General features: G+C 48.6%; 1 protein-coding gene across 4 annotated transcripts; it reads left to right on the forward strand.

The window, feature by feature from the left end:
• Positions 1 to 19,011: 19,011 nt before the first annotated feature.
• TUBGCP3 (tubulin gamma complex component 3) lies at positions 19,012 to 79,866 on the forward strand. 4 transcript variants are annotated; one of them, XM_027115805.1, is made up of 22 exons: positions 19,012 to 19,308; positions 26,515 to 26,622; positions 29,720 to 29,787; positions 32,884 to 32,961; positions 34,201 to 34,418; positions 36,182 to 36,354; positions 37,130 to 37,248; positions 37,881 to 38,006; positions 39,752 to 39,820; positions 40,186 to 40,318; positions 42,274 to 42,440; positions 51,732 to 51,842; positions 52,178 to 52,286; positions 55,096 to 55,285; positions 57,248 to 57,383; positions 58,452 to 58,520; positions 61,040 to 61,175; positions 68,858 to 68,946; positions 69,072 to 69,203; positions 72,352 to 72,492; positions 76,512 to 76,628; positions 78,771 to 79,866. In XM_027115805.1, the coding sequence occupies exons 1-22, from the start codon at positions 19,233 to 19,235 to the stop codon at positions 78,927 to 78,929; spliced, it is 2,724 nt and encodes a 907-aa protein (XP_026971606.1). In that variant the 5' UTR covers positions 19,012 to 19,232; the 3' UTR covers positions 78,930 to 79,866. The 4 variants fall into 4 exon arrangements, with proteins under 4 accessions (XP_026971606.1, XP_026971607.1, XP_026971608.1 ...); XM_027115806.1 differs by having other exon boundaries at positions 19,051 to 19,308; positions 55,114 to 55,285; XM_027115807.1 differs by lacking the exon at positions 32,884 to 32,961 and having other exon boundaries at positions 19,051 to 19,308.
• The last annotated feature ends 63,221 nt before the right edge of the window (positions 79,867 to 143,087 follow it).

The following is a 143,087-nucleotide window of genomic DNA, read 5'->3' on the forward strand; positions in this document are numbered from 1 at the left end:
AAGGGAGGATTCGTTTCCCCCGTCTGGGGCAGGTAAAATCGGTCCTTCCGAGAGACAGGAAATGGATCAGAGTGATGGTCAAGGTCCTTCCTAGCTCCGTGTTCCGCAGTCTCGCTGCCGCTTGAGGTAAGGAAGGTACAACTCCGAATGCATTTGGAAAACTGAAAAGTCTGGGCGGGCTTTGCCAGAGCTCGTATGTGATCTGTTTGCACGTGCAGAGGTGATGCAGATGAAGGAAAATGCTCTGTCTGGTCTCTTCTAGACACCGGTTTATGAGAACAGCCAAACTCTGTAGGTCATCCACACAGGTACTGGAGGTAGATGTACAACTCCAGCATCCTCTAGGACAAAGCGCGTTAACTCCACTCTAGAAATGCCGGGAAAAGCTCAGACACTACAGCCCGAGGCACAGAGGAAGCATGAGAAATACTGAGAGAAGACCAATATCAGTAGTCACCTCTTGGGGAAAAGTAAGCTGGAAGGACAGAAATAGGAGGCCTTCAAGGGCAAGGCTGAATTCTGTAAAACTGTGAGGGCCAGAGGCAGAGGGAAAAGACTGACTGCTAAACCCAGAGCCCAGAACATGGATGGGGGAAGCCTCCTTTAACTTGGAAGAGACAAATTTACTACTTTTCAAAGAAGGCATTAATTTTTCACAATAAGTAAATTCTTGGAACTCCCGACCCTATAGTTAACACTAGGAAGCCTTAGAAGGCTCAAAGAGATGAATTGGCGATCGAGACACACAGTTCCACGGAGGAAAGCGGGGTTTCCGCCATCTGCTGGCAGCTGTGAGAACGCTGGCGTGGCCCACGACGTAGCCCTTGTGCCATGACTGCGAGGGCACGGTGCCCTGGGCAGGTGGACCCTGGGGTGCTGTGACGACGACTTTTAAGGGACCTCGTGGGGAGAGGCTGCCTGCTTCTCCAAGGAAACTGCATGCATTTGAGGCAGATTGAAGGCCTTGTTGATTTGAAGAAATACAATTTTCAAGTTATTGGTTATTTGCCAAAGTAATGAATATCAGACATCACTTCTGTCATCTCACGAGGACAAAATGAGGGGAAAAGCTGCCTTTTCTCAGGCTCCTGAAGCGCTTACATATGCTTCCTACTTGGCCCTCCCTCTAAATATTTATGATTCACGAACGGTCTTTCCCCTAAGTGCCTTTTGAATCAGCGTTCATTTATTTATTCATAGCAAATACTTATTGAAAGGCAATACGTCGGTATTGGGACACAGGTATTAATAAAGCGTGGCCTCTGCCCTCCAGGAGCTCCCGGTCCGATGGATGAGCCACACGTTGGGAGGTGAGGGTGCTGTGCAGAGGGCGGACTCAGCTCCCGCTCCCTCAGCCCTGCGCAGACCATTCCCGGCACCGGAGACCCCTTCCCGAGGGCTCCTCTGACGCCCAGAAGCACAACTCCACCCCGGAGCTGGCGGATGGGGGAATGAACATACTCTGTATACATAGGTCGTAAAAGCTAAACAAGGACAGAGGGTGAAAACCTGGGCAATCTACTCCTTAAGGGGTGGTTGACGGGGCAGGAACCACTGCAGGAGGCGAGAGCAGGGAGGCGTGAGCTCCACAGACTGGGGTGGGAGGACAGTTGTCCTGACTCCAGGGAAAGGGACTAGTCCCACTGGGCGAGAACTGAACACGGCTGGTGACCTGGGCGACTAGGAGGTGATGCGGGACCCGGACCAGGGTGCCAGAGGACAGGAGGAGCTCTGGGGAAGCATCGCACGTGCGGACCCGCCCGTGACAAGCCGCCCTGAGGTCTGTCCGCGGGAGCGGTGGCTGCTACTCAGTGATTCAGCGTCTTAGCACCTGGAAAGCGTTTTGCGGCGATTGTACGGACTACTCCTCACAACCCCGTGAGGTAGGCCAGGCAGCTGTTCTTCTCCCCAGCTCCACAGAAGTGTCCACAGTGCAAAAGAGTGCTGAGTTTTAGAAAATTGCTATCATTTCAGTTGCATTTGGCATTTGTTTTCCTGGTGAAATATCAACCATGTGCCCAGACACGGCAGGGTGAGGTGAAGGTGGTGTGACGTTAGAGGCTGGCTTCAGCCATCCTGGGGAGCTGTGGGCCTCTGATAGCTGCGGTGTCAGGGCTAAGGACTCGGGGTCAGGGCTGGCATCTAGGGGGACCGCACAGCAGGTGCACAGACCAGAGGCAGGCAGGCTCTTCTTTAGTGAAACAGGAGTCAGAGATTAAAAAGAAGGATTGAGACCGGAGGCGGTTAAGAGCAAAGCCCTGTGAAGAAGGAGAAGCAGGTGGCGCTGGGCCTCCGTGGAGGATGGGGCTCATCTCTGTGCTGTCCCAGCGGGGAGGCCGTGGCTGCACACAGAACACCCATCCTGGGCCCAGGCCCCAGAGATCCTGACGGGGTTTCAGAGAATTCTTCACGCAATTGCGCAGCTGGGATTGGGAACCACGGACGGTGTTCGCTGGCGCGTTCGCGGGCATTTCTGGGAAGGTGATTTACATCTACGTAAAGCACCTGCACTTGGTAGGCACACGGTGAATTCCGGTTTCCTCTTGTCTCTTTCACCTCTTTCTACATCATTTAAAAATATGACAACGGCTTTTCTTTTCAACCATCTCCCACGTATTCTACAAGACTTGCAAGAAATGCGTCCTTGATTACAATGGTGTGACCTATGAGATCACTGCAGAAGAAAATCATTTTTTAACCATCATTTTATTTATTTTGCCAAAATTGCACTTTTGAGTCTGTTGTTGGCAGGGACCGCAGCACCATTTCTGAGAATTATCACACGGCCGACGCTGGCGAATGGAAACCTGATATAAAACACCCCTTCTATCCTGCTTTGATATTGATTTAATATCAGAGTACCATTTTCTCTTCATCTCTACCAGATGCTAAAAGGAACTTGAGGTGGATAGAAAGGACACTTCCTGAGTAAGGTAATGCTCATTAACTTAAAATAAAAGACATCTTTTTTCCTGCCTTTGAAATATCTTGTCGCATTTTTTTTATATATATATAGAAAGGAGTTTAGCTGTGTGTTGAGACAGCAGGATTCTAAATGATAAAAATAAATCAGAAGGACGTATTTTTGCCTCGTTTTGCGCATCCTTCATTTTTTCCACTTTCATTGAGCTATAATGATCAATAACACTGTGTAAGTTTAGGGTGTACAGCGTGATGAGATACATACATATATATATAAATGATTACCACATCAGGGTTAGTTAACACGTCCATCACGCCACACAGTTACCTTTTTTGTGTGTATGTGTGGCAAGAACAACGAAGATCTACTGTGTTAGCAAGTTCCAAATATCCGACACAGTATCGTTAACTTCAGTCCCCATGCCGTACATCAGATCCGCAGAACTTATTCCTCTTACAACCAAAAGCTTGTATCCTTTGAGCACCACCACCTCCCCACCCCGCTTCCCCTGTCCCCCTGTCCCGGGCAACTACCATTCTTCTCTCTGTTTCCGTGAGCTGCACTTTTTTAGGTTCCACAAATAAGTGAGATTACGCGATGTATGTCTTTCTCTGTCTGACTTATTTCACTTAGCACAATGCCCTCAAGCTCCATCTATGTTGTTGGAAATGGCAGGATTTCCTTCTTTCTCTTGGCCGAAAAGCATCGTTTGTCCACTCATTCGTTGATGCAGACTTAGTCGTTTCCATGTCTTGGTTATTGTGAATAAGGCTGCATTGAACACGGGGTGCAGTATCTCTTTGAGATCCTGATTTATATCCTTTAGATCCTTCGGATATATACCCAGAAGTGGGATCGCTGGATCACATGGTAGCTCTGTTTTTAATTGTTTAAGGAACCTCCATACTGTTTTCCATAGTGACTGTACCAATTTGCATTCCCACCGACAGTGCACAAGGGTTCCCTTTTCTTCTACATACCTGGCAACACTTGTTATTTCTTGTCTTTCTGAGGACGGCCATTCTGACAGGCATGAGGTGGTCTCTCATTGTGGTGTTGACTTGCATCTCCCTGATGACTAGTGAGCAACTTTTCTTGTATTTGTTGGCCATTTGCATGTCTTCTTTGGAAAAACATCTATTCAGGTCCTTTGCCCACGTTAAAATCAGTTTTGTGTGTTTTTGCTATTGAGTTGTAGGAGCTCCTTATATATTCTGGATGACATTTGGTTGTACTGGGTTCACAAAACATGCCCTTCTCTGCCGTTTGCTAGAGGCAGTTGTGTAGCCATTTTTTAAATGTTTGGTGAAATTTTCTAGTGAAACCATCTGGATCTGAATATTACTTTTTCAGAACTTTTAGTGCAAGGTCAATTTTTTCTTGTTTTTTTTTTTTATTTTGCGGTATGCGGGCCTCTCACTGTCGTGGCCTCTCCCGTTGCGGAGCACAGGCTCCGGACGCGCAGGCTCAGCGGCCACGGCTCACGGGCCCAGCCGCTCCGCGGCATGTGGGATCCTCCCGGACCGGGGCACGAACCCGCGCCCCCCGCATCGGCAGGCGGACTCCCAACCACTGCGCCACCAGGGAAGCCCTTTTTTCTTGTTTTTTTAAATTAAATTAAATTTCATTTTTTTTCAATTTTTAATAGAAGGTTATATACCTATTCACCTTATCTATTTCATCTTGGCTGAATTTTGGTAGTTTGTGGTTTTCGAGGAATTGGTCCGTCTCTTCTGAGTTGTCATATGTATGAGTGTATGTTGTTCATAGAATTCCCTTTTTATCCTTTAATAACCCCAGGATCTGTAGTTATATTTATCGTTTTATACCTGATATTGCTGATTTGTGTATTCTGTTTATCTTTCTCAGACTTTCTAGAGGTTCATCAATTTTGTTGATTTTTTTGGGGGAAAAACTGACTCTGTGTTTCATCGACTTTCTTGATGTTTTTATGTTCTTAATTGTATTGATTACTGCCTTTATCATTATTTTTCATTTTTCTTTCTTTGGATATATTTCGGCCTTCTTTTTCTAATTTCTTGAGTTGAGAACTTACGTTATTGATTTGAAACTTTTCTTCTTTTCTGATTAAGCGCTTAGATGTCAGCACTGCTTTCGCCGCATTCCACACATTTTGATATGCTGTAGGTTCATCTCCCTAGAGTTTACATATTTTCAACATTTCTTTTGAGACTTCCTTTTTGGTCCAAAGATTATGTATAAGTGTGTTGTTTAGCTTCCACATGTTGGAGATTTTCCTGTTGTCTTTCTGTTATTGATTTCTGGTTTGAATCCATTTGGTCAGAGAACACACTCTGTATGATTTCAATACTTTTAAATTTGTGACTTAGGTTAAGGTTATTGTTTATCTTGGTCCTTGAAAAACTGTGTATTCTGCTATTATTGGGTGCAGTGTTCTAAAAATGTTAGATTCTGTTGGTTGAATGTATTTAGTTTTTCTATATCCTCACTGATTTCCTGTCTAGAAATTCTATTTATATCACAGAATATGGTGTTGAATGAAGTCTCTAACTATAATTTTATTTTTTTTAATATTTCAGCTGACTTTTATTTTTATTTATTTATTTAAAATACATCTTTACTGGAGTATAATTGCTTCACAATGCTGTGCTAGTTTATATTGTACAACAAAGTGAATCAGCCATATGTATACTTATATCCCCATATCCCCTCCCTCTTGAGCCTCCCTCCCACCCTCCCTATCCCACCCCTAGAGGTCATTGCAAAGCACCGAGCTGATCTCCCTGTGCTATGCAGCTGCTTCCCGCTAGCTATCTATTTCACATGTGGTAGTGTATACATGTCCATGCCACTCTCTCACTTCGTCCTAGCTTACCCTTCCCCCTCCCTGTGTCCTCAAGTCCATTCTCTACGTCTGCATCTTTATTCCTGTCCTGCCCCTAGGTTCATCAGAGCCATTTTTTTTTTAGATTCCACATATATGTGTTAGCATGTGGTTTTTTTTTTTTCTCTTTCTGACTTACTTCACTCTGTATGACAGACTCTAGGTCCATCCACCTCACTACAAATATCTCAATTTCATTTCCCTTTATGGCTGAGTAGTATTCCATTGTATATATGTGCCACATCTTCTTAATCCATTCATCTGTTGTTGGACACTTAGGTTGCTTCCATGTCCTGGCTATTGTAAATAGAGCTGCAGTGAACATTTTGGTATACATGACTCTTTTTGAATTATGGTTTTCTCAGGGTATATGCCCAGTAGTGGGATTGATGGGTCATATGGTAGTTCTATTTTTAGTTTTTTAAGGAACTTCCATACTGTTCTCCATAGTGGCTGTATCATTTACATGCAGGATGGTTCCCTTTTCTCCACACCCTCTCCAGCATTTATTGTTTCTAGATTTTTTGATAATGGCCATTCTGACCAGTGTGAGGTGGTACCTCATTGTAGTTTTGATTTGCATTTCTCTAATAATTACTGATGTTGAGCATCTTTTCATGTGCCTCTTGGCCATCTGTATGTCCTCTTTGGTGAAATGTCTCTTTAGGTCTTCTGCCCATTTTTTAATTGGGTTGTTTGTGTTTTTGATATTGAGCCCAATGAGCTGTTTGTATATTTTGGAAATTAATCCTTTGTCTGTTGTTTCATTTGCAAATATTTTCGCCCATTCTGAGGGTTCTCTTTTCACCTTGTTTATGGTTTCCTTTGCTGTGCAAAAGCTTTTAAGTATCATTAGGTCCAATTTGTTTATTCTTGTTTTTATTTCCATTACTCTAGAAGGTGGATCAAAAAAGATCTTGCTGTGATTTATGTCAAAGAGTGTTTTTCCTATGTTTTCTTCTAAGAGTTTTATAGTGTCTGGTCTTACATTTAGGTCTTTAATCCATTTGGAGTTTATTTTGTGTTTGGTGTTAGGGAGTGTTCTAATTTCATTCTTTTACATGTAGCTGTCTAGTTTTCCCAGCACCACTTATTGAAGAGGCTGTCTGTTCTCCATTGTATGTTCTTGCCTCCTCTGTCATAAATTAGGTGACTATATGTGCATGGGTTTATCTCTGGGTTTTCTATCTTGTACCATTGATCTATATTTCTGTTTTTGTGCCAGTACCATATTGTCTTGATTACTGTAGCTTTGTAGTATAGTTTGAAGTCAGGGAGCCTGATTCCTCCAGCTCCGTTTTTCTTTCTCTAGATTGCTTTGGCTATTTGGGGTCTTTTGTGTTTCCATATGAATTGTAAAATTTTTTGTTCTAATTCTGTGAAGAATACTATTGGTAGTTTGATAGGGATTGCAGTGAATCTGTAGATTACTTTGGGTAGTATAGTCATTTTCACAATATTTGTTCTTCCAGTCCAAGAACATGGTATATCTCTCCATCGGTTTGTGTCATCTTTGATTTCTTTTTTTTAATACATTTTATCACCTAATATTCTTTTTTAAAAATTTTTAATTTTTAAATAAATTTTATTTATTTATTTTTGTCTGCATTGGTTCTTTGTTGATGTGCGAGGGTTTTTCATTGCGGTGGCTTCTCTTGTTGCGGAGCACGGGATCTAGGTGCATGGGTTTCAGTAGTTGTGGTGAGCAGGCCTCAGTAATTGTGGCACATGGGCTTCAGTAGTTGTGGCTCATGGGCTCTAGAGTGCAGGCTCAGTAGTTGTGATGCACATGGGCTTAGTTGCTCCACGGCATGTGGGATCCTCCTGACCAGGGCTCAAACCCATGTCCCCTGCACTGGCAGGTGGATTCTTAACCACTGTGTCACCAGGGAAGCCCCTTGTCTTTGATTTCTTTCATCAGTATCTTATCTTGATCCTATTCAAGTCTCCTATTTTATCAGGCAGTGCTTCTGGTTCTGTTTCATGTGTAAGGCCTAGCCTGCTTCTGAGACCTGTAATTCCAGTGACAATGTAGTTTTCAGGGCCCTTTCAATGCTATTCTGGTCTGCTTATATTTCATCAAAGTTCAAAATTTTACTAAGCATGTATTCACTTTGTAATTAGAAAAGTGAAAATTCAATGTGGACATGTATTTTCTACCCCATGTATTAGCACGGAAGACACCAAGTCCAAGTTAACAAAGAGTCAAAGGAAAGGCCAAGAGTCATGGCCAGGAAAAGAGGAAGCAGATGAGAAGTTCTGGGGTTGGAGGAGAGAGGCCAGTTTGACTGTATCCCAGGGAGCAATGGTTTGCTGGGGTGAGGTCTCTGTGGTCACTGGGTTAAGATGCGTCCATCTCAGAGTTGCTCTCCAGCATCTGGGAGGGGTTTGCCCAGTGGCCAGACTCAGATTCAAATTTAGGGCTTCAGACTCTGAGGCCAGAATGCTTCCTTTCAGCAAGTAAGACGAAAGACAACACAATCTTAAGTAACTGATGAATGAGTTAATTTTCCACATTGAAAACATGGTTATAGGGATTCCACCTTATGTATGTGATCTCATTTTTGTCTCACGTGATTCAAGTGGACAGCAGTGCTCTTGACAGTGACCGGTGTACCATGTAGATAAAGTCAATAATCTCTACAGACCAGACCTTTGCTCATTGGTTACGACTATTGAAATCATTTTATATATTTAGGCCTTTGGCTACTTTCAAATTATCTTTGATTAATTTTTAATACATATGTGTAATGCTGAATTAGTTTCATTTTTAAATAGATTCCATGTGATAAAAACGAAATCTCTTTGTTGGTCTTTTAATGTAATCTTGAAAAAATTCAAATACTGAAATCTACTAGTAGACATTCCATAACCTCCCTTACAAACTGTAATTTTCAAATGTTTACCAGGTTGGGGTTTTTTTTAACATGAACTTGTTGAATCCTCTCAAAGTCTGGCAAGGTGAATATGTTCATTCTGTTTTGAAAATTAGAAAATTGAAGCTGGAAGAAATAAGTTGCTCGGAGTCACACGCCTGGTGGTAGGGTTTGAGCCGCAGTCTTCCTGAAGGACTCTGCGGTACACTTCGATGTGTCCTACTTTCTCTTACTGATGGCAGATGGAACAGTCTCAAGCATTCTGAAAATGAGACAGACTCTTCCAACACCATTTTTGAAGATAGCATTTAATTCGTTTGATGCAGAAAAAACACACTCCAGATGCGCTTCTTGCAGTAAGGCAAAGACTGTGGACCAGGATAGAAAAGTTAAGGATACAATGCTTACTAGGTTTATTCTCTAAAACCAGTTGATGGGATTAAGCTGCAATTCCCGGGTCTCAGGAGAGCAATTCGGCCCATCCGGCCAGCAGAGGGCAGCACCAGGCCGGCACTCGGAGGACGGTCCAGCAGTGACCAGCGTCACCTGGCCTCGCTCTCCTGATTGATTACCTGGGTATAGCCCATCCCAGGCCCCTTGCGGGGCACTGGTGACCTGGCGCTATTAAGTCGTGAAGGGTCTAATGGCAGAAGAGGGGATTCCTCTTTGGTCCTCTGTGGGTTTACAGAATGGAGAGAAGAGCTGAGAAAGTTCTAAACCAAATGCACATTTTCCCCACCTAGTGATCCTGTCAGATTTCTGCATCAAATGTATTGAATGCTATCTTCCAAAATATTTCTGATTGTACTTCTTGCAGCAAGAATTCCAAATGATTTCCCAGGAGCTAGATAACAAGATACAGAGAAGCTTAAATTTCCATGTAACCCACCAGGGAATTTTGGGAAGGAAACAGTGTTCACTGGGGGAAAAAAAAAAACACGTTGCTTTTAAAAAGCGTACAGAGACAGCAGCTTTGACACGGTAGATGTCAACTGGCAAAGATTTTTTTTTTTGGCCACGCCACATAGCTTGTGGGATTTTAGTTCCCTGACCAGGGATTGAACCTGGGCCAGGGCAATGAAGGCATGGAGTCCTAACCACTGGACTGCCAGGGAATTCCTGCAAAGGTTTTTTTAACACACGATTTTGTACTGAGTTTTTATCTCCAAATTTTTTTAAAATAAATAAATATTTATTTATTTATTGTTGGCTGTGTTGGGTCTTTGTTGCTGTGTGTGGACTTCTCATTGCGGTCCCCCTAATTTTTAAATAGTGTTAAAATAAGAACTAATAATTCATTTTAGGGACTTCCCTGGTGGCCCAGTGGTTAAGACTCTGTGCTCTCAATGCAGGGGGCCCGGGTTCGATCCCTGGCCAGGGAACTAAATCCCACATGCATGCCTCAACTAAGAGCTCACATGCCACAACTAAGGAGCCTGCCTGCCGCAACTAAGACCTGGTGCAACCAAATAAATTTAAAAATTAAAAAAAAAGAAGTATTAATGCATTTTATAGACCATCAATAATCAAATAGAGATTTAAAAATCTCTATTTTTAAATAATCCAAATTCCTATTACAAAGTTACTATTAGGTAATGTGCTAATAGCAGAAGCAGCCTCAGCCTGGAAGAGACATGAATCCTAGTCCCTGCTTGGCCATTTACTGCTGTGTGAGCTTATGCAAAACACTCAACCTCTCTGAGCCTCAGCCTCCTTATTTCTAAAATAGGGATCATAACCTCCACTTCAGGGAGGCTTGGTGAGGCAAACTGTCTTATCTGTAGCTCCTGGTTGGGAGCATAGGTATAATGAGACATCGTTCCGTGTCACTAAGAGGTTCAGTTTGTGTAGCATTTCGCAGTATGTTTACCTTCGCAGTGTGCCTGCCTCCTCTGTACGGACCAGGAAGCCATGACTCGAGTGTGTCTGTGCCTTTGCGATGGCCACATGGACGGTCGACAGCAGAGCCAGGATGGGAAGCTCTCATCTGGCTCCAAATCCTGCTCCCTTTCTTCCTCGTGGCCTTGCCTGGTCAAATCTGTGAAGGGCCAAGCGGAGGTGGAAAGGCCGGAATCCTTCCCAGCTCGCTCTAACTTCTGATGAGATGGGCTAAGAGAACGTCACCCTCAAGGAAACAGCTCTGATGAAGACTTAGAGTGCTTGTCTGCTCCAAACGGAGGGCTTTACAAACGGACTTCAGCCACTGTTTGCGGTCCAAAGCTGTCTTTATTGGCTTTAATGTTCTTTGCATATAATAACAAAACATGTGCAAATAAACAGGACATCCAGGATCGTGAAGAGGGAGCTCAATCACATAAACTGTGACACATCCACGTGACGGGATATTATGTAGTCATTAATGGTCAGGCTTTAGCCTATTTGATGGTGCAGAAAAACACACGATGTGATATTGAGTGAAACTGGAGGTCACAAAATAGTACGTGTAGTACAATTGCATGTATATGGACGTGCACACACACAGAGGGAGACTGGGTGTATAGATGCTAAAACATTAATGGGGAAAAAAATTAATGGGGGCTGTCCCTATGGGTGCAATTCTGCCTGATTTTTATCCTTTAGGTATTTTTGTCGCGTCTCAATTTTTCCCATGTACATTTGTTATCTTGGGGGCAGAAAAAAGTTTATTTTTAAATAATTGTGTATATATAACACTGCCATTAAATAAAAACAATTTCGTAAGTTAATATATGAAGGCCATTTCCCCAACTAAAAGATGCCAAAAGAAAACCTTAGTGAGATAGAATGAGTGCATAAATTGAAAATAAGAGGCCATAATGCCAAGACACTAAGGAAAATGGGGTAAAACTTGATAAGACCTGGTGGAAATTAGAACAAAGCATTTGAAATTGATTGGATTGCTTTCTCACAGGACAGTAAGAGATCCTATCACTTTACCACCAAAATGCTTTTGGGAATTCTGGAAATAGGGCTTAAGCAGTGACATCTTTGCCCGGAAATCTGCTCTTAAGATCCCAGGGAGGAAACTGATCTGAATAGAGAAGGTGGATGGTTAAAGTTACAGTTACAGTTAAAACAAGAGAGTTGGAGTGTCGATTTGAAGCAGAGCCAGCATAACAAAATTCTGGATATAAAGTGAGCAAAGTCAATCTCTTGGGGCTTCTCTGGTGGCGCAGTGGTTAAGAGTCTGCCTGCCAACGCAGGGGACACGGGTTCGAGCCCTGGTCCAGGAAGATCCCACATGCGGCAGAGCAACTAAGCCCGTGCGCCACAACTACTGAGCCTGCGCTCTAGAGCCTGTGAGCCACAACTACCAAGCCCACGTGCCACAACTACTGAAACCCACGCACCTAGAGCCCGTGCTCCGCAACAAGAGAAGCCACCACCATGAGAAGCCTGCGCACCGCAACGAAGAGTAGCCCCCGCTCGCCGCAACTAGAGAAAGCCCACGTGCAGCAACGAAGACCCAACGCAGCCAAAAATAAATAAATAATTTTTTAAAATCTCTTTCCTTTCCTCCCTCCTTCGCTTTCCTTCATGTACATGTTACCTTTGACCCCATTTTATAAACCAAGGATAAAAAATTAAGCACGATATGTTTGTGGATGTTATTAACATTTACGATTGTTATACTGAATTCTCAACGGCTTCTGAGTTTAAGAACAAAGCAAAACAAAGCTACCAAACATAGAGAATTAGTAATTAAATAAAATCACCCCCAAAGAAGAAAGACCCGGTTTTAGGGGGAGAAAATTCTGAAACAACCCCCTTATAACACAAAGACAGCCTTGAAAGCTACAAAGATATTGCAGCCATTCTTGGGATGCAATTTCTGCGAAGGCTGATGGGGGACCCTGAGGTGTCACGGTCAGGCAAGGCCAGAGTGTACGGGGTGTGATCCACTCCGTTCTTTGAACAAGAATCTGAAATTAATAAAATGCTGCAGCTTTTATTTTTCAGATCAGAAAGCAGGCAAGAAGAAGTTAGACGATCCGCCCGCGTAAGGACCGGGGCCGTCAGGTCATCCACCTCTGGTTTTGGTGTTGTTCCTCTGCTTTAGTAAGGCTGCTGCATTTTTTAAAAAAATTAATCAATTTTTTTATTGAAGTATAGTTGATTTACAATTTGTGTTAAGTCTGTTGCTCCTAAACTGTAAATTGAGGTTGTGCACAGGGAGACTTTAGAATGCAGACCTTGCCTTGGGAATATCTACACAGTAATTTTATATTTACATTATACACTGAATGTGAATGGCAGCGAGGGATTGTGGGAGAGTGTAATTGGTGTAAATTGAAGAGTTAATGTGTTAGCACAGGGAGATCAGCTCGCTGCTTTGTGACCACCTAGAGGGGAGGGATAGGGAGGGTGGGAGGGAGACGCAAGAGGGAGGAGATATGGGGATATATGTGTACGTATAGCTGATTCACTTTGTTATACAGCAGAAACTAACATACCGTTGTAAAGCAATTATACTCCAATAAAGATGTTAAAACAAAGAGTTAATGTGTAAGACACAAGATGGGGGATTTTCTTGGCTTTGATTCTGTGCTTCATATTATACAGACTCGCCTCGTGTTGATATATTCCAGCTGTGTCTTTAAAAATATACTCAAGCAAATTTTATGTAAAACGAACAAACAGTGCTGGTTGTGCATGATGGGTCACGGGTCCATCCCATTGTCGTCTGAGGCACAGCAAATATAAAAACGTGACAAACAGCAAATGTCTTTTTCCACGATGCAGAGATGAGCTGAATTCTGTCGCTGCCAAGGTAACACAGAATAGATATTTATAGAAATAAGCGAGCGGTCCAGTCATTCACGTGCTTCAAATCAATCCCTGAGCACAAAGCCCCGAGCCCGGCAGAAAGTGTTAGACCTCAGCGGCCACGACGGCTCCTTGAAGAGTTTGTGGCTCAAAGAGGCTCCCTGTCTGCCCATTGTTAACTCGGAGAAGCATTTGTTCAAGCAAACGGGGACTAAGTGCTCTAATCATCTGGAAAACTAATTAATTTCTGTTTTCAAAGGTGTTATCAGATTTCTCCTTGCAGCGTTCCTCAAATTCCTTAGCACCGAAGGGCTGAAGACCCCGGAGAGCAGCTCAGCAGTGATCACGAGTGTCTGGAGGAGAGGCTGAAACGCACTGTCTCAGGGTCCTGTGACCCAGATTTGAATCATGGGTCTGACCCTGGCCGTGAACTTGGACAAGGGATTGATAACTTCAGGTTGCAACGGGGAGAACCGGACTGGGCTTGTGATGATTAGAGATGGGCTAGTCCACACTGCACACAAAGAGCAGATCGCGGCAGCTCTGTAACCTAGCAATGCTGGGCCAGGTGGCCGTGGTGGCCTGGTGGACATCGTGATCCCCGCAGCCCCTGCGGATGGGCCCTGAGGGCCTGGGAGTGATGAATGGACAAAGGCGGTCTGGGTCCCAGAAGCTTCACAGACTTTGGGGGCACAGGGTATATCCTGCCGTGGAATCGAACACTGTGCTAGGGCCAGCCTGGGCCGGCGAGGGCTTTAACCCAGGTTTCTCAGCCCCGGGAGGAGAGGAACCCTCAGCCCACCTCATGTGCCTGGGGTGGTGAGGGGCGGGCACAGGGCACGGAGGGACCCACGCAGGAAGCAGGCCAGCTGTCACCTTTTACCTGACTCGAAAAGGGCGTCCAGTCCCTAGTCCCGGAGGCAGGTTCTATCTTGCAAAGATCCGACGCCAGCACCACGTGCCAAGCACTGCAGCCGCGACCCACCAGCTACGCGGACAGCCTGCCCCACTGTGCACCTTCTCTTTCTTTCCTCCTCACAACGGCTCTGCTTAGGCTTGAAGAATCTCTAAAACTCTGTTCAGTCTTCTACCAAGAGAATCCACCTATTCCCAGCCACCCCCAGACAACAGCATAAGAACGTTCAACCAGATCATGAGTAAACTGGGAAGGTAAAGTTGGTAAATCCACGGTCAGAGGGGAGAGATGAGGGCAGGATGGAAATACTAGTCACAGAATTTTGTACCCAAACAAGGATATTTCATCCCCATTATGAAAAGTCATTTGTATTCTTTTAAAATAGTGTTTTTAAAATTAATTTAAAATACTTTTAAAATCAAAGAAGCAACGTGCCGGTTGAACACCATACTAAAAAACGTGATATACTTCAAAAACTGTAAATATAGACCTGAGAAATAAGATAAAAGAACTCTGAGAAAAACAATGCTAGAAAAGAGGGGCGTAGTGGCTCCTGCTTCCTAAGCCGGGGAGAAGGGCAAAGGTAATACTCAGTCCTGGTGGTATTTATAGTAAAGCTGCGTCAGATGTCAGCCTTTGAAAACTGATTACAATTTTTTAAAAGTATGAGAAGAAACACTACATACTCACAAAACAAGATAACAGAAAGGACAGTGGCTCAAAAGACTTCTTGACTTCTAAAGTAATTTATCCATCCACTTACTAGGGTTAAATGACATGTTCCTGAAATATATGAGTTTTCAAAGTCTAATTGGAGTTTCTTTCTGTGGATCTGATGTCAGAACAGTAAATTATTATGGTCTCAAAAAAGAAAAGTGAATATCAATTTAAAAATTCATTGTAATTTGAAAGACTGTTCACTAGTTTTAGTCAATCAATCATTACCGGTCTTTATAATCACTGAGTTGGGTACTGAAGGCCCTTAATCACAAAGCTTCCAATTGAGGCAACTTGAATGGGTTTTTTCCTACGATATCAAATGTGACATAAGAGATAGAATATGAAAGAATTTTAAATGTAGCCCATATCAAGGAGGAGTGAGACAGAGCAGCAGATCACACGGGGAAGGAGGGAATGCGAATACCCAGATGTGGAAACTCTCTGCCGTGGTATCCCACATGACTGCCTCACCGTTTTACAGAAAAGTTGAGACGGGGGCACCTGACCACAGAATTCACTGTCTTACCACAATAACCCACCGCCCAGAAGCACTGGACTAACATAAACTACGGACTTTAGTTAATAACATCATGTCCATACTGGTTCATTAATTGTAGCAGATATACCACACTCATGCAAAATGTTAATAATAGGGGAAGCTGTGCCTGGGGTGGATGGGTGTATGAGCCTTTCTGTACTATTTACTTAACTTTCTATAAGTTTAAAATGATACTGGGCTTCCCTGGTGGTGCAGTGGTTAAGAATCCGCCTGCCAGTGCAGGGGATACGGGTTCGAGCCCTGGTCCAGAAAGATCCCACCTACGGTGGAGCAGCTAAGCCCATGCACCACAACTACTGAGCCTGCACTCTAGAGCCCGTGTGCCTAGAGCCCATGCTCCGCAACAAGAGAAGCCACTGCAGTGAGAAGCCCACACACCGCAGCAAAGAGTAGTCCCCGCTCAGTGCAACTAGAGAAAGCCCACACGCAGCAACAAAGACCCAGTGCAGCCAAAAAAAAAAAAAAAAAGATACTAAAACCCATTAAGTCTATTCACTATTTTTAAAGAACTCATGGCCATGAGGGAGTGTCCAAGGAGCCAGCTGAAACAGCTCCCAAGAGCCAAGGCTGGAACAATTTGAGCAAGAAAATAAGTGATGCATTATTGGATTATGACCCAAAGTATAAAAATAAATACCCACAAATGCATACTGATATAAGTAAATTGTTGAAAAACAAGCAAATGGGGGAGAATAAACAAATCTCCATGCAGAAAAATTTCACATAAATCTGTGTAGGTACCCCACACTTAGGGAAGGGGACCATAACTACCCACTCCCTAGGTGTGGGCTGCACAGTGACGTTCTTCCAAAGAGCAAGAAAGGAAAGAGAAAAGGAGTAACTGTACGAACACCACTGGAGGGCAGCTGACCAAGGTCCACACCAGCAGTGAGACGTCCAGTCAATAGACTGCAGCCTCGATGGGATGTGATTAGAATTGTTCTTCACCTCTGTGGACTTAGTACGTTTATATTTAATGTAATTTGTGAGCTACTTTGGTTTCAACATACCATCTTAATAGGTTTTCTCTTGTCCCTCCTGTTCTATGTTCATTTTTATTTCTTTTTTTCTTTAAGTGGATGAAAATTTTTTATTGTTTTATATTCTACACTATCATCTATCTAGAGTGAGGGAAAGAGATTGAGTTCTTTTAAGGGATTGGCTCACATGAGTGTGGGAATGGCAATTCCACAATCTGCAGGGTGAGCTGTCAGCAGGAGACCCAGGGAATAGCTGATGCTGCAGCTCGAGTCTGAAGGCCGCCTGCTGGCAGAGCTCCCTCATCCTTGGGGAAGGTCAGTCTTTTGTTCTATTCAGGCCTTCAACTGATTGGGTGAGGCCCACCCACGCTACGGAGGGCAATCTGCTTTACTCAAGGCCTACTATTTACATGTTAATCTCATCCCAAAACACACTCGCAGAGACACCTAGAACAATGTTTGACCACACATCTGGGCACCATGGCTAGTCAAGGTGACAAAAGTCACACTCGGCATTAAAATCCTGGCGGGGCTGCCACTTGTACCAAGTAGGCCCCCAACCTTGGGCTACTGTAGCTGGAGTGTCACCCTGTTCGTTTCCTACCAAGCCCCCTTTAGCTGGTGAGCCATGGCTTTTCACCTCCTGCCCCAAATTGAGCCCACCCCTTCTGGAACCAAAGCTGATGGTTGGGCAGCCACCGTGCACTGGGAGTACCAGGGCTCTCCTGGGTCAAGCTGTGTGTTGGGGACTGGAGCAGTCCTGGCAAGAAGACCACAGATGCACATTTTTCTCCCTAGAAGCTCCATCATTTTTTCAAGACTGAATGCTTTCCAATTTGTGGTCTATCTTTGGTTGATTTCCAGTGCCCTGGCTTGTTCATCTTGGCAAATTGGTCCAGTTTTCTGCTTTTTTTTTTGGTGAAAAGGAGTTGCTTGCATCCTCACCCATCATCTCTGGAAGTCCCTCTGGCTTCATGTATTTTGAGTGTGTGTCATCAGGCACACGCGCATTTACAGTTGTGTCTTCCTAAGGAACTGACCCTTTTATCAGCACGAGAGGTCCTTCTCTGTCTCTGGACACTCCCCATCTCCGAGTCTATTTCACCTGATGTTAATGTGGCCACTCCAGCCTTGCTATCCTCACTGTTTTCTTGGTATATCTTTTCTCCACCCATTTACTGTCTACCAACTTTTTATATTAAAATATGTCTTAACCTGTAATTAGGTCCTGCTTTTTTCCTTCACTCATTCTGGCAATCTTGGCCTTTTAATGGAGCGTTTCATCCATTAACACTTGTTGCCGTCATTAGAGTGGTTGGATTTAGGTACACTGTTTTAAAAGTTTGTTTTCTGTTGTCCTCTTTGATTTTTTGTTTCTCTGTCCGCTCTTTCACTCCTTCTTTAGGATGACTTGAGTCCTTTGGAATTCTGCTTCACTTGCTGCTGAGAAGAGCCAACCTGATTCTTCAGAAAATGGAGGAAAGGCCAGACTCTGCACACACACACACACACACACACGAGGAGGGGTTTCCTGCTGTGTTTAAGAAGGTTCAGGTGACCTGGGTTTTCACGTTTTACCCAAACGTCTCCATCTCAAACCTCAGGGTCCACTTCTTCTCAATTAACCATCCACCCTTAACAGGAGAGACTTGGAAGGACTGTGTGTTGAACTTGCATCATAACTGGAGTCTGGTCCTCAGTTCTGATGACTTAGCAGGTACAAGAATAAGAGATTTCTTTTAGGGCTGTTATAGACGCCCTCTGGTTCTGCCTATGCCTGAACCTCTAGCTAGAAATGCAAGGACCCTAGGTTTCCGCATGTACCCCAGCACAGTCCACCCTGTGCTCTCTGTAGCCATCATTACCCCTAACCGCAGCAGCTGCTTAATTTCCCCAAGTCTTGCCATCAGCCAGCCCCTTTCCCCAGGTAGCCACACGTGACCATGTAACACATTTTGGTGGTCGAGCCTGCCCCCTTCTCTCGCTCTTGTCTGACTGACTAGTTACCTGGGGCTGGGGGTGGGGAGGTGCCAAACAGCACTCTTATGAAAAGCTGGACAATGTGGCCGGTGTCGATGGTCAGCCACGTGTCGAAAATCATAAAACCCTTGTACTTCCATAAACAGACTTCTCCACCCAAAGTGTAAGTAGAACCAATGATCCTTTAAAAAAAATTATGGACTGTGAAAGCGCTGCAGGGCACCCTCCACTCTTACAGCAGGTCAGGGGCCGTCCTGAACCTCTGCTGAGGACGTCTGGGGGTCGGTGCCGTCCTGACCCTCGAGGACACCTGGGGACGTTTGTGGGTCTGAGCACCCCGAGCACCAGCGGCTGGGGCGCCTGGTTCCGGAAGTTTCCTGGCTGGGCCGCAGTTGTCGGGAGGAACCCTTAGGCAGGCGCACCTGCGGCCCCGAGCGCCCGGAAGAAGCGGGGCATTGTGGGAGGGGCCCGCGTTTCGGCGGGTTCCGTCAAAATGGCGCCCTTCTTGCCGGCGCTGTCCGCGAGCCCTTAGCCTGTGGGGGACCCGGGAGCCCGCGTGACGCGGGGCGGACGCGGGCGGCCGGGCCTCCGGAGCACGCCAGGCTCGGGGCGGGGCGGGCGAGCGCCGGGGCTTCGCGGGGCCCCCGCGGGCAGCCCCGGGCTAGGATGGCGACCCCGGACCAGAAGTCGCCGAACGTCCTGCTGCAGAACCTGTGCTGCCGGATCCTGGGCAGGAGTGAAGGTAGCGGGGCTGGCCGGGCGGCTGGGAGGCGTCCCCGGGGCTGGCGGGGTCGGGGCTGGCGGGCCTGCGGGCGCTGCAGCCCCCTGGGCGGGGGAAGGAGGCCGGTCCCGGGGCGGCTGAGTCACCGCTGCCCGGCGCGGTGCCGGGGTGCAGCCCGGAGGACGGTCAGCCGCCGCGCGTCCGCCTCCTCCGGCCGCAAGGCCCGGCGGGCGCTCCCGTGCTTATCCGGATGGAGAGTGCGGCGGGCTGGCCCGGGTCACACGCCCGTGACTGCGCGGGGGCGACGCCGCGGAGGGGGTCCGGGTGGTGGAGCCACACAGTTTCCCCTTAACGTTAGCAAAGGAGCGGATTTGAGGATCATGCAAAGGTGCCTATGACGGTTACCTGCCACGTTTTCCTTCGACGAAGGGCTGAGGGTTGGTTGCTTTTGATGTAAAACCATTTCTGCAGGGTTCACATGGCGAGTCCTGCTACCAGACCAGTCCCGTGCAGTAGGTCAAGCCATTGTGTAGTTCTGGAACCGTAGAACACGGCACAGTTTGTCGTCTCTCGATGTTTGTTTTGGCGGGAGGGAGGGGGGAAGAGGGGATGCACTACGAAGGGATCTTTTGGGTAATTGAAGCAACTGGGTTACTTACTCCTTGAGCACCATAATGTGGGAAAGAAAGTGTGCAGTTTTTGCAGGGAGACTTAAAACAAAATTAAAGAATTGAGACTGCATTTTGACCTTTCATGATTAGCGTACATAATTTATTTGATGGTCTTAGGAGCAAAAAGATGAATTTTATTTGGTCAATCTGCTAAATGACACTGACTTTACACGGTTCTTGCTCCAGTTTTTGAAGTTTCACTCTTTCTCTTTGTTCATCTAAGAAATCTTTGGGCTCCCCCCACCTCCAGGCACTGTGCTAGGCGCTGGTGATGCAGAGGTAGAGAGACAGGTAATTCCTCTCATAGATCCTACATTCTAGTGGAGGATATGTGATAAAATCAGTAAACTTAGGGGCTTCCCTGGCGGTGCAGTGGTTAAGACTCATGCTTCCAATGCAGGGGCGCAGGTTTGATCCCTGGTCGGGGAAACTAAGATCCCACATACCATGTGGCGCAGCCAAAAAGTTAAATAAATAAAAATTAAAAACAAGAAGGTTTTCTCTCATCGTTAGAGTGGAAGAAACGTTCCTTATTAAAAAAAAATCAGTAAACTTATAATGTTGTTTAGTGGTGCTGTGATGAAAAATAAAGTAGGGTAAAGGGATTTTTTTTAAATTTACAAGTTATTAGACTAGATTTAATCTTTTTTTAAAAATTAATTTATTTTTGGCTGCGTTGGGTCTTCATTCCTGCAAGCGGGGCTACTCTTTGTTACGGTGCACGTGCTTCTCGTTGCAGTGGCTTCTCTTGTTGCCGAGCACGGGCTTCAGTAGTTGTGGCACATGGGCTTCAGTAGTTGCAGCACGCAGGCTCAGTAGTTGTGGCTCACGGGCTCTAGAGTGCAAGCTCAGTAGTTGTGGCTCACGGGCTTCAGTGGGCTCAGTAGTTGTGGCTCATGGGCTCTAGAACACAGGCTTAGTAGTTGTGGCGCATGGGCTTAGTTGATCCATGGCATGTGGGATCTTCCTGGACCAGGGATCAAACCCGTGTCCCCTGCATTGGCAGGCGGATTCTTAACCACTGTGCCACCAGGGAAGCCCAGGGTAAAGGTATATTGAGGGAAAGCTGAGGATACCTAAACAGAGACCTGGGTGGAGAGAGGGAGGGGCCCTGGAACACCTGTGCCAAGGTCTTGAGGAGGGCGGGGCCTGGCTGTTTTCTGGTTTTATCTCCAGCTCTTCTGTGTGTGTCTGAGTTGCCTTTCTGATTAGATGTTCCTGATCATAGGAGACACCAGGGAACTGATGTTGGTCATGATTCACTCATGTTAAAGTCAGGGTTTGCGTTACACCTGTGGGCCCTCAGTTTTCCTCTGGGGATAAACCACACATTCATCCGTTTCCATTGTCACAACTAGACTTTGAAGACCATTCATTCGTTGCTAGGTGTCATCATGTTTCTCAAATTTTTTTTTTTAACATTTGAGGCTCCTTTTGATTGACTTAGTTTCACCCATTCCAGGAGGTTGAAAAACTTTTCAGAAAGTTCTGCACCGTGTAGAATTGTGTCTAAATTAAGAGTAAATTGGCTCCCGTACACCTTAAACTTATACGGTGATGCATGTCAGTCATATCTCAATAAAACTGGAAGGAAAAAAAAAGTAAATAAGCTGTCTGTGAGATCCTGAGGGGTCCTCTCAGAGTAAAATATATCATAAAGTCCACTAAAACAATGCTCTCTTTATTCTGTTCTGGACAGCTAGGATTGCCAAACAGTTGTTTTCGTAATTCCAAATTATGCTACTACTTACTGAAGAATATATGTCTTTAATAGCTTGCCTTGGTCTGTTTTAATTTATTCTTCCTTAGTGAACAAAGGAGCAATGTTATTGCTGCCTTTACAGTGTTTGAGATTTAAAAAAATTTTTCTTTTCATTGGTGGGTATTTTATCTGTTAACTTAGTAGAACGTTTGATTAACTACATTTTCTAGTGAGCTTACAAACAATTGGCCTTATGCTTTTATAATATTGCTTTTTTAATACTGTGAAATTGAGGCATAATAGACACTTGTTACTTTTAATGTGAATTTCATATGAATCAGTTTTTCATAAAGTTTTTTTTTTAATTTGTAGTTAGCTTCAAGGGGCCTTCAGAAGCAAAGCACCTGGCTATAATGACGCTTGGCGCTTCTGTGGAGTTAGTATAACCATGGTTCCCCCCGTTTCCAGCCTATAACACTTGTGCGTTTGTTAGAAACACACAGTGCCAGCCCGTGAGAGGAGAATTCTCTCTCCGCATCCTTGAGCCTCTCCTGGAGAACATTTTACTCATTATTATATCTTTGGATAGTCATCATTTCTGTCTTTGGAAACAATGTACTTGATGTTATAGTGTTTCAGCTCTGCCAGAGGCCACATTCCTTTTCATACTTTGTAATCCTCTTTCTAACTAGAGATTAAGAAGAAATACAGGAGGTTTTGTTAGGTAAGTGTTTTAGCACCAACGCTTAGGTAGGACTACAGTAGCCCACATACTGAGGTCAGACGATGGCCCTGACTGGGAACGGCCACGTGAGGGCAGCGTGAGCCGTGGTGCAGGCGGGGAAGGGATGTCGTCTTGGCTTGTGGACCATAAGTGGTGTTGCTGTGGGGTTTATGATTTTTGAAAATTGTGAAGAGTTCTTGATGAAGTTCCAAACAAAGTGTAGTCTTTACCTTGGGAAAATCAATGTGTATTAAATATACATCAAAACATATTATGTGGGAAAAAAACCCTTATTGTGTGTATGTTAAAATGTACTCTAAATGTTTATTAATGTGTATATTGAAATTTTAAAGGTTTAGGCTTCATTTGAAAATTGTACTTAATGGGTTTATTATTGCTATTTTAAAATGAATTAGTATTTAAAAATGATCATGGTTTATGTTTCTAATACAGTAAGTATAGATTGATGTAACCCACATAAATAAAAGACTTTTAGGGGTCCTCAATCTTAAAAGTGTAAAGGGGCCTTGAGACCAAAAAGTTTGAGAACCACAAGCTAGAGCAATGGTTTTTATTTTGGTTTTGTTTAGAGCGTTGCTTTTCAACCAGCACTGTGATCAGAGTCATCTGTGATCTCACGAGAACCTGGTAACACTGGCTGCTTTCGGGAGAGGAGCTGGTGGCCAGACAGTAGTGGAGGGGGAAGACTTTACTGTATGCAGTGTTACGTCTTTTCACTTTGAATTCTCTAAATGTGGCACTTATTCACAACTAATATTGTGGGCCCCATCTCCAGAGATACTGGTCCTGGCGGTGTCTGTTGGAGCTTGGCGTCTGGAACACAGTCATTCCGACCTGTGTCTGGGGTGGGGATTGCTGGTTCAGGTTACTGACCTGTTGGCCTGTCCTTTACGAAAGCAATGTCACGTGCGCACAAGCCCACAGGTAGAAGAGGTGCAGGAAGGCAGGAACTTACGACTTGGACAGTTTGTCCTCCGTCACTTTCTGAATCTCTGGGAAGCACACGACTGTAGAGTTTTTGTAATTCCTGGGGACTCGCTTATTTTTGTGCACCTTGAAGTTCAGTGGTTGTCTTTTACCTGAACGTGTGGATAATAACCCTTTCAGGATGCAGAGGCAGCTGTCTTCCATCTGAAACCTCCTGGGCCCACACCTGCGTGCTCTCTGGGCCTTCGCGTGTCGGATTGAGATCCTGTGGTCCCACGGTGTCGCGGCCCTGGCTTTGCACCTCCTCCCAGTTTCTCTCCCACCCTGCAGCCAGAGGGTCATTTCTATTGAAGGCTGATTTTGTTGCCTGTCTGTAACCTACAGGATGAAGACCCCATTATCTTGCTTAAAGTTAAAAACTAAGGGTGCTGTGTTGAGTTGTAGTTTTGATGGCTGTGCTAGACAAAATGTACATTTAAATGACATTTTCAGGTTAATAATAAGAAAGGTAGCTAACGTTTGTTGAGTCCTTGCTGTGTGCCAGACGCTCTGTGCGCCCTCTGGGAGGTGGCAGTGGTTCCTAGTGGCCTCGTTTTAGAGCCGAGGTCCCTGAGACCTGGAGAGGTGAAGTACCGGCCCGCTGTCCTCCGGCTGCGGCGGGCAGGGCCACGCCGGGAGCCCAGGCCTCTGATCCTGGAGCGTCTTGTCTTGAACTCACTCATTCCTGCTCCTGCCGCTGAGTAGAGGCGGGAAAGCCGTGGCCCTGCCTGTGGGGTGGCCTCTCACCTGCTTGGCTGGAAGTGTGTGTGTCAGCAGCACTGCAGCGGCTCTCTGGCACTCGTCAGGCAGCATATAGTTGAATTCACTGGTGCCATTGCTTCTCACAGAAATGCCGTGGGAGGCTTGGCGGGGGGTGTACCTCCCCTTCCCCGCTCCTGAAAACCGCCCACCCCTGGCACATACCCAGAGCAGATTGGAGGCGAGAGTGCTCCGGTACTCTGTGGTCCAAAATTTGAATACTCCTATTTTTAGTCTTGGGTTAAGCCAGGTCATCACAGAGCTGCTGTGTGGGCCTCCTTGTCTGGGACTCTTGATGGAGTGCGTTTGGCTTTGATGATTTGGATTTTAGAATCCAGTCATTGGCCTCCTTGAGGAACAGTGTCCTGAGTAGCCCTGAATCCCACTACTGTGTCCTTTCCACCTGGGTCTCTGGCTTTTCACCTGGCAGGCTCCTGCCTGTCTTAAAGGTCGCTTCCTCGGAGGGGCCTTGCGTAGCCAGCCTGTGTCACGAAGTCTTCCCTGTTATTTGCCGTCGTAATGTCCTATTTCTTAGTAGCTCTTGTCACAGTCTGATTACCTTGTGTATTATTGGCCTCATTCTTTTGTATTCTCACAAAGGCTGCCTTGTTAGCCACTATTTCTTGTCTATTCTATTCTTAGGGCCTGTACTGTTTGGCACGTAGTAGGTGCTTTGCAATTATTCATTGAACTACTGATTGAGTTTACGTATACTTTAAAAATTGAATGCTGTTTTGGGGGTGTTAAAGGAGAAATTTGTGGTTGGCATCGTTTGACACTTTGCATTGTAATCTTTGATGATAGTCACTATTAAAGAGAGAATAACTGCCTCTGCTGACTTCCTTCACGGTCTGGGTTCTGTGCGTCCACCTTTGAAGCACAAGATAGGTGGATTCGGTTTAAGAAATAGCGGATGGGTTTTTCAAATACTCTATCATCAACAAGAAAGATAGACTGGAGACTTGGCTGGCAGGCAGATAGGGAAACTGCATTGTGGCTGCAGAGGCGGGAGGGATGTGGCAGACGTACAGAGGCGTGGAGAGGATGTGAAGACAGGGAAGAGGGTGTCTGGTACTGAGGAGGTTTGAATTTTGGGTGGGAGAAAATTCAAAAGTTTGTGAAACTTTCAGAGTGGGGATTTTTCTGTAATGTCCTCAAGTATGTTGTTAATGAACTGTTGTTTGTAGAACTCAGGATCATGGTAATCTAAAAATAATTTTTAACTAAAATAGTTATACAAACACTCCTTTTAAATAAGTGATGTTCAGTGACACTTAATATTTATAAAATTAATGTATACTTGGTGTAGAAAATTTTTAAAGTGGGAAAACGTGAGGAAGAAGGTCTCCCCTCTAATCCTGTGACTCCACAGAAACAGTGTGAGTTACTTCTGTTTGCTCCGTTCCCCCATGTATACACTCACCTTCTGTGTTGTGGTGCAGTGGTGTTTAAGGAAGACTCCGCACGTGCGTGTGTGTGTGTACACGTGTGCGTGTGTGCGTGTGTACGTGTGCTGGAGGTGGGAAGGTGGTCTGAGGAGCTAGGTGGGGGAGGGTGTGTCAGGGTTCTCAGCTGGACGTGAGTGAGGCATCCTCAAGGAAGGGCAGGACCGCAGAGCATGGCTGGTGTGTCGTGAGCTGGGCCAGGAGAGGTGGCAGGTGGCAAGGGGCCCAGTGTTGTAGCCTTCCTCGGGATCAGCCTGACTGCGTGTGGGTAATTCACTCCAGGGGCAAAAGGAGGAGTAGGTCACCAGCTACTCAGGAGACTTGTTGAGATGGGCTAGTGGCTATGGAGTGATCATAGTGGGATCCACTTTTAGAAGTCGAGTCAGCAGGGTTTACTGATCTGCCTTGTTTTCTTTGCTCTTGTAGGTTTATGCCTTAGAAAAAACAAGATCCCCCTTTCTCAGTTTCATGGGGTTTTTGAAGGGCGTGGAGGCACGTGTCTGTGTTTAAGCCACCCTCTTTACCTGGAAGTGCACACATGGTTCATACGTTATTGCCCGTTTTGGTTGCTCGCGGCCAGTCCTGGTGTGTGTGTGCACGTGAGCCCTGGCTCCTCGTAGGCTCTGCTGAGCAGGTGCCATGGTTTGGGCTGGCGCTTTTCCTGCTCCTTTTTTTATGTTTATCAGTCCAGTCTGTTTTCTGTCTCCTAGGAGTTGTCAGACTTTGTGTTGCTGTCTCCCTCACTTTGTCTGTAAAACTGTCATTCTGCTCATTTAGTCATTCATTCTGCCTCTCTGTGGCTCTTCCGTCCTCTCAGTTAAGCCCTGGGGAAGGTGGACGGTAGATACACATGCCCAGTGCGCTGCGTTGAACTGGAGCTTCAGGGGATCACAACGTAACGTGATGGTGGTAACTTGCATCCTTTTATTTGCCTTTCAGCCGACGTGGCCCAGCAGTTCCAGTATGCCGTGCGAGTTATTGGCAGCAACTTTGCCCCAACTGTTGAAAGAGATGAATTTCTAGTAGCTGAAAGAATCAAGAAAGAACGTACGTATTCTTCTTAAGTGTTATCATGTGTTGCATTCTTAAACTTGTCAAAGCTCAAGTTTATACACACACACTCACACACACGGAGATGTACCCTTGTGTATCTCTTTATCTATGTATGCATTTCTTTGTATGTATATATGTAGTTCCCAAGCACATTTTAATTATAGGTACTATTACAAATATATAAAAATATATATTAAAAATAAGGACAAGAACATAGTGGAAGGGGGTTGTTTTAAATACTATTATAACAACATAACCTGGGTTAAGAACGTGAGAAAGATAAAAGCACTTCATATAACTTGCTGCTTATCTTGTGATAAGATAAGTATTTAATCTTATGCACCCTTTGACCAGATAACAGAGGGTATTATCTTGGCAGTTAAAACAACTCAGTGAGTAACTCGCAGTACTTTAGAGCTTACTGTTGAATGTTTTAATTCTGAGATGGTCCTGAAAGCTTTCATACACAGTGTTTGTTACCTTAGAAAAGGAAGCTTTCCACGTATTAGCCCCTGACTGTGCGTCCCAGCAGTATCTGAGGGAGGGGCTCTGAGCACCAGGGCCCACCTGTGAGAGCCGCCCCTGTCCCGGTCGGAGGGTGGTTCTTCCCCAGGGGCTGGGTCCCCTTTCCTCACAGTTCTCCAGACTCAAGAGCCTGGCCCCAGGCACCTAAGCAGCAGCCTGGCACCTAAGAAAGCAGGTGCGTTCTCCCTGCAGGCCCGGCTTTCAAGCCGCCCAGGTGAAACAGGCTGTCGCAAGTGTTAATGCCACCTTCTCGGAGGTAGCTCCTCACGGCACCGTTTCCTGCCTCAGCTGTTGAATTATTAACTGTTTGGCCAGGGCTCTGGGTGGATGTCCTGTTGCAGAGCTGGGTGCCCGAGCTGGGTGGTGTGGCAGCTGGGGGTAGGGTTGAGGCCCTGGCGTGTGAGCGGCTTGGTCTGGGGGAGGCTCGGTGAGCAGTGCAGGGCTGGGATGATTCAGATCTTGGGGTGACCTGGCATGTAGGTACTGTGTAAGGTGGGGGGGACGGACTATTTAGCATACTGTAGAGACTATTTTCCTTTCTTGTCTGTAAAACTGAGCCTGAGAACATTGTACTCGCTTCTTGATCCCTGATGATTGCTAGGTTTTAGATTATTAGTGAGAACCCCAACTATTGGGTACTGCATTTAACAGACCATGCCCTTTATGGAGGTACAGATCCAGGCCCGCTGGTGAGAGCACTGCACATCCTTGGAGTAGCTGAAGATAGTTTGTCCTCAGTTACAGGACTGGCAGCCACGTTGTTGGGTGGGTCCTGAAGGGTCCTTTTTTAAGAAGAAAGCTGTAACCGTGTGCAGTTTGTTGTTCTGTGTAGTCTCTGTACCCTTGAAATGAGGCTGGCTGTGTAGACGCGGTGCGTCTCTTCTGCCCATTATCACCTGTTGTCCGCGGCTGCCCCTGGGCCTCCAGCCCGAGTCCCCATCCCTGACGTGGCCCAGCTGTGGTTGAGGTGTCAGTGGTGGTGCATGGAGTGGTCACCAGTGGTCTGTCATCTTTCATTCATTCTTAGACTTAGTTTTTACATTTTAATATTTTTGAAATTTGGTGATTGTTTTTGGTAAATTAGATTAGCTGAGTTATGGTAGTTCTGCCGTCTAGAATAGCACAAAAATGTTAACTTGCCATTTTATATAAAATGCTAGTATGTTTTATATTGGCACAAATCGCAAAACTCGTGTGTGACAAAATTTCACACCTATCGGTGTCTTCATTTCTCACGTTGGTAAGTGAGGCACATTGTAACTCCAGGCTTGTTTTGCTTTATTCAGCAGTCCATTAGATAAAACATCATTTTGGGGGTGAATATTCTGTGTTCATTTTTATTAATATCACTTACTATATTTTATTGTCCTGTGACTTTTATATCTGAGTTAGCATTAGTCCCATTCTGTAGAAATAACATGTAAAAGTAAATTATATTGAATTTTTAGCTGCATTCATTCTGTTGAATGCGTTTTGTAATAGTGCATTTTAAAGAGGGCGCTGCCGTTCTGCACAGGGAGACTTGGAGGTGCCGCTTGATCAGGGTGAAGCGACCTCTGGCATGTCCATGCGAGACATGCTGGGCCATACGGTCAGTACATGATGCGGGGACCCTTTCCTAGGTGATGAATGTGAAAAGGTACTGGCTGTCAAGTCGGTCATTGTCTTTCTAGAGGAGAATTCGAGCATTTAAACTAAGTGAGCTTGGCTGATGAGATTGTAAGAAAGCAGTCCTGCTACGCTGGGGTGAATAGACGTGGATTCCCGTGAGCCAGCTTCTGAGGGCGGTGCTTCTCTCTCGGCTGTAGCGGGATTCCTCGGAGAGGCATCTGTGCACAGGCGGTGCGTGCAGCGTGCTGGATGTGGGTGAGCGTCTCTTCCCAGGCCCACGTCCTCCTTCATGGAGCCGAGCGGCGAGTGAGCTTCTCGTTGGTTCCCTTGGCTTCTAGAGAATGTGCTGTGGCCGTGAGCCCTGGGGACACGCAGGCATGGAACGAATTCCTGGGTGAAGATTAGCCCCTTGGCTGTTTCAATTTCGATTTTGAAACAGTAACTGACTATTATATCTTACACCAAAGCAAGATGAAGCATTGCGTATATATTAACAAAAAAGCTTAGAAGGTGTGGTTTTAAGTCACACTGTCATGAATGGGGTACTTCTCTGTTATTGCCTTTTGCAGTTAGGATCCCAGAGATGTTTTCACTTCCCATCCCTCCCTCCAGGTGGCCTTTATTAACTAGCTGAACTCGTGGTACTTTGCCTCACTGGGCGGTTTGTTACTATTTATAGGTAGGATCTAAAAAAATCCCATCATTTCTGTTAGTTTAGCTAATTTTCACATAAACTCTTTGATTCCAGCCTAATTTTGTCCATATTTTACAAATCTCAGATCCAGTGACCTGACGAAATTTATGGAGTTGAAGTGACGTTGCCTGGTTATTTTGATTCTTAAGCTCAAGATTCGTTGCAGACGTCAGAGTTATCCATTACTGTGAATGGTGAAATAGTATCATAAGAGTAAACTTTGGTGTGTGTCATTAACATGCTCATTTTCTGACTTTCCAGTTACCCGACAGAGAAGAGAAGCAGATGCTGCATTATTTGCAGAACTCCACAGGAAACTTCACTCACAGGTATCACGCACGTGTCTGAAAGCTGCTCTGCCGTTGGCGAGGCAGTCAGTGTGGCTGGGAGCACGTGGTCACCTTCTCTGTGTTGGGTAGTGGCTTTCAACTCTAGATAGTGTTTGCTTTTCAAAGACGTTCGGTGTTAGAAGTAGCTTCTAGCTGGGTTGAATGTGAAATTGCTTATAAAGATGAATGAAGCTGCAGTGAGAAAGCGATCAGACTTCCTGGGCAGTGAGCATGTCACCGAAGCCTTAGTTACGTCCCTGGGAGGAAGCACGTCAGCAGAAGCTTTGACTTGTCTACACACGACAGCAGAGGCTTAGCTTGTTGGTGCATCTCACTGTTCATCAGGTGCAATTCCTGCTGTTACTGTGAATAAGTTACAGTAAATTACTGTCACAGTAAATAAATACAAAATTGATTTGAACATTTTGTGCTTGGATGTTGATACTTGCACGTGAGTGGTTTGTCTAACCTGTTATTTTTATAAAAGACTCTGCTGGCCTTTACTCCAGTAAACTAACTGAATCCTAGGGGGAGATTTTTGTGATTCAGACTATAAAGGAAGCTGGACAGCTAGGTAGCCGTCTCCCTTCTCTTATAGAGAAGAGAGTGAAATCCTGAGAAGTTTACTGCTTTGCTCAAAAATCCGGGGTTAGTCTCACGATGGTGACATCACGGAGCAGTGCCTGACGCTGCCAGTGGTAGCACTCGTGCTTCTTTCAAGTCTTCCTCTCTGTTCGTCTGTTGTGCCCCTAAAAAGAAGCCTAACCTTATGTGCTGACCATTTTGATTCCTTAATTCAATTGGATTTACTTGGATTCACTGCTTTAAGTATGTTTTTCCATCTTTGATATTTATGAAGTTAAGAAATGACCTTGCAAGAGATATGATTAAAAAAAAACCTTTCAATATGAACATAATCTAACATTAAATTATAAAATCCAAAGAAAAAGAGGAACCTTTTTTGTACAGTCGTTTCCAGGCAGGTAGTTTCAAACTGCTGTATTATTTGGTTTTCTTAATCTTTCTCTATTTTTAAAAACAATTTCACTTGTGCATTGAATATTACCAAGATCTGCTTATCAGATGTCACATTCCCGAAATGCTGATTAGCCTTCCTGAGATCCCCAAAGGGAGATTTCATCAGTAAGAGCTGTTATGTCTGTTAACACTGGCCATTAGGTGAAAACATATTTAAGACGTTTCTAATTTAAATGGCTGTTTCCCACAGTTCAGTTTGGAACACCAAATGCTTATTCCTAAAGCGGCGATGCTTTACATAGTAGCCGGCTTCCTAGGGCTGGAGGCTGAAGCGTGGTGGAAGACGTTAGCGAGCGGCGGGAGCCGTCCCTTCTTGTTGCTGAAACGTCCGCTTCTTTGGAACCACAGCCGTGGTCTGTGTTTGGTCCTCCCTCCCACCCGTCAGGGCCTTCCAGCAGTGTGCCCGTGGGCACCAGGGCAGGTCCGAGGGGCCCTTTACCGTTTGCCATTGTGTCCTTAGACCCCAGGCAGGAGTCAGGGAGCAGAGGTGTGGGCAGGGTGTCCTGGGCTAGAAGCTGGACCGTGGCGGGCGGGGCAGAGCTGAAGACGAGGAGGGGCGGCGGGGGGGGGGGGGGGGAAGCGGGGCTGGGCGGGGGGGGCCGGGGCCTCGGGAGGGGTGGGCCGGGGTGCGCGCCGCTCAAAGTAACTGCGCGCGCAACGCTTGTTCCCATGCTCCTCTAGGGCTTACGGGGCCCTGATACGCGCTTCCACATTTAGAATTCAGGGTGTGCGCAGCGTTTAACGTTTTATGTGTGAATTGAGGTCCTTTCAGTTTCAAAGTCTAAGACAGCAGGGTCTGAAGTGGTTTAGAATCATCTGAAACGTGTGTGCTGCTGGAGTTGTTGATTCTGGTGGTCCCACCAGCTCTGTTCTCTCCCCCTTTCTGCTGCTTCGGGCTCCGGGGTGCTGACGGGTGTGGATCGCAGCCCCTAGGCTCCCTTGCTTCTGGTTGGCTTCCTCTGGAACAGGCAGGGTAGGGAAGAGTGAGCCCCTCCTGCTGCGCTGCAGGGACACACGTCTCTGTTTCTGAGAGATGCATGTCTCCTCGGGGGGTCCTTTTGTGAGCCTGGACCACTGAGCGATCCTCCTGTGTCTGGAAGGGTAGTTCATGATACCGAAGTGTATGCCCGAACGTCTGCTTACCACTGGGCTGAGGCCTCGGTCAGGGCTGGCCTCTTTCTTCCTTGCTGTTGTCCCAGCTGGGGAGTTGGCTGTTTCTGAAAAATTCTGTGTGAATCAATTAAATACCTGGAATGAGCTTATTCTTTAAAGAAACTTTCTAGGAATATTTTATACATATAATGAAGAACTTGTGCAACGTGAGTAACAGTCCCATAATTTGTTTTGTAAATAAAGTATTTATAGTTTCTAGCCTATGCATAGGAAAGGTAGGAACACAGGAATAGAGTGGAATGCACTGTAAATTTGGGGTAAAACGTATCGAGGGCGGGCTGCTTGCTGTTAACGGTTGTGAATCGGGGGGAGTGATACATGTTTGGAAATTAATGAAGTCATTATGATTACCTTGCATAGAAACCTAGGGGTAGTTATCCTGACACCTAAGTGCTTCAGAACCTTGAATTTCCCAAGAGTGCATGATGCCGAGACCTACGTCTTATACTTCGGAATTATTTTCTTTTTTCCTAATACTCTTTTTTTATGGCTTAAATTGGACTTAAGGCGGGGAAAGCATTCACACATTTTGTGATGGTATTATAATCACTGTGTTTTGGAAGTTGGTTATTATAAGAATTATTTCAGGGAGGAAATACCGTTAGACAGGAATAGGGTAGTTGAAAAAATGTTCGCATTGGGACTTTGGAGTTAGATTTCAGGGGGTTAAATGTTCCAAGGGTCTTGACCTCTTGAGAACGTTCTCTTGCCTTCTCATGGATGGCACTGTGGTAGTGCCTGAAAAACCGACAAATTTAGGTTTGATGTTACCAGGTGAACTTTAAAATGCTTTTCTATTTTGGAAATAAGGGTAATTTAGGAGAGAGGAAGATAAAATTGGGAACTAGTACAAAGTTGTTCTTTTACTGTTTTCTTTCTAAACAGGGAGTTTTGAAAAATAAATGGTCAATTCTCTACCTCTTGCTAAGCCTTAGTGAAGATCCGCGCAAGCAGCCTAACAAGGTGAGAGGCTCTGTTTTCACAGCTCGACGCCTGTTTAAAGCACAGTGTCTTTTGCTGGGACAGTTACACCAAATTTTGATAGGAATTGGCTTCCATACTTAAGAAAATAGTAGGAGAAAAGCAAAAAAATTTTGTATAGTTTTCTGGGCAGTCACGAGGGTCAAGAGATTTCTTTTTCTTTCTTTCTGTTTTGTTTTTAAGGGCATTTTTAGTCAGTGTGCTGTGTTTCCTTAAGATGTTTCTTGAGAATCATGTTATTACTTCAAATATAACAATGTCTGGTTAAATAGAGTATAAACTATCAGTTTTCAGATTTTTATTCTGTGAAGTTATTAATATTAGCACAGCTTCATTACTCTTTGGGTTAGAAGACCTTTTAGCGTTTTCTTGGGCTTTCAGATATCATGATGAACATTAATTACTCTTATACCATGAAAAGTTTGTTGTCAGTGGGTTCAGTTTTTGACCCGTGTGGTGTTTGAAAGAGCTATTGGGCCGCCGCCCAGAGTCCCAGAGAGTCTGGTGTAATAAGATGCTCGACCACAGAAATTTGAGTGTTTAGAGAGTTGAAGAATGTGGGTGAAAGAGTCATATTGACCTTTAAAGCCTTAGTCTGAGTAATGAGCATTCTTTCATTGCATAATAATGCCAGACTTCTAAAAATATTTGAGTAATTATTTGAGTTTCAGTTTGCTTGGTTTCTGAGTAAAGTGTTTAGTTATCAGACCATGTGGGAGTTTTGAGATTCAGGAAACTTTCCAGAACTTTATCAGTTCAGGCATATTTCAAAACTGTAATAACTGATTTATCGTTTAATAAATACAGGCACATCTCGTTTTATTGTGCTTCTCAGATACTGCATTTTTTACAAGTTGAAGGTGTGTGGCAACTTTACATTGTCAGACGATGGTTAGCATTTTTAAGCAATAAGGTATTTTTCAATTAAGGTGTGTATATTGCTTTTTAGACCAAATGCTACTGCATACTCAATAGACTACAGTATAGTGTACACATAACTCTTATATGCACTGGGAAGCCAGAAAATTCGTGTGACTTGCTTTGTGTCACTACTCATTTTATTGCGGTGGTCTGGAACTGAACCCACAATGTCTCTGAGGTCTGCCTGCACAAAATCCAGTTACAAAAATAGAACCAAAGTCTGAATGTAAATTATCTTTGCGGGTGTGGGAAAGCGTTCTGTAATTTCGTACCCATATTCGTGCCGCCTTTTATTTTCAGGTTTCTAGCTATGCCACGTTGTTTGCTCAAGCGCTACCCCGAGACGCTCACTCCACGCCCTACTACTACGCCAGGCCTCAGACCCTGCCCCTGAACTACCAGGACCGCAGCGTCCCGCCGGCCCAGAGCTCTGGCAGCCTGGGCAGCAGCGGCGTCAGCAGCATCGGCGTGTGCGCCCTCAGCGGCCCGACCCCGACGCCTCAGCCTCTCCTCCCGGGGTAACCCAGCTCGCGCGCGGGAGTCCTCACACAGTAGGAGTGGGGCGTGCTCGGCCTTTAATCAGGCATTTCGTCTTCACCGAAACGACCTCCAGAGCCTCGTATGTGCCAGGGATGTTCTAGGCGCCGGGTCTGAGGTGCTTTATCTAGGATGTTCCCTTCCAAGCACTCCCTCCGTTTCAGACGGGAGCTCTTCCCGCGTTTAGTCCTAGCTGACTGTGAAGGGTTTGGGCCGACTCCCGCCTGTTAAGGCACAGGCCCGTTATAGCAGGGGGCCCGCTCACGCGACGGCGTGCAGAGCCTTCTCTGGCGTAACTGAGCGACAGGCTCTTGCTGGGCTCTCATACTTCTCTCAGTGCATGTTGTCGCCTTCATAGGTGTGCTGTTCTCTTCCTCAGTTATTTAAGATGTCAGGAACATAAGATAAAGCTGTCTCGTCCTCAAGCGCTGAGATCTTCAGACTGAGGAGTGTGGCACCTTACGGTGCTTTTATATCAACGTGCTGTCACGTCCGGTTACACGCAGAGCTCGTGGCTGAGAATAAGCGAGTGCCAGTGCCGGGATGGACTTGGAACGCTGCTCTCCTGCGTGTTTTTCCATACACATTCCTAGAAATCCCATTAATGCAGACTGTGCTCTGAAATGTCAGAAAGTGGGTATTTTTCCAGGAGAACAGTGACCAAGGATTTACCATCAAATGACGTTTTCCACATGAGCGCAATACAGTTATAAGTCACTGTGCGACTTAATCAGATCTTGTTAAAGTTATCAGAAGATAGAATGTGTGTACCACACGTGTGGAATAAATAGAGTCTAGTATTTTAGAAAGACAGCACAATACATCCCCAAATTTCATCTTAAACTCATATTTTGGCTAAAAGAATAAACAGATGTTCATATTTTCACCTTTAAAATAAGTATTTGAAATAATTAGTGTCATGATATCGAAAAAGCTGTATAGACAACTTTGAACTGAAGTGGTCTTTTAGAATTTTTTCTTAAATTTAGGACTATTCAAAAACATAGTTTTAATTTAGTGTTGTTGATGACTTTTCCCCCCCGTCAAAAATAGGGAAAAGTCAGGGCCATTTCAGGTTTTTCTTTCCTCTCTTACTCGACCAGTTAAAACCAGAGCTCACCACTTGGAAGCAGTAGTGCCACTGAGATCCTCGTTTCTGTATTTTGCGGTCCCAGGAAGCGCTATTTTTGTTGCGGTTGTCAAAACATGTCATTAGAAATCAGCTGTCAGCTTCCTGCATCTTCAGGGAGCAGCTTTGACACGTTCTCCAAATTATTAGAAGCTGTCTTGACCTTGGAGGTGCCTTTGCCTTGTATTTTATGTTTGTGCATTTTTAAAACTAATTGCGGATTACGACATTTCTTTTCGTATCAAGTGCTGTGAAGACTGAGGGACAGGGAGGACGGAAGGGGGGACAGTGTTTCAGATTTTTTTAACTCAACGAATGTTGACTGGATGAAAGATGTTAACTTTCAGGGTAAAACCAGTAGTGAATCTCAAAGTGGTTTTAGCTGGGTGGCGTGTGTTATGTATTTGTAAAGAAAAGTCCAGTAGGTTGTGACTTGTGTGTTGAGAAGTCTGTGGAGGTGGCAGGAAGAGCCCGAGAGCCACTGCGGGAGCCCAGGAGGCCTTGGGCGTCGTCGCTGGGACACGGGGGCGCGGTGGTGGTGTGTCTTCGGCTGTCTCAGTGTCCTCCATGAAGAGCCGGGCATTTGAAGACACAGACGGTCCCTTCCTCTTTCAGACAGTCTCACCCAGCTCCGGGCGTGGGAGATTGTCTTCGACAGCAGCTGAGCTCACGTCTTGCATGGACTTTAACTGCAAACCAGCCTTCTTTACAAACCACTACCTCGAAAGGTGTCCCCAGCGCTGTTTCTCGCAATGTGACGAGGCCACGGAGAGAAGGGGATGCAGGTGGTGAGTAGGGATGCACCCCTTGTTTTAAACGCTCACAGCCTTGGCCTGGTTTCTCGTTCTGGTGACCGGGTTCAGGAGCCTCAGTCCTCCAGGCTGGCTTTGTCACCCTGTCACCCTGACTGTGCCTCCCCAGAGCCGCCCACCCCTCAGGTCCTTGCTGAGTGCTTTCCTGGGTCTGCTCTCCCTTCCCCAGTGACGATAGGCCCGGTTTGCTGCAATCCGATATTTATAGACCATTATAGCCACAACTGACTGCAGCCTGGAGTGGGAGCCTGACCCCACTGGGCTCTCGCTGTGTCTCCTCCCACTGAGACCTTGGATCTGTGGGCTTTGCCTCTTGTCATGACATTGGGTAACACCTAAATTCTGAGTTAGCTTTTGTTCCAAGGTTTGTGGAAATCATAAATCCGTTTCTGCTGTGTTAACTGCTTTCGTCATGGTGATGGAGATGGAACCAGGTTTGCGTGCTTGCTGTGTAGCCAGTTTTCTAAACGTCGTGTGAAATAATTATCCATCCTTTTGTGATTGATTTGTGCTGCTCCTTGATCATATGTTAAACTCCCACATACTGCTTTGTCTTTTTAAAAGACTTTTGGAAGAGAAATTATATGATCTCCATATCATTTTCAGAAAATCCTTTTTTCTTATAACTTCATATTCTTTCTCATCTTAAACTCATTTATTTAGTTTTTAAATTTTGTTCTGGTTGCAAATATATTACCTGGAGCGAATTGTGTTGTGCGATTTATTTCACCTTGTAAAAACCGTGTTACAGGTGCTGTGGAAGTTGCCGAGGCAGCCCTAGTCAGAGATATTCTGTACGTCTTCCAGGGCATAGACGGCAGAAATGTCAAGATGAGCAACGCTGACAACTGTTACAAAGTGGAGGGAAAGGTACAGTCACTGAAACCCCGTCTGAAGTGTTCAGAAGTCTAGACAGATGGCATCAGGACCAGGCAGGCACGGTTGGTTTGTGAGGCAGTACTAGGGTCACGAGGGCTGGCGTGCAGATTCGGGAGTCCTGGTCAGCCTGCACCACGGAACCCTGGTTTGCGCCCTGGTTTGATCCTCAGCGCGTTGCCCCCTTTCCTCCTGTGGCGGTGGTGCCCGAGTTACCTGACGGCCAGGTATCCTGGCATCTTTGCTTCTGTCTTCCAGAACCTGCCTTTCCCACAGTCCTTCTTGTTGACCCTCTGTCCTTTTGCGACTCTTAGCCGAGTCATGAGGCCACTGATGTCACAGACTGTCCCTGCCACGCCGGCACCCCGGCCAGTCACTCCTGGGGCGGTGGGACCCAGGCCTAACACTTGCTCAGAGGTGTCTTACTTCTCTGCCTGCTCTGTGACGCTTCTTGTTCCCTAGAGTCTCACTGCTTTCACTTGAGTGATGGTGTATTAGTTATCTTTAAGTTTCTTATGTTGAAGCCTAAGAATTATAAAAGTACAAATGGTTAAAACAATAATAATGATTAAAATCCTAGTGTTAAAATTTTTTTATTTTAAACTCTGGATATATTTACTTTTTAGGCAAACCTAAATAAATCTTTGAGGGATACGACAGTCAGACTTGCTGAGTTGGGATGGTTACATAATAAAATCAGAAAATACACTGACCAGAGGAGCCTAGACCGTTCATTTGGACTTGTAGGCCAGGTATGTTCTTTGTTACGGAGACACGTGGGGTTTTGGGGTGACATTCACCTCGGGAAATGCTTAATCTCCTTAGAATCTTATAAGAAAGTCATTCTGAAGAGGGTTCTTTTTACATAAAGAAGGTTTGAAAATGGACTGTGTCAGTCATGGTCAACTCAAGAAAAGAGAAAACATAGTGGATAGTGACAAAGATAATCAAATATAGCGATTTTTAAAAATGTTTAATGAATACTTAGGAACACTGACCATGTATGAGTCACTTTACATATTTTAGTGTATTTTCCCTTTGACTTGATTCTCTCAATTAAAAAAACCTTTTTTTAATTGAAGGATAGTTGATTTACAGTGTTGTGTTTCAGGTGTATATCAGAGTGATTTGGTTATACGTATATATGTATGTATTTTTATTACCTTCCATTGTAGTTACAAATATTGAATATCGTTGCCTGTGCTATACAGTAAATTCCTGTTTATCTATTTCACTATAGTAGTGTGCATCTGTAATCCCATACTCCCAGTTTGTCCCTCCCTCCCTTCCCTCCCTTTCTCCTTTGGTAACCGTACGTTTGTTTTCTGTCTGTGAGTCTGTTTCTGTTTTGTAAATAGGTTCATTTGTATTATTTTTAGATTCCACATTGAAGTGGTATCATATGATATTTGTCTTTGGCTGACTTACTTCACTTTGTATGGTAATCTCTAGGTCCATCCATGCTTCTGCAAGTGGCATTATTTCATTCTTTTTTTATAGCTGAGTAATATTCCATCGCATATGTGTGTGTGTGTGTGTGTGTGTGTGTGTGTGTATGTACGCGCACACACACACCCACACCACATCTTCTTTATCCAGTCATCTGTTGATAGACACTTAATGTTTCTTTTATGTTCTCTAACGTGCTGCACTAGTGATATTTTTAAATTGGCAACTCCATGCCAGTTCCCCCCACTTTGGTGAGGAGAGTTGTACCATCCACATTATTAAAAACTGCCTTGTACCTTTTCAATCTTAAATTCTGAAAAGGTATCAGAAGGACCTTCACATACTCCTGTTCCTCTGGAATGAACTCTGGGCCTAAGCCTAGGGATATGCAGGAGGAGAGCCTGCGACAGAACCTGCGAAGGACAGACAGGTTTCTCAAGGACACAGAGGACATACTCGTGGTTACCAAAGGGAAGGTGGTGGGAGGGATAAGTTAGGAGTTTGGAATTAGCAGATACACGGTACTGTGTATATATAAAATAGGTAAACAACAAGGACCTGCTGTATAGCACCGGGAACTATATTCAGTATCCTGTAATAAGCTATAACAGAAAAGAGTACAAAAAAAAGAATATAGATGTATACATATATATGTATAACCGAATCACTTTGCTGTACACCTGAAACTAACAGAATATTGTAAATCAACTATACTTCAATGAAAAAAAATTAGAAGGGACGTAATCTGAAAATAAAGCGCCAGCGTCTAAAGTGAATGCCCTTTAGCTTATGAAAAATGCACTGTTTCTCCACTTCCCTCCTGCAAAGCTCACGCTGAGGGACAGCCCTTTCCGGGTGCTATTAGATGCGTATGTCGTGGTGGGTACACCTGCGTGGGGACTGTGGACAGAAGCAGACTTTCGTTTCGCGGACACCCGAACTTTGTCTCAAGGCGTCGTCCTGCGAGGTCCCCGTGTGTTGCGGTGTAGTGACCGTCGTGTGCAGTGACCGTGTCCTACTTTAATTGTGCTCCGTCCTTTCTCCACAGAGCTTTTGTGCTGCGTTGCACCAGGAGCTCAGAGAATACTACCGCTTACTGTCTGTTCTACATTCCCAGGTAAATACCTTATTTTTAATTTCTTCAGGATTTGAAGTGTTAGGAAATGCCACTGTACAGAATTTTTAAGTTTCTTCGTACATTACTTTTGAAAGATAAAAATCTGATAATCCTGTTGGGAAGGATTGGATATCTGTAAAGTTTCAGTGTGTCCTAGAGCCAGTTCATTGCTAATTTTCAGGGTCCTGTCTGCCATTGAAACAGACCTCCTTTGTAGCTTGAAGGAACTGTCACTGTCTCAGAGGGACCTTCTGTTTCATTTTTATGAGGATAATCCTTTCCCCGTGTCTACTTCACATGGATTAAGACATGCTTGGCCTGTTTGGTGACCTGTACTTACACATTCTGTCTTTCCTGTTTTTCAGCTACAGTTAGAAGATGATCAGGGTGTGAATTTGGGTCTTGAGAGTAGCTTAACGCTCCGGCGTCTCCTGGTTTGGACGTACGACCCCAAGATAAGACTGAAGACCCTGGCAGCGCTGGTGGACCACTGCCAAGGTCATTTTGCTTTATTTCAAAGCAGGTTTTAGGGAATGTCACCGAGGTTTGTTTTTGTGCCTGCCCCTTTTGTATGCTTAACAGCCAGAAGGATGCTGATTAAATACAAATTAATAGACATGAAATTATAGGGAGAATAACCAGCTGCCCTCACAGCCCAGTGTTTATGCTTTGGAGGCTCAGGACTTCCTTGAGGGGAAGGGGGCGGGGTCTAGTTTTCAGAGATTTCGCCTTTTTCTCTGGCCCACGTGTTCCAGCTGCTTATCTCTGTTCCTCTTTTATTCGTCTTTCAATTAGCAGCCTCTCCTAGCGCTTCACTCCCCCCCAGGTTCTGGCTCACGTCTGGGCTCAGCAGCTGCGTCACAAGTTCCCTTGTTTGCGCGTCTGGGTGGGGCCTCCCCTGGGCTCTCAGCCTGTGTTTCTAGTTGCTTCTCAGCATCTTTCTCACTGTGTGTGCTCCCTTGGCCAGGAAGCCCTTTGTCTCTCCTCATCTGTAACCGTGGGCACTGGGGATCCCTGCCCCCTCGGGGTGGGAGGGCCAGGTGAGATGTGGGGGCTGGTGACCACCCTGCCCTCCTGGCTGCGCGTGCGCTGCCCCCCTCCCGCGGGATGGTTCTCGGGGCCACTGACTCCAAGGGCACGGTGTGGGGGGCACCTTCCTCAAAAGAAGAAAGAAGTCGAATACAGTGAGTAAATGCCTCCTTTCTCTCCAGCTACCGGCAGCCCCCCAACTGTCTTCCTGCCGACCCCCATCCCTTTCTTGGTCCTGGCGCCTCCAGCTCCTCCCTAGGCCCCCAGGCTTTGCCCTCCCTGGGGCGCTGGGGTCCCCGCTCCGGGCCTTCTTCATGCCCTGTCCTCATAACCTGCCAACTGGCTCTGTCTCTGTGCACACATGCCAAGAGGGATCTCACTAAAGTCAGGGTACATCAGTCCTTCCCTTAAAATCTGTCTGCAATCCGAAGATGCAGACGTAGAGAGAATGGACTTGAGGACATGGGGAGTGGGAAGGGTAAGCTGGGACACAGTGAGGGAGTGGCATGGACACATATACACTCCCAAATGTAAAATAGATAGCTAGTGGGAAGCAACCGCATAGCACAGGGAGATCAGCTCGGTGCTTTGTGACCACCTAGAGGGGTGGGATAGGGAGGGTGGGAGGGAGGGAGATGCAAGAGGGGGGGGCTGTGGGGATATATGTATGTGTATAGCTGATTCACTTTGTTATACAGCAGTAACTAACACACCATTGTAAAGAAATTATAGTCCAATAAAGCTGTTAAAAAAAAAAAAAAAACTTTCTGCAATCTAACGAACTCCAGAATTATTCACATGGGAAACTCTTCGTGTGCTTATACTGTTGGATCTGGTTTTTGCCACTCCCAATATTTTATGCTGAGCTGTGCTCCTGGGACACCGGGCACTATTAACACAGGGCCATGTTTTCAAACTGTAGGGCCACCAGTTAGTTAATGGGTTATGACATCAGTTTAATGAGTTGAGACCAGTGTATTATTACCAAAAGAGAAAAAGGAAAAAATAAGAAAATCTTTTTCCTTAAAAAGGAAAAAACAGAAAATCTTAAAGTGTAAGTATTGTTTGTAAAACTCTTGTTTCCTATATATGCCTATTTGTGTACTGGATTGCGGTATGAAGTGTGAGTCTGGATGTGGGTCTCAGTCAGGAGAAGGTGAAGAATCGTGTTCTCGGTCGTATCTCGAGTCACGTTTTCCATAGAGGTCGTGGAGAGTCACGTGAAGCGCTCTGACTCACGTGAAGCCCAGGTAGAACCTAGGCCTCTGGGCTCCTGGTCCGTCACGTGCTGACCGCTGCTTCTGCATCCTAACGGTACTAAGAGAGCAGCCACACTTCATCTCCGCGACTTGGCCGTTTGCGGTAGTGTTCAGTTGTTGGTTTCTGCCGTGAGTGTCCACGTGGATGTTTTGCTGTGTCCCCAGGAAGGAAGGGAGGTGAGCTGGCTTCAGCCGTCCATGCCTATACCAAGACGGGGGACCCCTCCATGAGGTCCCTGGTGCAGCACATCCTCAGCCTGGTGTCGCACCCCGTCCTGAGCTTCCTTTACCGGTGGATCTACGACGGCGAGCTTGAGGACACGTACCACGAAGTAAGGGACGCGGCCCCTTCTCAGGCGCGGCTTTGAGGAGCGTGGGAGCAGTTACCCTTTCTTGATTTTTTCCAGAAACGATTTCCTCCTCACAGCGGCGCCACCGCACCTCATTGGCCTGCCTGGCCTGCTTTGCCTCAGTCAGAGCTGCACTTGGCCAGTGAGAAATCGTCCCCCCCTGAGCGGTGGGGACTCAGCAAGGGCAGATCGCTTGTCCCTGTTGAGCAGCAAGCTGGCGGCAAAGCTCGGACTAGGGGTCCCCAGTCTCAGTCTGGTTTTGCTGGCGGGGGGGTATTACGTGTTTTCGTGCTTTGCACCATTACTGTGTGAACTGAACTCATCTGGTTAACTGTGGTGCTGACAATTTTAATGAGACAAGTTATCTGTATATGTGTATATGTACCTATTGAAATACAGTTAGTTCCCCCAGAATGTAACATATTTGTCCCTAAAAATCACTGCTATGGAAAATCATACGGTAAAAACCAGACTTCTGACAAAAAGTAGAGTGAGGGGCACCACACTCAAAACCTTGTCATTATGTTACATTAAAAAAGGATAGGAATTAAGTGGAAGCTGTAGCACAGTTTCTAACACATATTAAATGGTTAAGGAATGGGCAAATTCTAGAGTAAATACGGCATTGACCTTGACAAAGCCCTGGTATTAGCTTGTGGGCCTGGGTGGAGGCAGGATGGACGGTCGTGGCTGCTGGAACGCGTGGGTGAAGGCGGCAGGGCAGTTTCAGGTGCGTCTGTGGGGATGTTCGTGTGGCCCACGTGGCTGGGCTCCTGTTTTCACCTAGTTTTTCGCAGGTGAAATTGCACGTAAGCAATCATGGAAGCAGATCTGACCGTAGGTGGTACTGTTTTGTGCTTTGGGGACACACACGGCATCCACATGTGCGTGTGTGCTGTGGAGGCCCCCAGGGTGCCCTGTAGGCCTCCTGTGCAGGGTTGGGCTTGTAACTGTTGCTGCCTGGACACGGCCCTTTTGCCTAACATGTTGCTCTCCTATCCGAGCAGATTATTTTCTTTTAGTTTTAAATCTTACCCACATTATTAAAGTGAACACCACTTCATGTGCCTCCCTGGGAGTGTTTATGAGCTTCTCTGAAGTCAGTCCTGGGAGATGGGCTGGCTCGGCTGTGGGGAGGGCACAGCTGTAGGTTTGACTCCGTCTTGAGCGCTGGGTGGCTTTCCCGGTCCCCACACTCCATGCGCCCTCGTCGGCTTATTCCTCCTTCCTGTGTGCACTTCATGTTACCCAACCTGAGTAAAAGTGTTTTTAATCTAATGTATGAGATGTGGCATCTCCTATGGTATTTATGTATTTGTGTTTCACTGGTTACTAGTGAGATTAACCAGCTTTTCATGTGTATCGGTTATTTTTATTTGTCCTACTAATTGCTGTTCGTATTGTTTCCCCTTTTGTCCTGTGGATTTGTCTGACTTTTTAAGAGTGGAATCATGGGATGGGTTTATACATTTGGATATCTTGTATCTGTAATTGCACTTTTTTCCTTTAATTATTTTTCTTCAACCGTTTGTTTTCACATTATTTCAGACTTAGAGGTGTAAGAATAGTACCGAGAATCATAGGCTTCACGGATGCTCTCCAGTTGTTGGTTTTGCCATGTTTTATCTTATACTGAATTCCCGTTTACACCCGAGTCTGTTTCTGGACTATTTTTTTCGGTTTGCTATTTCTTTGTCAGTAATACTTAAACGTAGCTTTAAAGTTTGATATCTCGTAGGAGCAGCTCTTTTCACAATCGTCCTTGTTGTTTCTGCACATTTCTACTTACATATAGATTTAGAATTAGCTTGTTCATTCTGCCAGATAAAACCTGAGAGAGTTCGTAGAAACACAAACTATCAAACTGACTCATGGGAAATAGAAAATCTAAATAGACCTATAACAAGTAAAGAGAATAAATCAGTGCTCTAAAAAGCTTTCCAGAAAAGAAGAGTCCAGGGCCAGATGGCTTCACTGGCGGATGTGACCAGAGTGGGGCCGGCGCCATGTCTGCCCCTGTCTGCCTGGCGGGGCTCCTGGACCTGCTTTCTCTGGCCCGCCGTCCACTCCTCCCCAGTAACTTCCCTGTGTGCAGCCCCTGTTGGTCTTTGTTGGCGGCTCTGCAGAGCTCACTTCCTGTGTAACGTGGCTTCATCCTGTGGTCCTTCCAGGAAGCTCTTTGAAACGCCCATGTTTACCTGGTTCCCCGGAGGCTTTTCTCTTCCCCTCCTGCTGCAGAGCGACTCTCAGTGTCCCACCGTGGCTGCCTCTGGGTTTGACTGACTTGCAGCCCAAGGATGAGTTTTCAGTCCTTTTATCTGAAAGAAAACTTCCAGGTGGCCTCTGAGCTTTGCTATTTCTGTGGCATCATTAAAACTGCCTCTGGGTCCACCAGTTGGGATTTTACTTTTATTTTATTTATTTATTTATTTATTTTAAATTACTTAATTAAGTTTTGGCTGCGTTGGGTCTTCGTTGCTGTGCGCGTACTTTCTCTAGTTGTGGTGAATGGGGGCTACTCTTCATTGCGGTGCGTGGGCTTCTCATCGTGGTGGCTTCTCTTGTTGCGGAGCACGAGCTCTAGGGTGCGCGGGCTTTGGTAGTTGTGTCACATGGGCTCAGTAGTTGTGGCTTGTGGGCTCTAGAGTGCAGGCTCAGTAGTTGTGGCTCACAGGCTTAGTTGCTCTGCGGCATGTGGGATCTTCCCGGACCAGGGCTTGCACCCGTGCATGTGGGATCTTCCTGGACCAGGGCTTGCACCTGTGTCCCCTGCATTGGCAGGTGGGTTCTTAACCACTGCGCCACCAGGGAAGACCATACTTTTCTTTTAATTGTTAAAAAGGTATGATCCTTTAGTCCAGTGGTGCAGGGATTAGTATCCAGCTTTTATTTTGTTTATCTTGTATTAGGATGAAGTGCAAAGGCAGGCAAGACTAGAGACCTGTAAGAATTTACAGATGTCCTCTGAATAGACATTTTTCCAAAGAAGACATACAGATGGCCAACAGACACATGGAAGGATGCTCAACATCACTAATTATTAGAGAAATGGAAATCAGAACCACAGTGAACTATCACCTCACACCTGTCAGAAATGGCCGTCACCAAAAAGACAAGAAATAACAACGTCGGCGAGGACGTGGAGGAAAGGGGGCCCCGGGCACTGTTGCTGGGGGTGTGAATTGCTGCAGCCACTGTGGAGGGCTCTCAAAATAATTAACAATAGAACTACCATAGGAGCCAGCAATTCCGCTCCTGGGTATATACCTGAAAAAACGTAAACACTGAATTGAAAAGATACATGCGCCCCGATGTTCATAGCAGCATTATTTCCAATTGCCAAGATATGGAAGCAACCTAAGTGTCCATCAACAGATGAATTAATAAAGAAGATGAGGTACATATACACACAATGGAACACGACTCCGCCATAAAAAGAATGGAATTTTGCCATTTGCAACAACGTGGATGGACTCGGAGGGCATTATGCCAAGTGAGATAAGTCAGAGGAAGACAAATAGTGTATGCTATCACTAATATGTGGAACTTAAAAAATACAACAAACTAGTGAATGTAACAAAAGAGAAGCAGACTCAGATGTAGAGAACAAACTAGTGGTTACAAGTGGGGAGAGGGAAGGGCGAGGGGCAAGATAGAAGTGGATGATTAAGGGGTACAAATGGTCATGTATAAAACAAGCTACAAGGATATACTGTATAGCACAGGGACTATAGCCAGTATTTTATAATAAGTGTAAATGGACTTTTAATCATTGTGAATCAATATGTTGTACACCTGAACTTATAATGTACATCAACTATACCTCAGTTAAAACAAAAGATTTTACAGATGCACTGAATGATTAGCGTAGAAAGTACTCTCAGTGTTGGGGAGAAGCTGCGAATTATTTTTGGTTTTACAGAGTAGTACTGTATAGAAGACCAGAGTCTTCCATTTTGCTACAGTGACTATCTAGGGAAGCTCTATCATGAGACACTTAGTGGCTCACGTGGGTTCTCCCCTGTAAACTGAGAGAGGTAAACCAATTACGCCAGTGTGTTCGAGGTAAGAACATGATAGCTCAGTGCTAATTTGTTTTATATTTTTGCCTTTTGGATAAACCTGTCAGAGCTATAAAGGATTGGGGCCTTCAGCTAGGAACAGGAAAATAAGGGAAAAGTTGAAAGTCAGCACTCTTGCTTTCAAAATTAGAAAAGTTTCAGACAGCAATCAAATGTTAGCTGAAACGCTCTGCTGAGGCTCCCAAACCTGCATCCTCGGATCGGAAGGTCGGTGCACTAACTAGAGAGAATGCAGGGGCTGCTTTTTGGACTATCTCTCTGGACGCCTTCAGCCCTCTCCTTACTTTGTTCCGCTTACACTTTTGCTGGATTTAAAGGTTGACCGTGTACCTGTCTTACGCTTCGGCACTTTGACGCCCGCCCCTGAAAGCTGTCGTCTGCCAGGCTGCCTGGTCGGCTCCAGGGCCTTCCCCTGGTCCAGAGCCTCCGGCTTCTCTCCGCGTGGCCAGAGCCGGGTCTCTTGGTGGCGGCCTGCCTGTTGACCCGTTGAAGTTGGGGTCCTTTGTGGTCTGAATGAATGGATCTGGTCTTAGAAGATAAGTCGCTTGCTGAGGAAATTACCCTCTTTATTTCTGTTCTTAGCAGGAAGACCTTGGTGTTCGTCCAGCACTTCATGAGAAATCATGGTTCAATTATGCTTTATTTTTCCCTCACTTCTTTCTGTGTTTGACATAGTGGTGAAAATTAAAGAACCTTAAGTGGAAAGTGCATCAGTAAAATAAAAGCATATTGCAATTATATTCTGACCTTGATTCTTTTCCTCTGTAGCTATATTTTTCGCAAGATTAATTATATCCTAAAGTGTGCCCAGGTCTCTCGGTGTTTGCTTCTAGATGTTTGCCAGTAGGGTGATTGAGTGCTGCTTTGCCCTCGGATGAAGTAATGCTTTCATAACTTCTAAAGGTGACTGAATGCCTGAGTTCTTTATCTTTTAAATTAAATTTTCTTATTGTTCATACTGATAAAAATCCAGCGGTACTCCAACTATCAGGATAAATTAGAGTGTTGTCTGTAGAAACTAGCTCTTCTGTTTAAGTGAATAACAGATAAATAACAATTTATATGCAGTTAATCTAATCTGTTGAATGGCAAGCCACAGAGCGGACACACCGTGGTGACTGGGTAACCTCTTAGATTGTTCATGGTGAGCTTGTGACACTTCAGTTTCTATCAGGGCTGATTTGAGTTTATGTTAAAGTGGTGATAGCCTCATTATAATAGTACTGAAAGCAGTCATTAGTTATGTGTTTAAAATTAGAAAGGGAATATAAATTTAAAAACTAAAGAAAGGAATATCAATAAATACTTTCATAATTTAAATTGATATCTAAAGATAAGGATATGAGTTGGAAATAAATGTAGCAGTCTCATCCTCATGATGATAAAAGTGTTGGCATTTGTTCAGATGCCTACTTAAAGGAAACTGGCTCCATACCATCTAGGATCAAATACAAGACCTTAACATCATTAGAAATTTTGTTTCCTTAAATAGTTACCCTTGGGAGTAGATTTCTGTGAACAGGAAAAAAAAAATCTTTTTTAGTTGATCGCCTTGGGAAAACAGTGTTTCTAAAAAAATTCTTACTTGTACCATATGTTCACTCATTGGCTTGAATTACTCAGTTCTTTTGAACAGTATTTTTTTCTGATTTAAAAATGTGCAATTAAAACGTTTCTGAGTATGTAAACACAGAGGGGAAAATTAAAATTTATTGAATCTCATCATGAACCTATAACCTCTGTTAATATTTTTGTATATCCCTTTTTTACAGTGTATTCTTATATATTTTTATGTGTGTGTATATCATACCACGCATAGTATTTTGTAAACTCTTTTTTTTTAAAATAAATTTATTTATTTTTGGCTGCGTTGGGTCTTCGTTGCTGCTCACGGGCTTTCTCTAGTTGCTGCGAGCGGGGGCTACTCTTCGTTGCAGTGCATGGGCTTCTCATTGCGGTGGCTTCTCTTGTTGCGGAGCACGGGCTCTAGGCACGTGGACTTCAGTAGGTTGCGGCACGTGGGCTCAGTAGTTGTGGCTTGGGGTCTCTAGAGCGCAGGCTTGGTGGTTGTGGCACATGGGCTTAGTTGCTCCACGGCATGTGGGATCTTCCGGACCAGGGCTCAAACCTGTGTCCCCTGCATCGGCAGGCGGATTCTTAACCACTGCACCACCAGGGAAGTCCTGTAGCCTCTATTTTTATTTGAAGTAAATAAAGAAAATAATTTCATGCCATTAAACATTATTCTTCTATACCAAGACTTCTTAAAATGTGATCTCTGAAACTCCTGAATAGCACAAAAAACTGTGTATTTTGTGGATATAAGCATTTTTTTCCTGGGAAGAAAATCTGTAGTTTTCATCAGATTCTCAGAATGGCTTCTGATAGTTAACAGACTTCATTTTAATTAATTAATTAATTATTTTCCAGCCATGACACGTGGCTTGCGGGACCTTAGTTCCCCGACTAGGGATTGAGCCCAGGCCACGCAGTGAAAGTGCTGAGTCCTAACCACTGGACTGCCAGGGGATTCCCATACTTCATTTATAATGACTACATGATAATATTCTGTAATTCATTTTTACACATTTAGTGTGTATTAGAAGTATGTTGTGCCCCAAAATACTTTATTCCAGTAACGCAAGGATAATGTTTCACTCAAAGTTTCTTCATCTGTATTCACAAATGAAGGTAGTCTGTAGTTTCCATTTGGGGCATTATTTTTATCAGGATTAGCTCGTGTTAAACGAGATTCATTAAATAAACAGGTACCGCACATTCTTCTGTGGTCTAGAATAATATAAGAAAGATACCTTTTTTTACAGTTTAGTAGGCCCCATGTCTTAGTGATAGCAGTTTACATTTCTGATTTCTTCTACAGATACTGCTCTTTTAGAGTCTTCTCTCTCCCTCCCTCCTCTGTTTCTCAAGCCCCTTCCTTAGGTTTATTTTGGTTATTTACTTTTTGCTAGGAAACTATTAATTTTGTATTGCTATATATTTGCTAAAAATATTTAAAAAATTCTTTAAATCCATTTTGTATCTGCAGACACACCTTTGTAGCCAGGGTTGTGTGTTATTCACCAGTTGGTGGTTTGCAATTTACGTAAAAATCAACAAAAAGGCATTTAGGTATGTTAGGACTTCAATGGATCTTACAGTCCAGTGGGAGGACCGAGCTGCCATGTGTAACGTGGCCATTGCTGCGTCTCAGACATCCAGCTGCTGACTTAAAGTACTGCCAAGTACTCAGACTGTGGTCCAAATGCCATTTCTCCCTAAAAGGGACTGGGGCTCCTTGGAGAAGCAGCTGATTCTAGGTCGGGGGAGAAATGAACGCTTAGGAACGTAGAGCCTGGATCAGGCCAGCAGCAGGGAAGGCACCTCGCGTGGAGTCTGAAGGATGCAGCGTCAGCTCAAGGCACTCTGCCCTCCCAGGATGGGCAACGGGACGCCGGGGGGGATAGTAACCGAGATGGATCTAAGCACCAGATGCGTTCCAGTCCATCTAACTAGTCGCCGTGGACGGGTGTAAACATACTATCAGACACTCCTCAGCGTCTCTTGGTGGAGTCAGTTTTTCCCCTTTTAATCTTTCGATGTAAGTGACTGTAATGATCGCTCCTGGTGAGGACGCTAGCTCAGAGGAAAGGGTGCTGGCCTGGCCAGTAAAGAGAAAATGCAGCCCAGAAGGAAACAGACCCCAGTGTGTACTGTGTGCAGGGATGGAAGATCTAAGGAACTAAAACAGTGCAGCGGGAATACAGCTGTCCCTCGGTATCCACGGGGCATTGTTTCCAGGACCCTCGCAGATAAACGTTTGCAGATGCTCAAGTCCCTTGTGTAAAATGGTGTGGTGCCCACCCTACCTGCATCCCTGGGCTCTGCATCCGTGGATGCCCCCAGCCATGGATACGGAGGGCCCAGTGTGCTTACATATAGTGGAGAATCTTTCCGTAATCTAGGATGGGAGCTCTTAGGAAGACAGGAGACCCAGAAGCCGTAAAGGAAGACGGTCACCAATATGACCCAGAAAGAAAAGACGAAACATGGAGCAGACCATACACAGTGGCAGATCATTAACTTGGAAACATTTGTAATTCCTAATGATTCACAAATGGTCACTCTCCCTATATAACAAAGAGCCTCTGTGTATTGGTAAGAAAAAGACAGTAGAAAGATGGGATGAAGATATAAAAAGACAATTCACAGGAGAAAATCATGTGGTAATCAGCATTATGAAAATGGGCCCAACTTCCTTTGTTGTCAGTGAAAGAACAGGACAAGCAACCGTGATTTTGCCTGATTGGCAAAATTCAAACCGAGCAAGGATGCAGAAATTTAGGGCTTCCTGTGGTGGGAGGGTCAGTTGACAGGGCCGCTTGGAAGGGAGATCTGGCATTGTTTATGAAAATTAGAAATTACTTTGACTCAGCAGTTCTGCTTTTAGAGATCGAGTTTATAGAAATAAAAGCGCAAGTCTGTTAGGACTATGACTGAAAAAGGAGAGTGGCCTCAGTGTAGTAGCAAACGAGCTAGAAACCATAGCAGCTTAGTTTTCTCCTTAACACCCGAGCCCTTTGGGATGTCAGGGAACAGGCGGCGGGGCGGGGTTAGGGACGGGGAGAAAGTGAACAGGGGAAGCTTCTGAGCGCAGTGGTTCTGGGGGAGGGCGCCACGCGAAGGTCGCTTCCTGCAGTGCTGCGGGTGGACCTGGGGCCTCTGCAGGCGGTGCACAGCGGCAGGAGGAGATGCTGCTGATTGGTGGAAGGAGGAGAGGAAGACTCTGAATTGGCTTGAATTGAATATTCAAACAGCCCCAGAGGCTTGTGTGCCTTTCCTAAGGTGGTGGGAAGAGTCCGTGTGGATTAGGCAGGCCTCACACTCAGATCCATGATGTACACAGCAGAGGCTGTGATTGATATTATATTTACAAGGGCGACCACACGTCTTTAAGAAAAAGCTTATCTTATTTTCACTATATTTTGGTTTTAAAAAGTGGGGAATAAGTGATTCCATTTAGAGAGATCTATCAAAATGCCTCTTAAAATAAGATTTATTGTATAAATGGTAAGCCTCCCAATATCTGGAGAATTTTGCTTCCTAGAATTCTTGTTTCTTGATGTTGCTGTTAGCTAATATTTCGCCATAAATATCACTTTTTAATGTTTCACTGCCTCTTTCCTTTCAGTTTTTCGTAGCATCAGATCCAACAGTGAAGACAGACCGGCTGTGGCACGACAAGTACACCCTGAGGAAATCAATGATCCCATCCTTCATGACGATGGACCAGTCCAGGAAGGTAGGGTGGGACTGCTGTGACTGTGATGTGCTAATGCTGTATTTACCTGCATCCGGTGACAAAACCAGTCTTCAGTTACCACAGTTTTGTGGCATGTTAGGATTTACATTCTTGAGGTGAAGTATATGTTAATTGACTGCCTCAACGCATTAGTATGTGTTTGTTAATAACAATTTTTTCAGTTACTGGAATTCACTTGATACTATCCCAGATGTTCTTATTATTTAGTTTTTAATCAATAGAATAATTTGTTGCTTATGAATATTTGTAGTGCTTGGATGTTTGATCGTTTTAATTTTGAATAAAGGTAACGAGAATATTTTCCCTTTTTTTAGGTCCTTTTGATAGGAAAATCGATAAATTTCCTGCACCAGGTTTGTCATGACCAGACGCCCACTACAAAGATGATAGCTGTGACCAAGTCTGCAGAATCACCCCAGGACGGTATGATGACGAGGATGGTGGTGATAGGGATGGTGGTGATAATGTGATGGCACGATGGTGGTGATGATGGTGGTGGTGGTGATAGTGGTGATGTCGGGGTGACGTTGGTGATGGTGCTGGTGACAGTGCTATATATTATTGCTGGAAGTATGTTTCGTTCAACAGGACTGACAGATTTTCTGAATTATTATCCAGGATACCTTAATACACAGTGTGATACATATAAAATATCTATTACTGTGTAAATTTTGAATTTCCTTTCTTATACAGTTAAACAATAACTAGGTGTAGCTATTTTACTCTCCTTGGTAACTTGTGTTACTTTTTTTATGATGCAGTGACAGTATGCCAAAGTAAGGAAATAAAGGAAACACTTGCTAATGAACTCAGAGACTTGTTCAGAAATCAGCATGGATTCCCAGCGTTTATGTATTCAGAATGCCGCACCGTGTTAACCGTTCTGTGGTTTTCCCTCATTTACTACTGTCCTCTCTGCCATTGCCCCCATTTGCTGCCTGCCCCATCCTCAGTAATTTCATGTATTCTCTGTGTGGCTGACTTACACGGACAGCTGTTGGGTCTTGGCTACATTTGTTACTTATGCTGTTGTCTTGACTCATTCAAGTTTATTTTGTGTGAGGCATTGTGGTAGCTATAGGGGAGATGGTATGAATTCACCATGATGATGCTTTTCATGAACTGTGATCTAGGAATGGAGATTAAACGTACAAAAAAGTGAAATAATCAATAAGTAGTAAATGATAGAAAGTGATATATGAAATGAGGTGTACAGATAACGTGCTTGAAGTACAGAGTGCAGTACTGCTAGCTGTAGGCACTGTGCCATTTGGTATATACAGGTCTCCAGAGCTTATGCATCTTGTATAATCAAAACTCGGTACCCTTGGACCTTCACCGTCCTGTTTCCCCCTCTCCACCGTCCCTGGCAGCCACCATTCTATGCTCTGATTCTATGAGTTTGACTATTTTAGATTCCGCATGTAAGTGAGATCATACAGTATTTCTTTTCTCTGTCTGGCTTACTTCACTCAGCATGATGTCATCCAGGTCCATCCACGTTGTCACCAATGGCTGAAGTACCTTCTTTTTTCAGGCTGAATTATGTTCCATTGGATACGTACACTGTATCTTCTTTATCCATTCACATGTCCGTGGACACTTTGGTTGTTGCCATGTCTTGGCTTTTGTCAGTAATGCTGCAGTGAACACGGAGTGCAGAGATTCCTTTGAGATCCTGACTTCATTTCCTTTTTGGATGTGAATTGCTGGGTCGTGTGATAGTTCTGTTCTTAATTTTTTTGGGAACCGCCATACTGTTCTCCACAGTGGCTGCACTGGGGCTCCCTTCTCTCCACGCCCCCATCAGCACTTGTGACTTCTTGACGTTTCGATGGTGGCCCTTCTGCGAGGCCTGAGGTGGCGTCTCATTGTGGTTTTGATTCGCATTTCCCTGATGATTAGTGATGCTGAGCACCTTCTTGTGTTCCTTTGGGCCCAGCTTGATTTTCAGCATCTGAGAGGACTCGCTAGGGGAGATTCCAGAATGTGCTGGAGTTGTACTGAAAATCCAGAGCAAGGTCAGGGCTGACAGGAGATGTGGTTGCAGCTGTGTCGCCATGCGGTTAGGGCCAGGGCCCCAGGGCTCCAGAGCGAGGCGGCGGCTGCAGCCGCGGGCCACACACGTCTCCCTCTCACCCCTCTGGCTCCCCGTCTCAGGTGTGTTTGACACGCACTATTCTGCGTAAACTTTTTAGGGATTCAGAGATGCCAGGTTAGTTCTTAGAATATGGAGGTCCCCGTACAGAATTTTTGGAAACACCTGTGCTGAAGAGGTAGCAGAAGGAGGAAGAGCCAGGTGAAGAGTTGTTTTGATGCCTTTCGACGCTTCCCTAGTGGCCGGAGAAGATAGCACTTAGGGAGGACGAGTGCCGTGCCCTGCCTGCTGTGGAGACCCGCGGGGGAGGCCAGCACCGCCGAGCGCCCAGCGCCCAGCACGTGGCGGGTGTGCAGGAGACCCCTGGGCCTCAGTCGGCCACTCCTGCCCCCTCCACTGCTACCCTCTGTGGAGGAAGGTTGTTTGGCTGTCAGTACCGCTGGGAGGATGGGAGATGCGGACTCGGGAGGGCTGCTGGTAATGATACAGAAAGCAGTGGGAAAAGTCACATTTGTATTTCTCATATGTGAAAAATTTTGGAAATTTAAAAGTGAGCCTAGAGAGTTAAGGGTAAATGTTTTCCTGTGGGAGCATATGGAACAGAGACTGGCCAGCAGGCTCTGGGTCGCGTGTCTTCTGACAGGCGCTTTGGCTGCCGTTGGTTGGCATCAGAACTTTTCTTTGACGTGAAAACCCTTCCTGACTCAAACACTGGTACAGTAAGAACACTTCCGGGGGGAGATATTGACATTTTTTAAATGACGTAGATCAAGAGAAATGTATGTTGCCCCTCCCCCTACCCCATCCCTGCAATATGACCGTGGTCAGCTCGGCGCCTGGCGTCCTCACATTACTGCACCGTCAGACCTCCGCTTCTACAGAAAACTACGTTTTCCTCACTGTGGACACCTTAGTTTCTCCGCAGTAATGTATAATTAGAATAGCAGCAGTACTAAAATAGGTTTTTCTTAATGGGCCCGTTATTCTGAAGAACAAACAAGCCCTCCTGACCACGCCCTCGGCTGTCAGCGAAGCTGTGAGCGGGTGTAGTGACTCTGTGTGTGTGAGTCTCATTCCTCCTCGTAAGATGCAGATTATGTACGTATGTGTACTTTTCCCTTTTGTTCTTTACAGCTGCAGATTTTTTCACAGATTTGGAAAATGCATTTCAGGGGAAAATTGACGCGGCTTATTTTGAGACCAGCAAGTACCTACTGGATGTTCTGAATAAGAAGTACAGCCTGCTGGACCACATGCAGGCCATGCGGCGGTACTTGCTGCTCGGTCAAGGAGACTTTATCAGGCACTTAATGGACTTGCTCAAGTAAGAGGGCTCTTGAGGGTTTTTTTGTAGACGTGCAGTAGATTTCAGCATGATAAAGAGCTTTACAGTTTCTCTTTAAAAGAATAAGCGACATTAGAGGACATGTGTTGAAGTCTCACAGAACGTTGGGAAGATGAAATCGAGGAGAGAACATTGTCGCGTCATCAAGCCGATGTCCCTTTAGCTCTGCTGGTCCTGCGCTCCGCCCGCGGGGCTCGTGCGCCTCTTGAGCACTGGCACCGACCAGCAGGGGTGTGAGGGGTGCGCGGTGTGGTCGGTTAGCTTAGCTTCAGTTTGAGAGTGGTCTGAGAAATAAAATGTATGTTTTAAGATGGAACTTTTTCTTCCATGTTTTTAGTTTACATTATTTCTTGCTAAAAAAAACAAAAAACAAAACAGCTTCATGGAGCAAATACAACTGCTCCTTCCATTTAGTTCCATGACGTTCCTCCTGGCACCGTCCCTTCTAGAAGGAAGTGTGTGTCCCTCCTTCCTGCCATAGAGACAGGAGGGCCAGCTCTGTAGCAGACAGCCGGGCCCTGGGCAGCCGAGGGTGGGCACAGCGTGGACTCGGGCGCCTAGGACTGGACATGTGGCTTCTTGGCGCTGCCTTTGGGACACTTCAGTCATGGCTGTGTGAGTCCAGCAGTGTCTCAGGCCTTTGGTCCCCAGACTCCATGTGTGTCGGAATCCCCTCCAGGGATTGTTGGACTGGATGGCCGGGCCTGCCCGCAGAGCCCGGCTCCGTGGCTCTGGGCTGGAGCCAGGACGGTGCATCCCTAAGAGGGTCCCGGCCGAGGGGAAGCTGCTGGCATGGGGACTGCACTTGAGAAGCCGCTTCAGCCACGGGAACTCCGTAGTTCCACCTCTAACCAGAAGGCCGTCTTCAGTACGAAAGATGATTGAGTTTTGGGGGCACACATAGCAAGCAGGCTCAGGGGTAACCTTGTTTGAGGTATTAGCTCATGAAAGAGTTGATGATGTGCTGAACATGAGTTTTTGGTGGTTATACTTCCTGAAGGAGCCTTTCTGCTCTCTGTAAGGAAGGGGGCCACTGGTGACTTAGGTACTGGTCCCAGGGCAGCACCTGTGGTGAGTGGGTGGAGATGAGTTTTTAGGGGGAGATGTTCTTTCAGTGGCCCAGGGGGTGGGGGCCAAGCGTGCAGGTTTGGGGTGGAGGAGAGCAGGTGTTTCATGAACGTTCAGAGGCCGTGGCCGTGTTGCAGATCACATCATTTAGCTGACTTACCCGTGTTTGCCTTATGCTGGTTTTAATAATTAGAGTGTCTCATCCTTGATAGTAAATGAAAAATTTATTTCTTCTCAAAGGCCTGTTTTAAGTTTCCGGTTTTAAAAGGGGAATGTCATCAGTCTCTAGCTTGCCTCAGATTTATTTGAGCGACACTGACGTTGTTGGTCCTTTTTCACCCTGTGCACACCTGGGGCGGATCTCGGAAATGTTAGCTTCATTTTTAGGAAGGCAGATGTCAGTTTCATATTTAGGAATGCAGATGTCAGTAACCCTTAAGTGTTTGCTGGTAGTACAGTAGTTTTTAGCCTTTAGAATCATGGTGTCCACACAGCCAATTGTTTTGATTTAATCTAGTCCTTTCTGCCCATTGGATCTGTACAGGAAGTTACAGTAGTTCATGCCACTGTAGGCCAGGCTTAAGTTTGAAAACTGTATTTTTTTAACATGCGTGGCTCACTTTAGGATTTTCAATTTTAAGCTGAATCAAAATTAATTTTAAAGAAGTGTTTTGCTCCCCCCAATACTTGATGAAATCTTATTTATAGTTAATTCTGTAGCATTCAGATTTTACAGTCATTTTGTTGCCGTGTTGTATCGGTTCCATTTGTCCTGTTAGGTTTTGTCACTTGAACTCTACAGTCTGAAGTTTTCAGGAAGCGCATTGAGAATCCAAGTAACATCCTCTTTTGCTTTTACCAAACTCTGTTAAGACCAGAGCTTGTCCGTCCGGCTACGACTTTGTACCAACACAACCTGACTGGAATTCTTGAAACAGCTGTCAGAGCCACCAACGCCCAGTTTGACAGCCCTGAGGCCCTCAGAAGACTGGATGTGAGGCTGCTGGAGGTACCGCAGCTCTGGTCCCACCCGGGGCTCCTCGCTGGCGCCCTCCATGTGGCCTGAGGCCCCGCTGCTCCGCTCCGCTCTGCTCTCTTCTCTTCGCTTCTCTTCTCTGCTCTGCTCTGCTCTGCTGTCTCTTCTCTGCTCTCCTCTCTTCTCTTCTCTTCTCTACTCTTCTCTCTGCTCTTCTCTGCTCTGCTGTCTCTTCTCTTCTCTTCTCTTCTCTTCTCTGCTCTCCTCTCTTCTCTTCTCTTCTCTGCTCTCCTCTCCTCTCTTCTCTTCTCTTCTCTTCTCTTCTCGTCTCGTCTCGTCTCGTCTCGTCTCGTCTCGTCTCGTCTCTTCTCTTCACTGCTCCACGCTGCTCTGCTCTGGTGGGGGGGAGCTGGCCACTGTGCTTTGGAATCCCTGTCCGGTGGCCTGGCATGGTGTGGCCTCAGACGGGTCCCTGCACCTCAGTGTGTCCTCCTGACAGAGGGCCGCCAGGGCTGCGGGCAGGGGACGTGCAGCTCCGTCCTGGGGCCTGGCCACGTGGGTGCTTAGTCACCACCGCTGTTGCTGCTGGTGACGACACTGGGCACAGAGGTGACAGATCGCAGTAGCGTTGATCACAAACAGAGGTGTTTAGTTTTAGTTGAGAGAAGATGGCTTTTTTTAGGGGAATGAGTATTTCATAAACGTAATACACTGTTTGCTTACTTATGATGAAGGACCATTAGCAGAACCTGTGGGTTTTTAAAAAATGTTTACTTTTATGGATTAGGAACACAAAAGGCAGTGGGTTTTTGTCATTTAAGAAAATGCTGATGAATGTTAAAACTGATTTTACAATATTCATTAAAAATACGCTCTTTATTCCAGAATATTTGCAGGGCACCTCGTATGTGCCTGTCTGTCTAGATGCTGAGGGTACAGGAGTGGAAAAAAGATGCCCTCCTCTGCTCTCAGGCAGCTCTCGCTCAGAACTGCTGAGTGGTTTTTAAAAACTGGGCTTTATTTTAATGCCTTTCCTTTGAGGACTCGACGGCTGCACAGTGGTGGGAAGCCCTGCAGTTGTGTGTTTGTTTTTGCTCTCAGGTCTCTCCAGGTGACACCGGCTGGGACGTCTTCAGCCTGGACTACCACGTCGATGGGCCCATTGCAACCGTAAGATCCCGCTGGGCGCCGTCGTAGCTGTTTGGGTGGCTGCACGTCCCTGTTGCTTCAGAGTCGGTTTCTCTCTAGAGCTCCGCGTGAAGTGCTTGCTCGCATCCCCGATGCGTCCATTGAATGAATGCTCGAGCCAGAGTCGTGTGTGTGTGCGTGTGCATGTGTGTGTGCACCAGTCACTAATGAGTGCTGAAGTGCTGGATTATTTTAAGAATTCTTAATATCATTTGTTCTTATCATAGGTTTCAGCAAGTACTTAACAAATGGGTTATTCATTTTGTTCCATTATTCTTAGACTGTAGTGACTAATTTAGGATAATTTGAAGGGAACTATAAAGTATTTTAGTGGCGTTGTATTTTTACTACTTGGATAAAATTTGATATTTAGTATCCATTTGAGCTGATGAGAAAATAGCTGCACAGTTGTTCACGGCGCTCTTCCACTGTGTTTAAAGAAAAGTTCTGTTTCCTTGAATGGTTCCCAGGTCATAAAGGATTGACCAGCACAGCTCTCTTGTGTGTCTGCAATTAAAATGCCCTCTTTGGTGCTCAGTTTTTCTTGAGTGAACTCTCCTTGACCAAGGTTTCTTGAGTGAACTCTCCTTGACCAAGGTATCTCTTTGAACTTATCTCAGTCATTTTCATATCTGAAATATTGAAGAAGGACATGCATTTCTTCTAATTCTTGGGAGAATATTCTGTTAAGAAGTAGTGTAGTTTGGCTCTACTGTGTCTCCCTAGCGGTCTCTGCAGAGTTGGCTGTCCATGGCTGTCCTTCCTCTCCAGGGGTGGTGTGCGCCCATCTCCTGCTGGAGAGCCTGCACCGAAGCCGGCTCTCGTGCATTCCCTCTGGGCTGACAGCTTTGCTCTGCAGGGGGCCCTGCCTGGCTCCTGTGAGGCGGTAGCTGCTGGGGCAGGCTTTTCACACGCAAACTCCCATTGTTTAAACTTTACCAGATCAAAGCTACTACATCTTCAATATACAGCTGTGCTCAGACTTAATTTTTGGTCATATTCAAATTAGTTTTTTCTCCTTAGATGTACGTCATAAATAGTTTTAAGTAATTATAATGTACAAAACAGGATATTTTAACAAATGATTTATGTTAGAAACTTTCATATTATCTACCTTGTTAATATTGCATATATTACATATTATTTTTTCGTAGAATAAATGATACCATAGTGAAGGCAGCTGCGTCGATTATTTCACAAAATGTAGGTGCCTGGAGTGATAGATACACTGAGCATGGTCTGTATACACGGTTACTTAATTATTGTATGATTTTGCACATCTTATGAGAGTATCGAAGTTATGCATTGCATACCTTGTGCATCAATAATTGATCACGCAATGTTATATTTTCAAGATTTTAGATTTTTAAAAGCTCTAGTAGAGTCAAGAAAATAAGTTTATATCATAGATGTATTTAAAAAGAAATTTAAGATAGATCCCTGCCTGTGGCTAATAGGTGTCAATTTCCTTGCTGACTCCAGTGGGTTGATGGTCCGATGGGAGAGGCTGGATTGGAAGGAGAAGAGGTCTTGTAATTGGTTGGTGGAGTCTGCCCAGGACTCACACAGGGAGTGGCCTCTTCCCTGTCCGGTCTTTGCCCTCCAGTCCCAGGGTCAGCATATGTCCTGGGTTGGCATGTTCTCAGTGGAGTGGCTGTACCTGTAACCATTTTATTATACAGCTGCAGATAATCAGACTAGCGTTAGAAATTGAAATAATTTTTAACTATCACATTAAATTCTGTGCAGTTGGATACAGAAGTTACTAGAAAGATAAAAAGGGCTGTTTTATTTAAAAATTTATGGTTTTAGAATCAGATTTTAGAAGCAAATGGATTTCCTGATTTTTCCCTGTTTAATTTACCATATTAATCTATTTCCTTTCTATTCTCATTGAGATTGTCATTTTTTGTATAGAATTTAATTAGAATGGGTACATATCTTAGTTACATAGTTACGTCTTCTATAACACAGCATTATTTTAGATTCTTACAAATTCTGTGAAGAAGGATTTGGAAGGACAGATGTCATTTTGACAGTGGGCAGGATAAGATCCATGTATTTCTACCCTTGGTCTCCAGGGTGTTACATGAGGTGTCAGGAGCTTATTTGTTGAATGTTCCTCCGAACTTTATTCTGTAGTAAGTGATGGACTGAGGGACCACGTCCTGTGGGTGCTGTTTCCCTGTGTGAATGCAGTGGGATGTGAATGTCCCCCCTCAAGGCAGGTCATAGTTGTAAGGAATTTCGGCCACACTGAACTTTTGTACATCAGGTCCGTTGAATGTGCTCTGACACATAAACGATCAGCGTGGTTGCTGTGTGATGACACTTTCCTAAAGTGTGCTGTGATGGTTGCTTACATACTACTTAGAATGTGTTAGAGTTGGTTGTATGTTGTCTGGCTTTTTGTTTAAGGAAAAAAAAAAAAAGACTGAGCCCTGCCCTGGGAGGACCCTCACCTCACAGGATCCTGTCAGCCTGTGTTCTGTTCTTTCCAGGTGTTCACTCGAGAGTGTATGAGCCACTACCTGAGAGTGTTTAACTTCCTTTGGAGGGCCAAGCGGATGGAGTACATCCTCACTGACATCCGGAAGGGGCACATGTGCAACGCCAAGCTCCTGAGAAATATGCCAGGTAAACCCCGGCAGAGGGCGTGTCCCCGCCTGGCCCCTGGTTTCTAGCAGCTTCGCAAAAACAAAAGTGTTCTTAACGTAATTGAAAAGTGGTTTCTTGTGCTTTTGGATTTGTCTTTTGTGAAGAGGCTCATTTGTAATATGCTTATCTTGACTTCAGTGCAAATCAGGAAAAGAAATTGAGTCAAGTTAGGCTTGTTTAGACATTGAAGTTTCTTTTAGAATCATGTAGTGTTCATCTATGTGCTTTAATTTTTTTTAAAAAAATAATCTTTAAGGAAAGAAAGCTGCTTAATAAATCACTGGCTCATTTAAAATTCACTAAGTGTTTTAATTAAAGTCTGTTTGGGAATTGCTTTAATATTGTTTTGGTTCATAAACCAGGACATGGGAAGATTTTACAATATTTTACAGTTAAAAGCTATAATAAAACTCTCATGTCATGTAGTCAAGTTCATTTTTTTGTTTGTTTTTTTTTGTTTTTGTTTATTTTGTGGTACGCGGGCCTCTCACTGTTGTGGCCTCTCCCGTTGAGGAGCACAGGCTCTGGACGCGCAGGCCCAGCGGCCATGGCTCACGGGCCCAGTCGCTCCGCGGCATGAGGGATCTTCCCAGACCGGGGCACGAACCCATGTCCCCTGTGTCGGCAGGCGGACTCTCAACCACTGCGCCACCAGGGAAGCCCCAAGTTCATTTTAATGTTATAAATATTGAGTGACTTGAATTATGAATAATTTTGAAATCTTTATATTGGAAGTGATTTGGTCAAAACGTTTGAGAAAGTATTTCAACAAATTACGTCTCCAGAGAAGAACCACACGGTCATACTGTTAATCCTTTGGTGAAAGCAGTTCCTAAAAGAGGAGCAGTTGTTTGCAGAAAGGCTGCATGAGCTCTGCTTGTTTACTAGGTCGAGCCTCCTCCCTGGGCAGCTCCCAGAGTTCCAGAACTGTGACACCCCAGAAGCTGGGGGCTGGTGGGTACCTGTCCACGTGGTAACACGCGGAATCACAGCTTTACTGGCGTCCAGGCTTTCTGTCTTCCCGGCGGGACTCGGCGAGTGGTCGTGATGCTCTTAGGCTCCTGGCCGAGCTTCCTCCGGACTCACTTCGAGACGATTAATGGTAGGGTCCCTCTGAAGTAGCTGAGAAGGACTCAAGAGGGGGCGTTTTCTTTGAAACCCTCTTGTGGTTGTGGACGGTAAATATGCCTTCAGCGTCCATTTTCTAGTCGATGAGGGTGGAGGTGCTGGCTCCTGGCTCTGCCTCTGCCGCCCTCCCCGGAAGTCACGCGGTCGGAAGTCACACGGTCGGTGCGCCTGCCAGGTGTCCACTGGGCCTGCCCTCTCTCCTTCCCTGTGAGCACAGGGGTCTCATCTTCCTCAGTGTCTGATGGAGATCATTTCAGCACAGTGCAGATATTTGTCATTGTATCACTCTTCTCCTTTCGAAATAAACAACTGTATTATTATTATTATTTTAATATAAATTTAGTTATTTATTTTTGGCTGTGTTGGGTCTTCGTTTCTGTGCGAGGGCTTTCTCCAGTTGCGGCGAGCGGGGACCACTCTTCATTGCAGTGTGCGGGCCTCTCACTGTCACGGCCTCTTCTGTTGTGGAGCACAGGCTCCAGACGCGCAGGCTCAGTAGTTGTGGCTCACCGGCTTAGTTGCTCCGCGGCGTTTGGGATCTTCCAAGACCAGGGGTCGAACCCGTGTCCCCTGCATTGGCAGGCAGATTTTCAACCACTGCGCCACCAGGGAAGCCCAACAACTGTATTATTTTTAGCTGTGGGAAATCTGAGCTCTGTAACAGATCCAAGTATTAGCTGGTTCTGATACGTTTTTCTGATTTGGATATCAGCAGTGTCTATGCAAATTGGCTTTTCTCTTATTTTGAATAGTCAGCAATGAGTTTTGTTTTCTACTTGAAGATAACTAATGCATTTATTTGATCAGTTTTCTGTGTAATTTTAACATAACTTGATCCTATTGTATCGTGTTCAGTTTCAGCTTCTTTCACTGAGCCTTTTCCCTTGTCATTAAAACTTCTTCTAACATATTTTTAATAGCATAATATTGCCTCCTGTGGATATATCATTTTATCTTTCCTCTTCGGTTGGGCATATAGTTTTTTTTTTTTTTTTTTTTTTTTACTATTTTTCCACTAATATAAATAATGCCATAAGCTTTGTGTAAATATATACTTATATGCCTCTGAATATTTCTTTAGAATAGGTGAATTGGAATTGCTGGGTTAACAGATACGAATCTTAGTTTTACTGTACATTTACTAATACTTTTATTTGTTAGTATTTATATTTTAACTCTGTTGGTACATATTGTCAGATTACTTTTCAGGAAAGTTTGTACCTGAAAAGTTTGTACCAATTTAATTTACATCCCCGTAAGCACAGCTGTCACTGGTTGATAGTTGTTGGATATTATGTTCAAACAAACTGTCAGTTTGATAGGTGAAAATGGAAGTTCATTTTATTTATTTGTTTTGTATGAATTAAAAAAAATTTTTTGGCCACACCCCATGGCATGCGAGATCTAAGTTCTCTGACAAGGGATCGAACCCATGCCCCCTGCAGTGGAAGCGTGGAGTCCTAACCACTGGACCACCAGGGAGTTTCCCCACTGGACCACCAGGGAATTCCCTGGAAGTTCATTTTAATTCCTTTTAATGCTTTTTAAATTATCTTTGAATGTAAACAGTTTCCTTTCTTTCTTTTTTTTTGTCATTTGTGTTTGTTTTTTCAGGAAATTGTTTTTTTGCCCATGTTTCTGTTGGAGTGCAGCCTTCTTACCTTTAACTTATAAGGAAGTGTTTTAGTTATTAACGGCCAGGCAACTTGATGAACAGAGATCAACCAGGAAGTTAGTCTTTTTAACACAGCAGATTTAGAAATTTCCCACCAACCATAAATCTGAGGCAAAAATACAGGAAGATTCCAGAAAATGCTTCTGAAAGCAGCCCATGGAGTCCTTCACATATGCACGTGTGTGTTTGGTCATGTGCACAGTATCCATGATCATCATCCCAGATATAATTTTAATAATATTCATCAAAATAAGTTGTTTGGAGTAAATAGTTACACCTGAAAATGATTTGCTCAGAGCAAGAGAGTTTGATAATGGTATGCCAAGCCGATTAAACCCATTTTATATATATTTGCCATTTAGCTAGACAGAAAAGATTATTGATCTGAAATGGTTTAAAGATTTTTTTCCTTTAAAAAGAAATGGAAGTTCTTTTGTTAGATTCAGTTAATCTAAAAACTGTTGCTATTAGTGGCAACTAAATGTGTATTTCAGATAACATTTAACAGATGAAATAGACAAATACAGAACTACAGGTAAATGAGCTTCCTGCCTCTTTCTCAGCCTTTGTGTCCTGGGGGCAGGGAGTGCATGGAGCTTCCCCTCCCCAAAGAATGGTGTTAAAATAGTCTCCGTTTTGGTCCTCGTTGGAAATAAAAGTGAAGGAGGAGGAGGTAGGGGAAGTGGTCAGCTGCCCTGATGGCACGGGACTTGTTTTCCTTTCTTGGTGATTGATATGATAATGATTCATCTTACAGTTGGCGTTCTAGACTTAGTGGAACGGTGGCCCAAAGATGAGTAGATGTTTTTCTCTTTGAAAGTTCCTTTTTGTGTCTGTCGTTTCTGTCCACGTGGGTGAGTAGGTAGTCCTCAGTGATTACACGCCTGTGACGTGTTCTCTTCTTGTTTGCCAGACTGCTAGGTTGAGTGGTTAGCGCTCTGCCCGGATTCTGGGCTGTGGCCTCGGGCTGGTTCTTAGTCTTCTGCCTCAGAGGCCTCGTCTGGGTCAGGGCTGGCTGGCAGCACTTGCCTTCAAGGGTTGCCAGGATGGAATCTGTGCAGCGCTCAGCCCAGTACCCCTCGGGGAGCCCCACGTGGACAGGTGTCCTCACACTTGCCTGGTAGACAGAGGACGCCAGACGGTGTCTGCAGGAGGCCCTGACCGGTGACCAGAGGTCTTGTACCCAGGAGACAGGAAAGACCCAGGGTCTTACCAACGTCCTTTGACTCCATAGCCTTGAGAAATGAATCTCATGGGTAATTTGGTGAAGTCACTTTTAAATATCATCCCTTCAGCTGTAGATAAAAGTTGAAGGAGGTGATTTTGAAATTGTGAATAAATTGTTTTAGGGTATTTTTTAGAAAGAAACTTTTGTAATTTTTAACAACACTCAAGGCTATTTCCAGTGCATCTCCAGTTGGGCAGAAGCTTCTGGGAAAGATGTCCACACCACACGGGTCAAGCCCGTGAGAGCTGCTGGTGTATTTTAAAGCCCAGAAGTCCCTCCCGCAGCCTTGAGGGGCAGTAGAGGATTGCAGACAGGTCTAACGTCTCACACCTAAGTCTGCCGGAGGGGAGATGGTCATTCTTGGTGTCTGTAAAGCTGTCTGCCGCCACGTTAGTCCAGCGGGAGATGTGCTGTATTTATGTATTTATTGGACCTCGGGGTGAATGTTGCTTTGCTTTTGGAAGTTTTAGAATTATATGGTTATTTGTGGTTCAATTATAAAAACACAAGTACTTCTATTTTAAGTACGTTTTAAGTGTATTTTCAAGGTTCTGGGTAAAGAGATTCAAGGGCTGTTTCAGGTGTAAGTTGTATTTTTTAGGAGTTAAAGGACCAAAGTATACCCTGTGAATTCAGTCTCCGTATCAGTTGGGTTCATAGTCGTTAGAGCCTTACCTGGGCAGTGAGCAGTTCCGAATCCGTCAGCTCAGAGCGCTTGCTCTCTCCCGTGGGGAAGGGAAGCACTGTGGTGGTAGAGGGGTTGCAGGCTTTACCGTGTGGGTTATTTCACCAGATCCCTTTTCAGGAGGCAGTGCCCTCGGGCCCCTTCACTCTCAGAGGCTTTCTCTTAGGAGGAGGGTGCATTAAAGATGCTGTCCTCCGTGCTCCCTTCAGACTGGAGAACAGATAATTTTTCTAGAGTGAAAATACATTTGGTAGTACTTGAAGACTATGAAGAAAATAACACTCATTTTACCATTGTTGCCAAATTTGCCTTTGGTCATGGAAACCTTTTGAAAAGGATGTGAGTGGAATAGTCAAGACATAGATGATGCAGATTGTCTCCTTGAAGTTTGAGGATCGAAATGATTCATTCAGTAAATAATGATTGGCCTACTCGGTGCTGCCCGTTCTTGGTATCCAGTGGTGGATGTGACAGAAAGGTCCCTGTGGTCAGGAAGCATCTTGTCTCGCAGGCAAGCTGGACGTGTCAGCAGGCACTTAGAGTGCTTTGATTGTCGTTTGAAGTGGGGAAGACCAGGTGCTGTGGGAGTACGGGAGGGAGACCCCCACCAGGTGGTGTCATAGGACGGAGGGGTTCCCGGGCTGGCATCTGGAGGTGAGTGCGTTAGACGGGAAGAGTGGGGTGTGGGGGAGGGCCGGAGGCCGGCAGAAGAGCGTGTTCAGAAGGGGGGCTGGGCCAGGTGCAAGGGCCTCGAGGCCCAGTGAGCCGGTGTGACTTCAGTGCAGCAGGGGCCAGGGAGGCTCCGCCCCGAGGGCTGAGCTTGGAGGCCAGCAGACTGGCCCACCATGACAGTGTGCAAGCGTTACGCAGCCCGGGGAGCCTGCAGCCTCGGGGTTGAGAGCCGTGGGGTGGGAGGTGTGGCCAGGGTGGACCCCTGGGCCTCTGCTTCCGGGCACTGTGGGAGGAGCGGGGCTGGGCTGCCAGGTCAGGCTCACCTGTGTGAGATGTTTTTAAGGGTAAATGGATCTGCAGCCCAAGACAGATCTGGGCGGGAGGAAAAGACTTCAGCTTAGGTGATAGTTAGAGGAGACCCAGACTGCACAGAGCAGTGAAACCTGGAGTCGCACTTCTTCCCTGATGTGTGTAAGATTGTCCTGGAGCCGGAGGCTGGCAAGTGGCCGCAGATGTGCTCTTGCCTCTGCACTGACCCAGGCCCCCGGGCAGCGCTCAGCGTTCTCACGTCATCCGCCGGGAGCCGGGATGAGACCTACCGTTCTGCCTGCGATCTTAAACTTTCTTTGGTGGGAAAATGTCAGGCTGGGTTAGTGTAAACTGCAGACCCGTCTCACGAGGCTGGGAAACAGGCTGCCCCGTTTGCTGTGAGTGCGGGCAGAGCCGTGCCCTCGGAAGTGGTGAGGTTGTGCTGGACGAGGCCTCAGAGACGCTGGGCTTCCGGGAAAGTTCCACCCGAGGTCTGTGATGACATGAAGAACAGTAAAGAAACAGACCCTTCCACACGGGGTTTCTAGACTGTTTCGTATCACAGACCGTTTCATGGAACTTTGCCGCTCTACGAAGAAATCCCATCACACCGAGAAAGATCTGGAGAATCGGACTGGCACGCGCCCGCATGCCTGTGGGATGTTTGAATGTACACGGACGGCTCTCCAGGGGGACTGCCTGGCGTCGCGGAGGGGGACAGCCCGCCGTTCCAGCTCTGGTTAAACCCCAGATGGAGTTGCACACTGGGGTTACTTCTCTGAGAAGCTTACCTAAACCATAATGCAGATGAATATGGCTTAAAACAGCATGTTCTTATGCCTTTTTACATTGAAAAGTCATTTTAGTTAAATAGACTTTGAGTGCTAGACTAGAAGTCTTAGCCCTCGGTTTTAGTAGGAAAAGTACATCCTTCACTCTGGATTTACAAATGAAATAGGAAGCTTATAGCTGTCTTTCAGAAGAATGTTTACCATATTATGGATTGCAGATTCCTGATGGTACGGGGGACGGCAGGCTTTGGAGCCTGTGCCGATCTTCTGAGGTGGCCGTGCTGTTTCTTCCCTGGCCGAGGAGGGCCTGTTAGACAAGCCAGAATCCCCACAAGTGTCTCTTAGTCCTCAGCTTGTAGAAGGCAGTAGTTTTTCAAGTATACAGCACACTGTTGTTTTTTTCACACCTGTTTATACGTCGCTCCGTCATTACTCCTTGAGGAAGGGACAAGAATGATTTCTCAGATCACCACATGCGACAAGTGAGTTATCCAGGTAGCTAATTGAAGGCCCTTGGAGCGGTAACAGAAATATGTCCAGTCTGACCCATATTAAAGTCATTCCCCCAATGGAGCCTTCAGGGACAGTAGTATCCCATAATAGTCCAGCAGAGTCTCTGAACAAAAATGAAAAGTCCAAGCAGAGAATGCTGCTCCCTGGTGACCCTCCAGCCTTTTCCTGGTTTTATAATCTCACAAAGAACAGGAGTGGAGTCTGGGCCCTGCCCACCCCCTCCAAGTTCATGCTTCTCTCAGGTGACAAGGTCACATTCTGTACTTAAGGAAATGTCATTTTTGTCGCCAAATAGCTAGGGAATAGTAAAAGTCTCACGCACAGTAGGCAGACTGACTGACTGTAAAGAAACCATAAAATTGAGCTTATATTTATTCAAGATATTGCATCATTGTAAAACAGAATTTCTCTACTTTTCAAATACAGTTATTTCATTTTATGCCATTTCTTGTTAGATCCTTATATTCCGTAAAGTAATCTGTCACTGCGTGATTGGGTGGCTCAGTACGTGTTTACATAGCACAGAGATGGACTCTGGAAAGGCGGGTTCCTGCTTTAGGGGTCGAGAGTGAAAGTGAGGGGGTTTGGGGGAAGACAGCTTGCAGGTGCAGGAGGGCAGGCTGTGCTGGTGTCCGACGGCGGTGTCCGGCTCTCTTGCAGAATTCTCTGGGGTGCTGCACCACTGTCACATTCTGGCTTCCGAGATGGTCCATTTCATCCATCAGATGCAGTATTACATTACATTTGAGGTACGTTCGAATCAGCCCTCGATTCTGGTTGAGATCATCTTGTCTCAGGCCGTCGTGCTGTGCTTCGTAGAAGGTGCTGCGCCAGCGTGGCGTCAGCACCTCCCTCAGGCTCTCGTCATTTCCAGGTGCTTGAGTGCTCTTGGGACGAACTTTGGAACAAAGTGCAGCAGGCCCAGGACCTGGACCACATCATCGCCGCGCACGAGGCCTTCCTGGACACCGTCATCTCCCGCTGTCTGCTGGACGCCGACTCCAGGGTAAGACGAGAACAGACGGTCAGCCAGTCCTTCCCTTGGGCTCGTCCCCTGGTGCGGCCACAGCCCTGGTAGCCGGGACAGTCTTGCTGTTAGTGTGATGTTTCCCCTCAGTGTTGGAGCAGTAGTGCTCAGGTGAGAACGTGCCTTGAACTGGGCATGAAAGGATGAAGACTGGTGGCGCCCATCCACCTCCTGGGGTGGCAGCGATGTCCTCGCGTGCTGCTCAGGGGCGAGTCGTCCTGAGGGATGGCAGTGCGAGAACAAGCATTCAGAGCCCATCCCTCAGTTCAGGGGGTGTGGGCGGAGGCCAGGCCTTCCGGAGCCTCTGGCGGCAGAGTCAGGACAGGCTGTCTGGATAAACCCCTGCTTGTTTGCTGACACTCCTTCCTGTAGGCCCTGCTGAAAGTTGCATGTTCCATGTGGCAAGTCTTCCCGGAGCTTAGATTTTATTCAGAGATCTGGGAAAATAAGGAACACTTTGCTTTCACTTGAGGCAAATGTGAAGTAGGAAGCAAAATTTCAAGTACATTTTTGACGTTAAATGTGCGACTTTAAAGACGTTTCAGGATTGCAGAGGGCTGCTTCCCACTAAACCTCCACCCGCTGCAGGGGTCCTTCTGTGGGAACACGCTGTTTCGTCTGATTTCTTTCTTAGTAGATGCTTTAGTAGATATTTGCCGGAAGCGTGTGTGCGTTTGCACTCCCAGCAGCAGGTGCGTGAGAGTCCGTTTTCCTGCAGCCTCGCCAACAGAACATGTTGTCATACTTTTAAATTTTTGCCAGTGTGATAGATAGCTGAGAAATTGTATCTTAGTGCTGTTTTTTTATCATTTTTTATAACATCTTTATTGGAGTATAATTGCTTTACAATGGTATGTTAGTTTCTGCCGTATAACAAAGTGAATCAGCTATACTTGTCTGATTTCTTTAGTATATCTGGTTAGCCATCCATGGCTGGGAAAACAGGTATTTTGATATGCCAGATTTCATTATTAGAGAATTATTGATCATGTGTGCTTCTTTATAGATGCTTCAGATCAAAGATGCTTCTATATAGAATGTTCTATAAATATATTGAAACAGTGGCCCAGGAGTAATTTGAAATACTTGGAGCGTAAGGAGAACTTAGGGAGCGACGCCTCTGGGCTTTCAGCCTCGATCACTGCGCCTCGTCTGTACCAGGCTGGCGCTGTGGGCAGGGCCTGTCAGGGTGGACGCGTGTCCAGGGCCCGACCTGATGGGCTGCGGGCGTTCGCTGCCACCATGTCCTTGTCCACTCGCACAGTGCGGGGCACTGCGGGCAGGTGGACCTAAGGCTCCGTCCTACTTCTCAGCTTTTGACCCCGGCGTTCCCGTGTTTTGAAAGAGCACGACACCCCTCTCTCTTCCCTACATTTGTGAGAATTAAATTGTGTGCTGCTGGTAAGCCGTCACCATAGTGCCTGGCACATGTGAGTTGCTACTGTTTTTAAACAATTAAAAGTCATCTTGTGTGTGTGTGTTTTGCAGGGAGATTTACGATTGTTAGATCTAATGCTTTTTAGAAAACGTGTGAAGGGCTGGGGGTTGTCCCCAAGCTGGCGAATCAGGAGCACACGCACCTGCCAGTGGCGGTGTCTCTGCCCGTTTGCACATGTGGAAGTTCCATTGTAAACAGCTAGAGGCCACGCTGCTCACTGCTAAAGATGTCTACGGGGATGAACAGAATCCAAGCGGGAAAATATTTTCGCCTGTAGCGTGGTTTTCTCATGATAGTAGATGTTTACGTGTGAGCTGGTCCTGGCTAAATTCATGGAAGGAGTCGTTTGCTGAAGGCCTTAATGATCTTTTCTGAAATGGTCCGTCTGCTGAGGGTTTTACTTTTAATTTGATGGTTTATTTAAAGTAATCACTAGAGGGTTTTTTGTTTTTTAAGAAACCCAATATATAAAACAAATTAAGGCAGTCTGTTATTGACATAAATTAAATGTATTTTTCGTACGTCACTTAGTAAGAAAAACAAGGCTGTTTGATACACGTAATTTTGAAGTTGGAGGTTGTGACAGGTGTGTGTGTACATTTTCGTAATTTCTGCTTGTGCATTCTTGAGAGAAATCCTGAGTCACACTGTAAATTGTCGCAAACGGGTGTCAGCACAGAAGGCACTTCCGTCGCCGCCCTGTCTGAACAGATTGCTGACAGCAGAAGCACATGTTGCACTCTTAGCTTGGAGTAAACAGCAGTAAGTCACCCCAGCTCCAAAAATAGTCAATTTTTATTTGACTGCAATAAAGAAACAAACTAGAAGAAATAAATCCTTGTTAAAAAGTCGTCTCCAGCTTTTGTTTTGATTTTGTGTTACGGCTGAGGCCCCACCAGGAACAGGCAGCTCTGAGCCGAGCGCACTGCTTGCTGTCCACGAAAGACCCCGTGGGTGTTGGCTCTCATGTTACCTTTCAACCCCCTGCCCCTTCCCCTCCGCCGGTGTCGTGGTGCTCGCCGTACAGCCTTGGGTTAGGATGTGTATGGTGCGTGGATATCGTTTGGTGTACATACAAGACTGCTGTGGTCTCCTTTCCGTGCCGCACTAGAGAGAGAATGCATGACCTGCGGTAGGTGTGTGCCCTGAGGAACCCTGTGAATTAGGGAGACGCACTGTCGCCCTTGGTTTAAAACCATCCTTTCATTCCTGGTGTAAAGCATGATACCTTTTTCTAAAAAACCTTGCAGGATTTGTTTTTTATACTTTTTCAAGAATTTCCTCTCTCATATTCTCCATGTCTGGTTTTGGTATGTGCCACCAAAAAAAAAAAAAAAGTGTTTCCATCCCTTCCCCTCGCTTTCTAATCCTCGAGCAGTCTCGCTGCGGGCGCAGCTGTGCGCTCCACACTGTGGAGTCGGGCAGCACCTTGGGTTGCCAGGTCTCAGTGAGGATGGGAGGTGATTCAGCGAGAGCCTGGGCTCTGACTGCTTGCTGTTGCTATGGTGATTCAGAATTCGCGTATTTGCCAGGACCGGGTGTTCAGTCAGTGTCTGCTGATGCATGAATGAACAGCTAAAGAGCGCCTTGAGAATTTCACTAAGTGTCAATATTTTATTTGAAAAACTTAGTAATAAGCGTGTTGGGGGCTCTGTTCATGAAAAGAAAAAACTTGTCCTCTCTCCCCAGGCACTTTTAAACCAGCTGAGGGCCGTGTTTGATCAAATCATCGAGCTTCAGAACACTCAAGATGCCATCTACAGAGCCGCCCTGGAGGAGCTGCAGAGGCGCCTGCAGTTCGAGGAGAAGAAGCAGCAGCGTGGAGCCGAGGTATGGTTCTGGTGCCGGTGGGCTTGGGCTCATCCGCTTAGACAGTGAGCTGTTGCCGCAGTGATTCCCAGCGCAGCAGACTCTGCCGCTGAAATGTCGCTGAGGCTGTGGTCGTAGCCGCGTCCGGCTGGGGTCCTGAGCGGCTCTGGACTCTTTTACTGGGAGCGGGCACCATCACTGTCCTCAGCTTTCAAAATCAGCGAAGGCAGAGTTCACGGGAAGCTCTGGTCTCTTGCCAGCGTTCCTCAGTCAAGTGTCGAGACGTTCGTCTGCGTCGGTGTCTCCGCTGGGTGGTGCCCGACTCTGCGTCGCTCTCATCGGAGCTGGCGGGCACATGTGTACCCGCGGGAGCCAGATTTGTGCACGTCGGCTGTTTCCAGTCACCTTACTGAGTGGTTCATGTCCTTCATGACCTTGAAGTACAAAGATTTATTGAATGAGTTTGAGTCTTTATGGGATTTCTTGTATTGGATATAATCTGTACAGTCGTTCACTTTTTCAAGATGCTTATTCTTGGGGTGGTGACAGACAGATTGCTCAGTTGATGCGGTTGGATTAGTTTTATTTTTGAGTATTCCCTTACAGTCTGCGTTACAGGATCGTTAACTTGGAAGGGACACAGCGCATGCGTGTCGTGCCTTCAGGGTGTTCTAGGGATGGGTGTACTGCTCACTTTGTTTGCATTGCCGGGAGCAGGGGGGTGTGGCTGAAATGTCAGAGTTGGCGACCCCCAGCCCCCGGGGCCTCCCGGCCGGGCCCGCCCAGGAAGCCTGCGCATCAGGCAGACTGAAGGCCACGACCCGGTCACCAGCTTTGTGCCTTTGCTGACTTGACCTCTCTGAGACCAGTTTCCTGGTTTGTAGAATGGGAGTGATAATAAACAAACAGACTCCCCTGGAGCTCCTTACTTTCATGTGCTGGTGTATGTCAGCTGTTAAGTGTCCAGTGAATCCTGCCATGGCCGTGGTTTCTCAAACTGCCCACTTGCCCAGAGCTCTGCCCTTCTGGGGAATCGCTGAGCTGGGAGTCTGCGCTCTGGGGGCGCCCAGGCTCACTCCCCAGACTGTTGCCCGTCAGCGCCTTGGAGCAGATCTGCCTGATAAGGCAGGTTATTCAGCGTGTTTGTTCAGACGTGCTCGGGATACGCGGGAGAGGCGAGAGCTGCGAGTGTACCCGAGGAGTGGTTAACGTTTGCGAGGCAGGGTGATCTGCGCACTGTCATCAGACCTGAGGCCCCCGCAGGCTGGAGGGGCTGTGCAGGACGGCTCGGAGGGCCCAGGGCGCCTGGTCGGGGGCCTCTGCCCGCCCCTGCCGCAGCGTTCCGCACTGCTGCTGCTGGGCAAGGGCTCCCGGGCGCCTCTTCCTCCTTCAGTCCCTGCCCTCAGTTTTCTGCTTTCTTCCCACTTCTCAAAACCGTGTGTGATAATATGTCCAATTCAAATTTAGGGCTAAAGGCCTTTTCTTTCTTCTTTTTTCTGTCTCACAATTGGAAATCTTGTTTTCTAGCAGGAGCTCACCCAGCTCTTTGTTCTCTGACTCCACCTGCCCCCCACACACCTGTACACACCTGTACACACCATTCTCTCCGAACAGGCATCTTGACCCTCCCCCCACAGTGCAGCAGCCATGCGATTTCCCAGCCACATGTCGGCTCCTGCAAGGTGGCCTCCCTGAAATAGCTATTCCCGTAAGGTTTTGCCACCAGCTCAGTACCCAGTTAGATTAATTGGTTTCATTTTTGCTTTTAATTATTAGGGATAGCTTTTATTTATGAAACAAAATTGAATTTAACTATGTAAAATCGTTACCTGGCTGCAAGTACAAGACAAAGTGTTTGGACGCAGCCACTGTGCTGCTGATGTGAACGTGCATGTCAGCCCAGCTGTGACGCGTATGCCGCATTGTGACACTGCATCATGCTATCCACTTAGAGTTCTTGTGCTTTTTTATATGTATGTACTACAGTAAAATAGAATATTTAAAAATTGTGTTCGAAAAGACAAAAGGTGGCAGGGAAAGGATAGAAAGTAATATAAGTTTAGTAATTACTTCATCTTTTAAAACCCAGCATCAAGAGGTATTTTTTAAAGCTCATGAAGTAAGTAAAACAGGTGTACATACATTAAAAGATACGGACATGGAAATAATGTCTCCTAAAATCAGGCCGCAAGAAGGGGCGCTCATCGTTCGCGCTCAGGCTGGTTAACGCTGTCTGAAGAAATAGAGCACAGGGACGGCCTGCTGTGTGAAGCTGTCCTTTTAAAGGCAGCCGCTGAACAGACTTACAAGCCCCTGGTTGTCAGAAGAAACACAGACCACGTGGTAAAAGACGACCACCGTCAGGGAGACCGGAAAGCGTCTCGCTGGTGAGATGACGGTGAGACCAGGCGTGTCTGTCCTGTCAACAGAGGCAGCGGGGCTGAGCCCACCGCATGAAAGGAGAGGCCTCTGGGTAACCTCTGGGCTGGGGCTGCCCTCTGGACCCGTCGCCTGCTCGCCGTCTGGGCAGACCTGCTTGGTCGGGAGGTTCTGGGACAGAAGAGACAGGACAGAGTGGAAAGGACGGACGACGCACCGGGCACTGAAGTTGTCCAGAGGGAAGCAGCTTGCCGTCGAGATCACAAGGCAGTAGAGAGTACAGGGCCAGCTTGTGATGGAAGATGGGGTTGCGGTGAGGTCCTGCCACGGAGGGAGGGCCGGAGGGGCGCTAGAGGTGGCCTGTGTCTCTCAGGCCGCGGAGCCCCAGGACGCGATTCTGAAAATGCGCAACCCTCATGCCGACGGAAATAAACGGGGAGAGAGTCACCCAGACGCCCGCTGAAGCCGCTGGGGAAGCAGCGAAACCCGGAGGCGGCCGGGCAGCAGGAGGTGGGCCCCGGTGAGATGAGGGTGAGCGTGGACGGAGGGCGTCCCCGGCCCAGGGGGAGCAGAACAAGCCGGGCACCTCCTGGGAGGCCGTGGGGGGAAGACAGACACACCGAGGCGGTGCGGAAATGCCGCCTGCTGTCTGGCTCGGACCCGTGAAGTCAGCCTGCACACGGGAGGGAGATGAAGGGCTTTCTCTGGACAGAGGGCAAATTCTAGGCAGAGCAGTGGCTCAGCAAGGAGCAAAGTTGCTTATCAGCAGCTCTGCCACAGGAAAGGGAGCGGCCGGACCTCGGCGGCGTGGAGAGCGCTGTGCTCGTGCGCCAGTTCAGTCACAGGGAGGGAGGTGTCCAGAGCCTGCTTGGGAAGCTCTGTGAAGCTGACACCAGATGCGAGAATCTTTATACCAGACCTAGGTTGTGCGTGTTGATGGAAAAAGTCTTACAGAAAATACAGTGGAAACATTTAACAGAATATTGAGAGAATAATTCACCAAGACTGGGGTTTATCTGAGGAATGCAGGGGTTCAAGAGGTCTATTCGTGTAATTTACCATGTTAATTGATAAGAAATGATCCTGTGATAATTCCTGCGTGTGCTGGCTGCAAAGCAGCTAGTCAGCTTCACCAGTGATCGAGAACAGTCTTTTACACGCATCACGGCTAAGGGAAACGGTAAGAACCGTTCCCGTTCAAGTCAGGAGTTAATGCAACATGTGAGGGTGCCAGTGCTTTGAACCGTCGGGTTCAGTTTACAGACACGTAAAGTATCTGCACTGAAACACGTCCAAAATGACGGACAGATACAGGCTGTTTATTACAGCATTGCTTCTAATAGCAGAAGACTGGTGAGCTGTGAGGAATCGTCTGAATTGTGGGATGTCACAGAATGTTAACACTGGGGCTGATGAACATTACTAAGAACAGTGAGGGAGTTCTACGGTACTCATGTGTGTTGATGTAAAATACTTCCAAGGTATGTTATTAATTGAAAAAAGTAAGCTAGAGAGCAGTTTGGCATCAGAAAACGACCATGGACGTTTCCAGCGGCACAGAGGGGTGGAAGTCAGCGCCCCGCCACTAACACGCACCTCAGCCCCGCCCCCCAGCGTCTTGCATCCGGAGTCTAACCCGTCTGCTTCTCTCTCACGCTCAGGGCCAGTGGGGGGTGACGGCCGCAGAAGAAGAGCAGGAGAGCCAGAGGGTCCGGGAGTTCCAGGAGTCGATACCAAGGCTGTGCTCGCAGCTGCGCATACTGACGCATTTCTACCAGGTGCGTGTCCAGCGACAGGGTGCCGCCCGCGTCACGGTAACTGACGCTCGATGCCAGATGACGGAAGGGGCGTTGTTCCAGCCGGTCCAGCCTCTGCCGCTGGGTGGGAGTCTTGCCCTCGGTGCTGTCCGACCTCTGGTGGCCCTTCCTTCCCATGGCTGCTCTGGTGGGCACGGCTCTGCGGCCCCCTCCTCTGCGGACAGGCGGGGAGCGTGCGGGACGGGCCTCAGGCTGCTGGGCGGCGGAGGCCACACGCTCTGCTCTGCTTTGTCTCTCTTGAGGGTTTGGTTTCTGATTTCATGTTTCTCAAGGTGATGTTAGTGCTGGAAATAGAGATGAAAAGAGTTTATGAAGAGTTCTTCCCCTCAGTTCTGGTAACTAATTAGACAAATCAGGCGTTGAACCCCAGACCTTGAAAACTTATGTTTCCGTGCCATGTATTCATTGGTTCCGAATTCTGACTGAAACGCCACGACCCTGTTCCCTAGGCATCTAGTTTGCTTCCCAAGGTCCTCATACTTTTTAGTTCTGAATTTCTCTTCTGCATAACTAAGGGGTAAGTTTGTCCCTTTTGTAAGTGGGCTCACTTTGGCATTGGCCTCCTGTTACCTTTCTGTTGAAAACACATTTCATAAATGGTGGTAATGACTGGTTTATGTCCAATGCAAAAATACATCTATTGGGCAGGTGTTTTGATGATGATGCGCCGTCTTGACCCAGGTCCTATATGTGGTGTGGGTTCATAATTCTCAGAAATGGGTGCCTCATGGTTACGTTCGTGCTGTTAAGATGGTTGCCCAGCTGCAGAGGAGTACTCAGTAACTTAAAATGTGTCCAAGTGCTGATTTCTAAAAGGACAGTGGTGGTTACATGTTTTCCCGGTAGAGTTAATACAGTTTTTAAAAAGTAATCTTAATGTAATCCCAGCATTACTTAACATTACAGCCTTGATCTTTGTAAATCACTGCCGTTCAGACTTCCTTTCTTGATCACGTAAGTCCTTTGCTGTCTTCCTTGTGTCGGTGGCTGAAACACTATAGAGTCTTAACAGCCATCCGTGCTTTGCTGCTTGTGAGCGGCCCTGGGCCCGGCCCCACGGGAAGGCATGTCCTCATGTGTCCAGGTGGAGGCGTCCTTCTTCGGCATGTTTCAGTTTCACGCTCGTGAGAAGCCCTGGCGGTGTTTTGAGCAGCGTGGTTCCTTAGGGACTTTCTCCCAAGTCCTCCTTACCCAGAGAGATGGTGACACGCGCACACGCACGCAGGCAGTGTGTTCGCTCAGTGTAAAGTGACTAGTGTCGCATACACGCGTCTGCACGCGTCCCAGCTCCCAGGAGCTCCACCAGAAGCAAGGGTGGGGGGCAGTGTCCACCTCGAGAGTTCGGGAAGGATGGACAAGGGTGTGTCGGTGACCTTTTCTCTGCCGATCAGAGCTTTGCCCAGAGCTTTGCCGAGCGCTTCCCCTGAGCAGGTGACGCTCAGCTGACGTGAGACGGGCGGGGGGTTGGCAGGGATGGGAGGTGTCCTCAGTGACTCAGCCCGGACAGAAGCAGTTGGGAATTCTGTTCTGTTAAAGTTGAGTGAACGTCTCTCACACCCTGTCGTCGTCTTTGCAAACCCCCCAATGAGGAGGTGATGTGGCCGCACTGCCCGCCCTCGGGGGCAGCCGCAGCCCGACACCCGCAAAGGCACCGGGGCCCCGAGCCATGGTTTACATCACGTGTCTGTTCCTGGTGTTCTCAATTTGTCCTCCCATCAGGGCTGTATGATTAAATACTCTTTCATAACTCATGTGAAAGATGAAAAGTGTCACACTGAAGTTATCTATTCAAAATTTTAAAAATAGGATGTTTTCCCACCAGTTGCTTTGCTGTTTTGCTCATTCTTGTAGAACTTAAGGACAGAAAGGAAAAATCTGTTGGTTAGTTCTTTTCCATGAAATTACTGTTGTGAATTTGCATTTGTGGAAATGGGCATCTCTTCCCCGTGGGGCTGCCCTTGACTGGGTGAACTCTGGTCCCGGGGACAACCGCTAGGGTGGGTGTTGGTGGAAATAACTCCGGAGGGGGTTAAAGGCGGCATGGTTGTGTGGGCAGTTCCTTCCTGGACCTGAGATGGGCGTGTGTCCCCTGCGTCTCTCCAGGGCATCGTGCAGCAGTTCCTGGTGTTGCTGACGACCAGCCCCGATGAGAGCCTGCGCTTCCTGAGCTTCAGGCTGGATTTCAACGAGCATTACCGCGCCCGGGAGCCGCGACTCCGCGTGTCCCTGGGCGCCAGGGGCCGGCGCAGCTCCCACACGTGAGGCCCCGGCCCTGCCTCAGGGCGGCAGGTACCGCTGGAGGCGTCGTCATGGAAACGCTCGCATCGCATCCTCGGGGACCGCCTGCTGCCCTCGATCCTGGCAACCTCGACAGCCTGGCGTCGGGCGGCGGCAGAGTCGTGCTTTCCTACGTTGGAGTTGAATATATTTGTAATATCACTACGTTAAATAGGCTGGCTTGCACTATTCAAACTTATTTTTGAAAGTCTTCATATTTAAAAGGTACCACACTTCGTTGAGGCTTTTAAGCTCTCCGTGATATAATTCATATTTGTCACTTTTTGAAAAAAACCACAGTTTCTTTTAGAGAAAATTAGGGTGATGGATATTCATCAGTTAGGATGGTAACATCGTTGCTGTTTCCTTGGCATCCTCTTCAGAGGCAATTTTTGTTAATGTCATCAAATTACATTGAAACCAAATGTCCCTACTAAAGAAATAGAGCATTTTATTTTGGTTTTTAGTGTTGTAAAATATTAACCTCTGTAAGGACCTTTCTATCAGTGCATTTACACGTGTTCTTTTTTTCTCTTCCTTCAAAGTTTACATTTTTATATTTAATTTACTCTCAGATAACTTGGAAAATAGTGTAGAAAAAGAGCAGGAGTGATGTAGACAAAACATCCTTACGCCTAGATTTCTTGAACCATCAGCTGAATCAACATGTAAATATGGATGACTAAGAAAGGTAATGAAGTATTTTATTTTCAAGATTCTGAGAAGCATTGGAAAGAAATTGTCTTGAACAATGAAGATTTCCTTTTTCCTTGCCTATTTTTTCATTGTAAATATTTATATACTACTGCCCAGATGCTGGGGGGACATTTTTTGTAAAAATGTCATATCGAGTCGCATAAATCTGCCTTTATCATGTTGCGTAAGTGAAAACTTAGAAAATTAAAAGCGATTATCTTTCCGATGTGTTGGTTCTTTCCTGATTGTCTATGAAGAGACATAGTTCGCTTGCCAGGCTCGGGGGCTGGGGGTTGGCAGAGTTCGTGCTTCAGTACATGAATTATTGAATCAGTGAAACCAAGACATCAGACCGTGTGCAACTTCCGGTGCAGATCCAGAGGGAACGCCCCCCTCGCCGCTTGCGTGACGCGTCCTCTCAGTTTTTACCCACGTCCGATTCCTTTGGGTGCAGAGTCCCTGTAGAAGAAAAGGGGCATCAGGGGCGCTGGCTGTGCAGAGATGGGCCCAGGGCGAAGGTCGGAACTTCTTAGGATATACGTTTAACTTCAGTTTAAAGTTCATACAGTCAGAAATTTGAAGCAGGTTTCTGTGCTGCAGAACTTCCCAGAAATGACGATGTATGTGTATCTCCCGGAGAAACTGCCCGAAGCTTTTTGACCTCGGAGCCTGCTTTTAATTTATCTGAAGCATTTCTCCAGAGGTGACTCCTCAGTAGAAGCCACTCCTCTAGATTTGGGGACAGAAATGCCCTTTGACTTAGGAGCCATCAGGTAATCAGGCTGAGTCGTGGAGTCGCTTCCGACAGGAGCCCGGGCCAGGCCGGGTCGAGGGGCTCACTCAGGAGGGGCTGTGGGCCTGGAAGATGGGGGCGCTGACTGCGGAGGGTCAGGCAGCCTGTCACCCCCGAGCAGGGTCTCACCAACCAGAGTCGGCAGCGGCTTCGGGGAGCGGGGGGCTCCGTGCTGGGGTGGGGAGGGGAGAGCCCACTGCAGGCTGAGCCATCTCTGGAGGCAGGTGCCCCGCGCGGCCCCGGGAGGGCAGGGTCGCCGTTTCACCCAGAAGGTGGTAATCATTCTGAGCTTTAGGTAGCCGCGGCTGGGGAGCTGCGTGCAGGGCCCAGCGCACGAGGTCCGCGGGCCTGCGGCCGTGCACTCAGTGGAGAGAAGCCCCTGCCCGGACCCCCGCAGGCCCAGCCCTCCCCCCGCGCAGGAGGCCACTTGCCGAGACTGAAGGCCGAAGGCTGTCCTCAGGCTCGAAGGACCTGCCACCCTCCCGCCTGCTGGCTTAGCCTTGGACCACGTCGCCAGCAGAATTCCCAGCGTGTGATTCTCTGTCACTGGGGAGGATGCGTCCCGCAGGCTTTGCAGGGCAGAAGGGCACAGCCAAGCTGAAAATCCCACTTGTTGGGAAAAGAGCCCTTTGATCAAATAGCCACGGTCACACTCAAGTTGGTTCACGAGGCACCACAGCCACGTGAGGGGGGAGCGCGACACAAACCGCAGCGGCAGCAGGGGTGTGGGGCGGGAAGGCTGGGACGGACCCCGGGGCTCCCGGGCAGCGCCCGCGCTTCGCTTTCCCTCCCCTCCAGCCGCCCCAGAGGTGTTTCCATTGCTGTGGTTTTGCGGGGTGACCCAGGTTCAGGGGCTGAGGTGGCTGAGGTCGCCAGGCCCGGCCAGAGCGGGCCGCCAGGTGCTAAAGCTGTGCACTGGGACCTGGGCCCCCGGGAACACTGGGTCAGATCCCGCCGCCTGCCTGGAGAAGGCGCTCGGGGCCAGGGCCCTGCCGCCGCAGCCTCCCTGCCGGCCTCGCCCAGCTCCGCGGGGGCTTGGGGCGCAGGGGGGGCGTGAATCACACACGTCTCTGCGCTGAAAATATGCCTCTGCTTTCCAGAAAATTGAGTCAAATGGTGTGGAAGTTTGACTGAGTGATCATGCATATTGTTCTGTGGACGTGTTGCCAGGTGTCTCTTCAAGAAGAGAAATAAATTTGTATCTCTCTGCCTTTATTCCGGTTTAAGGTTTTAATAAAAATGCAGCCAAGGAAAATGGCATAGCAACTTGCGTGGAGCCCAGATTCATGCTGCCGACAAGCACTTTCGACTGGCTTTCTCTCACGTTCTCCGGTTTCCACCGGAAATCTAACCCTGTCCCCCCCGGGGGACGCCAGAGAGCCCGACAGCCTGCATCTGTCCCCACTGGACGTGCACACCAGCCTCTGCCATCAGAGCAGCCCTCAGCTCATCCCTCTCTCGCAAAGCTGGGCTCGTGTCGTTGCAGGGCCTGCGGGTCCGCTGCCCGCGGGGATGCTTGGACCAGAGGTGGCCTGTCTCAGCCTCCGCCCACACCTGACGGGCCGCCCTGTCCTGCAGCCTGTGCTGCCCACCCTACCTGGCGGAGAGCTGCGGTCCTTCCCTTAGATGCCCTGACGTGAAGGGTGGGGCTGGGGGAAGGCCGCTCTGTTTTGCGGGCTGCAGGCCTGGGCTGGCTGGGGTCACCCCACCAGGCTGGGCGCCCAGAGCAGCTGCGCCTGACCCCTGGGCCCCTCAAGGGAGCGCCAGGCCCTTTGAGGGCATCCTGAAGCCTGACGTGGTCCACCCAAGGCTCCAGCCCTGGGGGCCCCAGTGACCCCGGCACCACAGGCGGAAGCGGGGAGCCCCTGACGGGGCCGGAGGGGTCAGAGCCTGGGGCTGCGGAGGAGGAGGAGGGACGCTTAGAAACACGGGAATGCAAAGCTTTCCGAACCCTGAGAGCACGGCCGGAGGGCGCGGCACGATGCCGCCCGTGTGCCGGGGACACCAGCCGTACGTGGGGGAAGGGGTCCCCGCGGACAAGCCTCCGCCCTGCGGTCGGCGGGCGAGGGGGCCTGCTTCCTGCGTGTCCCCAGCAGGGGCACAGAGGACCCCACACGCCGGCCCCCAGGGGAGTGAGGGGCCCAGCGTTTCTCTTGGGGTCTCCAGGCCGCTCTTCCTGCGTCTCAGCTGCCCCGCGGGGGTCTGCGGGGCACGGCTCCTCCGGGACCACAGGCCTCGCATCGTCTCGCATGTGCCCCCTCCTCGCTGCCCCCCTTCCCGGGACATCACAGCACATGGGCCCCTGCGACGGCCCTGCCTGGGAAGGAGCTGGGCTGCCCCCGTTTCCGCTTGACCTTCGCAGCCCAAGCGGAAGCAGAAGCGTCAGTTTATCCTTTAAGTAGTGGAATCTTCACAGTATTTTGCCAGGAGATGGGAAGAGGCCCTGAAAGTCCTCTGTGATGCCCTGTAACCTCAGGGCTGAGCCTTCGCACAGTCAGATGTTCGATTTTACTGAAGAATGAATGTCCAATTTTCAGGTCTTCCCTTGAGGAGAAGTGGCCACTGAGCAAACATTTCCAACAGCGTTCAGACGCGCAGCCGGCCGCGAGGGGAACCTCCCGAGTGACAAGTGAGGAAGCAGCTACTTTTCAAAAGAAATGTGCATTATATAACATTATATAACGAGGTGGCGTCCTCGCGTTGCTGGTGGAAGACGCAGAGGCTAAGGGTCTCCAGCTGGAGGGGGAGGGGGTCCCGGGAGGGCTGTTGGATCGCGGGTGTTCAGGCTGAAGGTGTGGGAGGAAGAGGGCATCTTTGTCGCGGCTCTGGCCAGGCTCCCGGCCGCCCGTGCTGAGCTGGGTGCCCGTCGGTGTGACCGTTCTGCAGAGAAAACATTTTGAAAATGAACATTCAGAAATGTTACATAATCGTTACGGGATTTTATTGTGAAGAACGATATGTATCCCTTATTTTTTTGTAAGTTGGGCTTAAACACTTAAAAAACTTGGGAATCCACTTTTTTTTTTTTTTTGCGGTACGCGGGCCTCTCACTGTTGTGGCCTCTCCCGCTGCGGAGCACAGGCTCCGGACGCGCAGGCTCAGCGGCCATGGCTCATGGGCCCAGCCGCTCCGCGGCATGTGGGATCTTCCCGGACCGGGGCACGAACCCGTGTCCCCGGCATCGGCGGGTGGACTCTCAACCACTGCGCCACCAGGGAAGCCCCAGGAATCCACTTTTAAACTTGTTTTAAGATATTCCAAGCGGAGGGTTTCGGTTGGTGGGGCCCATTTATTAGAGTTGTCAAAATGCAACACATTCTAAGTGGTCTGGAGCAGCAACTGAGGGTCACGGAGCACAGAGATTTACTGCCCAGACTTTAACCAAATCCCCTGTAGAATCGGTCGACAGGTTGGACTAACCCCCAACGCGATGAAGAAGTCCAGACAGTGATGCGCTTCTCATTCTGATCTACGTGTCCTGGTGAGGAATCTTTTCCAGACGTGATAGTCGTTAAAACCAAGTAGCAAGGCTTCCTTGGTGGTGCAGTGGTTAGGAATCCGCCTGCCAGTGCGGGGGACACGGGTTTGAGCCCTGGTCCGGGAGGATCCCACGTGCCGCGGAGCAACTAAGCCCGTGCACCACAACTACTGAGCCTGAGCTCTAGAGCCCGTGAGCCACAACTACTGAGCCTGCGTGCCACAACTAGTGAAGCCCGTGCGCCTAGAGCCCGTGCTCCGCAACAAGAGTAGCCCCCGCTCGCCGCAACTAGAGAAAGCCCGCGCGCAGCAACGAAGACCCCAACACAGCCAAGAATAAATAAATAAAAATAAATTTATAAAAAACAGTGGGGTTTTAGAAGCAACACCAACCCATTGCCAGGTCTGCACCTCGGAACGAAGTTCTCTCTCCATGGTTATTTCTAAGGCAGGATTCACGACCTTCTCCAGACCCGCCTTCCTGGAGAAATGGGACAACCCCACTTTGTCCTAAGGAACTCTTTCCACAAGTCAGGCAGAGGTACAACCTGCCCACAGTCCGAATGGGTTTGCATAAAAAAAACCTGCCGAAAGCTGTGCTCTGGTCGCCTCGCCAAGAAAGCACTATAGGTCGGAAACCCCACTTGGAGCACGGCTTCACCTCCCACACCAGAGAGACCCAGTTTGCATTTCCCCAGCACGGCAAACGCGAGGACACAGTGGCATCGGGTGTGCGTGCACGTCTGTATGTGTGTCTACGTGCATGTTGTACATGCGTGTGCACTTCGCTGCCTGTTCTTCCTGGGAAAGAGGCACGGCCTCTCTGGGCTCAGCGGGAAGGGAGGCGACGCCCGCAGGTGGCCCGGGACTCCTGCAACGCGCACGTGGTGGGCCAGGAGACCCCTGCGCGCCCACGCTGGTGCCCCCGGGACGGCGCCACCTGCTCCTCCAGAGCTGCTCTCAGGGCATGCGGGGCCCTCGAGTGGACGCCTCACGTCCCTTCTCACCAGGGAAGAGAATCCCTATTAGAGCCAAACGGTTGTTCCCATTTACCTGGAGATTTTCCAGTGTTTTGAAGGATTGTGTCCGGAACCGATGGTTTCACATGTTGATCATTGTCTGAGTTCTTCTTTCCTGGAGGAGCGATAAGTATAACAATCAAGGTTTGGTGAAGAGTTCAGGCAGGATTCTAAACGTCTTTTCAGCTTTAGACAACCACGAGCTCTGAGAACGCAGTATTTCGCAGAGCACGTGACGTGACATGGCCTCGGGTGAGGCTGTCGAAACATCCCTCCTCGCAGGAGCCCAGAGCCGAGAGTGCGTGCTGGGCACTCGGGCACGGGGGGGGGGGGGGGCACGTCTTCTTGCTTCGCGGGCGCCTCTCCTCGCTCTGAGCACACGCTAGCGCCATCTGTGTCGTCTACTGTGCGTGCTGGCACTGCTTCCTTCTATGCACGGTGCTCCTGACCTCTTGGCTGCTGTCCTTGGTCCTGGACGCACATTTTATAAGATGCTTCACCCCTCCAAAGGGCGATTCTCCACCCTCCCTCCTGTCCACCCCTTTGCACGCATAATTGCATGGGACTCGCTGGTCCCGCTGCCAAAAAAGGGGAGCAGTGTGAGGGGTGGGGGGCCACTTCAGGCAGCTTTTGCCCACGAGGGTCCCTGTTGTCGGGGGACGAGCTCCCCTGCAGGAAGCCGCCCTTCCCACCTGCCCTACTCACAAAGCTCACCAAGAAGACCTGCCTCCGTTCGGTTTTCCCAAAACCCCATATAAGTACAGCCTGGAACACTTAAGAAAAACCTGCAGGTTTAGACGTTTATATTTGTTGAACCCATGAGAAATAACTAGTCGTTGGCTACCCTGTGGGTTGTTGGAAAAGAACCCCTTGTTCTGAGCAGACGCTCAGTAGATAGTTAGTGAGTGAATGAATCTTTTGTTAAAGCTAATGTTAATAGGAAAGTAATGATTATGGCATAAAATTATATCTATCCCGTGGGACACTTTGATCTCAACAGAGCCCCAAGTCTAAACCGGGCATTTAGGCACAGTCAGGATGTCAGGGACAGTGTCGGGGCCCAAGAAGACTTTTCAGACACCCCGGAAATCACAGAGGCAGAGCTGGCTGCGCTGGCAACAAGGAAGGGAAGATGTCTGCAGTTTCAGTATCCTTCAAGATGCTTCAGGCTTTAAAAATACTAAGCTAAATTGTATTTAAGTACCACATTTGTATTTTTAATGGTACAATTTTTAAATTGAAAAAGTCTGTCCGTGATAAGTCAGGCCGTTCCAATCATTGACTCTAGTTTCCTCTTGGAGCAACAGCTGTCATGCCCTCCCTGTCCCTGTGTGTTGTCCTTCCAGGGATTTTCCACATCATAGAGATTATTACCAACATCATCCTCTCACTGAATATTTAAAACCACACCTGTATTTTTAAGAGGAAATCGTATAGGAAATTTTGACAGATAATTCAGGCTGGGAATTTACGGAAAAACATACAATTCATCAATAAATATAAAAATTTACATCTTAAATTTGCTTATTTGTGGAGTTGGGAGTCCCCAGGGCGCACATATCATGACAACATTCACATGGTCCCTATGCAGGTGGGGTTCCATTTGACCATCAATGCACCTGACGAAGCTCGGGAATGATGTTTACTTTCCTTTTACAGGTGAGACCCCAGAGAGGCAGATTTTGCTTCAGGTCACTGGGGCCGCAGGTGACCTAGCTGGGAAGGAACCCAGGGGGCTGGGCTCTCTGGCCTCTGCTCTCCCAGGTCACCTGAATCTTCTCTCTGGGCTAAAATGCAGAGATTTTCATAGCTACAGGATTCCCAATGGAACCACGTCAGTATAACCTAGTATTTGAATTTTCATGACTGGAAAAGATGGAATAACAAGGAACAGATTTATCCTCCCAAGGTAATTTAAAAACTAGAAAAATAAATATGAAATAATGATTTCGCATACACCAGACAGGCAGCAAAGGATAGAAATCCCTGAGAGGGGAAACTAATGAAGGGTTTCCTATGGTTCCTCCAGTTTACTGCCTGGAGACTTTCCAGACCAGACAGTGATGGGGGACACAGCAGAGCCCAGAGGTCTCAATGGGCAGAGGAGATGGGGTTGGGGGCAGGGAGAGGCCAAAGCAGCTGGAGTTCAAAGATGGGGTCCGAAGAGAATTCCAGAGGGGTGTGTGTGTGTGTGTGTACACCAGACATTTTAGGTAGAAATAATTTCCATTTCCTAGAGACATATCAAGAAGAGGGAACACTTCTCAACTCATTCTAGGAGGCCATTATTACCTTGAAACCAAAGCTAGACAAAAACATCAGAAGGAGAAAAATCCAGAGGCCAATATCACTCATGAACATAGATGCAAGAATTGTTAAGTAAATTTTAGCAAATTGAATCTCAAAAATATAGAAAAGAAACTATGTCATGACCAAGTGGGTTTATCCTGGGAATACAGGACTGGTTCAGCACTCAAAATCAATCACATGTGACTCACCATATGAACAGGATTAAAAAAACCCAGCTGATGATTTCAAAAGATCAGGGTTGGCAAACCATGGCTTATGGGCCATAAGATATAGGATCAACACCTGTTTTAGTAAATAAAGTTTTATTGACATACAGCCACACCCATTCTTTTATGTATTGTCCCTGGCTGCTCCTGTGCTACAATGGCAGAGTTAAGTAGTTACAACGGGGACCATATTGCCCTCAAAGACTAAAATATTTACTATCTGACTTTTTACCAAAAAGTTCACTATGCCTGCAATAGATAACAGAAAAAAACTTTGTCAAATTTCAACATCTATTCCTGATCAAAAGGCTCAGCGAACTAGGAGTAGAAAGAAGGTAACTCCTTCAACCTAATAAAAGGATTCTATTAAAAATGCCCACAACTAACATCAGCTTTTAGTAGAAGCACCCTTAATGTTTTCACCCTAAGCTATGAAAGGATGTCTGTTCTAACCACTCCTATTTGACATTCAGCATTGTGTCAGAGCTGGTGAAATAAGGCAAGAAAAATAAATAGAAGGTGTATATACTGGAAAGGAAAAACAAAACTGTTCACAGATAATATAATTTTGTAGAAAATCCTGAAGAATCCACAGGAAGACTGCTGGAACTGAAGGCAGGTTGATCAGGGTGGTGGGTTACAGAGTCAGTGTGTGAAACAATCACATTTCGATATGCTAGAAACAGACAGTTGGAAATTAAAATAAGTACCATTTGTAGTAGCACCAAGAAATGGGAAATATTTATGTATAATCTAATTATGCAGGGTTTTGTTGCTGATGAGGGGAGTCACAGGAGACCTAAAGAGATGAAATCATTGCAAGGTCAGAAGACTGGATATGTCAAGATGTCAGCGTCTTGCAAAGTGATCTACAGATCTGTAGCAACCCCAATCAAAATCCCGCCCAGTTTTCTTTTGTTGAAATTCACAAGCTGTTTCTTCAATTTATATGGGAAGACAAAGGAACCAGAATAGCTAAATCAATTTAGAAAATCAAGACCACAGTGGGAGGATTCATGCTACCTGATTTCAAATCTTGTTGTAAACATACAGTGACCAACACAATGTGAAATCTGAAAAAGAATAGATCTTACGTCAGTGGAACAAAAGAAAGAATCCAGAAATAGCCCCACACATATGTGATCAACTGATTGTCACCATCTGGCAATTCAAAGAGCAAAGTGTCAGCAAAAGCAACGCAACAGAGAAAGCTGAGTTTGTTTAACAAATGGTGTTGAAACAATGGAGCATCAGGACATGCAAGAAATCAAACCAAAACAAAATATCTACCTTTCATCACGGACACAGATTAACGCGACATAAATCATAGTCCGAAGTGTAAAATCTACCACTGTAAAATTTCTAGAAAAGAACATAGAAAATATTTGTGACTTGGAACTAGGCAAAGATTTCTGATACTCGACACCAAAAGCATGATCGATAAAATGAAAATGGATAAATTGGACTTGATCGATATTAAGAATTCCTGATCTTTGAAAAACCACGTTATGCAAATGAAAAAGCAAACCACAGACCGGTAGAAAATATTGTCCAATCACATACCTGGTGAAGGACTTGTATCCAAAATGTACAAATACCTCTCAAAATGCAATAATAAGAAAACAAACTAATAAATCATGGGCAAAATGTCTGAACAGACATCTGACCAAAGAAGATACACAGGTGGCAAATGAACAGGACGGGACGCGCAACATTACTAGTTACTAGGGAAATGCAAATTAACAGTACAATAACATACCGCTGCAGGCTCATTAGATTGGTTAAACGATAGAGAATATCAAATGTTGAGGAGGACCCAGGGCAACTCGAATCCTTCTAGGCAATGCAAAAATCTGTCTTGACAGTTTCTTATAAAGTAAAACATAGTTACCATATCTCTAGATATTTACCTAAGTGAAACGAAAATCTGTATCCGCCCCAAAACTACTATGCAGATGGTTACCGTGGCTTTATTTGTAGTTCCCAAACCTGGAAACAGGTTGGATGTCATTCTGCTGGTGAGGAATGAACAAACTGTGGTTCCCGCGGAGCATCACTCACTGAGAAGGGGGCGGATACACACACGACACGGCAATTGGCCGACGGAGGAAACCAGACTCACGGTCTACACAGCAAACGACACCGCGTGGACGGCATTCTGGAAAGGGCAGTGCTAGAGGCACAGGAAACAGGTCTGTCCTTTTTAGGGCTGGGGGTGGTGGAAGGAATTGACTACAATGGAGGCGTGGAATTTGGGGTGATGGACCTGTTCTGTCTTGTTCGTTGCAATGGCGACATGACCCTATGTATTTGTCAAAACTTGCAGGACTGGACGGTAAAAAGGATGGATTTCACTGTGTGTAAATTATACCTTAATAAAAACCAAAACGTCTTGTAATAACGCCTGACATTTCGTATGAACCAGACTCTGTCTGCCCCAAGTCGTTTACCTCTGTCAATTCGTTTAATCCTCACAGTAACTCCATAGCTTACAGACGATGAAACAGGTTCAGAGAGGTGAAGTCACTTAACCAAGGTTGCACAGCTAATAAGAGGCAGAGCCAGGATCTGATCAGCTCTTGGCCTCTACCCTGCACTCTTTCCCACGCCCCCATGTCCCACAGAAACGTTTCCATTTCCGCTCCTGTTCAGCAGAGAAAGACGAAGGAGGGTAGGTTGGATTCCTCTGGACTATGACAGACACCAATAAGAATCTCAGACTAGGCTAACGTGATCAACGTCAGGGAAAGGTGATATATTACATGGTCAGTGGCACCACGCCCCTTAGTGGTGAGGAGCCTCTTCCAGCCCAGGAAGGGAAGTGAGAGCAGCTCCCCTGCCGCGGAGCCTGGACTCCACGTCAGCGAGTCACCCCTGGGAGCCCTCCTCGAGAAACGCTTTGCCTCGTGACTCCGAGGTCTGGCTCATGAGGACGATGTTACGAAGCCTGTACGTTTGTGTCTCTGGGGGTCAGTGGTGGGTTCAGTGTAGCCCCGAACAGTGAATCTGGGAAGCGTGGGGTTGCTCTGCTCGTGGAAGAAATGAACACACCCCCAGAGGGTGTGAGGCAGCCTGTGTGCTAGGGGTTGTGTGTCTGTCTGGAGAGGAGGCCGTCGAGCAAAGGGAAGGCTCTGCCTGTGGTGACAGGGTCAGGAGGCCCGGCATCTGCTCAGCAGAGCGTGGGTACCTGGGGGACCGAGGATGGAGAGAGGAGGGTGCGCCTCCCTGCGGGGACCCCGAGGGGCGGGAGCCCTCCCTGGAGCGGGGGCCTGGAAGGCGCCAGGGACTGGGTGGGACCGGTGACGCTGCAGGTATTGGACCACGTTTGATCTGCACAAACAGGAATTTCCAACGGCTCAACCTAACACGTGGTCCTCAGGAGGCGTTATAATCGACTCATTCCTTCCAATTTTGAGGCCCCAAGTCCCCCAAACAGAGACACGTATGACGACTGTCTTCTAGGTGATCATTTGTCTACAGAGAATATGGGGTTGATCTCTAACCTAGTTGAGACGAATCACTGCAAACTCTGGGGTCTTAGACGATGCAAGAACAGGAGTCGCTCTTGTGCGTACATCAGTGCTGAGCACCCAGGCGGCCTCCCGTGAGCAGAAACGAGAGCAGCCCTTCCGTGGAGGTGAGTTTATCTTCGGCAGCAGGAGAAGGTTCTAGATAAATCTGCCCACACACCTGGGGGATGGATCCTGCCTGTTCCGGGGGAGCCGATCTCGGTGGGGCGCCGGGGCTCGGGGTCCCCGCAGTGTCACGAGGGGCAGGCAGGGGGCGCTGGCCGCCGGCTTCTAGATGGACGGGGGCTCTACAGTGAACACGCACCTGGAAAGCAGACCCGCCGCGTTGTTCTCCGTGGCCACGCTTCCCGCTCTCAGTCTGCATTTCTGAGTTCCCACGGAGCCGGCACCTCTGGGAGCTGCTTTCTCTGCTGCACTGTTCTAGAACAGAGGACAGCCCCGGTGGCCTCGTACCCGAGCGGTCAGGGCTGCCGCCAGCCTGCTTCTTAAACAACTTCCTGTTCCGCAGAAGGCACACGCGCCCACCCGTGAGCTTGCGGGAAGACAGCACAGGGGATGCACGAGGCCACGCCAGCCCCGTCCACACGTGGCCCGAGGGCGGTCCCGGGACCCACGGATTGGTGGGGCTGCGTCTGTCAGTAGGAGGTGCTGAAGGGCTGACGTCGTCGTCCTATTACTTCCATTCCTGGCAATCTCGCGCTGGGTGAATTTCTGTCCACGTTCCTGCCCAGGACAACCAGGCTCAAGGCAGAGACAAACTCTGAGCCCACAGATGAGAAAAGCAAACGCTCTTGGTGTGGCCCACGGGCAACCTGAGCACACGTCAGTCGAGGCTCACACGTCGGAGAACCTGAGTCGTGGCTTCGCACCTGGGCCACAGCCTCTTCGGAGGGTGCTCGGGGCTGGACTTGATATTTGAATGGGCTTGATCACCCCAAACCGCCTTCCAGTCGTCCCGGCAGGCCTGTCCTGAGCAGCCCTGGGAGCCCCCCTTGCAGTCTCCTTGGAGACATGGGCGCCATCCCCACGTGCCTGGGACCCAGGCATCACGGGAGGAAATAACACAGGAAAGAAGACAGGGCTCCCAAAGCCTCACTCCGCTTCTTAACCAGAATACAATGGCGAAGTATTTATTTTTACTTTGTAAAAAAGGCCGTCAGCATTCAGCGGGGAAACTCCTCTTGGCTTGACAATTTCCTGGGCGCTGGATGGAAGGTCTTTGCCGGCAGGTGGGGTCAGGGGTCGCCCTGAAGTTCACGTGTTGGGGTCCTGACCCCAGTGCCTCTGACGGTGACCTAGTTAGAATGGGGTTGCTGCAGACGGGACTAGTTAAGGTGAGGCCCCACTGGAGCAAGGTAGCCCTGATCCAACAACATGACTGGTGTCCTTATGAAAAGGGGAAATTTAGCCGCAGACACAGACGTGCACGGGGACGGAGGCCAGGTGACGGCAGGGGCAGAGATGCAGTGATGTCTCTACAAGCCGAGGACCGTGCAAACCACCAGAACCGGGGTCAGGGGGCACGGAGCAGATTAAGGGCCCAGCCCCCCTTGGTCTGGACTCTGCCTGCATAGCCGACAGGCGGGTGGTTCCTAGTGTTTCAGCGCCGGGTCTGCGGTATTTTGTTCCGGACACAGGCGGATGGACTGGCCGCAGGTGCCGGCGATGGGCCTCGTCCTCGCTCAGGATGAGAAGCTGAAAGCAAGCAGTTCTCTCAAGCACCGACGTCTGCCGGGGAAGGGGGCCCGAGTGTAGACGGAATGCGCCCGCGGGTCCCCCGGCAGGAGGTGGGTCCTGGCTCCAGCCAGGGCAGCGAGGAGACCCGTGATGCACACACGGCCCAGATCTCAGACTCACAGAAGGGTGAGCGTATCCCGGAAGCTGTGGCTTTCCCAGTCTGAATCTTCCCACACAGCTAGGAAGGCGCTTTGTCCCGTGACCAGTGACCACCTCCTGTCTCTCGAAACAAAAGTTTCATCAACACGTGCATTGTTTTTATTCTGTTTTTCTCTTCTAGATGTTGGTGCCAACCCAATGAATTGATTTCAGGACCCACTCAGTGGCTTGGAAACCACTGGCCTGGTGGAGCCCCGCTTCCCGTGGAAAGGTGTCAGCCCTCCAGGCGGGGCTGAAGGGACCAGCTGTGTCCTAACCCCCAGCACGGAGACGGGTTCCTCTCCAGCTACAGCCGTGCTGTTGTCTGATCTTCCCTCTGTTTCTGCCAGACTTTTTCTTTGCCCTTTGCCTTCAGTGAACACGGAGGAGTATTCCTTTAACTTGTTCGCCACTGTTTTTCCAGTCCAGTTCCTCTGTGACCACAGGATCTCTCTCTGGCAGTTTCCTGGCCTGATCCCGACAGGTCAGTGAGCACCTCGGCGAGGCCCTCGGTGGATTTGCCTGCGGACCCCAGAACCCACCCCTTCGGCCACAGCAGAAACTCTTTGTCAGGTTGCATCTGAGCTGCTTGTGAAGTTACTAGACCACGATGGGACTTCGCCTCTTCTCCGTGTTAATAAAACACATGCCTGTAGAAGCCGGTCCTCTGCTCAGATGAGCTCCAGGGCTCAGTGTTCCCTTCCAGCTGGGACACTTCAGTCATTCATCTGCCCGTTCATTCATTCAGAGTCTGCAGACACCTACCCTGCAGGTTTGGGCTTCACGACGCCGTGTCCCTTTAATTAAATGGGCTGAACCTCTAACAGGATGTCACCAGCCACTGACTGGCTGTGTAGCCCTTCTGCCGATCCATTCTTTCCTGGAAACTAGCAGGTCCTGGTGGGTCATCCCGACCCCTCCTGGCCCTGGTATCCCATCATCCTAGATGCCCTGAAAAATCAAAAATGGATGCCTGCAGAGCAAAAGGAGGGGGAATCAATGCCTGATCAGGAAATAGGAAACGTTACATTCATGCAGCGAAAAAGACTGAACAAGTATCAACGTGGTGGCGGTGGAGATGGGGGAGTATTTCCCGCCAACTCCTCATCAGGCAGAGGCAGTGAAACTTGCCTGGATGGTTTGGCTGGGGAGGAGGAACGTCTGTTTGAGGCTAGGGGGCGACCAGCACCTGCAAGAGGGGTCACCAGCACTCACGGCTGCATGACGATGATGAGGCAGGAATTGCTTCATGATTGTTGTTTCACCCAGGGATCCTTGTTTGGATTTACCCCATAGTTATCAGTTTGTTTTAAAACAAAATTCTATCAGTGTGAAACTCTTAGGATTTTACAGTGTATGTAGGCTTAACTCATGCATTAAATTTTTTTCTTTTTGGCAATACTCCTTAGAAAGCAAGATCCAAGTATATGTAGTATGCTGTATACTTAAAGTGATGCTGAATGATTGAAAATAAAGGAAAGGAGGTGAAAGACATATGTTGAGCACTATGAAACATTGATAAAGGAAACTGAAGCTGATTCAAAGAAATGGAAAGATATCGCATGCTCTTGGATTGGAAGAATTAATATAGTTAAAATGGACATACTACTCAAAGCAATCTACAGATTTAACTCAATCCCTACCAAATTACCCATGACATTTTTTCACAGAACTAGAACAAATAACCCTAAAATTTATATGGAACCACAAAAGACCCAGAATTGCCAAAGCAATCCTGAGGAAAAAGAACAAAGCCGGAGGCATAATCCTCCCAGACTTCAGACTATACTACAAAGCTACAGTAATCAAAGCAGTGTGGTATTCGCATGAAAACAGGCACATAGATCAATGGAAGAGAGGACAGAGCCCAGAAATAAACCCTCACACCTATGGTCAGTTGATCTACAACAAAGCAGGCAAGAATACACAATGGAGAGAAGACAGTGTCTTTAATAAGTGGTGCTGGGAAAACTGGACAGCTACATGGAAAAGAATGAAATTAGAACATTCTCTCACTGTCAGGATTTAAACACCTAGATCCTTGCTTCTCCTGGGCACTTACTTTACATGAATGCCAGCAGGGGTTATTGAGGATGATGACTACCTGTAGAAGTATTGCCAACCTGGAGGCATTCAAATCCAAAGGTTTATAAATATTAGAGCAGCCACTGTGGAGAATAGTATGGAGGTTCTTTGAAAAACTAAAAATAGAGCTACCAAATGATCCAGCAATCCCACACCTGGGCATATATTTGGAGAAAACTCCAGTTTGAGAAGGCACACGCACCCCTATATTCATTGCAGCACTATTGACAATAGCCAAGACATGGCAGCAACCTAAATGTCCACTGGACAGAGGAATGGATAAAGAAGATGTGGTACATATACACATGGAATATTACTCAGCCATAAAAAAGAATGAAATAATGCCATTTGCAGCAACATGGATGGACCTAGAAATTATCATACTGAGTGAAGTAAGTCAGAGAAAAATATCATATGATATCGCTTGTATGTGGAATCTAAAAAAATGATACAAACGAACTTATTTACAAAACAGAAACAGACTCCCAGACATAGAAAACAAACTTATGGTTAACAAAGGGGAAAGGGAGGGGGAGGGATAAATAAGGAGTTTGCGATTAACAGATACGCACCACTGTGTATAAAATAGATAAACAACAAGGACCTACTGTATAGCACAGGGAACTATATTCAATATCTTGTAATAACCTATAATGGAAAAGAATCTGAAAATGAATATATATATATGTCTATCTATTTATTTAGTTAGTTATCTAGCTAGCTATCTATCTATCTAAATGAATCACTTTGCTGTACACCATAAACTAACACAACATTGTAAATCAACTATACTTCAATAATAAGAAAAAAGAAATAGTTGAGGAAGATTAAGAGGTAGAAACTTCCAGTTGCAAACTAAGTGAGTAACAGGTATGAAATGTACAGTGTGGGGAATATAGTCAACGATTATGTAATACCTTTGTGTGGTGACAGATCATAACTAGACTTATTGTGACGATCCCTTTGAAAGGTATAGAAATACTGATTCACTGTGTTGTGTAACAGGAACTAACGTAGTGTTGTAGGTCAATTATAGTTCAAAAACAAACAAACAAACTCATAGATAAAGAGATCAGACCTGTGGTTACCAGGGCTAAGGAGGAGGGGAATGGGATGAAGGTGGTCAAATGGTAAAAGCTTTCAGTCCTAAGCTAAATTAGTACTAGGGATGTAACGTACGACATGATAAATGTAATTAACCCTGCTGCAAGTTATGTATGAAAGTTGTGAAGACAATAAGTCCTGAGTCCTCATCGCAAGGAAAATTATATTTTCCTATTTCTTTAAGTTTGTATCTAAATGAGATGATGTTCAGTGAAATTATTGTGATCATTATTTCGTGATGTATGTAACTCAAGTCATCGTGCTCTACACCTGAAACGTACACAGGGCTGCGTATCAAGTCTATCTCAATAAAACTGGAAGAAAAAAAGAAAATCATTATCATATTACATAAAGAAGCAAGGTACAGAATTTATATTGTATGTTTCCAACTATATTTTAAAAATAAGCCTTGAAAAAAGACTGAAGGGAAAGGATAAAAGGAAAGATTTTGAAATGATAAAAGGAATGGCCTTTAAAATATGAGATGTTCAGACTCACTCATAATGAGAAAATTGCAAATTAAAACAAGACAGAAACACCCTCCTCCCCCATCAGATTGGTGATAATTTACAAGTGTGAGCACACACTGAGGGTGAGGCTGCTGTCCCAGCCATGCTCGATGCCCACGCCCCGTACCTCCACCGCACGCGGATGCCGGCCGGGGTAGTCACCAGGTTACATTTACCATTGTTGCGAGACCTGTCTTCAAGGCCAGAGGAGAGCTGTGGTCCATGGTAAACCTCGGGACCACAGACTTGGTAACTCTCATCAATTTGGGGTTCTTGGATGCAGAACATAGAAAACATGGGGGAGCATTTGATTACATACTTATGAACATTTCAGCTCACACTTTATTTTAAAAGGCTGGGTTGAAACACTCATGTTATTTTCAAATTTTATTGGAAAGCATTTTGGAAAGTTATTGTGTAAATATAGAATTATCTGACTATTCAGATTACATAGTCACTCATTTTTTGATCCCGCCATCCCAGTTCCAAGAATTTACCCTGGAGGGGCTTCCCTGGTGGCGCAGTGGTTGAGAGTCCGCCTGCCGATGCAGGGGACACGGGTTCGTGCCCCGGTCCGGGAGGATCCCACATGCCGCGGAGCGGCTGGGCCCGTGAGCCATGGACGCTGAGCCTGCGGGTCTGGAGCCTGTGCTCCGCAACGGGAGAGGCCACAACAGTGGGAGGCCCGCGTAACGCAAAAAACAGAAAAAAGAAAAAAAAAAAAAAGAATTTACCCTGGTGATACATCTCCAACAATAGGAAAATACTTATGCACTAGGCTGTTCATTGCAGCAGTGTTTGTAACTGCAGAAGGTTGGAACCAAGTGAAAACACTGTACACAGATAGCAGGGCGCTAAGTATGGTTTACACACGTTGTGGAATATGTTGCAGCTGTGAAAAATAGAGGGAGATCTGTATTAACGGATGTGGACTGATTTTCAGTTTTCATTGTTAAGTGGAAAAAAAGACTAGAGGAGATTTATGGTGTGTACCCCTCATGCAACAAAGGAGGGATACACGGATATCTCTTGTCTCCTCATTTGTGCAAAAGGAGACACAGGAAGATGGAAGTAAGGAGACTGGTCCCCTATACAGGTGGGATGATGGGCTGGGGGCGTTTTCTGTGTTCCTTTTTCTAGAGTGTGACTTTCAAAACCATAGTGATGCTTCAGAGTCAGATGTAAATAAGTATTTATAATTAACAGGCTGAGGGAACCGACAAGGGAAAGCAAACAGTAACAAGGGGCCTTATGTATTAGAAATGAGCCACATGCAGGGTGCCCGGTGGGCAGGGAGGATGGCCCTGGCGACACCGGAAAACAATGACACTTAGAGATGAAAGGACCGATGAAAAATATTGTTCTCTTGTGGGGTGACTGGATTTTCTCAGGGGTGGGGATAGCAATTCTGAACTCCAGGACTACGCAGTTAAATCTGTGTGGAAAGTGGGAGCCAGTTCCTAACAAAGTGGTACCGAGAAGGAGCTTCGAGAAGAGCCCCTGAAATTGATACTGGAGTGGAACCAGAGGTGCCCGTGTGAACTCATGGTTTATACAGAGAAACAAAGAAAGCAGGGAGGGAGGCTGAGAAGTCAGCACAGAGGTGTCTGTGCGTGTCTGCGTGCACGTGTGCATCTGTGTGTGTGTGTGCATGTGTCTCAGTCTGCATCTGCATGTGTGTTTGTGTGTCTTCATATGTTTTCCAGCTCTGTCTGCCGAGAGGGACTGGAAGCAATGCTATTCCACTGAATTTACCTGGCAGCCACCTTTGGTTTCTAAGTTCAGTTCTCCAGTAAAAGAAACCGGATTCTTAGGCTGGGGCAGGTGCAGTACTTGTGGTGCCAGAACGTAAGGAAGTGCTCCGAAGGGATGAGGCATTAGAAGGACAGAAGAACCAAATGGAAGGATTCCCCAAAGCAAATCTGGGGCAATTTGGACACGACAGTAATGACATTAGCGTGCTAAACTCGATAGAATAAATATTTATGAGTGCGAATGGATATGAATAAACATTTAAATATGCACATACATACATATATATAAAGGGCAAGCTCTTCCTTAAACCAGAATCTCAATTAATAGCAGAGAAGGATGATAGAAATAAAAAGTTGCCTTTCAGCAAACACCACACTGGCCATTGGGCAATTTGCACAGGTCAATGTGTGGGACGCACCCAGAGGCGTTAGAAATATTAACTGTAACTGCAGCCCTACTCCTGTTCAATCTTCCAAACACCAGACGCCCGCCGGCTCACTGGAAAGACTGTTTGGGGAATGGGCTGAAATGCAGATTCCCGGGCGACACCTGCAGAGATGTTCGATGGGCCCGGGAATGTGTCTTTGAGTCACCTCTTGTCTTCTCCGTCCCCAGGAGGGAGGAAATCTGCCTGACCAGGGAGGTGTCATGGTGGCGGAAGCGGCATCGCTCTCCAACCCTCCAACCACACTGTTCATCCCCCACGAAGGAGGTGTCTCTGCCTACATCCTCCTGTCCTCCCACCTCGTCTGAACTCGGGCTGGGACCTGCCAGGCTGCATTTACCGTTATTGAGAATTTCGTCCTCAGGGTCCGGAGATAATGATGAAATATCTGAGAGCTCACGGTAACCCTCAGGACCACCAACTTGATAGCTCTCATCAAGGTCTGCATCTTTGATGAACAGCATGGGAAAAAAATGAGGGAAAACATAAATGTACACTCCCGCGAACGTTTTCATCCATACTGTACTTTAAAGCATTAGCTCGGGATGCTAACACAGTTTTCAACTTCTACTGAAAACGCGCTCTGGCCACCTAGTATGTAAACAGTCAGGCTTCATCTGACCTCCTTGAACCCAGCTGTTCAGCAGATGTTCCATGAGCTATTGGAACTTCCATCTGGATGTAAAATTTCAGGAAAATGCTGAACGTCCCTGCTGCTGAATGCGTTTTCACGCGCTGCGTGTAGATTTCTGCCATGCTGCTCTCTCCTGAGCGAGGGTCAAATGCTCCGTCTTGGGTCTCAGGGTGCTATTTGACTTATCTGTGTGCATTTGGACCACAGGAAGCTGCACTTTGGGAAAGCACATTGTTTTGTTCACTACTAGCTCTGGGGCCTCGGGCCAGTCCTCTTCCAGACCTTACTTTTATCCCCTGTCGGATGGGGTCGTCGTCACTGCCCTGCTCTCAGAGGTTTAGGTGAGCATCAAACGTGCTGGGTGGTCGAAAGCTCCTATTTCCGTACGCCCCGGGTTCCCGCAGTGGCTAAACCCCACCTGCATCCCAAGCACGAGGCCCTTCCTGCACGTGCACCCAGAGACCAGCCGGGTTAAAGGGACTTGTCTCTGCCTGTCTAGGTGTGACCTCCCCAGTCTAGGGAAGATTACAGCAGATGTTTGGGACGACTGTTTCATCCACATCTCCGTCTGCTTTTGCCCCAGAAGTAGCTGGCCTCAAAGAATGCGACCATGATGGGACTGTGCATATGTACCACAGACCTCTAGGAACACATGTAATTAGGCTTTAAGAAATGTGTACTTGATTTTTTTCTTTGTCGGAGTCTTTGTTGATGTTGGTGGGAGTCTTTGTGTTTCAAGAAATGATGATTTATTTGGCTCCAACATCTCTTGGACCAGAATTTCATCTTGGAAAAAGCACACAAGGACAGTTAAACCAGCAATGCAAGACCCTACCTACATGCTTCTGCTCTACGCAGACCTAAGGCAGGCGGCGAATGCTGAACTGGACCAGGGACTCAAGGAGCTCCGTGGAGATGGACCTGGTTTCTAAAGAACCTTGTCTCGGTGGGGAGACCACCGCCTCCCTAAATAAGTTCTGAAAACCTGAGATCATCCAGGTACCCTGGACAAGAAACATGCCCCCGGAGATACGATGCTGGAAACCCGGCCCGGGCGTCGTAATTCTCCTTCCTGCCCCTGCTGCCGTCTGTCCCCTCTCTGAGACTCCTCCCTCTAGCCGTCCCCCGGCAGGCAGGCACGAGCATCTTTCCTGATTTCTGCCTGATGCGGCAGGGTTTCCTTCCTGTACATCCTCTGACCTCTGCCAGGGAGCTTCTAACATAGGCGTCCTGGACTGTGTGTCGGGCAGCCCTGGACCACACTCTGGTTCTGCTCTCACTGGCTGTGCTCTTACACATGTTTCTCTTGAACCTTGGGTTTTCACGTCTGTAAAATGGGGTCTGTGCTTATCTCATCGGGACTTTTACGAGGTTCAAATGAAGCAGGGCATGTAGGGAGCACTTAACATGGACCGGGATGGGGTTGAGGCTAAATGAATACATGGCAGCGCTGAGCCCCAGCTGTGAGCCCAGTGGTCATGTGACCGGCCATCCACGCTCTGGGTTTGTATTGACTCGAGCCCTGATTTTCCTGGTTCAGCATGAGAGTCCCCAGTCCTGGGAGCCCCTCAGTCCCAGCCAAGTTGAAGCTGTCAGCTGGTGCCCCGGTTCCAGCTCACGTGGAGACACACGGAAAGGGGAGAAGCCCGCAAGCACCACAGGAAGCAGAGACTTCGCCCCACACACGGGGCCAGGCTCTCCCAGTTCTGTGGCTCCCTCCCCAGAGAGCCTGAGCCCGGCCAGGGCCTGGCTGTGTGCACCCAGGGGCGCTCTGAGACCCCTGCAGCCGGGGTGGGGGGTACAGGATGTGCGGAGCGTCTGGACCTGCAGCCCTGCTTCTTTCCGACGACCTGGTGGTGGCCCTGATGTCTGGAGCTGTGGACGCCCCCCGGGACCCCGGGGCACAAGCTGGAGGGCCGGCCAGGGCGACCTGAGGGGCGCGGCCTCGTGGTGGGGCTGCTGGGGACACAGGACAGGACCCCGTGGGGTGGGGTTCCCCACCCCCCATCCCCCCACCCCCGGGCTCTGCTCGAGCGGCCGCTGCAGCCGCTCCGCAGTACCTCCCCCACCTCGAGCCGGCCTCGGCCCCTTTGCTGGGAGCTACTGTGCAGAAGGACCACCGCTAAGTCCTGAAAACGTCATGGCGTCAGGCTAGACCGGGGGTCACGGGGAAGAGTGGACACTCAAGGGAACCACAAGCATTTACTGAGCACCTAATGTGTACCAGACACGGCCCAGGTGCTGGAGGGTCAGGGACGGCCCAGCCCTGGTCCCTGGTCTCTGTCGCGAGGCATCCAGCCGTGTGTGAGGGCAGGACGAGGCGTGCACAGCCCTCTGGCTGTCACAGGGCCCCTACCCGGGGCTGGCGCGGCGGCCAGGCAGGGGACAGGGCTCGGCCGACCAGCGCAGAGAAGCGAGGCCTCCTGCGGTCAGTGTGACGCGCAGGACGCTGGGGTGGCCTCCGGGGACCCCCCGCGCCATGACCCACAGACATCCTGAGAGGTCCCCGGAGCGGGTGGTGACAGCCCAGCTGCAGCAGGACACACTCCCTGCCGGCGGGCAGGGACAACCTCGGGTGAGAGGGGCCGAAGTCGCCTTCAGGGCTGGGGGCTGGGGACGCCCCAAAGGTGGGCAAACCAAGACCAAAAGCTGCCGGAAACTTCCACACCTCTGTATGTTGTGCGTATAATCGTAGCTGGAAGAACCCTCAGGTAGACATGAGCCGACCAGGTGTGCAAGGTGAGAAAGCTCTGTGGTTTTAAACCTTGTCCTTTTTCTACTTAAAATTTTCCTTTTTGAGAAATGAGATATTGAACGTGCAATCGGACGATGACCTACATAACATAGAAAACACTCTGGCCGCTGCGTGAGCGCCCTGCAGGGCAGCCAGCTGGCCACCCAGACATCGCAGGAAGCTGACGCTGGAGGCCAAACACCCGCCCGCAGGGATCGGCGCCCCCCTGAGGGCCGGCCGGGCCTCATCAGTGACTGATGGCTTCCCGTGCTCCTCCCTGCTTCCAACTCAGGATGCGAGAGAGTCAGACGTGCTCCCCTAACCCATCACACGGAGCCGCTTCTGGTCAGCACCTCCCCCAGGACACCCCTGAGCTGTCCCCCCGGCACCTCCCCCAGGACACCCCTGAGCTGTCCACCCAGCACCTCCCCCAGGACACCCCTGAGCTGTCCCCCCATCCCCTCCCCCTGGACACCCCTGAACCCCCTTTCCCACCATGAGCTCTCCCCTCCCCATCTGCCTGAGTCTCTGCCACACGCCAGTGACAGTGGCTGACGCTGCGCAGCGAGCTCTGAATCAGCACCTCTGCTGTTCTCATGTGGGTCCCCTTGGCTTATTCCCAGACACAAGGATTTCTCACTTCCAAGGCTCTCCACTTTCTGCCTGGGATGTGAGGGCAGGGCAGGGGCTGCAGTTCCCCTGCAGGGTTAGCTTGCTGAGCCCAGAAAGTCATCAGAAATCCCGGTGACTCCATTGTTTCTGACCTTTTCCCAAAGGTTGTCTGGGGCTCTGGGTGGTGGGCCGCCCGGACGGAGCGGGTGCTGGTGTTGGACTCTAATTCTCCGCTACAGTAACTGTCAGACCCGCCGGGCAAGTGTGAGTCCTCGTCCCAGCCACTCCCTGACCTGGTGGAGCCGGATTCTCCCCGAGAGCTCAGCTGACCACCGTCGGGCCCCAGAGCTGCGCGTCCTAACCAGCAGCATCCTGAAGGGGGTCTCACTCCGCCGCAGCTCAGGCCTGCGCGGGCCGTGGGAACGTGATCCTAGCCTCAAACCAAGTCACCTGGCTCCACCTTGCGCGGCTGCCCCAGCTTATCTGGGACACACCCACCGACGGTCACCCACCCCCTCCAGGCATGGACCAGATGTGTGATAAGAGGAGCCTCCTTACCAAATCCTGTATCCACATCGTCATCCAGATTTCTTAAATCTGCTGGCTGTTCAGTGCCTGAAACTGGGGGGAAAAAACCCAGTAGTTTAACAAGGTTCCCTGAATTTGCACCGACTTGTCCGTCGGCCGACTGGCTTTTGCGGGGCCGACCACCTGCTCGAGGGGGAGGGGCCCTGCACGGGGCTCCTGGGACTCGGGGCCCGCCGGGAGGGAGGGGTGAGGACGGGTGGCGCGCCGGGCGCTGGAGGTGACACCCGCGCTCCCGGGCCGCGCTCACTGGCGCCGCCCCTCGCGGGGGGAAGGAGCGCCGGGCGGGTGAAGAGGGACCCGCACGTCCTTCCGTAAAAAGCCCACGCGGCTCCCGTATGACCGGCGGGCTGAGGATGTGACGTGCGGAAGGGACTCCGTCACGGCCACCTGCCCTGTGCCTCTCTGGACGGGGGGGCAGAGGCACTGGCCCCGCCGGCTCCTCTTCCGTAAGCGAGCGATTCCGGGCGGTCCGAGTCCCCTGGGGGAGCTGACCGCCGGAAGCCAGTCCTCCGTGGGGCCCCCGGGCTCCTGGCCGCCGGCTTCCCCGGCCTGGCCGACCTGAAGCAGCCTCGCGGGCCGGGCAGTGGGCGGGGACTCTGAGTGCCGGCCCCCCGGCAGCACCGCCCAGGGCTCCTCCCCCTCTTCTTAGGGCTGGGTGTCCGGCTCCAGGTCCTGCATTCAAGGTCAGGGTCAGCCCCTTCCTCCAGCCCCTGCGGAGAGCAGAGAGCAGGCAGCCGCCCCCAGGGGCCGGCCGGGCAGGGCCCCCGTCCCCTCGGGGCGCACAGAGCGTTCAGGTGGCGCCTGCAGGCGCTCAAGTTCCAGCACTAAAGCAGTGACGACGCTGATTTTCCAACAGTTTTAATGATGGGCAATCTGCATACCGATCGGCTCATCTGCGCGCCCGCGGCTTCGAACAACACAGGAAACCGGCATAAAGAGGGCCGTGCTGTGATGACAATGGCTTCCCAGTGTGCTGACCTCCGTAAACGCAGCAAACAAAAGTACAGTCCTCTTTGGCTGCGACACTAACGAGTCATTACGAACGGGCACAGCTGCTCGTGCAAGCACTTTGTTAAAAATATTCTTCTCATTTTGTGTCTGTCCCCAATTACAGCGGAGCCATTGTGCCAGCCAGCCAGCGAGCGCAAGCAGAAGAATATTTACGTTCTGTGGTCTCGGCCGGTTTGCGGAGCGCACTGTCAAGTGTAGCCGCCTCGCCGTGTTGTGCCTGTTGACGCCTCCTCCCCTGACATTCTCAGTTTCCCACCCGCCCTGTGCCCGCGTTAGGAGAACAGAGCTGGGAAGCCCTTGACGGTCACCTGCGGACGTCTCTGTCTGCACGAGGAGACGGACCGACTTGGGGCTGCGTCAGGAGCGCTTGGGTCAAGCCTGTGTGGGAGCAGCTCCCGCGGGCACCGGGGGCCCGACAGTCGTGAAAGGAACGGGCAGCCGGGGGAACTCAGCGGTGTGGGGTGACGGCACGTCCCCACCTGTCACAGACCCTTCGACACCCCAGCACCCAGAGGATGCCGTCCTTGGTCGGCGCCTCAAAACTCAAAGTTTCTTGCAGGAAAGCAGCTGGAAGCAGTAGCTTCTTCGTGACGAGGTCAGGCAGGGGGACCTCCAGACCCAGGCTGGGCTGGGCCGCCCCCCTGGTAACTCTGGGCCCGGCCTGGGCCACGTCCTGCTCTCAGGGGAGCTGCATGGGCCCTGTGCTGACTCTCCAGGGCCTGCTCGTCCGGCCTGGGAGCTGGGCCGGGGGTCTGTCGGGACCCCTGTCCTCGAGCTCGCCCTTGGTGACCTCTGAGGGGGGCAGGAAGGGGAGGGGGGAGCAGGGGGCCCGGGTTGCAGCCTCCTGCCAGGAAGAGGGGGTCGGGGGGCCCCGCCCCTGTCTGCACCTGCGGCCTCCTCGGCCAGCGAGTCACATCCCAGCAAGGGGGGCGCGGCCACTGTCCCCTTCCTCAACTCAGAGGTCAGGACACAGCAGCCGGAGCCAGGTGGGGCCTGCTTGGGTGGGGTTCGAACCAGCCGCCTGTAAAGGACATTCTGAGGCCTGGGGGGAGGCCTGAGTGTGGGCCAGTACTAGCCCTGCACGGGAGTTTTGTTAATTTCGTTAGTGTTTCAATGACACTGTAGGTATGTAAGAGAAAAATGCCTTTATCTTAGCAAGAAGGCGTTTGCATAAAATCATAAGACGTCTTGGACGATGCTAAAATGCTCCAGTAACAACTAAAGTGTGTGTGTGTGTGTGTGTGTGTGTGTGTGTGTGTGTGTAAAACAAGATGGCAAAACGTATACGATTGAAACCGGGTGATGGAGTTTCCACGATTCCCCCACTTTTGGGTGAGCTAGAAATTTTCCATAATTAAAAGTTAAAATATATAATGTATGCTACTCTCCCATGGAGTATTGGATCTGAAAAAAGCTTCAAATATAGAACAACACTTCAACTTGCTCCATTCCCCCAGCAACAAACGGTAAATCTGGGGAGGCATGAAGGGGAGGGACCCCTAGGAGAAGGCCATGGCCCGCCTGACTCAGCCCAGAGAGGCACCCGTGTTCTCCCACCCACAGCAACGCCCCGTGACTGTACCCGTGGTCATGTTTATCGGCTGGAACTCAGCTCCCTGCCCGCAGCAAAGCAGCAGGACGAAGACGGCCACTCCTGTATTAGCCGCCATGTTCCTCCAGCTGCGGAAGAAGGACGCTCTCCTGAGGTCCCCTCAGATTCTCCCGCGTGGTCTCCAGGACACTGTGGAATGTCCAGGGTGTGTGACCTCACGGCAGGAAGCGAACAGCGTCCTGCCTGTGTGGGTGGCAGAGACAGGAAGATGCGGGAGACCCCTGGGGCCTTGGGGGACGGGAATCCCCTCTCCTTACTTCTGTTGCCCGTTCCCGTCCTCCCTCAGTCCTGCAGACCCTGAGACCTGGCAGAACCCAACAAAGCCAGCTTCGGGGGAAAGAGGCGCATTGGGAAAAGGCTGGGAGCTCATTGAGTTACAGAGCAGGTGCTGGAGCCAGCAGGGGGGCCGGGGCTGACGCCTGTCTCCCCACCATCACCAGTCCCCGCTCCATCTCAGCAGGAGCAAGGCTGCTTGTCCCCCCGCACCACCTCCCAGCTCCACCCCTCCGAGATTCTTGCTCCATTCACACCAGTGAGCAAATCCCACAGGATTTTGGTTGGCTTGCCTGGGCCATATCGCATCCCATATCCCAATCCCGGACCGCTTCCTATGTCTGGGGCTCAGAATGGGGTAGCTGGTCCACCCCAGGGCAGGGCTGGGTCCCAGGTGGACAGTCCTCCAACCACAGGGGGGTGGTCCTGGATGCACAACAACGCTGCCCCCTAAACCCGGGGAGGACCCAAAGGTGGCAGGCCCACCAGGGATCTTTTGGCTTTTTTATGTTTTTATTGCTGTTATGGGGAACTAATGCAGATGCTCTAAGGATTTTCTTTGGGTAGATGTGGAAAGCAGTCTACCTTGAGGGGTAGCCACGGAGGAGACTGCAAACGTTTGCAGTGTCCGTGGCCATGTTGAATTTAAGCACAGCTTACATTTGCAGGTAGCATGTTGGGGTCCGTGTCCCATTTGAGTTAATTAATGGTCTGATGACACACAGACCAGTGGTCTGGACACTTTCCACTCAAGTGCGGTCCTTTGACCAGCAGCCTCAAATGGAAAACAGCACCATGAAGGGTTGTAGAACTTCGACCTACAGTCTGCAGTGACCAGCCCGGGCAGGGAAACCAGTGTCCGTGGTGACCATCCAGGAGCAAAGAGTGCCAACCACAGGAACCGTCCAGGTAGGTCCAGGAAGGTAAACAACAGCCCCTGCCGGGATCTGATCAGTAACTGACAGTTTCCTAATTTTTGTCTCCACTTCCAATTTAGACCAAGCAGAGAGAGCTGGGCTCTCACGAATGACGCTCTGGACGTTTCCCTGTAAGGGTGTGGACAGCAGAGCCAGAGAGACCCACCCTGGGCAGGTGTGTCCTCCATGCTCACTTCAAACAATATAAACTTATAATCTTCCTGGTTCTGGAGACCAGAAGCCCCAGCCGGGCGTCGCTGGCCTAAAATCGTGGTGTCAGCAGTGCCGCGTGGCTTCTGGAAGCTGCGTGGAATTTGTTTCCTTGCCTCTTCCCACTCCCAGGAGCCACCAATTCTTGGACTGTGGCTCTTCTCCTCCATCTTCAAAGCCTGTCCTGTCTCTGACTCTCTGCTGCGACATCTATAGACCCCTGTGATTACAATGGCCGCTCTGGCTGGGCCACAGTGCCTACATGTACTGACTCCTATCCTGGCTGTGTTTCTGTGAGGGTGTCTTGAGTGAGATTAGGTTTAAATTGGTGGGCTTTGCAGTCACGATAAGACAAATACTGTCTGATTGCACTTACATGAGCTCCTTAGAGTTGTCAAAATCACAGAGATAGAAAGTGGATGGGTAGGTGCAAGGAGCAGAGTGAAGGCAGAGTGTATAGACCTTATGTTTCACAAGATGAAAAGAGTTACGGGACTATCTCTGTAAAATTGTGTAACTAGATTGTGTAAAATAACTTCATTGCTTAATATGAAATCGTAAAGTTAAAGCTTGGGGAAAATGGGCTTTTTAGAAGCAAACAATTCTAAGTATATTCTGTTCTTTGAATAAATGTCTTTTTTTTTTTCTAAAAAAGATTTATGGGGATAGATGGGGGTGATGATTGAACAACAATATGAATGCCCTTAATACCACTGAACTATACCCTTAACAATTGTTACAATGGTAAATTTTATGTTATGTTGGTTTTCAAATTGGGAGGGAAAAAATATAAAAAATATAAAGTGCGTGGAAGAGTCCGTGGCATGTATTAAGTACTCAGTAAATGTTAGTTATCAAAGGAAATAAAAAAAATTGGGTGGGCTTTGAGTAAAGCAGATTGTGGGTGGGCCTCATCCAATCAGTTGAAAGCCTGGATAGAAAGAAAAGACTGGCGTCCCCTGGGCAAGAGGAACTTGTGCCAGCAGATGGTAGGACCACCTGTTCCCTGGGATTCTAGCCCTCCCGCCTGCCCTGCTGATTTGGGCTCTGCTGGTCACCACGATTGTGTGAGCCAATTCCTTAAAATAAATCTCTCTCTATATATACCTACACCACCTACACCTGTATATATATACCTACACCACCTACACCTATATATATACCTACACCACCTACACCTATATATATATACCTACACCACCTCCACCTAGATATATACCTACACCACCTCCACCTATATATATACCTACATCCCCTACTACATCCGCTCTGCTTCCTGGAGAACCCTAACACAGCCCATGTGGATGACCCAGGATAATCTCTGTCCTCAACTTCAGTTTACTAGCGTTTTAACCCCATCTGCAATCTTAGTTATCCTTTGCCATAAAACTCAAGATATCCTCAGGTTCTAGAGATTACAGGCCTGAGAAGATGGGCATCTTTGGGGAACCATTATTCTGCAGACAACATCTTCTGCCCATTTTCCAGCTGGATTGTTTGGGGGTTTTCGCCGTTACATCTTGAGAGCTCTTTATGCATTCTTAACTACGAGTGCTCTGTTAGACACTTGGTCTGCAAAACATTTCTCTCAGTCCACAGTTAGTCTTTTAATCTCCTTTACCAAGTCTTCTGTAGGACGGCAGCTGTTTTTAGTTGTGCTAAGCCCGATGTGTTGCTGTTTTCCTTTTATGGGCTGTGCCTTTGGTGTCACGTCTGAGAACTCCTCACCAAGCCTTAGGTCCTGAAGCTTCTCTCCTGTCTTCTAAAAATTTTATAATTTTACGTTTAACTTTATGATCGACTTTGAGTTACTTTTTGATAAGTTGTGGGTTTTGTTCAAGGTTCATTATTTTGCCTTAAGATTTAAAATTGCTCTAGCACCATTCTTTGAAATGGCTATTCTTCTTCCACTGAATTGCTTTTGCCTTTTTTTTAGAGAATCAGTTGGCCGTCATTGTGTGGGGCTCTTTCCGGGTTCTCTATTCTGTTTCTTTCGTATTATCGATCTATGTGTTTATGCCCCAACCAATACCACACTGCCCTGATTATTGAAGCTACATAAAAAGTCTGGAAAACAGGTAGAGTAATTCCACTTTAGTTTTCTTTTTCAAAATTGTTTTAGCTATTCTAGTTCCTTTGCCTTTCCATATGGATTTTAGGATAATCTTGTCTATATCTGCAAAATATTTTGCTTGGATTTTGATGGAATTTGCGTGAAACCTGTACATCAATTTGAGGAGAATTGTTAAATATTTTTTCTGCATGAGTTGATATGATTGTGTGACTCTTTCTTCATCAGCTCGCTGAGATGGTCAATGACACTGAGGAATGCCTATTGTTTTATCTTTTTTCACTGTTTTTTCCATTTTGCCGTTGAGCCAACCTTGTGGGTCAGATACAGTATTTGTATCTGACACTGTTTCATATACAATAGTCGTTAGTTCTGAAACGTCTAGATGGTTCTGATTTGTATTTTCTATTTATTTGCTGAAAGCTTCATGTCTTTGTTGAGACTTTCTGTTTCTTCATTTGTTTCAGGTGTGTTTGTAAATGCTTGCTGAAGCATCCTTACCGTCACTGCTTTCACGTCCTCATCAGATAATCCTACCGTCTGTTATTTCAGTGTTGGCATCTACTGAGCTTCTTCTCTTGTTCCATAGGACATTTTCCTGGTTCTTGGTGTGGCGGATGGTCTTTGATGGAAACGTGGGTGGTGTGTGTGTTATTATAAGACTCTGGATCTCATTTAAACCTGTCCGCGAGCAGGCAGGCTCCTGACCCCGTGCTGGTGCACCGTGTTATTGTCGGCTGGGGTGGAAGCCCGTGTTCCCCACACGGCCTGCTCCACCACAACCCCCAACAGTCCCCAGCCGCCTCTTTTCAGCCCCACGATGGTGCAGTGTGGACTCGCCACTGAACTTCTGCTGGAAGGCTGGGGACAGGGCCTGAATTCCCTCTGTGCTATTTGGCTGGGGTGGAACCATCACTGTGGAAGCACTGCGGATCTTGGGAGGCCGACTGGTCTCCCGGTCCTTAGGCTGGAGAGCAGCCTTTCTCGTGTGGATCTGTGGGTGTTTCCAGGTCTGCCAAGTTTCTCCAGCACCTGGTGGGAGGCATAAGCCAAACCACGAGCTAGGGGCTCCCGGCCAGGCTGGGCCTCGTGATCCTTGTACCTCTGCTGCCTCTGCACCTTCCAGAGGCTTCCCATGTTTGCTTTGTCCGTGACGACCAGGGCTTTTCGTGGTGCTTAGTGGGAAGAACAGGGGAAAAGATGTCTGCTCCAATTTTCATGCAGTAGAAGAGCGTGCAGGCTCTCTGTGAAACGTGGGGGCACGTGTCCAGCTGGGGCAAGTTTGCAGCAGCCATGGGCACCAGGGTTAAGAGGTCAGCTCCAGTCGCAGGGGCTGGCTGACTTCCCAGTGTAGCCACATGCTGGGCGGTGACCTCAGAAAAACCTCTTACACTGATCCCACTAGGACGGCCCTCCCCGGGGGGCTGGGTCACTCGTCTCTGGCTAATGCTGAGATCACTGGGCTGGGTCTGGCCTCGGGGGTCATGTCCCAACCCCCCTTCCCACCCGCCCTCCACCCCCCACTGGCTGTGCCATTTCCTGTCCCTGAAGGAGCTCCTCAAGGCCCTGCGCTCATCCCGGGGGCATTTGGTCTCTGGGCCTCTGCTGTTTGCTGCCGCACCTTGGCTTCTGAGATGTTCAGGACTTGGGAAGATTCCTTGCTGGCCGGGTGCTGAGCCGGCGGGGTTGGCAGGATTTTGAGGTTCCGGGAAGATTTGTTTGAGGCACTTTCGGCCACAGAATGAACGCGTGGAGTCACCAGCATGTGGCCCTCCGATGCAGTGTGACAGTCTGCAAGGGCTGGGGTCTGCGGGCAGAGACCCCAGGGCGGGGGGCAGGGGCTGTAGCTCACGGGCTTCCCGCTGCCAAGTCCACAGACCTCTGCTCCCAGAAAACTTGAGAGGAAAGAGGAGATGTTTCAACCCCCGGGAGGCCTCGGAATAGGGGCACCAGGACCCTTAGGCCATGCCTCTGTGTGTCACCAGACTCCCTATTTAAAGGTCATTTTCAAAGCACATTTGCAGTTGTTTTCACTTATGAAAATGTCCAGTGGGTCCATAATTTGGCAACAGCCATATAATCAATTGTTTTAAAACAGAAGTGATGCTGGCTATTATAATGTCAACGGTTCTCTAAATGAAAGAATTAAAGGACTGCAGTTGGAGAAGTGCACGAGCAGCGGTTAACGTGCTGCTTCTGGCAAAGACGTGTCCCAGCTTACAGCCTTCTTCCGGGTGTGTGTTGCTGGGTTTAATCAGGCGCGTGCGTGCGCTCAGGTGCTGGGCTGTCGTCCTATCAGCTGGGACGCTGCCCTGTTAACTGCTGAGCTGTGCACTTTCCACTGTGGTTGTGTCTCTCCGAGCTTCTCTTTCTCCTGCTCTTTCTCTGGTCTCCGCAATCTGTATAATTGTCTTCTTACTTTTGTCCTCAGAAAGCTTTAAACAGAGCTGCTGGGAAAGATGAACTGTGTCAGTCACCAAGTTCTGATGCTTCATGGATTAACTGTAGGGACTGGTTATGTGGATGCTGTAAAGGCAGGAAGGGACCTGGGTCTTGCACGGAGGCCACTTGGGCCGTGGCCAGTGGCCCTTCCTCCCTGGGGAGGGTCCACGGGAGGCGAGTCCGAGCAGACCGGCCCTGCGACTGCCCAGCCCAAGGCTGCTGGTGGTGCCGGGCGCTGCGTTTGGGGACCCCAAACTTGACCTCAATGGGCCAAAATAGCTCTGCATTCCCAGGACCCCTCTACAGGGAATTCTAAGCGTGGGAGAGAAAAGTGAAATGCCACCTCTGCTGAGGAAGCAGCAGGGAGGATTTGCCTGAGTAAGGGGACCCCTGAGAACACCGCTGTATTCATTCATCAGTTTATCCATTCATCTCTTCATTCATCCATCCAACCATCTTTTCATCCATTCATCTGTTCGTTCATTCATCCTCTTTGTCTCCGCATGGGCTGTGTTTTCTGAGAAGACTGTGTTTCAGTGTTGCTGTTACAGGAAATCAGATTATTTACACATTTCTACATGTAATAAAATGGCTGGTCAGTGTAGCCGCTTAGCTGTGAGCGCCTCAGGATGGCAAAGACAGACCTAGAACGTCTGGGCAGACGTGCTCCCTGAGACCACTTCCATTTTCAGGTTCTGTTTTGTATCATTCTCTTGAATTCAGGTAAAGAATCCAATATTGCTTTAAGAAATAATTTTGGCAAAATCCAATATATTATACAGAACACACTGTTGTTTGAGGATGGGCTTACCTTACAATTAAAGGGGAAAAAAAGTTGCTTACATAGAATTAAGTATTAACTGGAAAATTCAAAGAAAAAGCCATCAGGGCTTAGATATAAAATTGTGCTAGAAAAGTTTATCCAGACCCACTCCTTGCAAAACACACCACTATGGAGTAGGACCTCTGTTAGCTGAGCTTAAATGCAGGGGTTTTTCCCCAAAGGACATCATTAACTAGAGAGACACAAAAAGGGAAACAGGGTAAAGAAACTTTAAAGATGCTTTTAAACCAGCAACACCCCCACTAATGCGCGTGCTTCAGCCCCACTGCCGTTCTTCCCCATCACTGTGGAAAAGCAGACGACGGTTCATCCCCCTGGGTGCGTTCACAAATCCACAGTTGTCAGTCCTACGATTGTTGGGATTAAGTGACTAAGAATTAAAACGGGCATCCTATAGGTCTGGGTCTCATGACCGCCTTTAAGGTTCTAAAATCATGACTTGAAATAAAGTCACTCTGTTCCCACCCACGGCTCTAACTGCGATGCGGACTGAGCAGCAGGGAAAGAACTTTTTTCTGCTGCTTGACCATTTCAGTGACTCGTCGCTGCGACCAACAGACCTGAGGGGTGAACTTCTAAGATTGTGGCAATGGAAATAAAGTCCAGAGGGCTCCACAGGAACAGAGCTGCACCAGGGCTTGCTCTGGGCATCTCGTCACCAAGAGGCTTGCTCCATAAAAGCGGGGGGAGCGTTGGCCCATGACAGAGAAGAGAAAATTGGTGCCGCAGCCCGTAGTTAATGTGACAACACGCAGCTAATGAGACTTAATTGTCCCCAGTCTGTTCATTTTTGTCACCCATTTGAGAATGTCACTTGTTTTATACTTAGCCCCACGGTGTAGGATTAGCTTCACGCTAAAGTGAATTAGTCAAGGTTCTTTAAAAATCAGAACAAAAGTACCAGAAAATGTGTACAGATATGAAGAGACTGAACGTGCATACACTTGTTCAGATGATGTATAATTAACTTAAAGGGACTTTTGGCTGAATGTGTGAACAGGCAGTAAAATTTTACATTTGGTGAGAACTTCACCTTAACATGGAACATATGTTTTTAACCTGAAATCACTCTTGGAGAAAAATATCAAAGGTCATCAATCACTGCTCATTGTCTGGGTACTGAAGGAACCTCACTTTCAAAATAGAATTGAGTTCTATCTCAAAACATGCAGATCCCATCAGCTATTTATTTATTACATACATACATACATATTACATACACACACACACACACACACACACACACATTCACTTTTTTTTCTTTTTTTTTTCTTTTTTTTCTTTTTTAGCGCCAATTTTTCATGTTTTGTTTCCATTCTCCCAAGTTTTCCCATAGAAATTCTCTCTTCTATTCTTCCTGTCGGTAAGTGCATCCCAGAACTCAGAGATTCTAGAAAAGAGGTAGAATGTGTCAGTTTAAAAAAAGTGCAGAGATCTCTTTCTGTCACTCTAGTGTTCTACAGGTAAGATCAACTTTAGCAGAGAAGTTCATGCTGCCTGCTGTTAAAGTTTGCAGTGAATGAGGGAAAAGAGTTTTCTCATTTGCTGATTTTCTTTTTTTTTAACATCTTTATTGGAGTGTAATTGCTTTACAAGGGTGTGTTAGTTTCTGCTTTATAACAAAGTGAATCAGCTATACATATACATATGTCCCCATAGCCCCTCCCTCTTGCGTCTCCGTCCCACCCTCCCTGTCCCACCCCTCTAGGTGGTCACAGACCACCTGGGTGATCTCCCTGTGCTATGCGGCTGCTTCCCACTAGCCATCTATTTTACGTTTGGTAGTGTATATATGTCCATGCCACTCTCTCACTTTGTCACAGCTTACCCTCCCCCTGCTCCCCGTGTCCTCAAGTCCATTCTGTAGTAGGTCTGCGCCTTTATTCCCGTCTTGCCCCTAGGTTCTTCATGACCTTTTTTTTTTTCTTAGATTCCATATGTATGTGTTAGCATACGGTATTTGTTTTTCTCTTTCTGACTCACTTCACTCTGTATGACAGCCTCTAGGTGCTGATTTTCGTAAGATAACACCACAGCCTTGAAACAGCTGGGTCTGCTGTCTCTTTTCACCCTGAAATCACACATCCCCACACCCGTTCGTCAGAGTTTACGCTTCATTGTGAGTAAGAACTCATGTTTCTTATAACAATGCAGAATAAATAAAAGTTTCCATGCTTTGGAACTAGAAGGAAGGGTGGAAGTGACATGGTTCTCTTTTGACTAATAAACGTTCAGAATAGAACAGTTAGTTCTGCTATCTTTTACGGCTCGGTGGCCCACTGTGGAAATACAACAGGGATCTGCAGTTCACAGATCCAACCATAGATGGCGACACAGTACACAGCTCCTTCAGACCATAAAGACACAAACTTGTCTTCTCATTGGCTCAGGTGGTTGGAGTTTTACCATTAGAGAGTTCTTCCTTTACTTAAAATATTATGTTATTGGGGGTACCATGTAAGATGAAATACTTTTGGAAGGGATAACATGTTAATAATTGACCAGCCATTGGTAGCCAAGAGCTGATTAGCTTGGAAAATGACTTTCCTAATGTGATAAAGGGTTGGCAAGTCTGAAGGCACAGGACCAGAGTGGACCAGCAGAGACGGATGAAGGTCCCTACCTGGTGTGCCCTGCTGGAGAACGACCAGAGCTCTTGGGGAGGTTGTCTTGGAGGGAGGATGATAACTTCCTCTCAATTCTAAATGAGCCTGAGGGGCTTCCTTATACCTCCCCCTGTTGAATCCAGGAAACGATGCATCTTAAATTCACGAGAGCGTGAAATTCTGTGGAAATCTGAGTCAGGAACCATGGAGAGACGGCTGAAACCCTTGCAGATGCATCGTCTCTTTCAATTTGGAATCAAACACTTGGAATTCTGAGTTTTCTAATTTTGGTGTCTAGCGGCTCTTGGAGGTGAATGAGCCAGGTATGTAATCCCATTTTAATGGACCTTGTCATTAATGTCTGCTCATAGAAGTAGCTTCATTACATCAGTGGCCTGAAGCGGGGACGCAGCGTTGTTCTGGAGTCTCCAGGTGGCCCCGAGGTTCAATGCAAAGCTGCTTTGCACAAAGCGAGCTGCAAAAATAATTCTGGCCTTTTCGTTTTGATTTCCTTTCTATTGATTTACGCTCGGTACATCTAATTCCAAATCTTACTGATGGCCAACTCGGCCATTCAATTGAGGCTTTGTAGTGAAGGAGCCATTAAGAAAGTGGAGAGGGAAGGCCATACAATTTCCACTGGAATGAGGAATCCAGGGCTAATTTTATTCTGAGATCAAATTCATGCCAAACGCTTAGCTGGTCACAGGCCAGTGCCGTGGCTGAAGTACAGAAAACCTTCCGGTTGGGGCGCAAGGAGGTGAATGCACCCTCTGAATATTCGTGGGGCGCACACAGCTAAGGAAGCGTAATTCTGTGGACAGCAGGAGGCGGGTTTGGGAGATTCCTGCCCAAAGCACTGTCCTGATCTATCACAAGTTCAACGACCAGTGATGTTGTTGGCGCATCTCTTCAGATTTTTATCTGAAATAATTGAGGGAGATTTTAAAAATTAATGTTGATCTTGAAAAGAAAGATGCCTTTTCCTAAGCCTGGGAAGCCAAATGGACCAAACCTGACCCTGGCCCAGTGACCGCTCTGCTTCAGAGCCACGTCCCTTCATGTGTGGGGACACCAGGCTGGATGCTTACAGGGTCTTTTTTTAAGAAGAGTATTTATTTATTTAATTTGGTTGCATTGGGTCTTCGTTGCAGCAGGCGGGCTCCTTAGTTGAGGCTCGAGGGTTCCTTGGTTGGGGCATGTGAACTCTCAGTTGCGGCCTGCATGTGGGATCTGGTTTCCTGACCGGGAATCGAACCCAGGTCCCCTGCCTTGGGAGCACGGAGTCTTAACCACTGTACCACCAGGGAAGTCCCTACAGGTTCTTTCTTTGCAAATGATCGCTTTACGGACTCAGTGGGTAGGTGGCGCCAGAGGGGGAAAACCTTGACTGAGCAGAACGAGGCAATGTCTACATTAAAAACCTGAACAACAGGGTTGTTTTGAACTTGAACATTTCAAATTTTATCTCACTCTGAAGGGAAGGAAGTCAAAGCTGGGTCTTACGTGTTCGGATGCATTTCTCTGCAGCCAGATTTCCCATCAGGACACAGCGTCAAGGGTGGTTGCTAAGGTGCCCTATGGCCCCGGGGGGCCCAGGGCTGCCGTGCTGAGCCCGCTGGCTTTGGGGGACCTCTGAGTCGCCATGCCAGCTTCGGGGGCCGGGGGCTTCTTGTGCATCTGGGACCTGAGGCCGGGCCATTCCCACCCCCAGAGGGCCAGCCCCACTCTAGGCCCGTCAGCTGCCTTGTCCGGGGGTGGGCTCCCCTCTCTGGTGCAGCAGGAGGTGGAGGTAGGAGAGATGGCAGGAGGGGACCTGAGTGTTAGCTTGGGTGTTGCTGCCGGGTGGCCGAGTGGTAGGGGCAATGGAGGGGTCAGAGGTCACGGTCACCTCCCCAGGTGCCATTCTTGGAAGCTCTGGAAGCTCACCAAGGCCCCTCCGAGGTGAGTGCCCGGCACCGCTCCCCCCGGGGTTTTGGGGTCAGGGTCCGACTCTGCCAGCCCCTCCGCCCCTCCACCACAGTCCTCACCGACCCCGGGCTCCAGTGGGGTCCCGCAGTGGTTGGCTCCCCACCCTTCCCCTGCCGGGCCCAGCAGGACGGGCTCCTTCAGGTGGATGACCTCCTCCCGGCCCAGCTCCCGGCGCCTCCTGACTCTGGAGCGTTCAGAGCCGTGGAAGGGCGATGCCACCTGCTTCTCGGTCTCAAGAGAGCCGGTGTGCCCCCCACTGGCACAGAAGCCGTCACCCCCGCCAAGTACTTCAAAGACTTCTGGACATTCGGTGACCTGTCCATGCTACTGGGATTTAACTGAACTCGTCTCTCCTTCACCCACTGTCCTCACTCTCCTCTCGGCCTCTCGTTTTATTCCAGCCTGTTGCCCACTGATTGGACTTCGGGAAGCGTTTTAAGATTTCCTCTTCTGAAAACACCACCCGGAATCCACCCACTGCACCCTGGAGCTCTGGCAGCCAGGCAAGGTCCCTGACTCCTTGGGAGTGTCTGAGAGACTGAAAGTCAAGGGGAGTTTCTGAGATGGAGTGTCCTCAAGGGATGAGGCTAATAAGAAACTTCTGAAGTAACTTTGGTTGTCATTTGGTCGAAAACAGTGCATGCTGTGGGGGTTAAGCAAGAAGCTGGATCGTCCTTGGTCAGCTCTCCCCACGAACAGCTGGCAGATCCCTGGTTCCGAGGACGAGAGCCACCGGGGCCGGCTTGGCTACGAGGCTCCAAGAGCTCCTTGTTCTGAAAGAGCTGGGCTCCAGCTGTTTGCTGGCCTTGTGTGGTTGGGTCAGAATGCAAGACCTCTGGTGGATTTATGACTCCAGCAGCTTCTGGGTACGGGCAGAGGCAGACTGTAGACGGCCTTCTTGCTTTACCAAAAGGGTTACTTATTTATTTATCATGGAAAGCGAGTGTGTTTTCCACTGAGCACCTACAGAGCCGCCTGCCTGAGCCCAGTCTATCAGCTGGTGCTCCCAAGCAGGCCACACGTCCACACCCACAGTTACAACCCCATCAAACCAATGCCACCATTCCTATAACAAACAGGTTGTAACCTCCCTTTCCCTGGAATGAGAGTCTTCGCTAATATAGTAATCTATGCGCCTGAAAAACAATATCGTGCTTAATGGGAAATTAAAACAAACTGTAATAAAAGGAAATTAGTTTATAATAGTTTCTATTTCAACATGTAAATCCCGGAGCAAAATGAAAGGGACCAAGATTTGCACTTCTTTTGAATGAATCCGTTTGAGTTTAAGAAGTGAAGCAACATTGAGATTGCTCTGGATGAAAGCCTGTGGCCCCAGGTGCTGCCGAGGAGATGCAGAGTTTGTAGCGGCTCATCCACCTGAAGTGGGCGGGATGAACCCTGCTCCCTCCAGAACTGTTAGAACATTCACGACCATGGACAACCATGTACAACCACTGCAGCTGCTCACAGCAATATACAACTGTCCACAAACAAAAACAACAATTCACAACCATGGGCAGCCATCTCTAACCATGGACAACCTCCCACAGACATTGCAGCCATCCAGAACCTTTCACAACCATATACAACCATCCACACCATTGCAACCTTCCACAACCATGGACAACCATCTACAACCACATAGAACCATCCACAACCATCCATGACCATATAGAACCGTCCACAATAAAGGACCACCGTCTACAACCGTCCACAACCATATAGAACCATCCACAATCAAGGACCACCGTCCACAACCACGCACAACACCTGAGCACAGAGCTGTGCGGGCACTGCTATTGAGCCACATGTGACGGTGCTGCCACCTGTGGTGAAAGGGACTGGGAAACAGTGAGCCGGTGACAGAGTCTCATGATAGAAAGTAGGTGCCGGAGGTTTTCGGAGCTTCTCACCTGCAGATTTGAGGCCCTTACAGCTGGTGGTCCTCCTTCAGTTCCGGCGGCGTCATGGGACAGCTGGGTGGGTGCTTCCTGCCCCTGGGCATTGAGCAGGACTGGCCCGCGGGTGGGAGCCACACGGAAGAGGGGGTTCTGCACGTGGGGCGGCTGTGAGGGGCAGGTGGGCAGCCCATCAGGAAAGCCAGCCCTGCCCTCGGGAGCCCGTGAAGCTGTGCTGAGTCGCAGGGGCACGACGGGGGGCCAGAGACAAGGGGGCCGCAGGCTCCCTCCGCAGCCAGCAGACGGGCTCAGGTGCAGCGGTGGGCAGAAGGGGGCTGAGGGGCTGGGTCCTCGCGTCGGGCTCCAGCAGGGGTGAGCACCGAGGCTTTGCTGACGTGAATAATCCGAACCTCCCTCTGGTTTGTCCTCACGTGGGGCCCAAGGGGCATGTCGTCCTGGGTCGTCCTGAATTCAGTAATGTTAGAAAGACGGGGCAGGAACAGAACAGCGTTGGTGACAGACAGCCCCAGTCCTGCTCCAGTGTGCGTGCACCAGCGAGACGAGCACACGTGGCCTCGGCCTCTGGCCTCTGGGCTGGGCTGCACGTGGGTGACAAGCTGTCCAGGCTCTCTGGGCCCATGGCCACCTTTCCTGGCATCTTCCATACGACGCACTAGGAAACATGCAAACTCGGGGCCCAGACGGAGGCTCCCAAGGGCCTGTGATGCAGGTTCCTCTCTGCCCCTGAGCACAGCTCTCAGCGGCATGGATGCCAGGCTCGTGCAGGTGACATGAAACACTTCTCAGCCCTGTCCGGCGAGGGGAGCTCGGTCCTCTGGAAACCTGGTGAATGAAAGTCCCAGGTGTGATTCAGTCCCCAGGGCAGTGGCCAGCTGAAAGGCGGGAGTTGCTAATTCTAGCCAGTTTCCTTAATTTCAGCCCACACACCCCCGTCTGAGATTTCTGGAGTAGGTGCAGCTCACTTTTTTTATTCATCTGAGTGTAGGTTTAATTAGTTTGCTTAAAAAGCATCAGGCCCAGCGCTGTCGCTACTCACCACCTCCCTCTCAGCCACCACCTGTACCGACTGAGCACCCAGAGGGCCTGTCCGTGGTGTCTTAACCTTCCAAGCGCTCACATGGGCCTGGGGACCCCGGCACGAAGCAGGCTCTGACCCAGCGGATCCCAGCAGGGGCCTGAGATGGCGCTTCTAGCGCGTGGTGGCCGTGCCGCCGGCCCTCGGGCCGCACTTTGAAGAGCAGGTGCTAACGGCCACGGTCTCTGCCCGCTGAAGCCCACCTGGGCTTGGAGAGACAGAGCAGAGGGGCCGGCGGGAGACGCCCACCCCGGGTGTTTCGTGAGTCCGGGGCCAGGCAGGGAGGGCGGGGTGGGTGGTGATGTGCTCTGAGCAGACGCCCTGGTGATGCCGGGGGGCCTGCGGACTTGTAGCTCCGCGTGGTCGGGCCCGATGTTTGAGAGAGGCTTTGCAGCTGCATTTTACGTAGAATTTGCCACCTTAAGTACTTAGCAGGCCCAACAGAACAAGCCAACGGCCCCCTCAGCTCCTGTGGCCACCCTCGAGGGCTGAGAAGCTTCTCGAAGTTTGGGTGTCAACGTCATGCTCGTCTCTGCATCGGAGCTGTCAACTGAAAAAAAATGCACAACATAAAAGTTGATAAAATTATGTTTTATTTGGCAAACAAAACTGAGGACTTAAGCCTGGGACGCAGCCTCTCAGAAGGCTCGGAGGGACTCCCCTGAAGAGGTCGGGGGGGAGCCAGGATACACAGGAGCTTCTGCAACAAAGACCAGGTAGTCGGAACGTCAAAAGATTACTGTTAATGAAAGAAAACCCGACATCTCCAGTTAAGGAATGTAGCGCTTCTCCATGTGTGGTGAGGTACGGGAGTCTGGGCTCACTGGAATCGTTCCTTTGACGTGCACCTCAGCTCTCCGGGGCCGGCGTCCTGTGCTTTCCCAGATGGAGTCCCCTCAGGGGCGCCGTGGGGGCAGCTGCAGTGGCTGCAGGCTTGGGGGCCGCATCACCCTCGGTTTACTGATACGGCAGCAGCATTTTTCATTCACAGAAACCAAGAACGACCATCAAGGGCCCCGTGTGCCCACGGGCACTCCAGTGGCCAGGAGGGGAGAGCAAGAACCAGGAGAGCAGGGTGCCCGGGAGCAGGACAGCAAACCTGTGCCCTGTTTGTCCCCTCCAGCAGTAGAGCCCGCAGCCGGGCGGGCGGGGTCTCCATGCCAGTGCACCGCCACTGACCTCCCCAGAAGGAAGGCACCTGCTCGCCTGCAAGCTGAAACCATGCCCGTTTACTTAGTTTAAAAATTAGGGTCCAATTTAACAAAAGAATGCGTGCACCCCCAGAAAAGTGATGGAAATTTGGTAGGTCAGAGTATGTCCTTTGTTTCCCACATAAATGGCAAATGGCGGGTCCATGGATTGTTTTTCTGAATTAGATTTTTTAGGCAAATGATTCAGATCCTTTAATGATCCTGGGGACTTCCCTGGTAGCGCAGTGGTTAAGAATCCTCCTGCCAATGCAGGGGACACGGGTTCGAGCCCTGGTCCGGGATGATCCCACATGCCACGGAGCAACTAAGCCCGTGCGCCACAACTACTGAGCCCGCGCTCTAGAGCCCGAGAGCCACAGCTACTGAAGCCCACGCGCCTAGAGCCCGTGCTCCGCAACAAGAGAAGCCACCACCATGAGAAATCCGCTCACCGCAGCGAAGACCCTATGCAACCAAAAATAAATAAAATTTAAAATTAAAAAAATAAAACTTTATTAAATAAAATTTAATTAAAAATTTAAACGAATGATCCCATTTCATAAGTTACGGAAACAGACTATTGTCTGACATTTCTGGTCAAGGTCCGTGCAGATCACCTGAGTAAAGATACAGTTAAAATATGTAAAATATGTAAAATAAAACTATGATTTGTACTTGTCCCTGTTAATGTAAATCGTACAGTTCAGCTGGATAGAAATGTTCTGTGAACACCTTGTCCTGGAGCCAGAGAAAATGACGCAAATTGTGGGTCTGCTCACGTAAGACCTGCAGGCGTCGAATCTGCTTGGAATTCCTTGCGTGGCAGAGAGAGAGCGAGGGCTACAGAATGCTGGTCCCACGATAAAGAGAGAAAAAGCGCGTTTCCCTCGAACACCTATAGTAAAATACAATTGTGTTCTGTAAGAGAGAAAGTGTACCTAGATAGCGGTGGCTTACTCTTAAAGTTCTTAGTTTCGTAACATTAGGAGCCAGAGCAGCACCTATTATACAATAATTATATCCGCGGGTGCTGTTCTGCATTACTTCCAGCTGAATAAGAACGAAAGAATGCTTTTTACTATGTCAACACATTTAAAATCATGACATATTACCTTTAATTCTCCCATTTGAATTTAAAGTTTTCTTTTGATCAACACTGATTTGTCACTTATTTCTACATGCAACTTTTACTAAAATATACAGCAATTTCTGAAATCGCTTCCCGACCCCAGCTTAGCTGTCACCGGTGTCATACCTGTCAGTACCGTCCAGGAAATGCACGGGGTCTGTCTTTGCACCTCAGTTTTATTTATAAATTCCACTTCATTATGGCAACAAGACACCGCGGGCAGTACATTTGTATGGAGTTCCTGCCCCCGTTTCTGGTTAAAGTGTCTGAGCCTTTAGCCCCAGAGCACATAATGCACCCTGATGAGCTCAGCCGTCACCAGAACTGCACTGCACGCTGGGACTTCTGCCTACCATTTAGTTACTGGCATCATTTTAGGGGAAAAGGGCCATAATGAAGATTATGTGCAGGACAAAAAAAACAACTCCTAAAAGAATTAACTGTGAAATAATGTAATTGCCCACAGGGTCTTGAACTTCTGTTTTTCATTTGCAGGAACATTTAACCAGGTATTTTTATCTAATTGCCTGTGCTCCCTCGGGAGATATTAAACACTAACTTTGAACGCATTTTGGCTTGTTGCATTGTAGCGACCTGGGGCTAATTTCTTAAAAGGGTTAAGCTGGCATGTCCCGCATTGAATTACCACTGTCACTCAATTCATTAGAAGAGTTTACGGACTTACAATATGTCTGTAATTTATAGCCTGCTTAGTGACAAAGCCTAATGCTAACATATGCCTGATTTGCCAAGGTTATCTCAAGTTCCATTCATCTCCCCACTAACAATACGCCTCTGATTCCCTGCTTCATGGATGGGGTACATGCGGTTTCATATTTAGCGCTATCAATCTCAGGGAATTGCCTCCCTCCCCACTCCGTGCAAAGTGATTTTCCCGCAGCCTCTGATGAGTGATGACAGGGCAGCTGGGCCAGCAGAGGGTGTTGTCCTCCAGCGTCCCCGGAGGGGACCCTGGCCTGTCGAGAGCCCTGGACTGGTCTGAGCCTGAGGCTGCTGGCGTCTACTCCCCAGAGCCCCTAGAGGGGACGGCTGAGGCCAGGTGACCCCAGGATGGCACGGAGGAGGTCCGGCCCCAGATGGCAACTGGCCCGCACACATTTCGCTCCGGGACGCCGGGTGCCCGCTCCCGGCGCAGGTGGGTTTCCAGAGGCCTGTGTGTGAGGCTTTGGCCCCGCTAGCCTTCCTGCTGCGTGCGAATGCCTCTGCTGGGGACACTGGCCTGAGTGGTACTGGGCATCCACCTAGAGCACCGCTCCCCTGGCCTCGGGCTTTCCCTTCAGGAGCGACCTTGTCACAGTGTCCCATTACCTTGAGGGTTTCTTGGTGAGAAGATCAATGGCTCCGTGTGAGAGCCACACAATGAACACGGTTGTTGGGTTCTTGGTGTGTGGAAAGGACACGAAACGGCATCGCGTGAGCTCCACAAAGAGACAAGCCTGTGGTGTAAGTTGCGGATGTGCCGGGACATTTGGGTCCCCTCCCTGGTGGCCGGCTGTGCCCGTGCTGGGACTGAGGGCCACCTCCACCGCAGAGGCAGGGTCACAGTCAGGGGCGTGGGCTTGCGAACTTGATTCCTCAAATGCCAAAGGTTTAAACTGTCCCCTGGGGCCGGCGAGTGCTGGGGAGCAATCCACGCGCAGAAGCAGAGGGTTCTAGCAAGTTTCAGAACTGCCGGGGACAGCAACGTAACCTCACAGAGGGCGAGATTCACAAGGATTGGCACCTTTCATGCAGGAGGTCAGCAACAACAGTCATGAAAGACAGGTGCACGGGGGCAGAAGCTCTCAGGTCCGGGAAGCCGCGCGCGTCGGTCACACAGCTATGGCTCCGACGTCACGCAGACCCCGGGACCTGGCGCGGGGCCTCCCCCCATTCCAGAGACACCCTCGATCTTTCTCACGGCCCCCAGTTCCTTTGGTCAGAATTTCCTTTCTTTCTGTATTTTTTCTATCAGATCCTTGTTGATAGTTTTAAAAGCCGAAAGCTGATGTGTGGCCAGGGCTGGTGGGAGGGAAGGGGGAGATGCTCTGGGAAGAGGATGAGAAGGTCCCATGTCAGCCTGTGCAGAGCTGACAGTGCTTAGCCATGGGAAGAGTGGTACATGGCTTGGTGTGTGTTTCACCGCAATTAAAAAACAAGCAAACTAACCAACCTGAAGCTTTGGTTACCAAACCGCAGGATGCGTTTATGACGTCATGGCAACGACTCTCTCCAGAAAACAAATGCTCTGCAGTCTGTTATCTTCAGGATCCTGTGTTGTGAGCTTGGCCCTCCTGCAGCGCCTTGCTCTGGGGGGACCCCTGGGACACCTCTTCTCTTGGTCACAGAAGGCACAGCACAGCCCAACCCTCTTCAATGAGCAGCTCATCCCCGGAGAGCTTAATGAGCGCGGGACCCTGAATACGCACTGGCGGTGTCACCTTACACTTCTCTGACAGGATGCTGAGAAACGGTCTCCTGTTGTACATTTGTTTGCCGGGGACAGCAGAGGGGCAGGTGTCCTTAAGGACCCTCTGATACTTGATGAGACCCTGGTCCAGGGCTCTTGCTCCTGGAAGCAAGTATGGAGAAGGTTCATGCATGTCTTGTCTTGCCCACGTTATGGATGTCTTAGGATCTAAAGAAAAGAAGAGAAAAAAAGGAATGCTTTGCAGGTGGCCTGTATGGCAATAGAGGTCCCATTCTTTCGGAATCCTAAACTAGAGACATTTTTAGTAAAATGTGTAAAATAAAAATGCACATTCAGCAAGAAGGAAAACTATGGCAAGTTGCATGGGAGAAAGGAATCCTTTAGAAAGTTTACTCCTATTAACCCATGTACAAATTCAATAGCTTTCGAGATAGATGATAAATAGATAGATAATAGACAGATAGATAGATGCCTAGGTGTGTGTCCAGATACTGTATGAGTCAAGGTTCTCCAGAGAAAGAGAACTGGTAGGATGTACAGAGATGTACAGAAAGGGATTTGTTAACGAGGAATCGGCTGGCATGATTATGGAGGCTGAGAAGTCCCTCCAACTGCCGTCTGCAAGCTGGAGGCCCAGGAAAGTCGGTTTCGGTCCAATCCCGAAGGCCTGAGAACCAGTGATGTGGGTGCCAGTCGGACTCCAAGGCTGGAGGACGCCTGCCGGCCCTGTGAGGGCGATCTCCACTCAGTGCGCAGATTCAAATGCGCGTCACCTCCAGAAGCTCCCTCGCGGAAGCACCCAGAATGACGTTTTACCAGCCGTCTGGGGGGCTGGGCACCCGTTAGCCCGGTCAAGCTGACACAGAAAATTAACCATCACAGGTGTGGATACAGTTATTGATTTGTTCGTGCCCGCCCCCGCCCCGCCCCCACGAACACACACACGCGGAGCTCTTCGTCACAGCGCTGTGATCAATATCGTGGTTCTAATCACGAGGGAAACGGACCAGTTTTCATGTCTTCTGTCTCGTCACCGGATTCAGGGCCAGAGAATCCCAGATGATCTCATCTGAGATCCTTGGTCACATGTGCAAAGACCCCTTTCCAGACAAGGTCACTGTCACAGGTTCCGGGTGCTGGGATGTGGACACACCTTCCTGGGCACCACCGTCCACCCCCTCACGGTTTCACCCTGACAAGCACCGAGCAAGGCTTGGACCACCTCCATCCTGCAGGCGAGGCAACAAGACTCCACAAGGTCCAGAAACTGGCTCAGGAGCACCGACGCGCGGCAGCCGGGGTTGACGCCAGGCCTCCGTGCCCACGTCCTCTGGCCGTGTCACCTGCTCTTTCTTTGACTTCCGGTCAACAGTGAGATTTTAAAAGGTTCTTGAATTCAGAAAACTAGATGAAGGTCTGGTACTCACTCCAGAGCATCGGTCGCCTGGCTGCACGCTGGAGTGAAATGTGACATTAGATTTCAGACGGACAGATGCCTGGACCCGGGGAGCCTGCGGCCGGTACTGCCCAGGCAGCAGGAATTTCAGGAAGCCCTGGGGGTTCTCACCTGCAATCACGCTTGAGAACAAGAACCCAGGAAACCACCAAAGAGTAGATTTCCCAGCCCTCCGTCTGCACATCACTATAGTTCTTTAAAAGTGTTAAACCTCCCTCACGTTTCAGGACAGGAAGAAAACCTACCGGCTTTGAGTATTTCTTACATCTTAGGAAGCAGAGAGGCTGTGCAGAACCATTGGATTGGAGCAGATACACTGCATTTGGCTTTTGGATTCTTTTTTTTTACAAAACAAATGTTTATTAACGGGCAAATAGTTGAATAACTAGTGGTTCATGCATACTGTAAAACACTCTGCAGCCAGGAGAAATAATTATACACGTGCACATTAGAAAGATGTCCACTTTATACTGTTAAATAAAGAAGCAAGTTGCAGAATACTATACAAAGTGTGATTACCTATTAGCCTACTATACATATATATAACATATATTTATGTTTCTATAGGCAGAGAAAAGAGTACACAGCAAACTGTTAATGGTGTTACTTCATCAATGAAAAGAGGAAGGGGAAACTATCATTTTTAATATACATACTTTCTTATGTTAAAAAATTTTACTTCTTTAGTTTGTATGCAATTTTTTCCATGTTTTTAATTTTTTTTTAATTTTTGTTTTATATTGGAGTAGAGTTGATTTACAATGTTGTGTTAGTTTCAGGTGTACAGCAAAGTGATTCAGTTATACATTTACATATATCTCTTCTTTTTCAGATTCTTTTTCCATATAGGTCATTACACAGTATTGAGTAGAGTTCCCTGTGCTATATAATATGTTTATCTATTTTATATATAGCGGTGTGTATATATTCATCCCAAACTCTGAATTTATCCCTCCCCCTCACCTTTCCCCTTTGGTAACCATCAGTTTGCTTTCTAACCAGTGAGTCTGTTTCTGTTTCGTAAATAAGTTCATTTGTGTCATATTTTAGATTTCACATACAACTGATATCACATGGTATTTGCCTTTCTCTGTCTGACTGACTTCACTTAGTATGATCATCTCTAGGTCCATCCACGTTGCTGCAAATGGCACTATTTCATTCCTTTTTATGGCTGAGTACTATTCCATTGTATACATGTACCACATCTTTATCCACTCATCTGTCAATGGACATTTAGGTTGCTTCCTTGTCTTATCTGTTGTAAATACTGATGCTATGAGCATTGGGGTGCATGTATCTTTTCAAATTAGAGTTTTCTCCAGACATATACCCAGTAGAGGGATTTCTGGGTCATATGTTAGCTCTGTTTTTAGGTTTTTAAGGACCCTCCATACTGTTCTCCATAGTGGCTGTACCAATTTACATTCCCACCAACAGTGCAGGAGGGCTCCCTTTTCTCCACACCCTCTCCAGCATTTATTGTTGGCTTTCGAATTCTTACTCCACTTTACAAGGGGCTGCGGCGGTTGCCTGATTGTCTCACTGTGTGCAGGGCAGGAGGTGGCATCCCCTCAGCTGGCTTCCGCAGGGCTCAGAGGGATGTGTCCTTCCCCCACCTGTCCTACTCCCAGCTGACGTCCCAGGGGCCACCCTGTGAGTTCCCCCTTCCATTCTCAGTGAGTTTTCTCTTTTGAAATTTTCTGCAATCCGTGAATTATTTCATGTTTTATTTGATACAATTCTTTTATGCATTTTGCTTTGGTGTCATTTTACCAGTTCAAGCGAAGTGTAGAAACTTTCTGTAGGTCTCTCTATCCTCCTCCGTTTGAGCTTTCCTCCACAAACATTGAAAACCACAGTGTTGTCATTTTCGCTTCAGCCGACAAACACGGGTCACACGACTCGGGAGGAGAAGGAAAGTCTATTGTATTTACCCTTATTTTCATTCTTTCTGTTCTTCCTTTCTGATGTTCCAAGATTCCTTCTTTCGACACTTCTTGTCTGTTTAGAGAACTCCCTCTGTCTATTCTTCTGAGGGCAATAGATTTTTTCATTTTCCCTGAGAGTGTCTTGATTTCCCCTCAATTCCTGAAGAAATAAGATCCTAGGTTGATGGTTCTTTTCTTTCAGCACTTGTGACACTTCCTTCTGGTCTCCAGTGTTTTGGATGAGAAATTTGCTTTTTTTTTTTTTTTTTTGCGGTATGTGGGCCTCTCACTGCTGTGGCCTGTCCCGTTGGCAGAGCACAGGCTCCGGACGCGCAGGCTCAGAGGCCATGGTTCATGGGCCCAGCCGCTCCGCGGCATGTGGGATCTTCCCGGACCGGGGCACGAACCCGTGTCCCCTGCATCGGCAGGCGGACTCTCAACCACTGCGCCACCAGGGAAGCCCAGAAATTTGCTGTCTTTGCCTTGTGTCTTTCCCCTTGTAAATGGCATCGTTTCTCTCTGGTTTCAAGACTTAGTCTTTGCCTCCAGTTTTCTGAAGGTTGACTATTGTGTGGACTTCTTTGCATTTATCCTGTTTGCACTTTCCTTGGCTTCTTGATTCTGAAGGTTTCTTCATTTATCACCAGATTTCAGTCATTATTTCTTGAAATACTGTCAGCCTTCTCCTCCTCCTTGTCTTCTGAGGCTCCAGTGACAGAAACATTAGATTTTTGTTTCGGGCCCACGGAAGGCTTTGCTCCTCCTCTTTTCAGCCTCTCTCTGCCGCTCAGACTTGGTGATTTCCACTGCTCTGTCTTCACTGATTCTTTCCTCATCATCTATATTCTGCTCTGGAGCCCACCCTGTGAGTGTTTGATTTGCTTATCCTGTTTCCGAGCTCTAAAATTTCCATCTGGTTCCCTTTATGTCTTCTATCTCTTTGCTGATACTTTCTATTCCTGCATTTGTTTCCAGTGTGTTGGCGATTACCTGCCAAAGCATTGTTATGATGGTGGCACTGGAATCCTTGTCAGATGGTCCCAGCATCCATATCAGGTTTGTGTTGGTGTCTTTTGCTTGTCTTTTCTCACTTAAGTTGAGGTTTTCTGCATCCTGTTATGAGGAGTGGTTTTCAGTTGTGTCCTGGACATCTTATGCTACAAGACTCTGGTTCTTATTTTAATCTTCTGTTTTAGCAGCCCTCCTCTGAGGCTGTTGCTTTGTGCTGTTGATTGAGGGGAAAGTTCAGTGTTCTCACTGGGTCTCCATCAACATCTGGGGTTGGGGAGAGGGGACCTCATGAGTCAGGGCGGGGCTGGGAGTTCAGGCTCCCCAAAGGCCTCCGCTGACACCACCCCCTCAGGGGTTGGGGAACTTCATTCCTCCAGGTTGGGGGTATTGTCCAGTCTCCCCGCTTGGCCTCTGCTGGTGCTTGGCTGGAGGAGGCTGTTGTTCTCTAAAGGTTTTCTGTCTTGTTAGGTGACCCCTTTCCTGATCCTTTGGTTAGAGAGAACTGGCTTTTCTTGGCACTTTTTTTGTCCGTGCCCATTGGTATTTCTGGTTTTCTCAGCTGGGATGTACAAAGCAAAGAGAACATGCCATGTTATTCCTCGAGTCCTGATGTCCACAGCCTGCCTGTCTTCTTCTCTCCACCTGTCCCCACGGTTCCATGTTTGTTTGATATATAATCCATACATCAGTGGGAGGATTAGAGAGAAGCGTGTCTACTTCATCTTGTCCAGAACTGGAAGTCCCTTAACACGGTTCATGGTTAACATGGAAGAAGTCATTTACCTCCTGCAGATGCGTCCAGATCACCCAGGCCACATCTGGAGGCCCTTGTGGGCTTTGGTGCCATGCAACTCTTGCAGGGGAGCTGCTGTATCATCCTTCAGGAAGCCGGGCCTATGTGTCCAAGAGGACAGAAGCTTGGCTTTTCACTGTGGGGTTGAAATGACAGACAGAAAAGACAATGCTTGTCTCTCTGCTTCCTGGATGGAGTGGGTCTGCTTCTGCCCCATAGCGGGGTTTCCAATCTATTTTACTGACATGCAGCTGACTTACAGTGCTGTGTTCATTCCTGCTGTACAGCAGAGTGACCCAGTTATATACATACAAACTCTTTTCCATGACACTTTACCCCAGGATATTGAATACAGTCCCCTGTGCTCTACAGTAGGACCTGTGTTCTACAGTTGTTTATCTATTCTGTATATAATGGTTTGCATCAGCTAACACCAAACTCCCAATCCTTCCCTCCCCTGCTCCCCCTCTCCCTTGGCAACCACAAGTCTGTTCCTTTTGCCTGTGAGTCTGTTCCTGTTTCATAGATACATCCATCTGTGCCACGTGGTGGTTTGGCGGTGCTGACACAGTGGGAAGAGCAGCAGTTCTCAAATGGTTCAGCCTCTGGGCAGCTTTACGCTCTTAACAGTTACTGAGATGCCAAACAGCATTTGTTTGCATGAGTTATATCTACCTATGGTTACAGTAATAGATATTAAAACGGAATGATTTAAAATATTTATTTATTTAATAATAAATCATATAAAATAAATATAAGTAAAGATAGATAGCATATTTTTATGAAAAGTGATATTTTCCAAACCAAAATAAAATTTAATGAGAAGGATGGTCTTGGTTTACATGTTTGCAAATCTTTTTAATGTGTGGCCTAGATAGAAGGGTGTTGAATTCTCATCTCTTTCTTCAGTATGTTGTTCTGGGTGTCGTATAAGACAATGCAGCTTCCCTCCAACACACAGTCGGAAAAAGGATGAGCATTTTTCTCAGGTGAGTGTGGATAATCTGCTCTGATGTTACACCACAACGCGACACGTGGTGGTTTCTTAAAAAGTTAGCTACAATGTGAACCTACAGCTACACTGAGGACCTGCTCACACTCTTACATCAAGACCCACTGGACCTTGAACAGACCTTCTGCCCGTGCACTGACTTACAAAGAGCTTGCAAATGTGGACACGTTTCATAATGCAATATCAAAAAGTCACATTCATTAATATCACCACTGACCTCATCAGAAAAGCCTTTAGGCAAGAAGAATCTTTGAAGCTCAGGGTGATAGACCCGTTTTGGGGAATTTTTGCTTGAAACCTCAAATTTTATCACTGAGAACAAAACTGTCAGTTACTTTCTTTAAAGTGACAGGCTTACACTGTCCTTTTTTTTGGAGAAGATGTCTGCCAGATCACCGTGTCTGAATAAGCAGCTGATCTGCCGGGAAGTGATCTTTCACATAAACGTGATATTCCATGAACAGGCGGCTAGTTTAGCTTGCAACCCAAGCAACCCCACCAGCTCCTTCCCGAGTTGACCACCTGAGACCGCTATGTAGCAGAAGGACTGTAGGCACACGTCTAATCTAATTTCATCAAAAAGAATATTAAAGAAAGGCCTTGATTCAGGACCAGCTACAGAATTAGCAGAGCCCAGGGCAAAAGGAAAACACAGGGCCCCTTGTTAAATAGTTATCGAGAATTTCAAGATGGCGACAGTGGAGCCTTCAGCCACGTGCAGGCCCTTCAGAGAAAGGAGCCCAGGGCAAAGGTCTGCTGCCCCAGAAGCCCCCCTGCCTGTGCTCACGGTCAGCACTTAACAAACATAATAATTTGTGCTGCCTCATTGGCACATTCTTAAGCGAAACTGGCGTTCTCCCTCCCGCCCTGAGAGTGTGGGGCACTAGCGCGGTGAGATGCACAGCTGGTGCCCTGCCCTGGTTCACGCTCAGGCGCCCGCAGTCTGCCCCCATCTCTCTGAGGCCGTCACCGCCTGTGTCCACCCAGTGGAAAAGGCAAGGTGCGTCTTAGCGTTGTGACGGAAAGAGTTTTGACCTCACTGACTCCCTGAAAGGGTGTTGGAGGCCCTGGGGGTCTGACGGCCACATTTTGGGGACGGTGGGTGTGGAGCTCGGCTGTGACAGGACAGGGACACTGGAAAGAGGGTGGAGGTGAGGTCGTTGAGGAGAGGACAGGTCAGGAGCTGCAGGCTTGTGAGGTCTAGGGCAGAAAAGTTGGGGGACAGGAGAATAGACAGACACGTCAAGTCTGAGAAGGATAAAAGCTTGGGAAGAAAACGCAGGGCCCCAGCTACTTGAGGAATCAGGCAGAAGCCGGGGGCATCAGGAGACAGGCCCTGTCCTGCATCCACTCTGCGAGCATCTACTGAGCATCTCCTAACCTCCAGGCACGGGGACACCACGGTAACTGGACCACGTCTGCCCCTGGAGCATCCAGTCGCATCGGCTCTGGACAAGGGTCGACAGGGGTGTGGGTTTTGTCTGGTTCCAGGGCCTGTGGGAGACGCCACCCCTCCCATCACCCTCTGCAGGGACTCAGAGTCCAGGCCGGCCCCTGAGCAGGAACTCAGCAGAGGAAAGCGGGGATGTGGAAGGAACCCCCATCTCCTGCTTCCCACAAGCTCTTCGCATATTGAGTTCCAGAACCAGCCGTACCCTCCACGGAACGCGTGGAAACCAGACCTGAGTGATGACTCTGTGGCTTCTGGAAGATCCTGGCCACCCCAGCTCCTTCTCCGCTTGTTAGAGCAGCCCTGGGTAGAATAGCCCTGCTGATGCCAGATGCCCGGTCACCCTGGGCTCCAGGGAGAGGGAGGCTAAGAGAAGGGCAAGCGGGGACGAAAGCATACAAGGCAAAGCGTCTGATTTTATTGGTTTTATTTTTATGCTTCCCTCAGAATCCTTGTTTTTAAGTTTATGACATTTGATTTCACTTTATTTTTTCATAAAGGACCAGCGGAAGATGTGGAGAATGATTTCCTCGTCAGCACCCTCGGCTGGAATGAAATTACTCGTCTTCTCCTTTGCAGGCTGCCTGGTGATGGAGTCTGAGATCACAGCACCCGCACTGCAGCTCCATCCAAATTTCCATCTTGTACTGTTTTTATATCCAAAGCAGTTGAGGCCACTCTGAGCACGTATTTCTAACACGGGACCACTTCATCCTTAAGCGGCAAGGAGAACAGTGATGAATGGGGAGGCGGGTTCTCGGGAGGTGATGTTAGGAAGCCTGGCGCGGGCTGTGCTGATACCAGGAGGCTCGGAAGCCACATCTTGGGGGCTTGAACTGGTTAAGGACTTTCCCAGCAGCAGATCACAGCATCTGGCCTGTGAGCCCTTCAACCCAGCAACGACCTCTAAGAACGACGGAGGAAAACCCCAACCTCCCCACCAAAGAAAAGCCTACCCAACCTCTCCCACTTGTGCTGGAGCAGGGGGAAGCTTCATTAAAAAGAAAAGAAGAAAAAAAAAACCCGCATCCAGTGCCTTTGTCCAAGCGCCTTTCAGGACAAAAGGCGCCTGGCGTTTCTCTCCCCCGGGGGTTGGGACCCAGTGGAGGCCTGGAGGCCGGCTGCTGGGCACGGCTGCCAACTTTGCAGAAATACAGCCGCTTAATTACCGCTGGATTTCCCTGCTCGGCGGCGCGTTCTTTGGCAGCCCTGCGAGGCACCTGTGCTCTCAGACCTGGGGCCCGGACGCCCCCGCAGATGTCACGGCTCTTTTGTTGATTTCCTATTAGTGGCACTTAATAGGCAGGGCCAGAGGCTTGGCTAAGCACCCGGCGATGGACAGCAAACATTGTTCCCGCCGTGGGCAAAGGGTCAAACAGTTTCTCCAGCCTCTGAAGCCCAGCCAGAAATTTGCTGGTGATTAGCAATTTTAATTACCAGGTGCGGGGGTCAGGACCCCTCCTGTAATTGGGCAGGTCGTTACCCATCCCCACGATGTGCCCCGGGAGGCTGTTTACCAATATGCTGCGGGTTTTTTAAAGTTAATTAAATTAAAGCAACTAAAATCACCAGAGGTGGCCTGGAATCTGATGAGCCAGATAGGACAAGTTTTTGGTTCGACTCGTGCTGTGAATGAGTCCGACACAACACTGCGCAGCAGCTCGGAAGGGCCTGGAAGCCCCGCGTCTGGCGTGAGTGGCCTCGGTGGCTGTTGGGGGGGCGAGGATGACGAGCGCTCTTCCTGTTGCCTGGGTCCTGATGGAACGGCTCACTGGGGTGTTTTTTGTTTTGGCCGCACTGTGCATCACGCGGGATCTTAGTTCCTGAACCAGGGATCAAACCCGCGCCCCCTGCAGCGGAAGCACGGAGTCTTAACCACTGGACTACCAGGGACGTCCCTCTTGCCGGTTTCTGTCACCGACTCTTAGGGGGTTCACAGGGCCATGCCGAGAAGAACACGAACGTCTCCTTGTCCAGCCATGGAAAGTGGACGTGGTCTCACAGCCCCCGAGGACCCCTTCCTGCCACGGGGCCCATGGTCCCATCAACGCCCAACCGAAGCCAGTGTCTACCTGGGGTTGATAAACGTCCCCAGGTCCCTTTGCAGAGGGCTCGAAGCCTGTCAATGTTTCAGAGTCTCTCACTAAGAACCAGAAGAGCCGGCTGCAGTTTTCCGGGGTCACCTTGGCCCCAAATGCCACCTGAAGCGCACGCCCCTCTCCGGGGACACCAGGCCTTGAAGGGGGAGGGGAAGCTGCAGCCGCACAGGTGCTCAGGGTGACCGTGGGCCGAGCAGCTCCTCCACGCTGGGGTCTGGGCAGGTGGCGCCCCAGGTCAAGGCAAGTCCTGAGTGAAGATCCCAACAGGCAGCCAGTCGTCAGCAGCCCTACTTTAGCTTTTAACTTTCATTCTGAGACAATGCGGACTTTCCAAAAAAGCCACCACAATACCTTTGGGTGGTCCCGCCGTCAAATGCAGCATCTTGCAGAATCGCAGTGAGAATCGACCTCAGACTGTTGACACCAGTACGTTGATCAGTGATCGCATGTCACCGATTTTCCCACAATGTCCTTTCTCTGGTCCGAGAGCCAGTCTCAGACCGCCCCCCGTTGCAGCTCGCTGCGCCGGGGGCGGTTCCTCGCTGTGCGCTCCTCTAGTGCCCTTGGCGGTTTGCTGGCTGGAACTCTCTAGAACGCCTCTCAGCTGGGGTTCGCCGGGGGCTTCCCCATGAATAAGCTGAGGTTACGCATTTTCGGTGAGAATGCCGCGGAAGTGGTGCTGGGCCCTTCCCAGGCCCCCGGGGGTCACGTCCCGTCACTCCTGGGGAAGGCGGCTGTGGCCCGTCGTCAGGGTCCCGCCCACCAGCCCCTCTGCTGTGAGCTGGTGGCTTTTCCTTTTGTAATTCCTAAGTGTTTCATGGGAAGATATTTGGAGAGGCCTAGATGGCCTGTTTCTCGTCATGTTCTCACCGATCTTAGCGCCCCTGGCACTACAGCCTTCGACAGTCATCACTGCTGCTTTGCCAGTGGGGCTTCTGTTTCTGTCCTTCCTTCCGCGTTTACTCATTGGAATTCTACTGTAAGAAAGAGCTCCTTTCCCCTTCATTTATGCAATGATTTATCTGTACCAGTATAAGCTCTCGGGTGTGTGTTTGCTCCCATGGGATATAATACACCATTACTGTTATTATTAGTTTGCATTGTCCGGGATTTGGCCATTGGGTGCTCCGTCAGGTTGAGACCCATATACTTAAAGTCACATGTTGTAGATATTCATCCTGAATCAGATTTCCTAACCTCCCACAGCGATGGTTGAGGCTGTGGAAACGCCCCAGGCGGCGGGGGCGGCCCTGCTCAGCGGCTGTACAGTCTCATCTGTTCTCTTTGGATGTGACCCCGGCCTCCCCGCCCCGCACTTCAGGAGCCAGTAGAGGGCGTTGCGTGTCAGTCACTGGCAGAAGGAGCTCATGAGTGGACCCCCTTTCCGGCTGCCACCCCACGTGCAGCTCTGTCCCCGGGCCCCGCAGCCCTGTCCCGTGGGTGGACAGCCTGCAAGTAGCCACTGGGGCAGCCCCTGTGAGTACACGCCTTGGAAACAACCCAAGGGAGCTTGCACTTCAAAGAGGCATCTTTGGAGAGAAAAAGCTCCAAGTGGGTGGACGCCATGCGTGGGGATGGAGGGGTGGGAGGGAGTGCGGGGTTCAGAGGGCATCTCCCCTGCCCCTGGAGTCACATCGCAGAACGAAAGCAGCCCCGGGGCTGGGCGGGTCCGAGCGCCGTCCGCCTCGCCCCGGCCGCTCTGGAGAGGGGTACCCCCGGGGCCCCATCACGGGCGGAACCCGCCGCGCACTTGTCCTGAATCACAGTCTGTGCCCTCGAGCAGAGGAGTCAGGCAGAACAGTCCGTGGGAGCCGCAGATGGCCTCTGTGCACCTGCAAACACGGCCTGAGCCACTGGCCGCTGTCCCACGGGGCAGAGGATGGTCTCCAAGGTTTAAGTAGAGAGCAGCTTTTACGTCTTTCTTCGCACATTCCACCGAGTTCCCTTCGTACGAGGAGCACACTGGTTCATTTGCACAGCACAGGAAGGTCCTGCAAGGAATTAAACTCTGGCACCAAGAAGAAGGAACTGTCCTGAAGAAGCGGGAGCCCAGCCGGCCAGTGACGTCACGGGTCTGGATGCGCCCAGAGGGGCGTGGCCAGCGGGCACCGCCTAGAAGGTGCGGTCACGTCGGCACCCAGCATCGAGCAGGCACCTGCAAGGGGGGCTGCAGGGGCCCTGAGGCCCTGCTGACTCTGCGTGCGGGTGGGATCCAGGCCCAGAGAGGCCCACCCAGAGCCACCAGCAGCAACAAGACGCAGACACCGGGCCGGGCAGGTCCACTCACAGCCGGTGTGGACGTCGGAGCGAGACCCCAGACGGTCAGGGCGCTGGACGTGGCAGGGGGCCTGGACCCTTGGAAGCGAGCTGAAAACCACAGCCCACATTCCCAGGGGTTTCTGAATCGCTTGGAGTGATGGAAACACACACCCTGACCCAGTTCTGAGCCTCAACCCCTCTGCACCCCAACCCCAGGAGGAGGCCGGGTCCTCAGAGGGTGCGGGGCCAGAGGTCGGCTCGGGTAGGTGAGAAATGGTCAGAGTGCGGAGGGCAGGCTGGAGCCGTAGCACGGGGAACACCTAGAAGTGCTCGGGTGTTGGGGGTGACGGCACTGGTGCGGACAGTGCCGGGTGTGAGGCTCGCCGCTTGCCCCCTGGTCAGTCCTCACCCACCGGGGGTGCCAGGCCCGGGACGGTCGCACAGAGACTTGGGATGGAGCTGCATCCAGACCATCTGGTCCCTAAGGGGTCCAGGCCCTGCCACGTCCGGCGATGCTGCGTCGCCAGCCCTGGGCCCCCAGGGATCAGGCGAGTGGTTGCTGGGCCCCACCAAGGCCCCAGCCGTGCCACCCCAGGGGCTGTCTGGGGGCTTGGAGTCACCACCCTGCGGCTCTGGGTGACCCGCACCCACCTGCTCATGGGCCAAGCCCCGTGGCCGTGACCCCCGTGCCACTGGCCCCGAGGCAGGCGGTGGGTTTGAGGCTTGGCCTGGTGCCGGGCTGGGCGGGGTCCATGTGCCGTCACCCTCAGGACCGAGACGGTCTTTTCAGGGGACATTGTGATCACTTACATATCTGAAAATAGTGTCTTGCTGTCCTAAAGCCAAACCCAAACTCTCATAACCTTCCTCTGCGCAGAGACCTGGGTCGTGGCCTTCTCTGGTTGACGCCCTGGGGCTGCCACCTGTCACCTCGGTGGCCCTGTGTGGTCCAGGTCAGGATTAGCTCACACCCGTGCGCGTGAACACAGCGCTCTTTTTGCTCTGAAAGTCAGCTGTGCAAACTCGAACCCGTAAAATGTTCTATATTTAGGGTCTGCTCTTGACTCATTGAAGGAAACTCTGCATGTAGTTTAAGTTCTAGAGCCAGACTCTGGAAGCCAAATTAGACACGACATTTACATTCAAATTATACGTATATTCAGTACCTTCAGAAGTGAGCTGAAATACTGTAAAGTATTGCTTTCCTTGAGTGTGATTGAGGTCTATTCTATTTTGTTATAAGATTGTTTCTGGAACAGAGAGCATCGCCAGGCAGAGAGACCTGGGCACAGAGAAGGCCAATGAGGAGGGGAGGGGGTGTCAGGTCGTGGGCGGGCAGCCAGGACGCGTGGGGTGAGAGCTGCAGAGAGGGACAGGGTGTTACACGGAGGTGCCCGCACCTGGCCACCGTCCTACTCAGGTCACCGCTGGTGGAGCGGCCTCTGCCCCTAACCCAGTCCTGGGCTTTCTGTGGTGGAGCCTTGGGCGTCGGGAGGAGATGCAGGATATGTCCCCACATGGCAGCTTCTCCCCGAGACGTGAGGTGGTTTAGGGAGACTTTGGCCTTAGCTCTGCTTTTCAGCACTTTTGTGGGTTGCAGTTTGACCCTTTCTCTGTTGTTGGAACTCGAATCTGGGCTCCTTTATTGATATTAGTTACCTGCTGTGCCTCTGAGCACCTGCTCGCTTCCTTGCTGGGCTCTGAAAATGCAGGTTTTGTGCACCTGAGTTAGAATCTTGCTGTGATAATACGCCTGTATTGCTTCAACAAAATGAGTTGTCTATTTTGTTTTCGCTTTGACATCTCTAAGAAGGAAAGGCTGACAATCAGGGACATAAATATTTTGGACTTTGCATCTTGTGGCATGAAGATTTTTTTAAAAAGTGGAATAATTGCAAAATAAAATTTTACCAGGAAATTCAGTCTATTCGAACCTGGAGGATGAAGTTCTCACAAAAGCACTTATTCCAGAGCAGTGTTAAAATGTTACAATCACCTGAGCACCTAAAAGGCAGAAAATAAATATGCAGAAAGCGCCGTCTGGGGTCGGGATTGTCTCTATGCTTTATTTAAAGTTCACAAAAGGTTTGTTTCCATACTGCTTTATTCTGCAGATTGCCTTTGGGCTCCGAGGGGCTTCTCCCCTGTACTCGGTTCTGTTTTGAGTGATACCACTGGAGGCATCGCGGAAGATTCCAACCCCACATTTTACACCAGTTTGATGTTTTCTTATGTGTTTGAGTTCATTCAAAGGGCTTGGTTTTGGTTGGATTTCAGTGCTTAATCACAATTACTGTATGTCACTGAACATTTTGATAAAATAACCTCATTGACCACGTCCGTTTCCATTTTTGCAGAAAATAAGTGTTTTTGTAAACAAATAGGAAGATAGTTTTCTTCAAAAAGAATATGACCGGGCCTCCCTGGTGGCGCAGTGGTTGGGAGCCCGCCTGCCGATGCAGGGGACACGGGTTCGTGCCCCGGTCCGGGAAGATCCCACATGCCGCGGAGCGGCTGGGCCCGTGAGCCATGGCCGCTGAGCCTGCGCGTCCGGAGCCTGTGCTCCGCAGCGGGAGAGGCCACAACAGTGAGAGGCCTGCGTACTGCAAAAAAAGAAGAAAAAAAGACCATTTTCCTAACCCATGAGGCCCCATTGCTGGTTTGAACCGTGCTTTAGCAGCCCAGATTTTTATTAATCCCGAGACCGTTTGGGTTGGAATTGCAGATTTTTTTTAACCTCTGGTGATCGTGGTCCGATGGCTTTTGCTTAGTAGACCAGGGACAGTGAAGCACACAGACCACTTGGGTGGCGTTTCGGGGCGGGTGACAACACCCGTGTCCACTCCTTTTGACAACAGAACCCAGCCTCCCTCTGTGAAGCCATCGCTCTTCCCGGCCAGCCGTGTGGGTTGGTGAGGCTGACCCCCATGCAGGCTCTGGGGAGGACGGGCGGAAGGCCGGCAGGACCCTGCATGCAGGGGGTGGGAGGGACATCAACTCCTGCCGCCCTCGAGCCTTGCCGGGCGCTTGGAGCTGTCGGGGAAGAGGCAGCTTTAAAATCGTCTCGGTCTCACTGAAAATTCGCAAGAGGGGTACAAGCTAGTCCAGAAACGTTTCACCCAGACCCCCCGGGTTCCCAGGTGACTCGGCCACGTTCTCCTGGTCTTTCTCCCGCCCCTTCTCATGTTTATACACCATGTGACACACACACGTGTGTCCTGGGATCCCCAGCGTCCAGCCTTGAGCAGAAAGGACGTTTCACGCTCGTGAGTCCGTGTGTGTTTCCCGGACAAGCAACTGCAACACGCCCATCCCCACCACGACCCAGCACGGAGACCTTCACAAGATGCATTCCAGGGCTTTCCTCGCTACTAAGACATTTGGAAGAGGCAGGAATCATCTTCCGGACAGGTATGATTGGCTCCCCCGCCTCCGGGCTGGCTCACCTGACACACCAGCAAGAGCACCACCCACCCACGCCCTGCTTTCTGCTCCTGACCACAGCCGGGGTGCTGCCCATGGGCGGGGACCGGCCTTGTCTCAGTGCAGACCCCCTCCCCGAGGCCCCATGAGGGGGGGAAGGTGGCTCTGGCAGCGTCCCCTTCCGGAGGCCACGCTGCAGTGGGTGGCGAGGGCATCTCGTCTGGGTGGAAGGGGTGACACCACACATCCAGACACACCCGACTTCGCTGTTTAATTTCTAAGCAATTGCTACACTTCTAAAATTTCCCTGCATGAGGTCACACGCCTGCTGTAGTTCATCCAAAACATGGACTATTTAAGAAGGGTAGAAGGGAAAAGAGAAAGACAAGGTCTCCAGCTCCAAAATGGAAAAGGCTCTATTTATCCTTTAAGGAAGCTTTGAAACTGCAGATCTGTAAACTCTGCGGGCTCTCGTGGCGGTGACCACCCCGTTCCCCCAGCGTGAGTGGTCGCCTCGTCGGTCACTCCACAGCTCGGGGATGGATGTCCACTCACACGTGCCTGTGTACAGATGCCGTGGCTAAGATGGAATGAGGAAGAAATGCCGGAAACCACAAGACAGGGGGCTTCCAGCGGCCGGATCCTCGGGTGGAGACTGGTTTACGATCTGCGTCCTCTCTGTCCTCGCCCGCATCCCTGCAAGGTGACAAGCAGGCACACACCCTGCAGAGGCTCTCGCTGAACATCTTCCTGGCCTCTGCTCGCTCTTCCACAGGCTGGCCCTCTGCTGTCTAGTTGTGCCGTCGGCTCCAGGCACCTCCGCTGTTCTGGGAGACAGAGCTTCTCCACCTTTTCCTGTTGAGAACCGCCGAAGAGAATGTGGTTCACCGCGTTTCTCCATCTTGGCTTTGATGGTGGTTCCTGTCTCTTCTTTGTGAGAAGAGCCCACGACACAGCTAATTCTCAGGCGCAGATCATGTCTAACTCAAGGCTTTCAGTGAATTAACAGCTAAGACACACGCCAATAGTTTTGATGTGTTTGTTGTTTTGGTGTTTTTTATTTTTATTTTTTCTGGAGAAAGGGGGTTATTTGGGACAAGAACACATTGGCTGGTCCAGTCAGTGGACAGAATAAGGAGTGTGAACCCTTTGGTTGAAGCACCATCTGTGTGTGTGTGTGTGTGTGTGTGTGTGTGTGCAGCCCAGGCCTTCAGTAAGCGACGAAAAGTCGGGCAGGTGTGTTAAAGGTGAGTTAAGGGTTGGAGGCGTGCAGGCCCCGCCCCCCAGACACCCCCTCCCCCCACAATGCGATGCACATCTTTGAAAAGAAAAAGACGTTTCTGGGTCTACAAAAATGGAAACAACGCCGAAATGTATGTGTAGGAGCTTCCTAAAGACTAGCCTGGACGTGCTAAAGGAATAAAATTCCTTTAGATACTTTTTTGTTTCTTGCATTTTAATGAAAAGATTGATTTCTCGTCATTATTTATCTATTGTCAAATTTTCACAAACAGCTGTAGTGACAATTGCTGAATTTCTACTCTATGTTTAGAGGAAACTGTCAATTCACAAACATGGAATTGTGCTATTATCTATGTCGAAGGCGTTTTTCTGTAAATATACAGATTTAGTGCTGGTTTTCAATAAATATACAAAGATGCTAATTATCACTAGAACTATTTGTTAACACTCAAAAATACATAAAAAATAAATAAAAGAAATGCCATTTTTCCATTAGAAATTCAAAAATATTTGCCTTGAGGCTGCTTCTCACATAACATTTGGAAATTGTGCCGTAATTTCGCTGTTAACTTTACCTTTTGTTTTCCAGTCCTTCCCAGCGATTTCTTCACCCGGCCTCTCTGGGACGTTCTTCTCACTTTCTCGGGGGGATTTCTCTCTGCCGGCGGGGCTCTCCCAAGCCTGCCCACGTCTCTGGAGGAAGGCAGAGGGCCCCTCCAGAGGGCCCCTCTGTGGGCCCCACGTGCCCAGTGGACTTGAAGCTCTCCAGATGCACGAACCTTGTAATCAACTTCTCAGCAGCCTTCCGACCAGGACTCAGCTCGGAGGAAATGCTGAATTCCCCAACATCATGCGAGTTTGCCCCCGGGCGGGGCGCAGGGTTCCCCTGGTCAGGATGGGCGGCTGGGCTGAGAGAGGGCTCAGGAAGTGAAGGTGACATTTTTTACGGGTTTACATCTTTTCCTTGTCTCTGCCATGCCACCAGAGCTAATCCACCTGGGCGTGTGGACCACGAGCGCTTTATGTGGCTCCATCCCACGGGGTGGCCCATGCTTACCTGAAGGCTCATCTGGGGAAGCAAGTGGCTGGTCCTCTGGGGCTCTTTGCCATGGGCTCCTCTGAGCTCACGACTGAGGTGTTAATGCGTCCGTTGGTTGGCTGGTTGAGGATATGAGCTTGACCATGAAGGACAGTTTCTGCACTTTGTACTTAGATTCTAGTGGGGGACCCAAGTCTGTATTCGTCAGGATTCTCTGGAGAAACAGAACTGATATATATATACATGGGGAGAGAGAGAGGGAGAGAAAGACTGATTTATTAGAAGGAATTGGCTCACATGTTTATGGAGGCTGGCAAGTCCCCAGATGTGCAGGGTGACCCCGCTGGAGACC

This window comes from Aethalodelphis obliquidens, unplaced genomic scaffold, assembly GCF_003676395.1.
Source record: "Aethalodelphis obliquidens isolate GAN/ISIS:26980383/991018 unplaced genomic scaffold, ASM367639v1 scaffold15, whole genome shotgun sequence".
Classification (NCBI taxonomy): Eukaryota; Metazoa; Chordata; class Mammalia; order Artiodactyla; family Delphinidae; genus Aethalodelphis; species Aethalodelphis obliquidens.

Bases quoted from the DNA above. Each gene is read 5' to 3' on its own strand.
- TUBGCP3 (XM_027115805.1), top strand. From the start codon at position 19,233: ATGGCGACCCCGGACCAGAAGTCGCCGAACGTCCTGCTGCAGAACCTG. The intron at 57,384-58,451 runs GTACCGCAGCTC...TTTTGCTCTCAG, and splicing joins TGGATGTGAGGCTGCTGGAG to GTCTCTCCAGGTGACACCGG. The intron at 68,947-69,071 runs GTACGTTCGAAT...CGTCATTTCCAG, and splicing joins AGTATTACATTACATTTGAG to GTGCTTGAGTGCTCTTGGGA.